This window comes from Vicugna pacos, chromosome 10 (assembly GCF_048564905.1).
Source record: "Vicugna pacos chromosome 10, VicPac4, whole genome shotgun sequence".
NCBI lineage: Eukaryota > Metazoa > Chordata > Mammalia > Artiodactyla > Camelidae > Vicugna > Vicugna pacos.
In genome coordinates, this window is record NC_132996.1 from 407,995 (window position 1) to 529,890 (window position 121,896).

General features: G+C 43.4%; 1 protein-coding gene across 1 annotated transcript; it reads left to right on the forward strand.

Moving 5' to 3' along the window:
* The first annotated feature begins 48,305 nt into the window (after window positions 1–48,305).
* On the forward strand, window positions 48,306–121,691 carry LOC140698888 (uncharacterized). Its single transcript, XM_072970747.1, has 15 exons — window positions 48,306–48,575; window positions 48,773–48,925; window positions 49,462–49,585; window positions 59,971–60,080; window positions 61,421–61,544; window positions 85,729–85,902; window positions 86,356–86,495; window positions 86,658–86,805; window positions 90,933–91,151; window positions 92,546–92,715; window positions 112,875–113,060; window positions 113,613–113,669; window positions 114,391–114,512; window positions 115,543–115,767; window positions 121,417–121,691. The coding sequence occupies exons 2-7, from the start codon at window positions 48,813–48,815 to the stop codon at window positions 86,407–86,409; spliced, it is 699 nt and encodes a 232-aa protein (XP_072826848.1). The 5' UTR covers window positions 48,306–48,575; window positions 48,773–48,812; the 3' UTR covers window positions 86,410–86,495; window positions 86,658–86,805; window positions 90,933–91,151; window positions 92,546–92,715; window positions 112,875–113,060; window positions 113,613–113,669; window positions 114,391–114,512; window positions 115,543–115,767; window positions 121,417–121,691.
* The last annotated feature ends 205 nt before the right edge of the window (window positions 121,692–121,896 follow it).

Genomic DNA, 121,896 nt, shown 5'->3' on the forward strand with positions numbered 1-121,896 from the left:
GAGTCTAGTGCAGGGGTGGAGGACGAGCACTAAGAACATGCCAAGTCATGCAATAAAGTGACCCGTGACCACGAGACACAGGTGGCCGTACACCAAAAGAGGCAGATAGAAATTTAGACCCAGGATCTGAGAACCTTGAGAGGGGCTGGAGGGTCCCAGGAACCCTCAGGAACAGCTCTTCTAGGGGCACAGACATCCCAATACACACATTTCTCATGGAAGCTTTTTGGGGTGCAGAGTGAGTTACCAGGATCCTGAACTTAGTATGGAATCACGGTTCCTGGCAATAAATTGCTGTCATTTGTCCCTGGACATGCACAGGGGAGCTGACTGCTGTGGGGGTCACTGCAGGACTAGAATCTTCTGGTGTCTGCTCTGTGACCACAGAAACCCAGGGGGATTTCTCAACAGGAGAACCTGGAGACCATGCCTGCAAGGACCACCCTCATGGGATGGCCAAGGAGCTCGTGGTACCCAGGTCACCAAGTGACGAAGTTGTGAGGTTGCCTGGGGTATCGTGGGGGCATGTAGATTTCTGAGGTCAGCACGTGGGCCCAGCACTGCTGGATGGTCTGCACAAAGAGGGGCCTGCCCTCCTGATGATGGCTCTTAACACCTGCAGGGAAACTGCTCCCAGGGCTCCTGGAGGTCCATATTGAGAGTGTCCTGCCAGCCTTGTGGGGTCACCTTCCCCTGATGCAGAAGCAGACCTCTCTCCCTTGAGGCCCAGGGGACACCTGGCTCAGGTGCCACCTGTGTGCCCTGGACACGCAGAGCCCCAGAGCTCTGGCACAGCCTGGGGTGTGGTGGTGTCCGGGCAAGAAAGGCCCTGGGAAGGGGGTCATTCAAGGGCAGAGGCCACTCTGCAGGGATGCTGGACCTGGCAGCAATGCACTGCTTCAGTACTCCCTTGGGTTGGGTCTCCAACCTGTGGGATGGAAGGGCCACTCCTTCCTGCGTTGCAGTCGGGGGAACTAGATCCATCGTCAAGGTCAGCCCTGAAAATGGAGGCTGCGCTACCTCCATTCCTGGAAAGAAAATCAGTCCCCTCCAGTCCAGGTGATTCAGAAAGTCATTCAGCAATGTTCGGGGCCCCCACTTTAGGCTTTGAATTAGAGCTGAGCGGCTTAGGAGGCCAGATCCCTGACCGTGGCTCCAGGAGCAGGTTTTCTGCTGGGGGACAGGATCCTCACAAACACCTGTGTCTTTGTGGGACACTCCCCTCTGACAAGCTGGGAGGCAGGGTGCAGTTGTGGGAAATCGTGTCTACATGAGCAGAGGGCCACCATGTGGTGGGGGCACAGGAGACTGTGAGAATGAGTCCCACAGGCTTTCTGGAATCAAAAAACTGGCAAATGTGAAAAAGTGCATAATTTGTTTTATTGAACAGGCTGCTTATGTACGTTTCGAGGACCAGGTTCAATGACTCAACATCCCTCCAGGACAATAGCCTCAAGAGAAGAACAGACAGAGCAGGAGGAGATCTGGGGTTTCTCCCAGGAATGAGGTGGAACAGGGATTTCTGCAGATTTGCAAGGAGTCCCCGACCACTGAGCATGGGGTTACAGCCCCACGAGCCCCTGTCATGTTTGGCTTGGGCTCTGGTTCTGGCCTGCTCATGTATTCTTCCAGCAGAGTTCCAGAAACTCAGAGGGTGGACTTAGAGGGGCTGCGTTTGGAACCTAGTGAGGAGTTGGAGGGTCCTTTATATTGAGTCCCTTCATCCTAATCACCGTAGCTGAAGCCCAACACCCCCCAGGCCCCCATGGTTGCCGTGCAGGGAGAACAAGCCTGGCAGGCGACCTAGGGGTCCCACTACTGTGTCCTTCCCTTGTCTTCGTTCCCTTTCACCCCGGAAGGTGTGATTGTCTCGTGTCATGGTGGCCTCCACAATGTCCCTCCCAGTAATCTCTCTTCTCCATCAGGTGGGGTTCCCAACCCCGCTCAGCCTTCTCTGCATGGATGCTGAAGGACCAGGCCCACCTGAAGTTCTGAGCTCGAGCAGTAAGGTGGAAACAAAGAAACCAATGGAAAAAAGAAGCAAGTGATTGTGGCAAAGCTCCCCACCACAGAGAAGCTGCCCTGAGTGGAAGGGAGAGTGTGGGCATGCCCGTTTGTTTCCTATCTCCCAGTGCTCTTAGCTTTCTTATTGCCTACCTGCATGGTTACAACAAAATGATCTGCAAAACTGAAAATATTTACTCTCTCGCTTTTACAGAAAAGGCTGTCCAGCCTCTGGTCCGGTACCAGGCAAGAGATTGGAGTTCCTTTCCAGTTTGGAAACATCTTGGCAGGCCCAGGTTTGCAAAGGTCTTTAAGAGTAGTTACGGAGTTTTGCTTTTAAACTTTTTTACGGCTGTATATACTTGTGAGATGTGGTTGTGATGTATAATTCTGAGCCGGGATTTTCTCAAACTGTTTCTCACTTCTTATACCAGACATTCCTAAATTCCAAGTGGAACTGCATATTAAGGAAGCCATGGAATTTAGCAAAAGGATACAGATCTCATTTCCTTTTAAGCATCGGTGTACCTCCATCATGGCAGTATTTGTTATGTGTTATTGATAGGGGAACTAAGTAGTAAACAGATTAATAGAAAATAGGGGATTTTAGGTACACAGGTTCATCTTTTCAACATTGTTTGTAATATTTGCAGTTTAAGATGACCATTCCTGAGAAACAGGCAGCCTCTTAGAATGAAATAGCATTTCCTCTGAACCATAATTAATTTTTATTTTGTAGACAGCAGGAAGGGTAATAACACGTCACACATTTGGGGACGTCAAAGAGAAAATGTAACTTTCTGGGAGCGCACTCCCCCGCCTCCCCCTGCCCTTTTTACTGTCCCATTCTCCCTGGAAGGCTCTTTCTTATCTTCTGCTCATGGCTCCAGTAACTCTTTCTTCCTCCTTGTTCCTCAGCTGGTAAGGTTAGTTTTCTACTTTGAACAAGCAAACAAGCCAACAGAAGAGAAATTTCACAAGCAACTCCCAGCACATCCGCTCGCCTTCTGATGTCTGTGACCTCACTCTCGGTGCCCCACCGCTTATTAAAAGTGGCATCGAAAGCCAGTTCCTCCAAAAGTCCCCGAGGCCCCATCCCTCCCATCTTCTCTGGGTTGTCACTCCCAAAACCATCCTCTCTTTCACTGCCTCATCTATTTTGTTCTCCTGCTAGTTGGCACCATCAGTATATAAACGTCCATCCTCTTAAACCAACAGCACTCCTTGACCCTAATTCACCCCCACCAATTGCCACCCTGTGTCTTTGCAGCAAATCTTTAAGGAGTTGTTTAAACTCACTGTCTGCATCTTCTCTTGAGCCATCCCCTTTTACACCCATTCTGGCTTTTCGCCTGATCCCTCGCTCTATGGAAACTGCCCTGTCAAGGCCATCAGTGACCCCATGTTGCTAAATATAGTGGTCAATTTTGACTCCTCATCATGCTTGGCCCCTCGGCAGCATTTGACCCAGCTCTTCCATCCCTCCTACCCCGTGTCCCTGCTTCACTCAACCCCCAGCCCATCTCTCTGTCTGTTTCTGCTTTTGGCCTGCTGGCTGGTCCTTTGCCAATGTCTCCTGTTTTTTCCAAACATATACTGTGGGTGTTCCCCAGGGTGGGTTCCTGGGCCTCTCCTCTCTCTCTCTGCTATTCCTTTGGTGGAAGCAACCCAGCCTTGGAAATTGGCATGCCATCAATTTCTCGATTTCTCCAAAATTCCCTGATTTCCCCTTTCCATCTGAGCCTTTATCCCTGAGACTCACATCACATTCTTTTCCTTTCATTCATCTTGCTTTCACATTCATACATATGTTCTACTATGAAATTACTTTTCCAAATTTTGAATCAGTACATATATATCATGTAAAATGCTCAAATATGTATTATTTCCACTAAGATGCTAATTCTGCCTTAGAACATTTCTGCACTTCTGTATTTATGTGAATAAAGCGAATAGTATTTCTACAAGCCTCATAGTTAAACACTGTTAGTTTGGGGCTATTATGTAACATGAAATAATGGTACATCAACATAGTCGTTTTTCATTTATTTTTATGTAACACCGAGATGAGGGTTTTGCCCTGAAGACTGGTTTTATTGAAGTTTTACCTACGTTACGGACAGTCAGTTTATGTGAAAGCCCTCATTTCTCCCCTTTTTGATATATGCTCCATTTGGCTATATATAACATATAACTTGGCATGAAACAAAATTCCCAAATCATTCACATAATACAATTAATATGTTTAATTATATTTTTTAAATGTTAAAAAGAAAAAGAAAACAGATTCCTCTACCTATTAGGCACTTCTGTGGCAATATGTAACACACCCCTTAACCATGACATTGAAGAACTGAGCTGATACCAGCCCCTTTCCACCTGCTCAGCCCCACCTTTTCCCATCCCCTTTCCCATCCGGAGAGGACATCCCTCCCATTGTCCAGGCCCAGATGTTGGAACCATGTCCTTTCTCTCTCTTTCTTTTACACTCACAGACAGCAAATCCAGCTTGTTAGAAAATTCTGGATATTCTGTCTTAATTAAATACCTGCTCTCTGCTCCCCGCCCTCCTAAGAGCCACCTTCAGCCTTTCCTGGATACCAATAGCCTTCTGTTTCCATCTTTGCTTTCCTACAATCTCTCATCCACACAGAGTCAGAGGGAGCCTGTAAAAACATACATTGGGGGTGGTGGGTGTTGCTCAGTGGTAGGGCGCATGCTTAGCATGCTTGAGATCCTGGGTTCAATCACCAGCACATTCATTAAAATAAATAAATTACTTCCCCCCAAAAAACACAAACACAAAAGCATAAGTTGGACTACATCACCCCTCCCCTCAAAACTCACTAAACGGGTCACCATGTCATTAGGAGCCAAAGTCGTCACAAAGGCCTCAGGACCCGGCGTGCTCTGCCTCTCTGCCCACACTCTCCCCCTCACTCTGGGGGCCTCTGGCTCCGGCTCTTCCTTCTTCCTCCGGATCTATTCTGCTTCAAGTTCATTACTCCGTGAGATCTGCCAGGATTGCCTTATTCTCTCCTGCCTGCCTCCCACCCCACCGCCATCACCCGAGTTTGCTCATATCACTCTTTTTAAAAAATTTATCCAAACTCTTGCTACCCCAACATGCTGCCTGTTTCCTCTGCTAAAATTCTGAGCCCCCAGTGATGGGGAGTCATGTCTATTTTGTTGACTGATAAAGCCCGAGAGCCTTGGGAACGGTCTAGTTAGGAGATTCCCGTATGTAGTAGGAGCTTATACACATTTGCTGAATGAATGTAGATGCCCTGGTCCAATCCGATGGAGCACTTCTGTGACGTGCTCAAAGAATAACTCTCCTTTCCACCTGAGAGGGGGTGACAACTTCCCTGCTGATTAAAGGCAAGAACTTTTTGCTTTATGCTGTTAACCTTAGGAGGGGAGACTGGGGGATCTTCATATATATTTTTAAATTTGGTTCACTCTGCAGTTGGTCTTTGGTCTCTGAATAATTTTGAGAAACTCTTTATAAGTGATCATTCTTTGATCAGATTGAACAGGTTCCAGGGGGAAGGACCAAGCCTGTCCCATCAGCCATCCTATGTGTCTTGTCCTGGGACCCAGTGGATGCTCAGCATGTAAGTGAACCGACAGGAGTGAGTGAAGAGATGGGAGCATCTCATTATTGTGGCGGATCTCTGTCCAATGCCTTGAGATTTGGGGAAGGGTTTACGAGTGCAGAAGGGAGAGGTCAGGTCCTCTGTGCTTTTCCTGAGTGCCCTGGCCTTACCCATTCCCCCAGCCCCCTCTGGGCAGCCAAGCCAAGGAGCTGGGCCACCAGGGGTTGTGCTGATCAATAATCCACCTTCACCCCAATTCCGGGGGTAGGTACACATGGTTGTAGACACTGGAGTCAGGTCCTTGGAGGAATTCCTCACCGAACTATGTTTTGGACCTTTTATTTTTCTCTAGAACCTCCAGCTGAAGAAGATTGTCTTAGACACATGAAAGTTGAGGACACCTTCTGTCCCCTCGCAACCCAGGTGGGCCTGGGAGTCTGCTTTTTCTATAGCCGATGGGCTCGTGTTGATTTGGGCATCCCTGTGCCTGAATTCCTGCAGTACACTCGGTGGTAAGGATGGGGGTGCCTGGCAGGGAGGGAAGCGGGTTGGGAGACTGTACAGCTGGGCTGATGTTAACCTGGGGTGAGCGGGAGCTTGCTGATGCATGGCATCTCGGGGCAGGGAACTCTCCACACTCAAGAGGGGTTCCCACTCCCGCAGGGTCCCTTTGATCAGGGTGCTGGGCTTTCAGGGGACCACAGGGGTCCCAGTGAGGATTAGGGTGCCTTCAGGCAATGGGAAGTGTGGGGTCCAGTGGCAATTGAATTAACTGTGCACCCAAACCCAGCCCCCACCTCTTTCAGCCTGTTTCCTAATCTGCAAAACTGGAATGTTATTAAACATCTCGCGGGGTCATTGATGGGCTGGGACAGACTACACAGTCAGGAGCTGGAATTCTTCTGTCCCCTGATTGTTTGCCTTCTTTCTGACTATTTGCTCTCACAAGCTCAGTCTCTCTGTCTCTCGCTCTTTCACTTCTAAGTTTCTCTCATGCTCTGGTTTCATTTGATTTCCAACCACCGCCCCTCCCCTCCGCCAAACTCCAGATGAGTGAACTTGATTTCTATGTGTCAGTTCCAAATTCCCAGGAAAGATGCTCTGTCAACCTCTGGATCTTCTGTCCAACCCATGAGTTGTGGCCAGATGAGCGAGTCCCTCTGGGACCAGCAGAGGGTCTCTGTCCAGCCCCCAGCCACCACTGTGGGAGCACATAGCTCTCCGTGGAGGAAGTACTGGCTGTGACCTTGTGTCACTAAGTGTGAATTTATGTCTTCTCTTGAACCACCTTCATCCTCCTAAACAAAGATGAAAATTAAACACTCCCGGGATTTGTGTCATGGAACACTCAGGGTGGGGGCTAATGGGGCTGGAATTTCTGCTGTATTTAAGGGGCTACAGTGAATCCCCAACGAAAGCCTGCAAAGGGAACAGCACCAGCCCCACCCGGCACTTAGGGCGCTGAGTCTGCGTGACGTTGAGCCAGGCTTCTGACCACAGCTCAGGGGTCTGGTCTGACCAGTTAGCCTTGAAACCAACCAGCTTTGGATTCCTCAATCCCACCCTGAGGTTTTACCTGAACCATCAGCTTCTGTATCTCTGAAGACAGATGCTGAGGACCCTTCACGTAAGCCGTTCGCACAGCCCTGTTCAGGCCTTTGTGCTGCACGGTCTGCCCGGCGAGCTGACCGAGGTTGGTATTTTACTGATGTTAGAAGTAGTCTGGTTTCCCGATGTACTGTTTCACTGAACAAGCAACAGAAGCCACTTCTCGCTGATAAAAGCAGAAAAGGGACATAATGAAAAGATACTGGGAGGGTGTGTGGAGTGGCCAGGACCGGAGCCAACCCAGGAGCTGTAGGAGGTGTTAGGGAGCCCCAGGCACCAGGCTGGGAGGGGTGCTACCGGGCCCCCTGCCACCCCAGAAGGGACCCCCCTCCACCCGACCCTCCACCTCACTCACTGCAGGTTCATGTCCCGGCAGGGCCAGGTCACACTGAAGCCACCAGCACACACCTCAGTTGGGGAGCTGGCCCCGTCTGAGCTGCGGGCGTGCCTGGTGTGGGGAGAGGCCCAGTTAGAGGAAGGCAGTTCTCCTACTGTTCCGAGTTAAGGTGCAAGTCAGTGCCCATCACTCAGGAGAGCCAGGCTGGACGGACCTCATTGTGGTGACTAGGCTGTCTGAGTTCACTTATTACTTTCTACGTTTGAAGGCCCTGGAGGGAGAAAAAGTGAAGGTTCTAGTACTTATTTTGTGTTTCCCACGTACCAGGTGTGGTAAGCAAGCCACTTCAGACAAGGCCCAGAGCAACCACGTAAATAGGCCATGGAGCAAGTCGTGCAGTCAGGCCTCTGTGGTCCCGAAACCCGTGTCCCCATCCGCTCCATAGTTACCAGTGGAAACTAGGGGGATTTATGGGACTGTGTGCTCCTGTGGGGGCTGGAATATGTGTGTTTAAGTCCACATCTTCAGAAACTCGGCTAGAACCACAGCCACTGATTGCACGGTGGCAGAGGAAGGGAGGATTCCAGCCTCTGGTCCAGCTCGTGTGGAGCTCAGAAGTTCTTCCTCCTGTCCTGAAAATAACACCAGATCTGAGGGAGCTGCAAACCCACTGCTCTTCTTAGATCCCAGAAGACTGAGAGGGAAAGCTGCTCCCAACTCAGAGAGGTTGCAAAGGGAACAGCGGGCAGGCTTGGAGAGTCACAGCTCCCAAGGCAGAACCTGCTTTTGTAAGAACCCTGGGGGCAGGCAGATTTAACAGGTCCCTGAGGCCAGCAGGAGGCTCAGTGTGGGGAAATCAGAGTGTGACAACTCCAGCGGGCCAGTCAGAGGGGCCCCATGCTCTTTTTCATGTATTTTACATCCAGGACCGTGTCCTGTTCTCAGAATGAAGGTCAGAGGATAACTCCTCATGCTTCCTGCCTGGAGAGGAGAAAATAACTGTATTGAAATACACCCAGAACATTCTGTTTCATTGGGGGAAGTTGTTTTTTGTTTGTTTTTTTAATGAGAAATTATTTTACCAGAGCCTAACCAACCTGGGAGAAGGGAAATCCCTTCTGTGTCACCCAAATTGGGGTGGGGGGAAAGAGACACACTTGTGGAGGTCACAGCTCAGGGCACAGGCTCAATGAGAACTAATCACAGGACTGCAGATGCCCTGCTCTGTCCCGCTCCCCCAACACCTTACCTCCATGTCAGTAGGGCCCGTGTGTAATAACAGGAATAATACTAACAGAAGTAAATGTCTCAGGAGTGTCTAGGGAAAACCCAAAGACAGCGGGGAGATGAAAACAAGGACACACAGGCTGTTTTAGCCTCTCACACCAATAGCTGTAGCAAACTACACACAGCCCAGCCCCAGTAGATAAACAGACAACCTCACAGAAGAAATTATTTATTTTGGTTCTCTTACCCAGTGCATTCCATGGTGCATCCTCGCCTAGAATTGAGTGGAAGCAAGTCCATCTCAGAAGGGACATAACTGAAGAGGGATGGCTTCCCAGACTCTGAGGGGCAGAGAGAGCACCAGCCTGGGTTAGAGAAAGGTGAGGGGTGGGGTAGGGTGTGGGCTGCCTTCTTCCCCATATAAGGAACCTTCCTGAGGCCAGCACAGTAGGAGGGAGGGCCATGGGGTGGAAGCAGCCAGACTTCATCCTGAGAACTGTTGGGATGCCTCAAAGGGACCATTCAGGTGCCCAAACTGGGCCCTGATTGAGGGAGCCAGTCGGTCTGACTCAGAGCCCAGGACTGAGGTGGGCTCACAGCAGGCCGGTATTACTTGGCCGGATCCATTTCACTTCTCCGAAGCCCTGTGTAAAACATGAAGCGTGGACGGCCTGGTGAGCACAGCTCTGCCCTCAAGACCGGTTTCAACTCCTCTCTTCCCAGAGAACAGCATCTCTGAACCCGTCCTGGGTGACCTCACAGAGATCACCCTAGTGGCCCAGGCTAGTGACCGGGAACATGTACCTTCCTGCAGGCAACCCCTGACGTCCACTGATGCATCATATACTGGCAAAGAGTGAGTCACTGTGCATTGGTCTAACAGCAGAGACTCTGCCAAAGGCCCAAGAGGTGGTGTGTGGGACATGCAGGGGTGCAGGAGTGTAAGCAGCGCAAAAGTGTAACTGGTGACAGGGGTGCAGGGGCTGTGGAGGGCGCAGGCATTTCAGGGGATGTGGGGGTGGAGGGATGCAGAATTGCAGAGAGTAGCAGGGGTGCAGAGGTGCAGGGAGTGTAGGGATGCAGGGAGGTGCTCAGGGACCTGGCCAGGATAAGAAGGCAAGTGCACATCCTTGCAGTCAGCCTGAACCCGGTGGGCTATTGCAATGCTTTTGGGCTGCCGCGGCGGCGGTGGCGGTTGGGAGGCTGCCCGGGCAAGCCGATCGATTTCTTCTCTTCCCTGCAGCCTGGCCTGGGGTGGGGCTTGGCCGCCGGAGATTCGCCAGATGTTGCACTCCAGGTAAGCTTGCTCCTGGGAGGTGGGGCGGTTAGGTCAGAGGGCGGTGGCAGCGGCAGAGGGGCGGAGCGGGCCTACCCCTGGCGAATGGGTGGAATAGCTGCCTTGTCCCGGCTGCTGGGCCTGGGAGCGGCCTCTTCTTCCCCAGGTCGCCGGACACTCCTGTCCCACTCAGCTTGCTGAGTGCGGAGTAGGGGCGGGGCCGTTAAGGTGCGGGACCCACGGGGGGAGGGAGGCTGCCGCGGGGGAGCCGATCAATTCGCTCCGCTCTCCCCAGAGGCGGAGCCAGGGGCGGCTTCTGCTGCCCTAGAGGCGGGACGCGGGTCTCCAGATGAGCTTGCTCCTGGGAGGCGGCGGCGGAGGCGGCAGGGGCAGGGGATGTGTTCCAGGGAGTTGCTCCATTTCTTCTCTCCCCCACGGCCTGGCTTGGGGGCGACGTCTGCCGCCGGAGATTTGCCTGAGGTCCGACTCCAGGTGAGCTTGCTCCTGGGAGATGGGTGCGGTGCGGTCAGGGGGCTGGTAAGGTGGTGGCTGCAGGCATAGGGAGGCTGCCCCCGAGGAGATTGTGGATTAGCTCCATGTCTGCACCGCGTGGCCTGAAGGCGGCCTCTGCTGCTCCAGGTCCCGGGACACCCCTGTCCCACTTTGCCTGCTGGGGGCGGGAGGCAGGGTAGTCAGGGTGCAGGGGTGGCGGTGGTCGGGGGCCTGCAGCGGGGGAGCGGCCCATTTGCTCCCATCTTCCCCGCGTCTTGTCCTGGGGGCGGTCGCTGTTGCCCTGTGTTACGAGACGCGTGTATCCTAGTCGGCCTGACCCCGGGAGTTGGACTTGGTACTTTGGGGGTGGTGGCAGCAGCGGCAGGTTTTCCCAGGGAACTTGTCCATTTGCTCCCACTTCCCCCCATGGTTTGCCCTGGGGGCGGTCCCTGTTGTCCCAAGTTCGTCGGACGTCCTTCTCCAGGTCAGCCTGCTCCCTAGAGGAGGTCACTGTGAGGTCATGGGCAAGAGTGGTGGCTGCTGCGGGGTTAGGGGCTGCCTTGGGGAGCTGGTGGATTGGCTCCCGTCTCCCCGATGACCTGGTGTGGGAGTGGCCTCTCCTGCCCCAGGTCACCAGACTCACGTGTCCTACTCAGCCTGCTGGGGGAGGGGCGCCCTGGGCGGTGCCTTTAAGGTGCGGGGGTGGCGATGGCGGGGGTAGAAGACCTGCAGCGCGGAGCCTGTCAATTTGCTCTCCTTTTCCCCGCGAACAATCCTGGGGGCGTCCTCTGCTGCCCAAGAAGCCGGATGCCCGTCTCCAGGTCAGCTTGCTCCTGGGAGACGGGCCCGATGCGGTCAAAGGGCAGAGGCAGTTGCGACGGCCGGCTGCCCCGCCTAATGGGGCCACTTCTTCTCCTCTCCCCTGACCTGGCCTGGGGACGTCCTCTCTGGCGCAAGATTCGCCTGACACCCCACACCTGGTCTGATTGCTCCTGGAAGGTGGGCGCGGTGAGATCAGGAGGTGGAGAGGACAGGGGCTGCCCCTGGAGAGCTGGAGGATAAGCTCCAATCTCTCTGCAGGCCTGACGTGGGGGCGGCCTCTGCTGCCCCTCGTTCCCAGGTCACACTTCTTCGGGTCATATTTCCCCGGGGTTGCGGTAGGGTGCGGGGGCGTCGGGGTGTTGGCGGGGGTATGGAGCCTGTCACTCGGGAGCTGGGGGTTTAGCGCCCATCTTTTCCGCAGATTGGCCTGTGGGCAGCCTCTGTTGCTCCAGATCGCAAAGCAATTTCCCTGACAGCTTAGCCACCGGAGGTGGGCAGGATGGGCTGAGAGGGCTGAGGCAGCCGCCAAGGCAGCGACGGAGGGGGCTGTCCCTGGCCAGCTGGTCAATTTGTTCCCATCTCAACCTTTGCTGCCGCAGTTTCGCAGAACGCCCTTCTCCAGTTTATTCTTCTCCAGGGAGGTGGGCGCAGTGCATGCAGCCCGAGGTCTGGGCTCTCCCTTGGGAGGGGCAGAACTCTCTTGTTCTCCTTTGTCTTTATTCTTCAGCGAAGTGGTTACTGGACGCAATTCTTAATTCTGAGAAAGTGTAGCCTGTGTTATGGAAGAGCTGCTGGACAGTGAGGTTTCTGGGTGGATTTTCACATCAGCTGATGCCCCAGGCAGGCAGGAAAGCTATTACTCAGAGCTTCTTAGTCTGGGGTTGGGGATGGCCCCGCCATCCTCGCCATGCTTTTTAAAAATGTGTTACTCCCCTCTTTTTCCTAGGTGACATTTTAGGTTATTGGGTCTCAGATTGCTGGCACACTCATCCCTGTTCTCAGACATCTTTTAAACTTGGGTGAAGTGATAAGTAGGGGAAGATGATTTACTGAAAGGTAAGAATACTTAAATTCGCATTAAAGCTACATTCTGTCAATCTTTCTAAAATGATTTTCCTCTGATTCTAAATCCACGACCTAGTGAATGTTGTACTCCTGTGTAAAATCATTGATCTTCACATCACATTTGTTGAGTGGTCAACGAGATTTGTTAATTAGATTATTCCTGAAAGGAAAAGTTCAGGCTTTTCAGAATTCCTTGTCTGATGTCACCCAGGCAGTCACAGTAGAAGACAGAGCTGATATAAAAATCCCTCAGCTGCCTGAACTGCAAAGCTTCTGGGATTACTGATCCCTGAAATGCAGGTGACTCTTGATGATAATCTGGGGGATGGTTTAAATGATCAGATTCTTCCAGTCCTATAAATGGGTTCCGTAGCCCCAGCCCCGGGAGAACTGGACATAAGGGCCATATCGTGTGTGGTGGGATGGGAAGGCAAGGTGTAAGAGCTGGAATCACTGAGATTCCACACTCGCTAAACACAGTCTCCAGAGCCTAATTGTTGTCAGGTTCTGTTCTGGATTTGAGAGTGTGTTCATACATGATTCTTGCCCTTCTGGAGTCACTGCCTGGGTGGAAGTAACCTTTACATAGATCTGTGTAGGATGACATTTAAGTAGATGGGCTGTTATGGTTCTCAATGTGCCCAGGCTTGCTCTTCCAGGCACTCGTGGGACTAACGCGAGTCATGTTATTCACTCATTCACTGATTTATTACCCTTGAATTGATCACTCGTCCCACAGTAAGTGAAACAAGGTAACAGGAAGCTGAGTTTTGTCCCCTCTCCTATCACTGATTGTTTTTCAGTCGGGCGCCCTGCGTATGCATTGTGAAACGGTGGTATTTCGTGCCCAATGGGGCAGCACTGTCAGTTCTGAGAATCAGGGGAGACACATGGGTAGGACAGCACCCTGACACACATGGCACCCCCCATCCCGTGAGACAGAATTGTCGATGCTCAGGTGACCCGATGTAGACTGCGGTGCTAAACCTGAGCATGTTTAGTTATCCTGGTGGCTATGAAAATACAGACTACCAGTCGCTACCTCTGGAGACTCTGAGGGTGTGCACCCCAGGATTCTGCATTTTAAGAAGCACTTTAACGAATCCTGATGAAGAGATCTGAGTGTCCCACGGAGAAACACTGGTGTGCGAGGCACCAATATTGAGGATTCTCAGGGAACGATGTCTTTTTAGGATGGTCCATGGGCCCTCACTTTAGACTTTTGCCTTGGGTTTAATTGTATGTGTTCAGAAGTGATGTCTTTCAATTCCAGTGCATGTCAGCATGCTCTGTGCAGGGATTTACTCTCAGTAGATGGCAAAAACTATGATTCTTCAGGTCACCAAGCTACACTGTGAACGATATTTTATTTTGGTTTTCTTTGTAGCAATGCAGAGTCTCCCGAGAAGAGATTTAGACTCAACAGCTTTGTGTCAGACTTTGGAAGACCGCTGCTGCCCAAGGTGTTCTCTGGCAGTGCAATGACGAATCTAGGTCCCTCTTTCACTGCTACATCAATGAAGTGGACCACTTGGACAAGGCCAAAGCTGGTATCCCTACCATAGCCCTTTACAGTGTTATTCGGCTCCAGGAAGCCATCAGATGCAGCAGGTGGCCAGAGGAGGAGCCGAACAGACTCATGAAATGTGACATCCCCAACTTTATCAACACGGACCAGAACTCTGCCTTTGTGGAAGATGATTTCCTGATTTTGTAACTACCGATTGTTCTAGAAAATAAGCCAGTTGCCCAGAACTCCCACAAAGACTTGAATTGAGAAACGTGCTTTCTCAGGTATCTTTCTGAAGATGTGAAGTCTGTCTTTGTATGGAAGGAAGTCCCCTTTCACAAAACTGAATGTGTTTGTGTCTGAGAGAGGGAAATGGAGACAGAAAGACGAAGAAGCAGAAGAGAGCCCCCTCAGAAGAGATCTAGTTAAGGTGAGTTTTTGTGCCTTTAAAAAACATTTGGGGTTTTAGGGGGAACAAAGTATTTACACTGTCTTATTCTCCTCATTGGAAACCTTGGCCCCGTCGTCAGAGTCAGCGGCCTTGAACGGGGGTTGCACGCTGCGTTTCATCTGGCACTGCGACTTCCACGCTCTGCCTTTAGCACGTTGCTTTGCCTGTCAGGGTTGCCACCCTTTTAACTGTAAGGTGAGGAGTCTGGAGTAGATGATCCACCCCAGCTCTGCTGTTTTGCAAATTTCTGATTTCGTATTCGGATGAGTCTGGGATACACCCAGAGCAGTATAAACCAGGCCCTACCTCCTGCCTATTGCTGGGGCATCCCTCAGGTCTGTGCCTTCTACTCAACCCTTTACTGAGCCCAGCTTTTTTCAGGAGCCCAAGTGCCTACCGGGATGGCAGGGGACTTGTCTTTCGTGGTCACGGTGGCCAAGAATTCTATTGGTGTGCTGAAACAACTCTTCTGAGATCCTCCACCCACCCCTGCTCAAACCTAATGACAGCACTACGGTTCCTTTCCTAGGAGGAGAATCAATCCATGGTGCATTTTATGACAATCCTGTCCCCAGGGATGCACGGAAGTTTATCAGCTGAGTGAGGGGAGGTGCCTCTGTGTCCCTGTATCTCTGTCTGCTGACAGTTCGCTGCCACCGGCTACTGAACAAGAAAAGTGCTATTCACCATGTTGTGTGTTTTCCAAATGTGTAGGTGATGGTCTTGTGGCTCGTGCGTGGGCTTTGATTTGGGATGGTGAAGGGCTTTCGAGGTGGCCTGGTGCCACACAGATTTGATTCATGAAGGCATCAAGCCTGCACACTGGTTTGGAAACAACTTGGTTTTGATCATTCACACTGCGTGCATGACTCGCTGCTAATCTCTGGGTGGTTTTTTCATTTCAGATTTATTCACCCCATGTCTTGCTTAAGCTGAAAAATACATTTATTTCACCAGAATATTCTCTGATTCTTTGTTTACACACATCCAGTTTTTTTAATTCCTTTAAAAATGATTCTGTGTTTATAATGCCTCCTAATTTCTATCATCTCTATGTTGCCAGTGGCCTGAGACATGCACCAGATTTGATGCCGGAACAGTTCCACCAAAAGAAATCCCTTTGCCGTAATATCTTTTGAGGAAAATATTATTCTTTAAGGCTCTAACAGTAAATCGTAGAAGAAAGCATGGAACATTTCTTGTAGTTAATACATGTTCATGCGAAAAGAAATGATATTTTCATTAAACAATGTTGATTTTAATAACTTTTACAAATGTGAACATTATTATTCATAATTTAAGTAACCAGATAAAACCACAGTTATTTATTATGAAGATTGAAAACTATTTACACGGTCTCTTAATTAGAAGTAGCTTTATTAGAAGACTGAAGGGTATTTAAAAGATGGAAAAATACCCATGATGACACCATCATTTTTATTAACTAAATATCAAGAACTGTGCAGGGATAAGATTTAACCCTCTGCAAACTGCCAAGTTAGCATGAGGTAGTTTGTGGATGCTGCCAGAGGACAGGACACTCCCCCAGGATCAGAGACAAAGGACTCCCTGCCAGCACAGCAGGCAGCCTGTGGTTCAAGTTCATATTGGTTCCTGAGTTCCTTTCCTATTGCTGTTGTAACAAAGGACCACAGACTCAGTGGCTTAAAGCAATACACATTCATCTTCTCACTGTTCTAGGGTGCAGTAGTGCAAAGTCAATGTCAGTGGGCTAAAACCAACGAGTGGCCAAGGCTAAGTTCCACACCGAGGCTCTTGGGAGGGATTCGTCATCCTACCTTTCCCAGCTTGCAGAGGTGCTCACACTCCTTGGCCCAGGGCCCTGTGTCACTGTGACCTCTGCTGCCACTTTACATCTCTGTCTCTGACTATATAGATATAGAGGAAGAGTCTTCTACATCTGGTATGGACCCTTTTTCCTACATGGACATTGTATCCCTATTTATGTGCAGATGAAAACCCCTTCCCTCCAGGGTGCGGTGGCATCAGCTCACAAGATGACCACTCTGGGCTTTAAGTGTCCTCTTTGTATTGTCATCAGGGAACTTCTCTCTCCATAGTTAGCTCTGTGTTAATTTGTTGTTATATTTTACCCAGAATTACTGAAAGTTTTACTTAAAAGGGATCCTAATTAGCTCTGTTTACCTGTTTCCAGAGCTGAAAGCTTCAGTTCTAGAGTATCAGTTTGACTTTTCCTAAAAATACATTCCAGTATATTTCTCTGGTGAAAGTCTCTACCCTGTTATCTATTGTCCCATCATTTCCTTATTTTCTTGAATATATTAAAAGTATTTTATAGCCTTTATTGGTAACTCTGATGCCTACATCACCTGGGGTTTGCATCCTTTGTCTAATGCTCCTTATTCTCATGTTATCTGTCATATAGTCTGGACATGTTGCATGTCTAGAAATTCTTTATTACATGGCAGACATTGCAAATGAAAAATCCATGTTATCTTCCGTGAGAGCTTTTCTACCTTCCGGTTAGGCAGACAGTGTGAGGGACTGATCATGTCACTCCAATCAGGCGCTGAGGTGGATCAGGACTAAAGTGCCTTTTTTCTTAAAACAGCTTTGAGGTATACTTGGCAAAATAATTTTCACACGTTTAAAGTGTACAGCTTAATACGTTTTGACGTAAGTATATCCCCAAGGAACCATGACCACACTCAAGACAGTGAACATACCCATCACCCACAAAGCTTCTCTCCTGACTTTTGTTGTCCCTCCCTCCCTCCCCGTCTCTTCCCCTGGGAACCATTGATCTGCTTTCTATCACAACATAGTGGTTTGCATTTTCAAGATCCTTATATGAATGGATTCATGCAGTATCTACTCTATGTTGTCTGACTTCTTTCATTCAGTGTAATTATTTTGAGAATCATCTGTGTTGCTGTATTAATAGCTTGTTTGTCTTATAGTAGAGTATTGTTTAGTGCTGAGTTTTTACTGAAGAGTTTATTGTGAGCAGTGTTTGTATAGACCATCATTTCTTTCTGCATTTACTTCTTGATGGATGCATGGGTTATTTACAACTTGTGCTATTATAAATAAAATAGCAGTGAATGTTTGGTTACAAGTCTTTGTATGGACATATGCTTTTCCTTTCTAAAGCACCAGATGAGGAATGTCTGGATTATATGGTACACAGGTGTTTACCTTTTTAAAAGAATCTGTTAAAGACTTTTCCAAAATGGTTGTACTATTGTAAATTCCTCGTGGTGTGTATCAGTTCTGGTTGCTCTACTTCCTTGCCAGCACCTTGTAAGGTCAGTCTTTCTAACTGTATTCATTCTAGTATGTATGTGAACTAGTATCTCACTGTGGTTTTTAAAAGTATTTCTCTAATGACTAATGACACCTTTAATCAGCATCTTTTCATATGCTTATTATCCATCTGGATATCTTTACTGAAGTGTGTTTTCTGGCCTCATTCATTCAGGTGTTTGAATTATTATTGAATTTTGAGACCTCTTTATTCTGGATCAGATACAAAGAGAGACCTTTATCAGATATATGATCTGCAAATAGCTTCTGTCTATGGCTTGTCTTTTCATTTGCTTAGCAGTGTTTAGAAGAGCATTGAAGAGTCTTCATGTTCATAAAGTTCACTCTATCAGTTTCTTTTTAAAATAGATGATACTTTTGGTGTCAAAGCAAAGAAAAATTTGCCAAACCCAAGGCCATAAAGCTTAAGCCTATGCTTGTTCTCCTAGCTGTTTTATAGTTTTAGATTTCCTATTAAGATCTATGATCCATTTTGAGGTAAATTTTGTATATTTTGTGAGGTGTGAATCAAAGTTCATTTTTTTTTTTGCGTATCACTATCTAATTGTTCCAGCACTACATGCTGAAAAGATCCTTTCTCCACAGCATCCTTTTTGAGAATCAATTGTCTGTATAAGTCTTGGTTTAGTTCTGAACATTCTATTGTGTTCCATTATTCTATTTTCCTGTTTTACACCAACACCCTAATTTCTGATTACTGTAGCTTTATAAAAAAAAAGTTTGAAAATCAGATAGTGCAAGTCTTCCAACATTGTTTTTCTTGTTCAAAGTTGTTTTGGATTTTTGGGATCCTTTGAATTTTTATATGAATTATAGAATAAGTTTTTAAATTCCTTACATCCTGTTCTGCCAAAATTCCACCCATGTCTTTGGCCGTCTCCAGAGCCACATTTTCTGAAGAAGTCTCTCTAGATCCCAGGTGAAAGGAATTTCTCTTTCGTCTGTGCTCAAATCACATTTGATATTATTTGATTACATTTAATCATATTTGCCTGTATGTACTTGTCTGACCTTTCCAGCCATTTAGTAAATCTCAAAAGATTAGGAATCTTGACTTGGTTCCCTCTGTGTGCTGAGAAACTAGTTCTATGCTTTGCAGGAGTGAGCCCTGCAGTAAGAGGTATCTGCAGCACACATCTAGCTCATTGCTTGAATATTGTCAAGGAATTCTGCAGATTTAGAATTGTTTATTGATTGTTGTCTCCAAGACGGCTCAGTCTTTTTTATTTCTATTGCTACTGCTGCAGTTTCAAAGAACAATGGGCTAGTTATTTTCCAAATATCAAATCATACTCTAATTGTGTTGTCACGCAAATTATGTGCTGCTGTGTCTTAACAACCTGCTTAGTGTTCACAGGCTCCTTCACTCATGGAAAATTTGGGAGAATGTCATATCCTTAGAGATAGCAATGCTGTCTTTGGCGACCTGAGCAGCAGTATCTGAATTCACTCCTGCTGTTTTTCCAGTGTCCCCTCTAGACCTCCTCCAGCCCTCCATGGGGGGCCCTGCAGTTCTGCCCTAGAAAAGCCTGTTGCTTCTCAGGAAGACTTCCCTATGAAACATAATCATGTCCTTCTTGTGGGGACATTCAGTCCAGAGACCTGAAAGCAGGGGAAAATGTTCAGCCTGCTTTTGGTAGAACCTAAATTCTTCCATACTTGTTAGAAGCAATTTCAATGAGGAAACTGTTTTGGCATCTAACAAATCAGCATAAATGACTGATGAGGAAGATCAGCTTCCCCATCCCACTCAGTCGTCATGTTGATGTGACACACACATTGGCAAACATTTTCCCCTGTGAGCAACGTAAAGTTCAAGACGTTATGAATGGCTTTTTATTTTTATTTCTTAGTCTTTCCACATTCACTGTGTCTCGTGAGATTATATGAATCCTGCTTATTTTCAGCCCAGCACTAAACTTTTTAAAAGGATCACGTGTTTAAAAGGCTAGTGGACAATTTTTTAGAAGACAGAAATCCTTAGATTTTGGTCCCAGAGTTGAATCTTGGTTAGTGGTGAATGAAAATTCCCGTTAAAATTTTAAATTCAGTGATATAAAGTCTTAAAAATAGTTAAATATTAGTCAATTTCATTAAACACTATAAGAGTTATTTACCTTTAAGCCTGTTTCTGGGGCAATTTTGCAATGATTCCCTCCCTTTATCGATTCCCTCTTTATCAGAATCCTTGAGAGGCCCCTGTCATCATTGTCAGTATCATCATTATCATCATGGAACTGATTCTTCTGGAAGATTCTAGGAAAATAAAGAGATGGACGGGATTATGTGTAGGTCAGTGTGTGCATGTACAATGAGAACAGCTGTCAGGCATTAGATGCAAGATACCCATTTCATTTAGGGGAGAATGTGGTCATGAAATCCTGATGTGGTGAATGAAGGAAGCGGTGGGAACAGGATAGTCAATGCAAAGGAGGAGGAAGTGAGTGAGTTGGAGAGCATAGATCCTTGGTTAGTTGATCAGCACATTGGTAAGAATGAGGGGAGTGTGATGGCAGAATCATGTCCCTCCCCGGCCACAGGGTAGCCACCTGTGACATGTTACTGTACATGGCAAAAGGGATGACAGATATTTTAGGATTAAAAATCTTAGAGGATTTCTGTCTCCTAAATTGTCTATTAGTTAGCCTTTAAACCCATGATACATTATTATAGATTAGTGCAGGGGCACAAATAAAAAGGATTCATATAATCTCACCAGACAAACTGAATGTAGAAAGGATAAGGAAGAAAAACAAAAAGTCACTTATAAGTGCCTTGAACCATAAATTGCTCATGAGGAAATGTTACACAAGGTGAATGTCACAGCCACATACATACTGCCTGAGTGGGATGGGACAAGGGGATCCTGAGATGAGACAATAGGGTGAGTAGTCTGGATTGTCCAGGTGGGCTGAATGTAATCACAGGGGTCCTTAAAATGGAGGATATTTCCCAGCTGAGTTTAAAATCAGAGGGAGGTGTAGCGATGGAGCAATGTTCAGAAAGGCTGCTGACCATGAAAATGGAGGAAGTTGAGGGGCACAAGCTAAGGAAGGTGGGTGACCTCTGTAAACTGGAAAAAAAAAAAGGAAACATTCTCTTCTAGACCCTCTAGAAGGAAGGAACCCTGCTGGTATCTTGAATTTATCCCAATGAGAACTGTGTTGGATCTCTGACATCCACAGCCATAAGCTGATAAGTCTGTGCTGGTTTAAGCTATTAAGCTTAATGGAATTTGTTACAGTGGTAATAGGAAAATAACATAGTGAGCGGTAGTGTAAGGGATTAAAGGTCTAGGATGGGGTGTGGAGAGAATTCTGACATTTACACCTAAAAAACAACCAGGTGAAGTGGGAAGGTGTTTTAAGGAAGTCCTACCTGGCAGGGCTGTCAAGCAGACTGGAGTGAGCGAATCCTTGGAGTTAGAGGAATCAATTAAACCTCTACAAGGAAAATAAGAAATAAAATGTAGCAGGGCTTCAGTGTTAGTAGATGTAGGAATGGAAATGGGCAGAGAGATATAAACATTATTTTGAAATTAGCTACAGGTTTGATGACTGCATGTTTGGGAGAGTTAGCCGATGTGTGGACTGAATGCATCCCCTCAAAATCCATATGTCGAAACCTCATCTCCCAGGTTGATGATATAAGGATGCGGGGCCTTTGGGAGGTGATTAGTAGGATAAAATGAGGTCATGAGAGTATTGCCCTCATGAATGGTATTAGTGTTCTTATACAGGGCCCCAAAGTGCTTGCTTCTCTCTCCTCTCTGGGCCATGAAGATAGTGGGAAGACAGCCATCTTCGAGCTGGCAATCCTCTCCCAGATACATTGACCTTGAAAGCCTCAGCCTCCAAACCATAAGGAATATGCTGGTTGTTTAAGCCACCCGACACACGGTAATTTGTTACAGAATCCCAGACTGACGAAGACAGTGGAGAATGCCACTGCGTTTGGCACTGATTGCCTGGAGAATGCTGAAACCCAGGGAAGTGGGCAGCACAGACGTTTACTCATTTAATCCTGCCAACACTGTAGGGGATAGAGTCTACATTTTCCTCGCTATTTAAAAGGTAAGGAAAAAGAGGCACAAATAATAACAATGACAATGACAACAACAACAACAACAGCAACAATAATTTGTCCAAGATTCACACAGAACTCCCTGGAGGGAGAGTGAGAATTAATACTTATGCAGGCTGGCCCCAGAGCCCCTGCTCATAACTACTAAGTCAGATCACCTTGCTTATTTAGATCAGTTTTTTTTCAACTGTGATATGAGTGTACTGTGTCCAGTAACTTATAATTTCAAAATACCTCACTGTAAGGGAAACATTAGTTGCAGGCATTACAACCCACAGAAAGCTAGACATACAAAAATAACTTGTTAGGGCAAGATAACCAATAATGTTTTTAAATATTATACCTGCTGACCCTTTGCAATAAAGTGTTTATTTATAATTCTGTCTGGCTACAGAATAACATCATAATCCTGCATGTGGCTGGTGGCTCCCGTGTTGGACAGCACGGGTCTAGAGAATTTAAATGACTTGCCCAGCCTTGCCCAGGAAGCTCGTGGTGGGATCAGAGCTATAGTCTGGGACTGTTCCTTCCTATCCAACAATTCCCTCATGGAAGTTTAGAAGCTTCTCCTTTGGTGCCCAGCTGTCTATCCATACTTATGACATCTTGTCAGGTGCCCCGGCCTGCTCCTGAACATCAGCCAGAACCCACTTCTGCTCTTTTTTGGCCAGGTAATACCTTCTAGCAACTTCCATTGCCTTCTTGGCATCAGTTTTTACATGGAAGGGTAGTGGCTAGAGAAGGAAATGTGTCCACATGACAGGTTTTTCATAAATATAGTAGGAGTGGTCAAGAGAAGAAAACCTCAGGAATACGAGTGGAAGCAGGTCATTTAATATACCAAATGCGTACTTTCAATGTATGTTTGTGTTTCCGAGTCCACGCTTGTTCTACTCGTGCATTATAGGCCAACACATCAGGAGACAAGGATTTGGGGCAAGAAATAGCGGCTTTAATTTGTAAAGCCAGCGGAGAAGATGGTAGACCAATGTCCTGGAGAACCATCATCCCAAGTCAGAATTCAGGCTCTTCTTATATTAAAAAGGGGAAGCGGGAATGCTTGGTTGTTGCAAACTTGGTGTATGAATTCTTTGTTGTTAGAATCCTTTGTTCTTGCAGCTCTTCACCTGGGTCAGATCCGTGTAAACCTCCAACAAGCAAATGTTATTTTCTATTCTGTATCTTGTTATCTTTATACGAATGGAAAAGTGATAATATCCTTCAAAGTCAGAGCCTTGAGAATAGGGTCTCCTGTATATTTCAGGATCTAGGCAACATTGTTTCACAAAAGGTGCAGAAACAGCAAGACTAAGCCTAGGAAACAGGGCACAGGTTTAAAGTCAAAGGAACAGATCTAATATGGAGTCAGATTTGTTCTTTCCTATTTCAGTAGTGCCATGGAGAAGGCACTGTGGGCAGCTTTCTGTAGGGTCCTGGAGGCTTTCTCTCTCAGCCTCTGTGCGCCTCTATTGAAAACCCGTCATCGCTATCTGGCCTGCTGGAAAACCAGTCCGCCTGTTTTGCCCTGAAGTTGTGTTCTGTTTATAACTCATCTCTACTCCTTGGAAAACAACTCAATAAAAACTCAGTTGGTTTCCCACCAGCCCTGAGCAGGGGTGAGGGATAGCATGTTATTATTTTATAAAAAAAATATATTAAAATGTTTTAAAACAGCACTGGGCACATAGGAGAGAGACAATCAATGCTTCCTGGCTTAAATCGAAAATGATGACTCAGTGAGTCTATGGCTGCTGTATTTGCTGAACTAGTTACTCCTTTGCTCCATTACACATTTATTTTAACTGAAAAAGAAATATATGCATATGGTTAAAAAAATTCAAACAGAGCAAAAAACACTCAAGTGAAAGAAGTTTTCCCTCATCCTCTGTTCTTACACGCCTCCCTGGAGATGCCAATGTTTACAATCCTTTGTGTGCTTTTCCAGATATGCTATGCAAGTTCCCACCAATGTATGTAAATTCCTTTAAAGTTTTACTTATTTTTAACTTTAAGGGATTTAAATCCTCAAGTGGCTTCTGCCACAGTAATAGAAAAGAAGAAATCTGACTCCATATTAGATCTGTTCCTTTGACTTTAACCCTGTGCTCTGTCTCCTAGGCTTCTTCTTGCTTGTAAAACAATGTTGCCTAGAGCCTAAAATATACAGGAGAGCCTATTCTGAAGGCTCTGACCTTTAAGGGTATTTAACACTTTTCCAATCATATAAAGATAACACGTTGCAGAATAGAAAATAACGTTTGTTTTGTTGGAGGTTTACAGGGATCTGACCCAGGGAGATAGCTGCAAGAACAAAGGATTCTAACAAGAAGGAATTCCTACACCAAGAAGTTTGCAAAAACCAAGCACATAGGAAAGCAGCCTGAATTCTGACTTGGGGAGATGGTTTTCCAGGACATTAGTTTGCCATCTAGGTCTACAGAAACTTGCTATTCCATGCCCCAACACTTGGTCTCCCAACTTACTGGCCTGTCCTGCACTGAGGAGAATGAATTTGGACTCAATAACACTTCTACCTACCTAGCAAGTTGGACACTGGGACTGAGGGCAGCTCTCCCACACACAGGGGCCTACGGTGAGCCCTTGATTATTCCCCGAGGTTGGGGTGTGGTTTACCCAGGAGGGATGGGGACTCTACACCAGCACTCAGGCAGTCTGCTCCTTCTGGGGCTCTGACATTTTACCTCCCGCTCCCTGCCAGCGCAACATTTGGGACAGTGGAGCTAAGGCAGAGATCGTGCCTGCCTGTTTCCCAGCGTGTAAAAGGGGAATATGTACTCTTCCCAAGGTAGTTCTGAGAAACAACACCTGCGGGTGCTTGGTTCCCTGAGCAACAGTAAACCTAGCTCCTTGTGGGGGCAACGGGTATGATACCCGTAGGGTTTCTGCAGAGACCTTAGCTGGAGGGCTGGGCCAGGGACGTAAAATATGAGCTGTGGGCAATGACGGGTAAGAGAAGGGTGTATAGGCAGGACTGCTGCCTCCTTCGGGGTGCCACAAGAGGTAAAACGCTTTCTCCCCATCTCTGTTACTCCCCTCCCAATTCCAGATAACTGCCTTCCCTCTGCTCCTCCTGTCCATGTGTCTCCCTCCACTTTTCCCCGCCTCCCCTCCTCCTCCCCTATTCTCCCTCCCTCGGTTCCCCTTCTCTCTCAGGACCCAGAGGGGATCGCTGGCCCTCCTGCGCATGCGCAGTTGCTGCCAGCTGGACCGCGGGTTGGAAGCTCCAGCTCCGAGCCGGGGATCGGCCCCAATGGCTTCTCAGCTCTGTTGCCCTGTAGGCCTTTGGCTACTGCCTGGGGCCGGGGCCTCTGGCTGTGGAAGTGCAAGGTGAGGGGATATCGGGAAAGGGGTGAGGCGGCTGCGGGAGGGCGGTCGGCGTGTCACAGCCCCCCAGGGCGCCAGTCAGCGTGTGTTCAGCTGGATTGCTCGGGCCAGACCCCTCTGCCCGCGCCACCTGCCCCGGCGCACCGGCCACAGCTGCCCAGGGCCAGGTGTGCCCCTGCCGCCTCTTGACCCAGCCGGGCTCCCCTCAGTCCGCGGCTGGCATCCGCTTCCCCTCTCCCGCCGGCGAGTCCTCCCCTAACGGGCTTCCTCTCCTAGGCCGCCGACCCGTCCCCACCACTGGGCGGGCTGTGTCCCGGGCGGGCGGGGTCTGCACACCCGGACGGGGCGGGCGGCTTGGGCTGGGGCTGGGGCTGGCCTCCGAGCGGGGCAGCAGCCCGCGTCCCCCACCCCGCTCTCCCTGCCCCGCGACCCCGGGGCTGCCTTCCTCTCCCTTTCCCGATCCCTGAGGTCCAGATTAGCGGCGTGGGCGCTGCTCCCCAGGCTGAGAGCCCGCGGCTGTAACTCCCAGCTTCTCCTGGTGGAGTCGGGAAAAGGGAGCGGCAGTGCTGAGGGAGCTTCTGTCTCCTTGATCAGGATTTCTGCCCCAGATAAGTACCTTGAACACTTTCAGGTGTTATGATGGCGGTGCTTGTTGATGTCACATGTTTTTATACTGAGAGGGATTACAGTGGTGAAAGCAGGGCTTGGTTCAGTTAAAAATGAGCTGAAGGCATGAGGCTGTCTCATCCTCCATCATTCACTCTCCCAGGGTGAAACGTGAGACCGTCGATCTTAAAAAGATACTTATAGTCCCTAACTAGTCCAGCCCAGCTATTGTGTGTTAACAGGAACAGCACAACCCGAGGCGTTGGAGACCCAGGGACATTGCACTCCTAAAGAGCTCCTGGCAAAATCTGGTTTGTTTTGTTTTTTTTGTTTGTTTGTTTTACTTAAATTGTGGGACAGACTAGTAGTATAGAGGGAAAAATAATTGGCAAGAAGGATTTTTTCATATAACAGCTTTATTGTGATATTGTTCACACACCATGAAGTCCACCCACTTGAATGTTACAATTCAGCAGCTTTTAGCATATTCACATTTGTGCAACCATTATTATTCCAGAACGTTTTCATCACATCAGAAAGACCAGTTGAAATGCATGACCTATCCACCCCTTCCCAGTGGTGGTTCTAAAGAAGTTTCTTGGCTGTTCCTGACCATAAATTAACTTGTTACATTCCATGAAATATCTGGGAGGAATTCTAATCAGAATTGCAATGAATCTGTCTATCAAAGCAGGAAGAATTAATGTCTTTATGGCATAAACTTCTTCTACACATGAATATATCTGGGACCCTATATTTTCATCTGTCCAGAGCCAGGCCTATGGGAAATCCTCATTAATTCTTGGGTTTGTGAATGATGAGATTCAATACATCATTAGATGCAACTGTAGCCTTTCACTGAAGAGAAAAGTAACCTCGTAGAAGCCAAGTGATTCTCTGATGGTTAGAATGAGAGACCGCCAGTGCTGGAGTATTCGAGTGGACTTGGTGCTTGCAGAGTTCTCCACCACCTACAGCTAAGGGGATTACCGTGTTCTTTTACTTTTTTTTTTTATGGCGTTGCTTTTATTTTTACTTATTATATAAAATTATTTTTTATTGAAGTGTTGTAAATTTACCATGTTAGCTTCAGATGTACAGCAGAGATTCAGTTATAAGCTTATGCATATGTATATAAATGTTTTTCAGATTGTTTTTAGTACAACTCATTACAAGAAATTGAAAATAGTACCCTGTGCTATATAGTAGGTCCTTGTCATTTATTTTATATTTATTAATGTGTATCTGTTAATCCTCCCTTTCCTGCCTGCTAACAATAGTTCGCTTTCTATGTCCATGAGTCTATTTCTAGCAGCACCGTTTTTGCTAGCAATATATGCTGGTTGGCTCTTTTCTTTTTCAGTAGTTCCATCTTATGTGTGGGCGTTTTTCTTCTGGTGGGCCTGTGTGTGGTTTGCACACGTGATAATAGAGATCTGTATTTGGGAGAACTCCAGGCCTCGTGTAGTCCCTCGTATGGAGCGCCCACTGAACTGATGCTTGAAATTGGAAAAAAACAGTAAATGTTGGAATTTCCACTATGGTTGAGACTTCCAGGTTTCTATAACCTCTTTAGCCCACCTAAATTTTGGCTGCACCCAATACTGGATAATTTGGTGGAACTTCATGGTATGGTGGTGTAGAGACAGGGCCTTGTATGCTTCTTCTCTTTCCTTTTTCTAACAATCATTTTCCTGGGCCTTCCAGGTACTCCCCCAGAAGGGCCCAGGGCTGGCTTGGTGCTGCACTGAGGCAATATTTGTTAATAAGTCCCTTTCCTCATCTCTTCTGAGCCTCCATTTCCTTCTCTACACAATGAGGGCTTAGACTAGATAAGTGCTTTTCAGTTTCTTTTAAAGCCATGTTTCCTTTGAGAAACAGAAAATTCAAATCTCTCCTCCCATCACAACCCTTTAGATTTTGACACGTCCTCCAAGGAGTCACATAGCTCTTTGTGGTAAATTGATGTGATTGTGATTCCACGTGGCACAGAAAAGACTCTTCAGAGATTTATTGCAGGGAGAGGGCAGGAAAGGGGCAGTATGTCACACTTTCTTGTGTGAGCACTGGAGCAAAGGCTTGGGTTTAAATACAGTGTCTGATGTGGCATCTCTCTAATCTTGCACAATGTGATAAACCTCTATCCCTAGTTTCTTAATGTGTCAAGTTGGGGTGGTAATGTTTTAAGGCTTTTGTGAAACATTATACACATAAGCCATTTGTGTCTCGGTAGATACAAGACCTGCTAGAGAGTCGGAATTTCTTTAAAAATACATATATATTGTCCACATCACTCTGTGTGTATTTTGAAGTTCCTGGAGGGTGAGGGTTGAGTGTAATGTCCATCGTGGGACAGGTGGCCCATGGGTCTGTGTGCCTCAGATTGCCCCCTCCTCCCCAGTCCTCTTCCTCTCAGTCCAGGATGAAGTTCCCTAGTAGATTTACACACAGGTCTTGTGGAAATGGCTTTTCATTTTATTGTTTCACCAAGGAGGGTTGCCATCATGATCTCTGTGGTCAGGTTTTGGTGACCTGAAGGCTATGCAATTGGGGATTTCTATTTTATAAAAAGAAAAAAAATTACAAATACAAAATTAGACCTAGGTTGGTGGCAGGGGCTTTTGAAAGTGGGGACCATTAGCTTTTTTAGCTTCAGGTGCAGTGGCCTCTGGCCACGAGGACACATCCTCATGCTCTGAATTTGGAGGGACCAGTGGGTTCAGTGGGAATATTTACTGAGTGCATCTCATGGGCTGCGCATTCTCTTATTTGTACTGTGTGTTCCTTATTTGAGATGGTGAGCTGATTTAAACTCAATAGCCTCTTTAAAATAATAGACTTTTTATTTTTAGATGTAATGTAGATTCCCATGTAGTTGTAAGAGATAATATGGAGAGGGCCTATGGACTCTTTGCCCAATTTTCTTTAATAGTTCCATCTTGCAAAGTTGGGGTACTATTCATTCGTGACTCACTAACCCTTTTAGGTTTGTGTTATTGCCCTCATTTCTATTTATGAATAAACTGGTGTTGAGAGAAGCACACAGGTCTGCCCAGGTCACCCACGTGGTTAGTGAAGATTTGGGTGGAACGTGGGCATGGCATTTCCAAGCAGTACCATTATGATGGTCTGTGGCAGGGAGCAGCATTCACTTTGCTTGTTTATTCATTCATTCAACAAACATTTATTGAATAAACTCTGTGGGTCAGATGCTTTCATAGGGTTATCTGATTCTTCAGCAGTATGGAGAATCAGGTAATGTTTTCCTTTTTTTTTTTTTTTAATATGAGAAAAATATCTCTGAGAGGTTATAATCTCCCCAAAGGAAAAATAGCTCATAAATGAGGGATAGTACATTTGTACAGTTCCTTCTTCTTATGCAAATGGTACCCTAGGCATTTTACATTTGCAAACTTCCATAATCCAGATATATTCTTGTAAGGCAAGTAGTTTTTTTTTAATTGAAGTATAGTCAAGTTTACAATGTTGTGTCAATTGCAAGGTGGTTTTTTTTTGAATTTTGAATGGAGAAAATATTTTTTGAGGGGGTTAATTAAGTTTATTTATTTGTTTCATTTTTCTAAAATGAGGTACTGAGGATTGAGCCTAGGTCCTTGAACATGCTAAGCACGTGCTCTACCACTGAACTGTACCCTCCTCCCCAAAGCAAGTTTTCTTACCCATTATTCTGCACCTTAGGAGTTCAAATAAATTGGCGTTGAAATCCAGATATTTTGATCCTACTATGGTTCTTTGCATTATATCCTGCTGAGGGGTGGGGAAGCAGTTCCTTTATTCATTCATTTATTCAGCAGTTTTGAGCACCGACTTTGCATCAGGGCCTGCCTAGGTGCTTGGAAACAGAAAACAAGAAATGATCCTTTTCTGCAGGGGATGGAAGCCTAGACCAAAAGCTGGGTAATGTGATCTGAGCTTCAGTAGACATGTGCAGACGCTGAGGACAAAATTATCCCCGATTTGCTTGGACTTCCCTTGCCTTCTGGCTGGTGCACACCAGGTCGCCGCATCCCAGTGAGGCCCGCAGCCCACAGCACATTATGTACATCGATTTACCCTCCCTTCTCGGCAGCGCCTGCAACATGAACGCCCCTGACTACGTGCAGTGCGCTGAGGACCGCCAGACTCTCCCGATTGTGGTCAAACCCGTGGGGATCATCTTAGAGAATTTCTTTTGCATCTATAATGGAATCTCCTTGGTGAGCCAGATCAGACTGTGCGGCTCCCAGTGGGCACTCTGTATCTACTATAGGTATCTCTATGCGCCCGAGAATGGATGGAGTGACTTCCAGACCCACCGCAATGTCATGGGCCTTGTCACCATTACTGACTGCCTCTTGGCTAAGACCTTCTAGAAGCTCCACGCACAGAGGAGCTGTATGGCACCACGCTCTACGACTCTCAGCTCTTTGTCTTTATGCTGTATGGGGAGGTGGCCGAGCAGCCGCACACCGACGTGGCCTTCAATCTACGAGGACTGCAGGGTGGTGGAGAAGAGGATCGACGACTTCACTGAGTCACTCTTCATCTTGCCCAAGTCCAAGTGGCTGGATGGGGACCCCGAAAATTCTGGGGAGAAGACCCCCCTCCTCTACATCCTATTTGAGAAGGAGGACTTCGTGGGACTGGACACAGACAGCAGGCAAGTCAACCTGAAGGCCGGGCCACCCTGGCTGTGTGACAGATTGCTTCCCTACATCCAGAATGGGATCATCAAGGAGGAGGGCTTTCTTGTAGCCAAGGCGGGAAGGAGGTGTAGCCCGCTGGTTTTCAGACGTTTAAAACTAAATCCGCCTTTGTTTCAGAGAGATCCTTTTAGGGTTAGTGTGGACACTTACTCCCCTCTTTCAGCCAGGACACTTGGGGGGACCCCTGGAGTTGCTGTCCAATAGAGTAGCCACAGCTACTGTTGTTAGTAGTGCTGGGGAGGAGGCCGGTCTGAGCTGAGATGTGCTGTAGGTCAAATGCACATCAGACGCTGAAACTTGTCTAGTAAAAAGAATATAAACTATCTTGTTACTTTCTATATTGATTACACGTCAAAATGATAGTATTTTACATACAGTAGAATAAGTAAGGTCTGTTCTTAAAATCAGTTACTTGGTTTTTTTTGTTGTTGTTACATTTTAAACGTGGCAACTGAGAAACATTATTTACATGACTCTCATTTCATTCCTGTTGGACAGCCTGTCCTGGGACAGTTTCATCCCTTTGCTTGTAAATGAGACTCTGAATCCCGAGACGCAGAACGAGGTGCTGGTTGAGCTCAGGGTGGAGCCGATGTCTCCTGCCTCCCAGGCCCAGCACCAGCACGTCTCAGGCCCTCTCCCCTGCCTGACAGCCACCATGCCAAGTTAGGGCATCAGAAACACTGCCAGGGGCTTCCGAATTAGCTCCTTACGCAGGGAAAGGCATGTCATGGTGTATGGGACACAGCAGGGAAAAATTCGTCCTCACTTTGTCCCTGTGATTAGGTCAAAGACCCCACTCTGCCTTGGAAGTGCAGATGATCTCTTCTGGGCTGCCTAACCCCTCACCCTCTACTATGTTTCCCTGTATATCTTTCAAGCTGTCCCTCGGGCAGAAGAGGGTGAGACGTCTTTGCCGAGAGGTGGTCCCCCTTTACTGGGGAGAGTGAGGTGAGCTGTGTCCCCCCGGCCTACGGCCTCGGGCCTTGAGTCTGGAGAGCGCTCATGGCGGTCCCACAGGTGACGGTCGGAGGACATGGCACGTGCTGCCGGGCCCGCTGTGCAGGAGGGGCTCTGTGATTCTCTGTGATTCTAAGGTCAGATTCTACTTTCTTGTTGTTGGTAAGATGGAGGAGAAGATGCCAGAGAATTGATAAAAAGAAAATCCACACCAGTCCTGTGAATGACAGACACAGGGGATCCGTGTCCCACCTGCGTGTGGTGCCTGGCAGGCTCTGGAATAATTTTCACTTCCTCCCCGGACATTCCTCTATGGCTTAAGGAAGGGGAGAGGCATGTCGTGGCCATGATCTGTACTTGTCCTCACAGGGCCCTGTGATCTACATGCCCACACTACACTTCTGCTCCTTGGAGATGAGGTGTCAGGTTTAGGAAACTGGGCACTGCTGAGGGCATAGCTGCCAGAACCGTGCTACACCAAGACTGGCTCCGTTCACCTCACCTGTCACCTCCTGTTGAGTCCTAAGGCGTCATTCAAGGTAGGTGCATCGGTGCAATGAAAGCAGGGACCTCCTTCACCCCCTGGACAGACTGGTGGGTGATCAGTGGAAGCCTGGAGCCCTGCCCCAGCCCCACGCCAGTGCCTCCTATTTTGTCATAGGAGGCACTGGTGACATTTTTGCTCAGCAACTGCTTGGCTCTGATTCTGCAGAGCCAACAGAGAATGCCAGCTTGTTTTTGCCTTTTGAAGTCTGCCCTTGGGATTTGGCGGAGTAGCTGGATGTGTGCTTAGCCCATAGTGGTTGACACTGTCACCATTGTTTACCCAGAACCTCGTGTACCAGGCATGGCTGCCGGCATCAAAATACAGCAGCACATTAAACCTCCCTCCTGGTGGGTCTGTCTGTTCTGGTACCATAAGGGCTCAGCCAGCATCTGAACGTCAGTGAGATAACGTGGCCAGTGAGCTCGGGTCAAGCACGTTCTCCTCCAGTGACTTTTACTCCATTGTTGCTTTTACTATTACACAGTCATTAATTTTTTAAACAATGCTTTGGTTCAGGAGCAGAACCTAATTCTCCCCTGTTCCTCTTGGTGGGAGTGAGTAAAGTTGTCCAGCTTGAAATGCGACCACATTTTGTAGCTCAAAAGCTGTCTACACGCATCTAGGTGAAGTTTTGGTTTGGGGCGCTGACCACGTTGGGGTCCCCCGGCAGCATCGCTCCCCTCAGGCCCCTGCCTTCCCTGGATCAGGAGGTGAGGGTGGGTCTCACCGTCCCCGCGTCCCTGTCCTCATCACACTCACGTAATTTCTTGTAAATGCTGTCAAATTCATTTTTGTTCTCGTGTGTTTCTAATTTTGGCTGTTCCTCTATTCCTTTTTCTATTTTCCTTTATCCCTTATACCACCCCGTGAGCATGTTGTTCGGTCTGAAAATGTGGGCTGTGCACACCCTGCATTGGAATAGCCAGATCGCCCTCTGTGCCGTCTCCATCGCTATAAAAAGCAAAAACTTAACAGTTGCCATGATTCGTATATTATCCTAGTCATCTTATTTTCTACTTTTTTGGAATTTTTGCTATGTTAGCACATCACCCACTGGAGTTTGATATCTGTTAAAGTCCTTGCTTTGAGGAACCTGTTAGTTCGTCCTTATATTTGGTAACAAATGCTCTCTTACTAATTTTGTTTATTTGTTTTGAAGAAGTGAGATGCGAATTGATTTAGGCGGCTGCTGAGGGATTTTTTTCATGGAGTATTTAAACTTGGAAAGTCAAAATCTGCAGCACCTTGCTTGATTCTGGCTTTTACACAAACGTGCTCGGCACACGGTTCCTGGCTGTCGCTGTGTGACGTGCGTGACGGCGCTTCCTGGCCGGCGGTCACTGGTGAGGAAGTGGCCGGCTCGGGGGTGAGCAGCTGCAGGGGACGCTGTTGGAGGAAGCAGTCACCGGTTTTTTGTTTTTTGGTTTTTTTTTTTGCATTCACCTTCCCAGTGCCATTTACTTTACTTTGCATTCATAGAGGGGCAGGCGCGGGCCTAAAACCATGCCACTCTTTTGTTCCCTTTATGAGGCTGGTTTTTCTAAGTATCAGGAAAACATTGCCTTGTCCTAAGGAGCTGGTTCACTTGGATCTGGTGGACACAGGGACCCCTAAATGGGACCATAGCTTCCTCTCTGCTTCAGCCAGTGGGCATTCAGAGCCGGGTCTGTGGTTTGCCTCAGCAGCCGTGCAGGCCTCCCTGCACCGGCCTTTACTTTTACCCCTTTTTGGCAGTAAATAGCTGACTCTGTGTCTGTTGCAGCTGATGTCCACCACTGACGGCCGTGTGGTTATTTTGCGGTAGTGAGTCTCCAACACCCCTGTCAGCCGTGAAGGGACCTTGCATTCTCACCCCGACCCTGGTTCATCTCACCCAGGGAAAGGGCTTGGCCACCACCGTCATGCTGGACATGAGGCCTTGTTTCTCCTTTCATGCTCTGGTCCAAATGTGGACACTTCATCCTTCACTGACTTGGTCTCGCTTGAGACAGTCCAGACTTTCTGAAAGAGTCCATCACATTCTGGGGGGGAACAGAACAGAAGTAAGAGTCGCAAGTAGGTGTCTAGGCTGTCTGGGTTGGCAAATGCAGGCTGGGATCTGTGATGGCCGGTCTGTGCCCTGGAAACTGGCCTTTCCCGTGGCTCCCGAGAGAAAAGGGGTCGGAGCGAGAACAGACTTGCCTGGGTTCCTACCATCCTCATCTGCTCACTGACAGGAGTGTCAGCTAACTAGGAGCTCCCCCAGACCTCGGGCCCTTCAAACCTCAGATCACGGGAGATCCTTGAGTCCCTTCTTCTGGTCCTTCTTTGTGAGAATCCAGTGCCTTCTGAGGTGACTGGCAGCAGGAGATGCCTCCCCCTCCAGGGAACTCCCTTCGGAGGACTGTGACTCAGTGCACCTTGCTGTGAGCTTGTGGGTTTCCATCGTGCTCCCTGCAGAACCAGACTTGAGACTGGCTTAGCGACAGAAATAACAAGACTGATTCCAGGGCAGGGCCAGGTGGAGGGAACAGTGGAAATTGAATGTGACCTCAAACACCTAGGTGGGTGCTGGGGCTGTTACTAAAATGGGGAGCCTGGGAGGTACCTGCCAGGAATCGAAGTCTAGAGTAAATGGTGGACATAAGGCCTTTTTTTTTGACATATGGCATTTTTAAGATGCCATTTGTCATCCAAGTTAGGACTTCCAAGAGGCACTCGTGTCTATGAGCCTGGGGCTCAGGTGAAGGAGCTGGACTAGAGATACACATTGGAATTCGTCATTCTTAGCTGGTGTTCACAGCCGTGCAAGTGGATCAGCTCATCTCAAGAGGTGCAGACTGTGTCTGAGGGGGGGCAGGGCTGTGCCTGGTTTGGAGGAAAGCCCGGACCATGCAGCTTTGGTGTGTCAGTCAGCGGCGTTTGTGATTTTCAGAGCAATGGCATTTATCCTTAAGGTTCTGGGGGGTGGGCAGGGCCACACAGGAAGAAATCTGAAGAGAGGGTTTTGGCCACGTGTGCGCGTCTTGGGACGATCCAGAAGCTGCAGGGTCCAGAAGGGGAAACTCCTCAGAAGCTGGAGTCGGAGTGGGGAGTTGGGAGAATGTAGTCACACTCTCCTGTGATGAAGGGAGGGAGGCCTAGGGAGTCCGCACCCTAGCGGACTCTCTTTCCCACGAACAAAAGGCAATCAGACAGAAGATTTGAGGTAAGAAGGGATGGGCGTTGGGAGAGGAGCCATCCTGGAGAACGGTGGTTGAACAATTCTTGAATAGTCTCCCTGAAACATAGAGTTAAAAAAACCCAGACTCTTAAGAATATTGATAGTGACTGGGGAGGAGGCAGTTGTTTTTCTGACCTCCTAAGGGTAAGGTATGTATCCGGGGATATACAGAAGAATCGGGCAGTCTGTTCCTGGGGCTTCACCCTTACCAGGGGGAACAGTGCAAGTTTAAAGGGGGAGAAGGGCAGCGGAGGGAAACTTGCCAGGCCCCGTGTCACGTACCAGTCGGCCGCCCTACTTGCGTGTTGCATTCACATCCATGCCTCCCAAGTGGGCGGTGGCAGCCCCGTTTTGAAGATTGGGAAGCCTCCTCAGAGGTTTAAGGAATTGGTTCATTTAGCAGCTAGTAAATGCTGTAGCAGGATTCCAGCAGGGCCTTGTCAGACTTCAAGGGCATGTTCTCTCTACTAATTCCGGTTGTACCTGAAATGGTGAAGTGAGTCAGTTTCGGAGCCTTTCAGAGAAAGTACGCTTTAAGTGCCTCAGGACTGTTGCACAAAGCTCAGTGTTCTTTCATGGTTCGGAACCACCGCAGTGCTTTTTGCCCCACAGATGTAAGGTCTTACTCCTTTGACGATGGCGTGGTTGTAAATGACATACAGGTGCAAAACCACACTTAGCAGCTTCTGAAGGGAAACTCTCCTGTTCTCCCTTGATCGGCTTTCTTCCACGGGATGTAACTGTGCTGCAGCTAAGGCCTGAGCTTTCCGTATGGAGTGAGGGTTTGATATCCAAATTTAGCATAAAACAGTCAGATGGAGAAAATCGAAGATGACAATATATTTTGGGGTTTCATTAGACAAGACATACTATCTGTTAATGGCTCATAAAGCTAATGAAATTGAGTACAGAACATTGCATTTCTTACTTTCTACTGAGAGCTGTCTTCCAACATAAGGTTCTCTGCTTTGGAACTTCAGCTCAGCCACTAGGGCGCCTGTCATTGTGTTGGTGTGATTGCATTTACACAGTGCATGTAATCTGGGCTTCCTTAGCCCCAAACACTCCAGTGCAGAATCATAGGCTGTAGCCATCACTTAGTTATACAAATACTTCTAAAACTATATGATACCAAAAAAAATAAATAAATAAAAATAAAGAGAGAGAGGGAGATTGCCTTTATCAAAGTTCCTTTGGATTTTAACTACAAAGTGTTGTTGAGCAGCTCTGGTTTCCTTTGGATATGAATATATACATTTCTTTGCATGTAACTTGGATTTCAGGCTTGAACACCAAGCTCTTGTTTTCCATGAGCCACAAAAATCATAGCCAAATGACACACGTATGAAACAGTTTATTCTTTTTATCTGAGACAGAATCCTTGAATTTGGGACTTGAGCTGCGACTTTCCTGTTTGCTCTTCCCACCCCTCTTGTCACCTCACTCCTTTTTCCCACGTGGCCTCCAAGAGGTCATGGTCTCATAGGAGCAGGTGGACAAATACCAGTTGGTCGCCAAGCAGTGCTGCTGTAGATGGAGCCCAGCCAAGAGCTAAAGGACATCATCAGGGAGGACTTCCTGGAAGAAATTGGCTCTACATTCAGTTCTGAGGACAGAGTAAGAGTCAGCCAGGGGAAGGAATCAAGAGGGTGACTCAGGTGGCAGGAGCAGCCCGGGTAGAGGCCTGGAGGCTTGTGGGGTGGGGACTCGGGGAGACTGCCCTGTGTGGTCCAGGGTGGTGGGTGATCCTGCTTTGAAGGACACTGGAGAGGGCCTAGGGGTGGAGGGCTTTGGAGGAGCTTGGTTTTACTAGAACTGACACAGAAGAGGCAGTGAAGGGTGTCAGCAGGAAGTGACCCTTAGGAGAGCAGCTCTGCCTGTCCTTTTGAGTCCCACCCCTTCATTCTTTTATTCACAACACACGCAATTCTGAGTGTCTAGGGGAGAGGGGGTGGACCCACAGTAGTAAGCAAAATGTACTTGCTTCTTGAGAGCTTAGCAGTGTCAGAAGTTGACTTAGATTAAAATGTTTTATTAACACAGCAGGGCACCTAATCCAAAGTGCGGAGGTTGGAGGGAAGGAAGACTTCCTTGACAAACAGTTAAAATGAGCCTGGAGGCTAGTGGGAAGTAGCAGCAGGTCACGGGGCCCCTGAGGTCACTGGGGACCTGGTACTGAGGTGAGGATGGACAAGCAGGTTCGGGGGTGGGGCTAGAACTCTACCAGGGAGCCTTTGATGGGTTTGAAGTGGGGGAGATGTAATCAAATTTGTGCTTTGGGAAGGCTGCCTTGGCTGTGTGTGTGTGTGTGTGTGTGTGTGTGTGTAGCGGGGAAGAGGGGGAGAGTGTCACCAACTGGGAGGGTCATTAGAAGACCATTCACAGGCTCGGAGGCCACCAGTGGGAGAGGGGCGTCGGGGCTGCTTGGGGACCGCAGGGGCAGAGTGGATGCCGGGTTTCCTTATGTGGAGGGCTTGTTAGCGGGGTCGCTCTAGCGACACCTTGTGGCTGGAAGTAAACAGATGGAGGCCGCCAGGTGGACTTACCTCTTCTCTCCTTCCCTGCCTTGTGTGATGATCTTAGCTCTGCCAACATATGGAACAGAAGAGCTAAGTTCCAGAGTAGCCCAGGACTTTGCTGGGCTCGTTCAAGTGAGCGCAGATAGGATTTAGGCTTGTGTTGAGATCTGTAAGTTAACTTAGCTAGAAACGTCCTGTCTTTTGGATTTTCATAGGGGTAGTAATTCTTGATAAAGATTGCTTTCTTGGTGAGAGGAATTTTAATACAACTGATGTCTTTCTCAAAAAAAATCTTATCTTTTAAGAAATTTAATATTCAAAATAATAGGAATATTTTAAAATGATAAACTAAGGCTTTCGTGTAGTTTCTTTGGTTTCTGAGTTGATGTGTAGGTAGACCCTTTGCATTACATAATAGCACATCTTTGACAGTATTTAAAGAGCTGTTAGTGAGCGCCCCCAATTTGAAAGCATCATTAAAACTTGTTCTGAAATAGTGAAGTCATATAGGTCTTGTTTGCAGAAGCCAGATATTTGGTTTATAATCTGCAGCATAGCTCCCTTTATAAAATAATAATAGATTCAAAATTAACAAAGTGGAAAATAATTGATTTTTTTTAAAAAATGAGACATAAACTTTCTTGTGCTATTGTTGCAACTGGAAATTTTGAAAAGAAAAATCCTATTGTAATATCATCTAAGTGAAATACATATATGTCTGTCACATTTGAATAGTAACTGCACAGTGGTTTTTGAAGTCAGGATCATTCCAGCTCAGATACTGGCAGTGATGGTTGCTGGTTTTCAATGGAAGAGCCTAAATTTGCTTTCTTAGCTTTATTCTTTTCTTTTCTTATATTTTCTTTTCTTTTCTTTTCTTCTCTTTTCTTTTCTTTTCTCCCTCTCTTTTTTTTTTTTTTGGGTAGTGCGAGGGTTGAGTAGTGCTGTGCCAGCATGATTTGGGGGCAATTTGTGGGCAGATGTCGTGCAGCAGCAGTGAGATATTTCCATGCATTTTACTTTCCGGACATCACCAGGGAACATGTGTGGTTTGTGCCTGCAGGATGGGATGCTGCAGGACTCCCTGGTCCATCAATGTTATGTCTTGGAGCTGCTCCGGTCAGTGAATGATTTTCTGTGGCTTGGAGCTAATGTGGTCTGATGCAGATGATCAGATGTGTAACTAAAGTACTGTTACTTGAAATAAGAGAAAAGCTAGCAAAAATGTCTCTAAAATACAGGATGAGGGAGGAGAATTGGCTGAGCTGCTTACAGTGGGGAATATTCTCAGGTGACTCCCTCACTGTGTCTCCTGTCACTATCCCCCACAGCCCTGCATGGCAGTCCTACTGAAGCAACCATGCACTTTCTCAGAAACGCGCTGAATTTCCTTGTGCCTCTGATTGTTCACTTTTTTTTTTGAAAGCACATCTTGCCCTTTGCTTAAATGCCATCCCTGCTAGCCACCACTTACACTCATTCTTCTGGACCTCGTCCATATATAGCTGCTGAATGAAAGAACAAAATGTAGTATCTCCATTTAGTGGAATATTATTCAGACATAAGAGTGAATAAAACAGAAAAAATAAATAAAGGGGAATATGAAAAAAGCCATCTGCTCTGGGTAGTCCACCCTGACTGCTCAACCCGGCCTTTTCCCTTTGAAACCCCACCCCTTATACCCCACTCTAACTATTTTTGATAGTATTTACCACCTTCTAATAAAGTTTAACATTTTCAAAAAAAAAGAGACATGCTGATACCACTTCAACATGGGAAAGCCTTGATAACAGCACGTTAACTGAAAGAAACCAGACACAAACGGCCACATATTGTTGATTTCAGTGATCTTAGAAATGCCCAGAATTGGCTCATGCAGTGGCAGAGAGCAGATGATGGTTGCAAGGGGCTGGGTGGAGGGGGGTTGTGGAGTGACTGCTAGTGACAGGGGTGTTCTATTGGGGTGATGAAGTGTTCTGGAAATAGATGGTGGTGAGGGCTGCACAACCGTGAGTGTGCAGAAGACTGCTGAGCGCTGTCTCTGGGAGTGCTTGTTGTTGGGGCGGCTTTATTTTGTTCTCATCCTGTAATGTGAAGGGTCATCTTGTGCTGAGACCATTCAACTCCTGTGAGTGGTAAGGCTAAGAGACTTTGCAGAGTCATGTTTCTTTTTTCCCCCTTGCTGAGTGTAGGCAAAAATGGTTTAAGCCTGAGAAAGTGCTCCATATGCAGAAATGTCTTTCAGTTTTGGCTGGTGTAAAAATCTTGTGAGCTTTTTAATCATTTAGGACAGTCTGTAGGGGGAAACAGCCTGTGAAGCCTGGGTGAGACTTGGAAGAGCCGCGCTACCCTCCCAGACACGGGTGGGGATTTCACCCCCATTCAGGCAGTGAAGGGCCAAGACCCGTGAGAGGAGTTGACAGTCATGAATATTTATGTGTATCCGCTGCTTCATCTTGGATATTAATTTCTAGCTGAGTCATTTTGTGGCGGCAGCCTCATCCTACATCAGGAATTTATAGTATCTGCTCTTTGAGGTGAAGAGCTGACAGACTTGATTATTTAACAGTCTATCTTGTATTGATATCTCAGATTCCTTTGTCAATCGCAAAACAGCAGAAATACAGACGTCCTTTAATGCCGATGTGACCTGGAGCAGGTTTAGTTTCTGTACCTCAGTGACCTTATCTGCGTGTGGGGAAGATGATAACAGTGCTTCCCTCAGAGGGGCTGGTGAGAGGAGACTGAGAAGCACAAATGGAAGACTTACACGAGATGCTCATGAATGACAAAATTTAGTGCTCTCAGCCTGGTGAGGCCTCAGGGGCAGAGATGTCAGAACAGAGCAGTCCTAGCCAGAGTTCGATCCGCATTGGCAGGTTTTATGATCACTATCACCACTGTGGGTTATCAGGTAGTTTTAAGACTTGGTAATATGAATTCATGAATAATGTTAAAGACTAGACAACTCAGATCCGGTTTACATAGTTCTCAAGATTTCCTGTGAGAAATGGATATTTTTTCCCCATCTTAAATCTGAGTGGATTCTCTAAAAAAATTCTGTAGTCCTCCATCTTTTTCCTTTAATTCTCCTTTTTTTTAAATAAAAGTTTTTAAATGGAGTTACTGGGGACTGAACTGAGGGCCTCATGCGTGCTGAGCACATACTCTCTCAACTGAGGTATACTCTCCCCCATAATTGTTTTAAACTTTACTTTCTTAGTATTCAGAGGTTAGAGGCCTCTAATTCTTTTTTTGGAGACTTGTCCATAAACCGGTAAATCTAAAATTAATGGACAAAATTTGGTTTATTAAAAAAATCATTAGAACTTTTATCAATCCATTCAAAAGGAAATGCTTATTGAGTTAAAATGTTTCTCCTTTATGGTGATTTCTAATTTTTGGTCTAGCTTAACTTATTAAAAGTAATCCTCATCATCATAATGACCAAGCTTGCTGTGAGTGGACACCTACCAAAGGCTAAACTGTTTTTCTCATGTTTTACTTCAAAGCAGGTGTTTGACGGTAGGTATCAATGTCTCCTTTTTGCAGCTGAGGGATTGAGAGGTGGGCAGCTTGTCCCAAATCAAACGCAGCTGGCGGTGCCTAGCTCGGTGCTGGAACCCAGGCTGCACAGGATGCATTCTCAATTTCTCCTCTGATCAGCCTCCCGTTGAGTGGTTTCCCGAACTCCTGTGAGTCCATAAATGACCGATTTTGGCGATCTCAGCCTGATGAGGCCTTCAAAGGAGAGACACCAGTGAGAATGTGAGACAGAGCGGCATAAATTAAAATTGTACATTTTCACAAATGTTGCATTCTCAGGTAATGACTTAAATAGTTTATGTTTTCTTTATATTAGTGCTATGTAAGCACTAAAAACAAAACATTAAAAATGATTATAGTGCAAAATAGGAGTGGGCTTTGAAAGTCCAATCATTGCTAATGATGTTGCTTGTTTTTCTCTAGTGGTGCTTATTGACAGAATAATTTACAATGACTGAATTTGTTTTATGTATGTAGTCTTAGTATGGAGGAAAAGTTTGTCAGTGCATATTGAAAGTAAAATCTTTACTCTTTTCTTTCCTGATGATAAATATGTACGTTGTTTCCATGGCTTAAGTATATTTCCTCATTTGTGAAATTTGAGTGATGCCGTTTACCATGTCTGACTGTGAGAGGTAGACGCCTTGTATACAAAGCATCCAAGAGCTGCTTAGTAAAAATGTGCTGTCACAATGACAGATAGTTTAGAAGGATCAACTGTGAATACTAAAGAGGGTGGCTTGTTTCTGATGCATATTCAATATGGATATATATGAATATGGCTTAAAGTAACAAGGATTCAGGGTTTTGTGTGTGTGTGTGCGTGCAGTATGAAGTTTTAATGAAATCTGTATCATTCTATTGAGACAGGGACTAGTTAAATTGACTTAAGCAGATGACCTTGAAGATTATTTACACAGAATGTGTATTGTTACAACTCAGTGTTCATGCTGCCGTGTAACTATACACTCAGACATTTAAATTCGTAGGACTCTGACCAGAAGCATTAAGTTTAGAAAAATCCACATTGATCATTTTCAGGGAATAAGCTTCTCTCTTTTGTGATTAAAGAAAATTTTGATTTATTTTTCTGCACTCTTAATAGGTTTTAAAATATCAAAACATTGATTTGACATGTCAGCTTTTTTAATAGAAAAAAGCTCATGCTGTTTTAATATGTAAATAAATGTTTTTGTATTTCAATACACTTCTATGATTTCCTGGCTCTTTGAGAAGTATTTTGCAAGATACTTAGATTACCTCCTGTTGGAAAAATACAGACATGACTTTTATGAATATAGGCCTAGTACAGGTCTGTTGGTTTTTGCTACAGTGCAAGACATGAAGACTAGGAGAGCAGTATGTACTACATAAGCTTTTAGTTATCTGATTCTTGTTTCTGATCCACAGGCAATTTTTGTGTTGCACCTTTCCAGGCAACCAGGAAGGCCTTTTAAGCCATAGGTGGCGCTGTTGCACCTTCTTACAGTCTTAACTTTCCTGTTTGTAAAGGAAGTCTTAAACTTTTTTTTTTTTTTGATTCCTTTGCTTAATGCTTCAGGGTAGCACAATGTCCATTATGTCTGACTACCTGGAACTATTATTCTGCTTATGTCTTAGTTTTATTCTATCATCTCGCTGTGAACATTTCAGACTTCCTGTGCAAACAGTTGCAACATCGGGCTTTTCTTGCAGTGTTAGAAACCAGTGAGCCGGGATTTTATAAAAGAGCTAGAAGCGGCCTCTGGAGCACCTTAAAGCTGAAAAGTGTACTGAGTTCCCTAAGTATTATCCCCACCGCTGTGTGTCAATGGGTGGTAGGAGATTTGGTACGTATACAAAGGGGTGTGGTGTTTTGACTTGGGTTTGTGTGCACGCGCTGCCACTGAGCTACGTGATCCTGAGTCAGTTCGTTCTGAGTTTTTCCCTCGTCTGTGAGATGGGGACACTCATTTCTGCTTTGTAGAATTGTGAGAATTAGAAATTATGTAAAGTGTTTAGCACAGTGTGTATGACAAGAGGGCTCATAATCTTAACTGCTATTTGGTGTGAAGCCATCATTTGATAGTCTTTGGCAATTACTGAGAAACAGGAAAATAAGAAAAGCTGGTTTTATGATGAAAGATATTTGAGGAGGTTCCATAGTTCCTATACACATAATTTAGCATCAGCAGAGTCAGGACAGTTACACAGTCGCCCTGAACCAATGTTAAGCCACAGAATTTTTGTTACTTCATATATGTTGGGGCTTAAGGGGACCCAATACTTATACACATGTTGTGTCCAGCAGCCAACTGAGAGATGACAAAGAAGAACAGGCAGGCGATAAGTGTCTCCTTTATTACTGATGAAGCCACGTTCTCCATGAAATTCAGGGCTGTGGGAGAGTGAGTGTCATGACACTATGTCCCAGAATTAGAGACTTACGCAGTCCCAGGTAACTCTGGTCCACAGCGAGCATTCCCTTGAGAGATTCTGACCCATAATGCACAGGACTGTCTTGCCATGGAACTGAGCATCCCGGCTGCTTCCTAAGGGTGGCCAACACTGGAGGGGAAGGAAAGCTTTCATATGCCCTGCTTGTCTCCCCGGACTCACACCTCAATCTGTTAGTGTGAGGAGGGCTAGCCGTGGGCCAGTGGTCAGGAGTGTGAAGGGAGAAGCAGTCTCCCATGGACCAGAGGAGTGGGGAGGAGGGAATCCCCCCTCAGTTTAAACAGGTGGTGGCTTGAAACAGAAGGGTGCTCCTCAAGAGTTTATAAGAGGGGAAATAAGTATTTCCTTTGGGACTCAGAATAGTCATGAAACACAGAAGATGATTAGATGGGAGACTTGTAAATCACTTTCTTATTAAATTGAAATTTGTTGGGCACCAAAAATGTGCTACATTCTTTTCTGAGAGTTTTACAGAAATGAATCCTCCAATTTTCACAACAAGTGAGTAAGAAAGATTTGATTGTTGTCCCAGGTTTACAGTGTGGAAATTGAGGCACACAGAGGGTAAGTAATTTGGCCAAGGTAACAGAGCTAGTAAGTGGCAGAGCTGGGATTTAAATCCTGGCTATCTGGTTTCCAGGCTCCCAGGGATGGGCTTTGGGTGTTTACAGGTATCTGCATCCCTGGATCTCTGTACCTCTGCATCAGTTAGACCAGAAAGGACAGGGAAAGTGGAGTTATACAGGTGCTCACAGTCGTGTCTCAGCCACTGTCCATGGAGTGTGCCCCGTGATTGGCATTAATTGTTTTCCAGGCAGTAGATCTGTTCTTATAACAGAAATTTAGTCCATTGAGTTAATCTAGAAACCCTTCCTGCTCTGCTTCTGTCCACGCTTGCCATGTGACTGCCTGCCCGAGATTGGGCCGTGGAGGAGAATCTGTACTCATGGTTGAACTCTGATATTTCAATCTGGTTTGTAGTTTCACATCTCCTGTTACATTAATAAATTAAATTTCTGGTTTTCTTGCATCAGTGTGTCATAAGTTTGCTTAATGTGAAACCAGTCCATGGGAGCCCAGGGGTGCTGACGGTATAATTTCTGAGCATGTGGCATTTCTACCCGTGCAGAAATGGCTGGAGGATGTCCACCTTCCTCACTGATTTCTCCCAGCAGCAGGGTCCTCTCCCACCCCCGGATGTGAGGATGGGATCTCTCTGAGTAGGCCATTCAGAGGCCGAGTCCACCAATCCGAAAATGATGAAGTACCTGGAAGTGGGTTTAATAGAAGAAAAGGGCTTCCAGGTTGTCAGATGTGCTGTTCGAGTCCATTTGGTGAAAAGCTGTCCACTGTCTGTGGTTGAGCTGCTTCTTTGCTGTTTAAAAGTCTGTATTACATGAAGGGATTTTAAAAAGCAGAAAGGTGTGATTTCAGGTGGTACATCCGCACCGGTGAGTAGTGCTGGATGACCGCCTGTGTGAGGAATAGACAGAGTCTTACAAACTTCATAAAACAGCTTTTAAAGCTCTTCCATCTGAGTGCACTTCGTATGGGGTCCAGTTCATGACTGGTCGCACTGAGAGGGCACGTAACTGATGATGGCAGAAAGGACACGGAGGCATCAAAAAGGTCCCAGACATGTTCCGTGTTTAGAGGATGGGGCACAGAGTAATATATTTGAGATGGTTTTTCATTGAACACTTTTGAGTATTTTCTAGGACTCCCCAATCCCCCATGGTTCCATGCAGCTGGGAGTCCCCTCAGTGCAGCTCTGTCAGCGCTTGCCCTGGGCTGACGCGGTGTCACGGGGAGCAGGACGGTCAGTGTCCCCGGCTCCTCCGAGCTCCGTCTCCTCATCCGCAGAGCCGGGTTTCTCATCCGTGTCTACTTAGTAGGATTGCTGAGAATCACACGTGATGGTTGTCAGGTGTGATTTGTGGTTGTCTCTGTGATTGGCGTATAGTCAATATTTGATAGAAACTCTTGTTTTTTATTATAATTGTGGCTCCTAGATTGCAGTGGTTTTTAGTCTGCATTTATGTTTTTATATAAATATATTCTTATTTTTAAGTAAGCACTTGTATTTATTTATTTTCATGAAGGTACAGGGGATTGAAGCCAGGAACATGTGCGTGCACAACAGGTGCTCTACAATGGAGTAATACCCACCCTCCTTGTCTGCACTTAAAAATAAATATTTCAATACACAAAATATTTCTTAAACACCATCATGGGTCCTATTTTCTGCATAGACAATTGAATACATATGCCATCTCAATAAGAATAAATGTCATAGGGACATACCTTTCTAAATCTGTTTACATGTTTTAAAACGATCATAGCTAGTGAAAAACACGAGTCTTGGATCCACTACTTCTTAGGGTCTGCTTTGCCATCATGGGGAATTACATTCTACAGAGAAGGCTAATTGGATCTCATTGATATTTGGATGATTTTGCAATGTTCAAGGCTTTCAAAAGCTGACCGTTTTGTATTTTAAACTAACTACAAAGTTATCTTCTAGAAGTTGTAAGTCCTTAGCTTGTGAAGTGCCCAGTAATTCAGTTTGTATATGTCTGTGTCTCTGTGAACGTGTATGTGTGTGATTTCAGGAATGTAGCAATAAGTTCCATATAGCCTTCTGAAATCTTTCTCCTCCAGTTCAAGGTGTAGGTATATATTTACACAAATAAATTGATACTCTTTTGTGATTTGGCATATTGGTGGGAATAAGAGGTTCTCATAATTGTTTCAGAAGGGTTGGGGAGCATGAGCTTAGAAAATGGGAGGAGATAGAGGCAGGGAGGTTCTTTAAACTTTGTGCAAGATGAGAAACAGTAGCTTTTCTTTTTTCTTCTAAAGCAAACTGGCACTGAATTGTAACATACTAATACTCAGAATTGCTTTTCTGATCAGAGACAAGTGCCTCAGATTTTTCAAGGCAACATGAATGATGAAATGTGTTTTAGCAGTTATCTTTAAAAGTAGTTTTATTTTTCAAGTATAAGTCTATAGACTGTTCTTTTTTTCCAGCTGTACAAGAATTTCTCATTGATCCAGGTACGTGATCAATGTGTTTAGTTTCTTTGGGTTATTTATTTTTTTTAAGTGCTTGATTCATTCTGGTGTGAATGAATGTTTAAAATTTCTGGATTTTGATCTTTAAAACTTGCTGATTTGTCAGAACTGCAAAAAACCTGATGTTTGTTCCTTGTTTGGTGGGGCAACCTATTGATTTATGTTGTCTGTTATAGAGGAAAATTCTTCCTCTAGCCTGTAGATAATTAAGTGAATGGTTTGCAGTGTGCCTTAAAAATTATTTGAATGCATTGAGCATGTTTGTCCAGTGAATTTTGGATTGAGTCATAATAATGACTTTGCTTTGATTCTGTGGCTTTTGTCCTCTCCACAAGAATTTGAATTCTGTTGCATTTTGTATTCGTGTTCTTAACAGGGGAAGGAATTTTGCATTTTTTACAGAGGTGGGTTTTCCTATCCCCTCTGAATTCCTTCTGTAATTGATACAGCGAAAATCTGTTATTGCAGTGCTTAATTATTTCATAAAAAATTTTTTGGCTTAATCAGAAACAATGACAAAGAATGATAATAAAAAATACGAAAACCTTCCTTCCTTTGAAGAATAGAAATGAGGTGGTCAGGCTCACGCATGCTTTGTACCTGACACACTTACTCTCATGTCATTGTGTATCATGAGTCGGAGATGGAGTTGCTTCAGGTTTATAGATTTTTGTTTTAACATTTGTGTTGAATTCATTCTCTAGGCATGATGATTCCTGTTGCCTTTGTGGAAAGTGTAGATGAAGGGAAACAAATGCTTTGTTTTGTTTTCAGGAGGCCTGAGATGCTGATGAGAAAAGAGTAGAGGGTGGGCTGAGGAAAATAGTGATAGACCCTCACCTCCAGGCTGAAATTGATGAACAAAGAAATCAATTAAGTGTATTGGTATTTGACTAATAGAAGTCAGACAGCCCAGACTGTCTAGTTATACCCAAAGGAAAGTACTGAATTCACCTGCAGAATTAGGTGCTTTACCATGTAGAAGCAGCTTAGAGCAATCAGAAAAATCAGTCTTATGATGAGATATAAAAAGAATATAATATCTTTTATTTCTGAAACTTTTCTACATTAAGTTGTGTAGAGCTAAAATTAAGTTTCAAGCACCAGGAGTTAAGAGTTTAGGTGGTTCTGTGGGATCGTTATTCAGGGATGTGTCTAGACCCTGCTGGAGTGGCTGAAGCTGGCAGGAAAAGATCCAGAGCCAGGATTTTTCATCCTAGGATGTCCTCCATAATGGTTCCCTGTGGGAGCCCATGATTGAGTTAACAAGTTGTAACACTTCCCAGCCGCCTGTCAACTTTAAGAAAAAAAAGTGCTTATTAACTGCTTTAAAGCAAACACCTGTGCATCCTCACTCCTGTCTCCTTGCCATAAAAAGCAGAGACAATGCCTTGCTTGCATATTTGAGGTTATAGATAGCACACTGCTTATTGCACAGCAATGACCCAGGCCCTCAGCTATAAACGCCAGGCCTGCGTGGTGTTAGATAGTCTATTATCCCCAAAACAGGGACCAGGCTGGTCTGGTGGTCTGCTTTGTAATGAACATGTCTAAAAAATGTATCTTGTTCCCCTCAGCCCATGACTTCCCTAAAGGTAAACTAAGCCTTAGTACTCATGGTGGAGTCTACAATCTCTGTCTCATCCCTTCTTTCCCCAAGTTCCTGCCTACTATCTCACAACTGTTATTGACTTTTTACTTTGATTATACACAATAAATATGGGAGCATTTGAGAGACTCGTGGATTTGGCTCCCTAATCCCTCTCGCTTTCTTTCCTTTTTCCGCAGTCTTGAGAAATTCATTCCGTGTCGGTAAGACTTCCGCCAGCCAGAACCCACAGTTCCAGGTGAGAAGGATGCAGGCTTTATCCCTCCTACCCGAGGGAGAGAGAGGAGATAATTGAGATATGCTCCCCTGTGGTCCCTTCCTGCCCCAGGGCCACTCCAGTTCACCTGCAGCCTTCTGGCCTCTGCTCACAGGGCCTCTGTCCCAGGATTGACCGCAGCCTTTTATTCCCTTGTCAACATTCCCTGTGCCTTTCAGAGGTTGCTCTCTTCTCTGCAATTCAACCCTGGCAGATGTGATGGTGGTCAGCGTGCTGATGGGCAGTTACTTGGGGACTCCCAGGAGCCATGCTGATTCTCCTGAGTCATTCGGGGTTACAGAACTGTCAAGCACTGCAGGAAGCCCATTCACGTGAGTTCAACACAGCATTACATCACTTTCATTTTATTTTTGAATTTTCAGTGGAGAAATTATTTGTAGCACACTGTTCCAGATTTTAGGCCGCCTGCTTTCCTCACCACCATTTCCTTGTTGGCTCTGGTGCTTGTTTTAAAAACCAGGTTTCTTCTCTGGTCATTTGTAGCAGCTGGGCTTGCCGAATCCTTGATTTGCATTTGAAGCAGAATGCTTCTTCGTGATGTCAAACTGATTTTCCTTGTCATGTCTGAATATTTCTTGTACACTCAGCAACAGTTTCAAGTGAAATGCTCTTGTCCAATTTCGGTTAACTAATATTTGCTGATCTCCTGCTTTCATGCTGAGGGCAGTTTCTTCTTCCTGTAATAAATGTTAGCAATTTGCATTTACTATGGAAGGTACTAATCCGAGGTGCTTTTGTTCTTAACAGTTTTAATACAAATCACCCATTAAAATGTACAGCGGATTTTACTCTATGCCCAGAAATGTGCATCCCAGTCAATCTTAGAATATTTTCTTCCCCCCAACAGGAAACCCAGTACGCATAAGCAGACATTATCAACTTCCCCATCCTCCCCAAGCCCCAGGGAGCCACTCTTCTGTCTCTGTGGATTTGCCTGTGCTGAACATTTCATGCAATTCGAGTCACTTCATGTAAGTGGAACCGTCTATTTTGACTGACTTCTTTCACACTGAGTAACGTTTTCAATGTTTGTCCATGTTGTGGCCTGAGTCAGTACTCTATGCTTTGCTATTGCTGAATAATATTTCACTGTATGGCTGGGCCCCTTTATTTACCCATTCATCACGTGATAGTCATTTGGGTTGTTTCTGTTTTTTGGCTCTGAAAATTAATGGCGAAAAGTAATGGTGAATATTCCTGTAGGAGTTTTTATGTTAACATTTGTTTTCAGTTCTCTTACTTGTGTGCCCAGGAAGCAGAATTGCTGGATCATTCAGAAGCCAAATGTTCAACTCTCTGAGGACGTGCCAGGATGTTTTCCAAAGTGGTCACGCTGTGTTACATCCTCACCAGCAATGGCTGCGGGCTCTGCTTCCTCTGTGTCCTCATTAGTGCTTGTTAATCTTTTTTTGATTTTAACCTATTGTAGTGAATGTGAAGCGGTTTCTCCTAGTTGTTTTGACTTGATTTCCTTTAGAGCTAATGTTATTGAACACCGTTTCATTGTGCTTATTGGCCATTTGTATATTTTCCTTGAAAAATATCTTTTCAGATTCTTTTTTCATTTTTTAATTGAGTTGCCTTTTTATTGTTGAGCTGTGGAATTTTTTTTTTGATACACAAATTCCTTATCAGATAAATGATTTGAAAAAATTTTCTCCTGAGTGTTGTTTTTTCACTTTCTGGATGGTGTCTTTTGAAGCAAAGTTTTGAAGTTTAATGAACTCCAATTTATCTCTGTTTTCATTTTTCCTTGTGCTTTTGGGGTAATATTTAATATCTGATGTATTTTATTAAAACTTGTATATATAAAATAACTTAATTCTTAGGACCGTTCTAGGAGATGGGTGCGGTTGTTGTCCCCAGTCTATGCATCGGAGACTGAGATGCAGAGAATTTGACTGACATATTAGTGTCAAAGCTACCTAGTGCTGTGGGAATTCAGACCCTCATGTTTTTCCCTAGCATCTGAGCTCAACACCACCATGCTCCAATCTTTCCAGGAAACGTTAATGAAAAAATCTTTACTTTTTTGATTTCTTGTTAGATTTTTTTCTTATTGGGGACCTCAAATTCTCATTTTCTTTTCGGATATCAGTGTCGATTTATTTTAGGTCTCATGTAGGGAGAAGCATTGCTATCAGTTAACTTCTTTATTACTCACTCTCCAGTGATGATTGTTGCTAGTTGATCTAATCAAGTCATGCTTAAGTCTTTCCTGCTCATGACACTAACAGCAGAGTCATGACTTATAGAATGCTCAAAGAAGAAAGTACTTGATTGATTTTATTTTGCCAACAAATCAAACCAATCAGATAAAACCCTGGTGTTGACACAGACTATAAGCCCTCCAGAATAGGGTCACAGTCTTCATTGTGTTTCATTTGTTGGGTCACAGTGTCTGGATAGTGCCTTGCTGTCCAGCAGTTTTGTGAGGATACGGTGCTCGTGAATCATTGTAAGGACAGAATTTTGACAATAGACTGTGTTGTTCATTTCACGACGGGAAAGGTAATATAGAATTACTGTTCAGATCTGTTTTAAAATTAAGCTTTGAATTTTGAGAATAGTTCAAGAAGCCATACAAAGCTCTTTTTCACTAATTTTAGATCTATCTTAGACACATTATGTTTACATAGCAGAGTAACTTATCAAGTAGATTTGACAAAAGGAATGTTATATTGATTATTTGTTTTAGTTGAAATATTCTACCAGGGATAAAGTCATAAGTGCCCATAAATGAACAAATATATTTGTATTTAAATGCAACATGGGAGCAGACTACATATGTTTCTATATAATATATATGACTGTGTGTTTTAATCTTTCTGTCAGTGTTTTAATAGTTTTTCAGCAATTTTGTAACTTTAGAATTCTTCTATGGAAATCACCCCCAATTCTAGTGCAGTTTGTACTGTGTATCCTGTCTTATGCATGGGATTCCACTGTCCCCTCAGTGAGGAATTTCCTCTCCTATTGTGTTAGGAGCAGAGTTAAAGGAACTGTGATTTCTAGGCCTTTGCTCTCCATGTGTTTGCAGTTGGCTCTCAGTCACGATTTTCCCTTTCCAGAGTTTTTATTGTTAAATTAGAATTTCTGAAAATAACTATTAATATGTTGCATTGGTCTCCCTAGAAACTTGACGTCTTTGTGCTTTTCAGTTTTCAATTTATGAAAAATGCAAATGCACTCTTGTTTTTAAGTTGTCCTTTTTCAATAGATATTTATCTCTTAATTGATAGAATAATTTTTTCCCAATGAACGAATCGGTGTGCATGTTTTAAAGGATAACTTACTTTTTATTTTTCTTATTGTAACAGTAATATTCATTGTAGAGAATTTAGTAAATAAGGATTAACACAGTAATAACTTCACAATGGCCTCTAATCTCACCTGGAGATACAGTTGTAAGGTTTGAAATTGAGAATTATAAGTCCTCTCAAATTTTTCTTTTTCAAGTACGTATTGGTTACTGAGATCCTCGAATTCCCATATGAATTGTAGCAGCAGATAGTCAGTTTCTGCAGAGGAGCCCGCTGGGATTGTGATCGAGACCACGTTGAATATACGGATCGCTCTGGGGAGCACTGCCATTCCAAGAGCACTTTCTTTTGATAGGGGAATGTGTGTGGAGTGTCTGTCCTGGTATTTAGGTCTTCTTTAACTTTTTTTTTCAACAATGCTTTGAGTTTACAGAGTATTATTTTACTTTAATTATCTTTGCCTTTATATTGAGGACAAGTGTGCAAGGTACCGGGATCAGAAGTGTATTTGAGCCCCGCAACTTGCTGCCACCATGGACGCTGCGCTCTTGCTTCACCCGCTGTACAATCTTGCACAGAATACGACCTCAGTAACTCTCTCTTGAATGAATGATTATATGATTGTTGGATGATGCTTGAGAGTCCTTGTGATGATTTTTTTCCCCAGCCTTTCCCCAGTTCTTAACTATGCCCTTTCTCTTCCTAAACTCCAGCCTGGGTTTCAGCCTGCCTGTGGCATTGATTTTCCTTGTCTGTGGACTCTTCCTTTCACTGGTTCCCGATAATGTTACATGTGGGCTGTGGAAACTTGCTAGATGTCAAGAAAGAGCTAATCCATTGTAGGCCAGTATTTTTAGAGTTTGTTATTGTTTTATTGATTGAAATTAAATGAGGCTGCCCCCTGAGCCCTCCCGTGAGCACTTTTGACCTTCCTACAGCTGATACTGCTCTAGTTGCTGCATGTGCCCTTTCCCCAGCCTTGATTTTGTAATTGAATAAGTCACCATCACTGGAGCCCTCTCTTTAAAAGATAAAGAGAACATTTGCTCCTTTTCCCTGTTTGGAGACTTCGATGAGATGAGATCCCAGATAAAGAATGGAGCCCCACCTCTTTCTGACCCCCGCTGTTTCCGTTCCTTTCTTCAGGGGAAAAGAGTACAATTCAACAGTATAAAGATTGATTGTGAGCTAATGAGATAGACAAGACAACCGATCATTTATTAAATAACCTTTCATGATAGAAACAAATGTATTATACACACAAACAGCACACAAAGCACTGTAGTACCATGGTTACAATCGTGGGTCCGAGTTCGTGTCCTGCTCTGGAGAGACCAGTCCTGTGAGATGGAGAACTGGTAAGTCGGCTTAGCCTCTCCAGAACTGGTTTTCTGTCCTGCAGAGACGGGGCTCGCTAGGCGTCCCCCCCGTAGAGGTGCTGTGGGGTGTAAATGATGCGCGTGGGCAGCCTGAGCACAGCTGCTCATTCCTCGTAAGTGCAGGGTAGCATAGCTTTTGCGGTGATGGCTTTATGACCGCCCCATGTAGACTGTCAGTGCTCTGAAGGGATGCCTTGTGGTTTGGAGATGGGATTCTCACTTCTGTAAATACCCAAGTGTAGTGTTATTGGGCCCTGCTGATTTCAGTCTATTCTTTAGAAAGTACATATTGTAGATATATTTTTCAAGCATGTGTGCTTTTTTTCTTTTACTATTTAAAGTTCTACCCTCTCATCTCTTGGTATTACTTTTCATGGAATCCAGGAAACAGTCCTAAGCTACCTGCCTCTTCACACTTTTCCGTGGTGGTTTCCTTCCCTGATTAGAAGAGGGTTTTGCATAGGAAATTTTATTTGTTCCCCTTTTCTTGGAGTCTCTCTCTCTGTCTGCCCATCTCTCACCTCTCAATCTGTCCATTTCTCAACCCACTGCTTCTTCTGACATGTTCCAAAACGCATTTCAGGTAGCTTACAGAAGAACAGATACCAAATAAACAGGTGAGAAAATGGGGCCCAGTTCAGACAGTGAGGCTAGGAGGCGAGCCTGTTTGAGGATTGCAGGCGTGAGACACATGTCTCTGCCATGTGACTTATAAGATCGACAGCAGCAGTGTGCTTCAAGCTCCCAGCAGACACAGGGAAGCAGGATTTGAGGGAGATGCTTACTGGCTGTGAAATAAATAAGTGACTTAGGAGAAGCCCAGCCTTTCCAGCTACTAAGGCTTAGGAGAATATTTTGAGTGTCTTCCAAAATCAGAGTATGGCATCTTTTCTTTTTCAGAGTTCTATGTATAGTTGGTTACATTCTATACCTGGAAATTTCTCCAAAACTGCTTCCCACGTGAGTCCCATGGCTCGGGGATTGGGTGGTTCTGCTCATTGATGGGGGTTGGCCAGAAACAGAAAATGAGAGCCTCAAAGGGGCCTGGGATTTGTCAGTTATGTTTTGTCAGTGCTGTAGGGTTCAAGAAATGCTTTCACCGTTTCTCTCCATCTGAGGCGGCAGCGTAATCTCTTACCAGCATCAGGAGCTCAGGGCCACGGGATGGTGGGGGCTGACTGCACTGCCGTCAAGACAGCTGAGCTAGTCACTGCAGGTGTGGTTCTTTTACATACTGCATTTCATGTTCTTTACTAGAATGTTTCAACAGGGAGTTAATTAACTGAGTTAATTAACATTTAATAAATATGATCTTTGTTGAAAAGACAGTTATAGGCAGAATATAAGCTGTGAAGTCTTTAAAAACGGTTTCATTACTGAAATTTCATTTGGGGAGATACACGGTTTATCTTATATATGGCTCTCTTTTAAAGTAACAAAGAAACAAGACAGAAAAGGCAGAGGATGATTTCTGTTCTTCCTCTCGGCTTGCAGGTGCCCTCACCCCCAGTAGCATCAATCAAGACACCAGCACTGACACTGGCCGTGCTCAGAACTGCCTCAGCCCTGAAGACACTGCTGACAAATAGAAGGGGGACACGCCCTGTTACAGCAGGTGCTCTCACTTTGTGGGTCCTTATGTAACTGCGTGGTGTTAATCAGGATCGCCCGTCCTACATTGTGTGTTGCTGCTGCTTTGTCTCCTAGTTACTGTTTCTCTAAGTATTCTTGTATTATTCTCCAATGCATAGTACTACACACCCAAAAATGCTTTTTTCAGATGAAAAAGAATGTGCATTTAAAATAATAACTCTGAAAAGGGGGGCAAAAGAGGCTATCCTTTTCCCGCTATTCAAAGATAATAATTAAGACGTTAACGTATATTTTCATCAGTGTGGATCACCTCTGTCATAAAAAACCAGAGAGCACTCTGTGACTGTTTACTGTGTGGACACCTCCATTTTCCATTCGGCTTTTTATATGTTTTTCTACAATATTCTATCTCCTCTGGCATGATTTTTGATGACCAGTATAGCATTCTGTCTTGTGGAGGCATTGTCCATTTTACTTCGGACTTAAATAAACTTTTAAATTCCAAGTATACTTAACTGAAATACTGAAAAGAGAACTGTGGTGGTACAGGAAGGCCCTACCTCCCTTCCCCTTATTTCCGAAGAGTAAAAACTGTTGAAAATTTGATATATATATTTCATGACCTTTATGCCTATGACATACATATATACACACATATGAGAATTCCATGTATACGTGTGTGTATATATGCTTTATTTAAAAATGAGACCATACTATATGTTTTTCTGCAGCTCGCTTTAATCACTCAGGTGTATATCATAGACGTCCTCCCACTCCAGACTCACCCGGTCCTTTCAGATAGAGTGGAGGGGTCTCCTGATTTGCGGGTGTGGTCTCTTTCCCACGCACACCTTTGGTGAGAGAATGCTGTGGACAAGGCCCTGGACCACGGCGAAACGCCGGCTCCCTCATTGCTCGCAGCTCGTCGTGATTTAACGCATCATTGTCTTGATGGTGGACAGTTAAGTTTTCTCCATTTTCCACTGTCAGAAAGGATATTTGACTGGCATCCTTCTTGTACAGACATTCCTGTGATCTTTTATGAGTATTCCCTTAGTTAAGGCTTCTGGAAATTTAGTCCCTGGATGTGACATTTACATTCATCACAGACTCCATTCAAGTAACTCTAGAAATTCCTTCCATAGGGGAATGAAAAGATGCACAATTACTTATGTAACCAATTCTCTATTGCTGGATATGATTTCACTTCAGTTTTTCTTCCCACCATCACCATTGTAAACAGTGCTGTGTAAATGCCCTGATGGGTACATCTTTTTGGACCTAATTTGTTTTTTCCTAAAGGAAACGATTCCTAGAAGTGGTGTTGAGTCATTGTGTACGTACTTTTTCAGAGTTTACATATCCATTGACATGTCATCCTCTGAAAATGTCGCTCATGGTTTCTTCTCCCACAGATGGACACTAGATAGAATATCTTTTAAAAATATTTGCCAATATGATGAGCAAAAGTGCTTTTTCATTGTTTTAGTTTGCATTTGATGACCAGTGAGGTATTGAGCATTTTTCACTCATTAGCCATTTGACTTTTTTAAAATGAATGACTCCTTTTATCCTTTGCACACATTTAAGTGGGGGAGCTTCTTGTTGGTTTGTGACAGCTCTTTGTATGTTATGAACATTAACTTCTTGTCTTCAACAACATGTATCACAGAGCTTTTTCTTGTCATTTCTTTCCTTTCATTTTGTTTAGGAGGATTTTAATTTTGGTAGTGTCTCAAAATATTCTTATGATAATAAATGTATTCCTTATGTGTTTTATCTTTGAAATTATTCTTAAAAATAATTTCTTATACTGGAATAAATCTCCTCTGTAGGTTTTTTTTAATCTCTAAGATGGAGATGATAATAGTACTTGTTAATGTAAGGGTAAGTTGAGTTAATAAGAGCAAAGTGTTGTATTTGCTGTTATTAGTACTTTTTTATATTTACATCACTGTCTGTAAATTATCTTGTGGTCCTTATGAGAGGAATAGTATTTATTCTTTCTAGGTGATTGTCTGATTGTCTCAGGACAATTACTGAAGTCATACTTTTCTCTTTGATTTGAAATCCCACCTTTACAAAATACTTGTGTACACTAGAGTCTCTTTTTGAGCTCATGGTTCCCTTCTGTCAATCTGCCTTTCTTACTCCAGCACCATAACTTACATATTGTAAAAATTTATTTAATAATTGGCAGTCTGAATTTTTTTCATTCTTTTCTTCCATCCCAAATTTTCTTGTCTAGTATTATGATTTTATTATTCCTGAAGAATTCCAAAATATTTTGTTCAAGTTAAAAAAAATCAGATTGGAGTTGTCATGGGAGTTTTCAGTAAGTTTTGAATTATTCTGATGAGAACTTACATCTTTACAAAACTGCTTTCCTCCATGCAATTTGTTGATGTCTCTACATTCTCACCTCTTACTTTACCCCTCAGTACAGCCCTGAAGTTTCTCCATTTAGAACATGGGCATTATTTTTAACTTATTCCAGATTATTGTTTATGTTTTTGTCAATTTTGTAAGTGAAAATTTTTTGCTATTATATTTTTAAATGCTTAAAACTGAAATTTAGAAAGGAAGATTCGGTTTGTAAATACTCACTTTGTATTTTGTCATTTAAAATTGTAAGTATTAAGTAGTTGTTCCAGAATCCTTTCTTTTTTGTTTTTAAAAATTTGTGTCGAAGATTCTCAAAATGTTTATAGCTAAGTAGTATAGGTGGGGAGACAGATGGAGAGAGGTAGTGTGGCTCATGTACAAACTGTGAGCAGTTTCATGGCTGCCTTTAGGCTGGAGAAACCACAGAAGAGCCCAGGTTAGACAAGGAATGGCTTTGTATGCACTTGAAAGCCAGCTTTCCTGCCTGTATGGTGAAGCCTGGTGGGCGTGGCAGGTAGATGATCAAGGTCTGATCAAGGTCATTTGCTGCACAGAGCGCTGTGTCTGTGAGAAATGGTGACCATTGCCATGGCAAATGCTTGGTGCCAGGAACAATGCAGGGGAGCTGGGGAGCCTGTGTTAAGGATTTTCCAGTCCTGGGAGTGGGAAGATCAGACTCTGCATTCAGATCTGAGTTTGAATTAATCCTCTTTAGTTTACTGGACCTCTGACTTTTGTCAAGTTATGCATCCTGTTTGAACTCCTGCTTTGTTGTCTCTCAAAACAGAAGAATTACAGCCTGCTGCTAGAGTGTTTGATCAGGGTAAATGATTTGTGTCTATAAGATGCCACGTACAGTCACAAGCTCAGTGAGCAATGAGCTGTCCCCTCTTCTCCTGCAACTCAGTGCTCGATAAGTCATCAGCAGAAAGCGAGTCCCTAATTTGTATGTGGTGCAAGGAAGAACAAAACTAACGTCTTGCCTTTCCCTGGCAGTATTCTTAGTTCTTTGCTTCATGTACCTCTTTCCTCCTTCACTCTCCCCTTTCACCTCCTCCACCAAGAGCCTGAGACTCTCTCAGAACACTAGATTCAAATTATTTAAATGGTGGCTCATTCCCATGAAATGACAGTGACTTAAAAAAACTGTACACATCCCAGAATTCATTGTATTTGATTTACACACACACACACGTGCACACACACACACACACACATCAGGTTACCTCCCATTTGCTGAGGGAGAAGGGCCACTTTTTCTGAGTTTTCATTTACTCAGCGTGAGAGCAGTCTCTTAAGCAGAATTTCACCTGGCTTCGTGCATGGTTTTTTAAATTGGATTTCTGCTTTTTGTCCATAAAAATATTCTCCTATTAGAAGACAGGAAGTGGAGACATAGATATTCTGCTGAGATATTGGTGTTATCATATTTGAGTTTTAATGGACATAAGGCGGCATAGAGTCATACATTATTATGGATGAGAATCCATGATGATATAACTTAGACAAGAATCTGGGTCTCCTGCCATCGTGTCCACGCGGGTGAAGAGGCAACTGGGTGGGGGATGGCAGGGAACCTTCTTGCTTGAGTTCCAGGTTCTTGTTAGTTTTCATTGCTCAGCTGCCTTTAGTTTATGTCCATGAGGCCTCTCATGGGAAGGTCACTATGTCCTGAGAGACTGAGTTACTAATCAGCAGAAAGCTCTGGACCCACTCATATTTTCCAGAGTTTTTCTGCTGACCTGCTGACACTTTATATAAATGAGACCTAACAAACTACTGGATATAAAATCCTTATTGTTATCATTTGCCCTCGAGTTCCATAGGAATGTGGTGCTGTCTCAGGCTGTCTAAGGCTAGATCTGAACAAAGATAGGGTGATAGGCTCTGCTGCTGGACCCTCCCCAGTCAAATGGGATTTCCACCTTAGTTTTTAGAATCAGGCAGATGAGTTCAAATCTTGTCTTTACCAGTTATTAGCTTTGTGACCTTGGGGAAATAACTACTTTTTTGGTTCCAATTTTATTTATCTGTAAATAAGTTCAGTATTTATTTTAGGGTTTTTGTTTTAGAATTGAATGTGCTAATTCCCTAATTTATTCCTAAAATACTGATCACATGGTTCTATGCTGGTGCCTTAGTAGTTGATTGCTAAGGGACTCAACAGTGAGAATGGGGGTGGAGCCCCCTGGATCATACAGCTTATATTCCAGGATATGCTTGTAAAAGACAAGATTGCAGTGGATTTTTAGTAAATGTCCATTCCTTTCCTAATCCCCATTGATTGTGTATATATCTTTATACTAATATATGAACAATTTTTTGCAGTTTAAATCTCTTTGTAGTATTTAAAGAATGTAGCTATAACAAAAATACGTGAAATAAAATGACTTGACTTTTATTTTCCTTTCAATAAGCAAAACAAAATAAAATAGAAAAGAAAAGAAAAAGTATTGAAGGAGTAGAAATAATTTTATTTCCGTGGAATCAACTCCCTATGTTAGGTTTTTCCATTGTGTTGTTCAACATCATATAAAATTGACAGGTTGTGACTTCAGTGTTGATAGCTAGGTGAGTATAGTTTCTTTTTGTGGTTGTCTTTGATGAATTATTTGCACTAGATCATAAATGATGTGCATGTTACATATTGGAAACGAGGAAACATTGGAGACATACTACCTCCAATGCAGTCATTTTGTTACCGAGTCCAAACTCGTTCTGCTCGCCACATGACAGGCCAATAAACCGGGAGATGAGGTGTTGGAGCAAGGAATAGTGACTTCACTTGCAATGCTGGCAGACCCAGAAGACGGCAGACTGATGTCCTGGAGAACTATCTTCCCCAAGTAAGAATTCAGTCTCCTCTTATACTAAAAAGGGGCGGGGTTGTGGTTGGTTGTTGCATACTTCTTGCTTTATGAATTGTTTGTCCTTTGAATCCGCTGTTCTTGCAGCTGTCCATGTGGATCAAATCATGGTACCCCTGTAAAACCTCCAAAAAAACAAAGGCTATTCTCTATTATGCAACTTGCCATCTCTACAGAAGTGCAGATGAGCTAACATTTTTAAAGATCAGGGCCAGGAGAATAGGCTTTCCTGCAGATTTCAGGCTAAAGGCAACTTTCTTTTTCAAATGGTGCAGAGCTACCAAGTCTGAGCCTAGGAAACAGGGCACAGGTTTAAACTCAAAGGAACAGATTTAACATAGGGTAAAAACTGTACATTTTATTACAATTCCGTTTCCAGCTTCATAGATAATATTAGTAAGAAATACGAGCAATTTTGTATTTTTGCTTCTTAATAACCGATAAGTGTACCAACTATATTTTGTGAGCAGGGATGCTGTGCAGGCATTGGGGTGACAGCAAACTCTTGTAGGGGGTGGCCGACCCTGCAACATCTCTGATGCCCCGTGAGTGTTGGTGAGGGTCCCCGTAGCCAGGGGCTCTCTTCAGGAACCAGCATATGGGCATTGACCTCTGGAGACCTCTTTTTCGGCTGCAGGAATTTTTTTCAGATATTGAGATTGAAAAATCACTCCAGCTGGGAATAATTAGGGAAAAAAACAAAAGGAAAAGGGTTTGGAGTAGAGTAGAAGAGTAGGACATAAGATCACGGAGCCTGAGTGCTTGGCAGCGGGGCCTCGGGAGAGAGGGGAGCAGAGGTGGGGAGGGGCCTGGCTCCAGAACCAGCTCCTGTAATTGCCCCCGCACGCAAGCCACATAGCTTTAAATTGGCCTGGGCCACCTCTCTGGGCTGGATATCACCCTGGGCAGAACCGTGGTATCTGTAAAGTAAAATGACTTCACAACAATTGTACAGAGCTGCAGGTGTAAGAGAGCCTAAGCCTGTCTCAGAGTGCAGGGGACAAGCGGAAAGGAATGGCAAAATTTCCACTGACAATTGAAATTTTGTTAAATAGCCTGCTACAGTTGTTTGCATCACTTGAATGAATGCAGGCATATTTCTGTGGGCATTTATAGGTTCACTGAACCCCACCAGCCCCTCTTGCCCCCATCGGAGATGGGCTTTCTCAAGCACAGTGCCCCTCCTGCTTGGGTGGAAAACGCTGCTGGTCCTTGCCTGGGGCCGGGCTGCTGCAGGGCACTGAATCCCCGAGGCACGGCCTGTGAGACACGACAGGAACATCTCTGCTCTTGACTGGGTGCCTCCGTTTCCCCTGCAGTGTAAAAATGCCGATGACTGAGTTAGAAGCATGCTTCCAAGCTGTCCATGTCCTTGGCATCCAGAAGCGGAGCCTGGAAGCTTTCGAATTTATCCAGAATGCGGTTTACATTCACCTTCAGCAGGTGAGTGTATGTCCTTACACAAGTGGAGGAATTACTGCAGTTTTCCTGGAACTTTCTCACTACAAGTCCATTTGATTTTTCTGTGCTAGGATTCAGTATGGCCTGCTAAAAACTCTGGAGTGAGATCTTGAAACCCTGATGAAGAGCATTATTTATTTCATTTCTCTATATGATACTCTTTTACTTTTAAAATTCAGAATTTTTGGTTGTTTCAAAAATTTTTGGGGGGGTTGGAGAATCATGTTTACTCTTACCATCTTTGCAACCTGTTGCTTTGTGCCTCTCACCTGTCTTCTGTCACTTGTGAGGCGGTTCCATTTGTGACCCTGTCCGGGTTGTTCATGTTATAAAACATAAAGCCTGTAAAAGTACAGTCCCTTTTCCTCCGAAGACATTCCACAAATACTCCTTTAACCTGGGTGTGGTTTTAAGAAGACAGAATCTTTAGAACATGTCCTTGCAGGTTGCTAGTGCAAAATCCCAAAATCAATAGTCTAGCTCAACATCTAAAATCTTTCTAATTTACCTTGGAATTGTATGGATAATTGAAGCAGTTTGCTAAGAACTCAGACCAGGTTTAGAATACAGGCTGGTGTAGCTCAGCAGGTCCTCCCAAGCTGATGCTCTGCCAGAGGGCGGGGCCGAGGGGAGAGGGCGGGTCCTGCCCTCCCTGAGGTGACAATTTCATGGCAAAGACTTTCACCTGGTGAAGAACTTGGAGTTTCTTCTAAGAAGAGTGGGTCTTAAAAGAGTCCAAAAAGCGCGGGAGTGGCACAGTCCCATTTGTCTCAAGTAGGGGAGAGCGGCTGTGGGGCCACTTAGGAGACTCGTGAGTCCAGGTGGGCAGTGTTGGTGGCTTCCACTTGAGCGGTGGGACGGTCAGTGTTTAAAAGCGAACATATTGAAGGCATGTTTAGATGGTAAAAAGGAAAGGATGAAGGCTGGCTGTGAATGTAGGATGGAGTAAGGCCCAGGTTTCTGGGTGGATTAATGAGGTAAATGATGGTCCTTCTGTGCTCTGAGGAGGGAAAGCTGCAGAGGGAGTTCTGCGGAAATCTGATGAGTTCAGCTTTGGGTAAAGTGAAAGGTTGTTAGATGTGTGGTCTGGGAGCTCAGGTGAGAGCCAGTAGTGAGTAGGGGGAGGTGAGAGGGACTTTCAAATAATTTTGTATTGTGAACATACAAATAAGTATGAGTAATGACACATTTAACACCTCTATATTCTGGATTTAAAGCCCAGTAACATTTTGCTATACTGACTGCAGAGGTTCTTAATATTTTTTAATAGAAATAAGTAGAAACAAAATAGTGGAGTTAGTGAGCATCTTAGAGTAGATGTGTGTCCTTGTATGTATTTTTATACCTCATCTGTTTATAACCATAATCTACAAAAAGTTATCTTGCTTAGCATAAGAGTTAAACACAGGGACGTGACACACATTGTTGGGGGTTGAAGCTGATCTTCTCGGGCAAATTATGGACCCTCTCTTTGCCTTAGTTGCATCGTCTGTGACTGCCCCAGGGCCCCTCATCACAGCTGATTTCCTAGAGTAGATGTTGGGAGGGAGGCTGCTGAAGGGAGTAAGAGGTGGCAACTGCTAGGGATATTGAAGAGAGACAAAAACAGATTAAAGCCGATAAACTGAGTACAAATACCCTCTAAATAGAAGGAATCCCGCAGTGTTTTGAGCCGCTTATCATAAGGGAAAGAAAATCACGTGGATCCAAAGCTCTTGAGCATATGAATATTGTGGGTGGGAGGGTGTCATTATAAAAGTGTTGAGAAAAGGCCTCTTTGTTTTTCTTGACATTACCAGTAAGGATGGGGAGCAGAAGCGAAACCCTCTGCTTCACAGTTGAAGGTGCTGTTTTGTGTGAAACTGACCAAAGTTTGGAAACCAGTCATCAGCGATGCTGGCAAATGAAGAGGCTTCTGGATTGGGTGGGGCACTTGCTGTGACTTACAGGTGACCTGCTGGCTGGGGACTGTGTGGCGGGCAGTAGTTTTGCAGGGTAGCCCGGGCATAATCCCTGGCTCTGATGCTGCTGGTCTGATTAACAGACCTGGGCGCACACTGTCCTAATGGGGCAGCTCGGGATGTGGCCCTGCCGTGCTGAGAGCGAGAAGAGGGCTCCCCTGAGGAGGTGTCCCTGCGGAGAGTGGAAATGTACTCCTGCAGGGGAGGAAGAGCCTCTGAGCAGCGGGCCGGATGCACAGGCAAGACCAGCATGAGCACTGATGTTTCCGGGAGCCGGAAGTCATACAGTGGCCCAAACAGCCTTGTTCCTGAGAGACTGGAGGGAATAGATGCTGAAAAGGCAGGCTAGGGTCAGACCCTGTGGTGGGTTATGAGTGACAGGAGAGGATTGTTCAGGCAGGCATGAGACAACCCTGTGGGCGTCCCAGCTGGGGCGTCACGCCGAAGGGAAGAGCAGAGTTATAGACTTTGCCACTTATTAGCTGTGTGACTTTAAGCAATATCACCCCACCTCTCTATATATATATCTTCATCTGTAAAGTGACACAGTGACAAGGTCGTGTCATCAGAAGTATTAGCTTAGCTCTGATCCTCTTTGTCGACTCCTGTCAGTGCTTCCCTGCAAGGTTCTGCAATGGCTGCTTTTACTCTGAGACAGGAGGGCGTAGAGGGACACTGTAATACCCGAGGGCAGGAAGGGGTTGCTTTAAAAGCAGACATGTAACAGCCTGCAGCTGCAGACCTGCAGGCAGTTTGGTTGACGGTCCTTGAGAGGACTTTGGAGGCCTTAGCGTCGTCTTAAGTCTTGTTTCCCTTTGGGGACCGGATTTGCCTTTGGGGATTGATGTTGAAGATTTGAGCTTCTGCAAAGCTGTTTTCAGAGATGGGTATATATGTAAAATATCATATAAAATAAAATGATTTATTTAACGAGTGCGAATTTGTAGCTGTTATGAACAGCTCTGTTGGCCTGGTCTCCACGGGGGACACCAAGTGTCAGCAGAGCGTGCAGGAGGGCAGGCAGCCTGCAGTGCTTCTGCGGGGTGTTCTCCCCAGCAGGGCGCTCTGCTGAGTTGAGTCTTCTCCGAGTTTTGTTGCCAGAGGAGCAGACAGCAAATTAATGAGTTCTAGAGGGATTGTATAATGACAGGAAGAAATAGGAACCCGGAGATTTTCCGGACTAAAACACGCTTTGGTTCCTGATTCAGTGTGTTCCATTACAGAATTGATGAGTTGTGTCTATTCTGGAACGTCATTGAAATAAACGTTCAGCCTATATGTTAAGGGCTTTGTTTTATTTGGCTGGAGGACTCGAGCCGGGATGACAGCCTCTCAGATCACTCTGAGGGACTGCTCCCAAGAGGTAGGGGAGGAGCTAGGATATATAGAAGCTTACAACAAAGACCAGGTAATTGGAACAATAAAACATTGCTTGTTATCTAAAGAAAACCAGATATCTCAAGTTCAAGTATTTACTGCTTTTCTATGTATGGTGAGAAGCAAACATTTGGGTCATTGAATTCATTCCTTTGGCAATCCCCTGGCTATCTAGGGCCAGTATCCTGTCCTTTCTTACTCTGAGTCTGCTCAGAGGGCACCACTGTGAGTGGCTGAGAGGCCGGGCTGTAGGCATGTACTCGCTGGGGGTTGGCAGCAGCCGCTGATGACTCGGATTCAGCATTCTTTGTTTACTGTCATGGTTGCAGTATTTTCATGCACATTGTAGTATTTTCATTCACAGTGCTCCCACTTGGTCCTAAATTCGACCAATATTTTGAGAGAAATTTCATGACCAATTTTGTCCCACGGTGCTAGGTTGGCTCATTCCTAGTTCAGGTGAAGAATCTTCTGAGTTGCCATTCAAGGTGTTAGTTTTTTTTGTCAGGCCCTGTTGATACTAAAAGTTCTCTGGATCACCTGTCTTACTAGTCTATTATGATACAGAAAGTGTTTACCCATCTTTGCTCATTCCCATACCTAGAATCACACTATTATATTTATTTTATTCAGGGTTATAAATTTTATCTGTTTCTTCAAGATGTTTAGCCATCATCAATCTTGTGGGCCTAGTTACACATTGGGAATTGTAACAGACAACAATTTTATAAAATAGACAGGATATAAGTAATACAGCTAGTAACGTTAATAAAGTCACGAGTAAGAATTTAATAGTCGAGAAGTTGTATTTTTGGGTTAAAATTTTGCTTGTGTTTCTGAGTTTGATCCTATGAGAAAGTTCATATTTATGGTCAGGGTCAGAGCAGGTATTAATTGGCCAGTTGAAATCTCCCACCTTGTAAGATCAACAGTGGCCTAAACAGAACTATAAATTCTTTTTAGAATAACGTTTCTGAGGGCTATCTAGTTAGAGCCTTGGAGTAGGGAAACCCACCAAGGTAACACAGAAGTACTAGACATAGGTAATTTATCATAAACTTAACAAGTGGAATAGTTCATAATCAAAGGTTGGAGAAATTATCAAAGTAATTGGTATACAGTCCTGGTCCGGTGTCTTGGGTCAGCTGTCTAGCTCAGATGTCGTCTTCTTCTCATCCTGGTCTGGTAGCTTTTTCTCCATTTGGGCATTGTTTTCAGGGGAGCAGCACTCGATAGGCCAGTGCAGTGCAGGGGATGTTTCAGATAGGAAATGAATCGGAGACTCCGTTTCCTTCAGCTTTGGTGTGTATGGTCTGGTAAAGAGTACCTGAAAAAGGGTCCTTCCATTCAGGTTGGAGACAGTTCTTTAAGTCATGCCTGTTGCAGTATGTATAACCCCTGGCTGCAGGTCATGGGGCATTGGAACTTTACCCAAGGATAGATTTCTGAGCTTCAGAAACAAACCTAGAGTATCTTTTTCATAATTCAATTAAACCGTACAGTAATGTGACATAACAGCAAGGAATGATCTGGGAAGTGTCTTAGTAAATATGGACCTCAATTAACAAAACTAGAATTTAATATCCACTAAAATATAATTTATTTTCTCTCTTAAGTTACCCTCAGTTTTCTCAAATATAGCCAAATCAAGATTAATTTTTTACAACTTAAGTCTGATTATTTGATCATATAGGCTTTTTTAAATTGGCTGTGTTGGAAGTTTTAATACGGAGTCTCAGGGTAGAATGTTAAGGTTTGCTAAGGCCAAGAAAGACACGTCAAGGCTTTTCATGGGTTTCTGCCTTACAGATTTAGGTAAATTCTTTTCTCTTTAAAATCCTTAAAATATCTTTATACTCCTATATCTGTTAGGAGATGATCTCCCTAATTTGTTTGATAGAGCCACTGGGGACCTAAGTGTTTTTAGTCTCTTGAGGGATCAGATAGAGAGAAAAGATAAGTGTTCCAAGTGTGATTACATAGGTATAATTTATCAAATTGCTGTGAACCATAACTAGCTTAAGGAGAAGAGATTCTTTACGTCTGGGAAACAGGTTAAAAGCCAGTAGTATTTCAAACAATATCAAAAATTATAACCATATTCAGCAGGTTAATCAGTCCCATGTAACTAATTCTTTTAATGAGAGTTTTCATTAGAACTTTGAAATTTCTTACCCAGTTTAGTTCAGTGCTGTAGTTTGAAATTTATTAGAAATCAGTAAATCTCCTTGAAGAGAAAGCATTTTGCAAAACCATCAGAAGAAAACAATTAACTGTCTATAAATGACAAAAGATTTAAAAGCATGGTTAAACACCGTTACACTATAATCAATAAAGAAACCTGTTCACTATACCCATAATTATCACTGGTAACATTTCAGATAAACCAGAATTTTAGGGAGTCCGTGTAATTTCTACAATACCTATATTAATAATATTTCTCATTCAATATAACCTTAGAAGTTTTATGATTCATTTGACAATTCCATGTTATTTAAAATGCCAAATGAAACTTTATAGTTAAAAATCTCTCTTTGGGATGTTTCAGGGGCCTTCTGTAGCATCCCAAACTTAACTGGAGATTAAAAGAATTTTAATTAATTAAATTAATTTTTATTTAATTAATTAGAATTTTATATTTGGGGAGCTTTTTGAAAGATTTCAGAACACTTGATCAGATAAACATATAGATCACTGTAAATTAGTACTAATTCATTAACAAGAAAATATGTCAAATGTAAAGGCAGAACAGATCAGCTAAGTGGTATAAGAAGTTTTACAATCTGTTACTGAAGGTGGATTAATATTTTAAGAAAATTTTTTCCTCTTAACAGAGAGAAAACCAAATCTAATCTTGTTCCAGCTAACTTCTAAGATTCATTTACGTTGCCCAATTTGTTTCTAAACTTAGCCAATTCTGACCATGTACAAAACTCTTCCCTCAGGGTTCCTTTTCCACAAGCCTTCCACAGCTTTCTATACTTATATTAGTGTGTCCCTTATTTTGTCTTCCATTCAGAGGTAACCAGCTTCAGGAGAAAGTCACTATTTTTCATTAACAAAGTATTATTCCATTCTTACATCTTCCTTTACGCATTTATATTACTTTCCTAGGATACTGAGATCATTCCCTTACTAATAGAGACTATTTCAGTGTGGCACCAACCATTTATTAATATTTCTAAACACCTTTAGTTTCACTGTAAGAGGAAGTCAAATGTGAAGTAATTCGTATTTCAATGTTATTTTATCTGAAAATGGCATAGCTATTTAATAAAATCTTGTCATTTAACTTAATTTAGCACACCACTAGAATTTAAAGATACCAAACACTTAGAGATTATCTTAAACATACATTTTAAAAATATATTTTAAATATTTACCCAAAGCTCTCATCTCATTTGCATTTAATTTACTTAAAATTTTACCACAGCACATTACTTTTATTTTTTTTTTGACAAATCTGCAACAGATATAACAGGATCTTATTTGACTTTCATTAAACCTAGGTACAGTAAAGGTATTATACATAATATTGATGACTTTAAAGTTGTCTATATTAATTAGAACATACTTAAACTAAACAATATCAAATATTATCTTAATATTGAATATTTTCCATTTCACATGACGCTGAAAGTCAATTTGTTCAGTTGTTATTTTAAAAATACTTAATGTTTAAGCTCTTATATTTTTACGTCAATTAAGCAGAGCTCTATGACTTTGAATTTTTTTTCTTTAGCAGTAGAAATATCTCACTTCTATAATGTGTACACAGGCTTATAATCAGAAAAAAGCTAGAGATCTCATAGCTTCACTTTAAAACTTACTTATAAGATAGGTATAATAATAGTTGGAGTAAGCTGAATTTTCTTGCTCAAATCACTAAGGCTTACTATTTATGAAACAGACAGTTAAAATTTCTTCACAATGTCTGAAGGACCCTTCAGAGTTCTGAGTTCTAATATGCCAAAAATTTCTTGGCCTTAAGGTTTATTTCGTTGAGCTAATTAGACTCAGTCCTAGGTCACTGTTTGTTGTATTTATATTTCTGATGTGCAAGACAAAGACACTGTCTTCCAGGTCCCCAGAGAACTGCTCTCTCACCCATGCCGTATTTTATCTCCTTAAATGGCATTTTTGTATCAGTGAGAAGAGCTGTAAACAAAGAATTCCATGTTTTAAAACATTAAGGCTTACTTAAATATGTCTTCCAAAACTTGCATAAGGCATTTAGTAAGATCTCTTTTCCTTGTGTTATAAGTTAAACCCAGGGTAAACCTGTATTTTTTTATTAGCCACTCAAATTAGTTTTTAGTTTTACATTATATTGGACGGCTTATGTAACTATATTGGTTTATTTTAATTTGTTCAATTAATATTTTCAGAGGGACAGATATGTGCCTAGCCTTATAATACCAAGAAGGGGAAGTGTTTTTCCTCTTAAACATACGTATCCCACAACATAAGCAAAAGTTTTGTATAAAGACCATTTAAATATACCAATTTCACAAACTTTTATCTCAATTTTATTAAATCTTATACCTTTAATTTTTATATTTATTAAGTTTAATCAATAATTCTTATTTCTAGAAGGAGTGCCAGAAACCTTTTTTTGTGTGTGTGTGCATTGTATATAATTTTATAGAAGTCTCTAGGATGCCCAAGTTTCAGCCAAAGAGCTTAGGCACTTCTCAGTTTTTAATTTCATTAATTGGTCTGTTATCCCAATTATTGATCAAGTATTTCAGTCTATATATACATATATTTCAAACTGTGGTAAGTAAAATGGGCTTGTTTGAACTTTAGTCTTGGGGGGGAGTAGGTGAACTCTTTGGCCCTTTTTTTTTTAACTTTACGTTGTGTAGTATCAAAACCCTGTATGTAAATCCAAAAATGTCCATTTTATGTATTTGATTCAAAATAACCATATAAAAATATTTATCCTTTTGGGATAAGCCACTTAATTTTTTTTTCGACATTTTTACAATCATTTTTCCAGTTATTCAACCTAATTAACATTAATAATTCTAAGTTTTTATTAGCATATCTAGAAACATTTATTAGAAAGGAAAAACACAAACGTAGCTTTTCAAACCAGTTTTATTTTTTTAACTAAGTTCTTAGGTTAACCATTAGATATATTTTTCTACATTTAAACTTGATTTTAATAGAAACCATAAAACAACTGTTTATAATGAGATCTCTTTAAACTTTCACCAATTAAAAAGTTTTCCAAATTAAAAAATCCATCATATGGCCGTCAATTTATATACAAATATAATATATATATAGTGATTTTAAACCAATAAGATGAAGAGGCCCTTCCACATGAGAGTCGGGGTGTTGCCTAAATAAAATTCAAAGGTTTACTCTCCAAAAGCTAAAAGCCTTTGTGGTCCAGGCTGATGCAACAAAGTTTAAGATGGCAAAATATCTGAAAATTGGTACTATCAAAGAATTGCTTAGAATCCCAATTTATTTGCGTGGCCACCATATGTACACAATACTTGAAACTTTTGTATGGTGGAGTCCAAGGTTTCCTTTAAAAAATAAACTAAACATACATATACATACATACACACACTTAAAACACCCAGAGAAAGATAAAACATTTACATTTCAAGGACACAGGAAGAGAAATCCAAGTTACCCCTAAAGGGGATTTTGTTTTTATAAGTTCAGAATGCCAAAATTGTTTTTATCAGGCCTGGTTAGTTATTTTCAGAGTGAGTTTTTTTTTTTCTTATTCCCAATTAATGTTGTAAATTTTGTATGTACATAAACCTGGCTGGGGTAATAGTTGGAGACTGGCAATCTGTCATTTCTTTTTCTTTTCTTTTCTGTTCTTTATTTTTTTTTTTGAAAGTTCTATTCCCCATTGTAAGGTCGGGTTCTCAGAATAAATTTGCTAGTAAGATTTCCCACAGGGACAACTCTGTGTCATGAAGTCTTTGTGTCTACCACTCCTGGAAGATTCTCTGTCACCCGAGAAAGCTGTTACCAGCCAGGAGGATGGTCCGAATTTTGGAGTTGAAAGTTTCCTCATAAGAGTTTTACTTTTATCCTGAAAAATTCAATGGAGGTAACCAAATTGAGGAAAATATTAGACCAGACTCTTACCTAACCACTCAGTCCTGAACCCAGTGTCTTTCAACTTGGACTCACTCAGGATGTCTCCACTGGGTGAGTATTTTCCTCATATGTTTCCACCAGCCCCACTTTGGACATATCCTCAAGGTGGATATTTCCTGTTATCTTTCAACCAGGCCCCACCCAATATGTCTCCACTGGGTGGGTAATTCACCTCAGGTTCTTTCAACTGGAGGGCCACGTACCTGGATACACCGCCAGATAAACTTAGGATCATCAACCAATATGTGAGATCCGAGAACCTAGAGAGACTCACCCAAATTCATCTGGACTCCCCGAGGAGGTGGATGGGCACAAAGGGCCACTGCTGGTACCAAGGCTCCGGTTACTTGGAGAGTTCAGGTGGAGAGAAATCTGCTGTGGTGCTTCATGGTGTCCAAAACTGTTGACTGAAATACATGTGCAGCCTAAAAGTTAAGAGTTATGTTTCATTTGGCGGGAGGACTCGAGCCGGGATGACAGCCTGTCAGAACTCTCTGAGGGACTGCTCCCAAGAGGTTGAGGCAGAGCTAGGATATATAGGAGCTTTACAACAAAGACCAGGTTGTTGGAACAATAAAAGATTGCTTGTTATCTAAAGAAAGCCAGGTATCTCAAGTTCAAGAATCTAGTACTTTTGTATGTGTGAGAGGAAGCAAATATTTGGACTCACTGAATTCATTTTTTAGACAAGCACCTAGCTATCTCGGGCCAGTAGCCTGTCCTTTCTTATTCTGAGTCTGCTCAGACGACACCATTGTGAGTTGCTGTAGCAGCTGGGCTGCAGGCCTGTCCTAGCTGGGGGGTGGCGGCAGCCTTTAATGACTTGGTTTCAGTATTCTTTGTTTACTGTCATGGTTGCAGTATTCTCATTCACATTGTAGTATTTTCGTTCACAGACTGATTATGGATAATCTGCAACCTTGGAAAGCAACCGAGATGGAATTACTGCAGGTACCTTCTGCTTTAATAAGCCGTGTGCAAACATAAACAGGGAGGAAGCATACACTTGGATTTGGAGGTGTAGGAAAGGGATCCTGCACATTGCAGGAGAACGCAATGCAGAATTCCTTAAGTCCACCTTTCTTTACTGTAGTGGTTTCTGAGAACAGTTTATGGTAATTAACCAACATTGACAAACTGCACAAATTGCATTTAAGAGCTGGCCGGCTGAAACTTGTGTATTGGAGAGGTGGAATTCAAAGGCAAGTGGTCAGGTGGATTGGAGAGAGATGGAGCCAAGGCCTGGGCCCAGATTCCGGTTTAAATTGCCATTTCTTCACCATAGGGCCTTGAAATAGAATTCAAAATCTCTTAACCTGTTGGTGAATCTGTGAAATGGACATAACATTCGTTTCACCCTGGGATTGTTGTAAGATCTAAAGAGTATTATAGCACACATGAAGCACTTAACCCACTGGCACTTAGCAGTGTTCACTGTGTGGGGCCGCCCCGCTTAGCATGTGTCAGAGCCGTAAAGGCAGCATTTGTCTGTTGAGGATGCACTTGTAGCCCCTTGGCTAGGTTATGAATTTGGTGATTTCCTATAATCCTTGTAATTCTATGTGCCATGGACAGTTATTTTCATGGACAGATGAGGAATCTCATGGTAAAAAGACTGTATAATTTGCCCAAAATCAGACCATAATTTTGGGTGCAGAGGCCTCGGTTCAGCATGGCCCCCTGGGCCTTCTGCCCTCTCTGTTCAGCACCAGAGCCAGATATGGAGTCGGCTGTTTCCCTGCCCAGAATATCCGGCAGGCCGCAAGACACATCTGGCCCTGTGCTGCTTGAGCAAAAACTCCGAAGGAGAGACAGTTACAAAAGGGATAAACATAAAAACAGACGACAGCAAATTGTGATCAGCTCTGAGAAGGAAAGGAACACGTCTCGCCGTGCAGAGCTGGGAGCTTTCCCGTCGAGGCTGCTCTGGGGGTGTTCATCTCAGCTAAACAATTTCTGCTGCTGCACCAAGGCAGGAAGGCAGGGCGCGTGTGGCCAGGTAGACAGGGCCTCGTTGATCGTACTCATTCCCCATTAAGCGGCAGCTTTCACGGGCACTTACCTAGTAAACAGATGTTGGCCATAATCATCACGCACTTTGCTTGGTAGTTTTCTTGGCCCCAGCATTGAGATGAGGTCATTGAAGCTGGGGAGTTTGCTGCATGCCCGTGATTACCTTGCAAATACCCCGACTGTTCTTTCAATCTAGACTGGTGTGGCTGTCATGTCCCAGCCCTGTGAATGGCATCGTGTAGCTTCTCCCAAGTGGCCCAAATGACTGACATTGATATGCTTAATTCGTTGGAAATAGTATGTGACAATAATAGAAAAAGGTAGTAAGAAATTGTTTGGAAAACTGGAAAAAACCTTTTCTTCCCCAGCTGGGGGAGCGTAACCCGTATCACTCACCCTACTCACTGCCTGTCACCTCCTCCCCGCCGACTCCGTGTTCATAAGCCACACTGAGCCTTGGGAGAACATTTTGCCTCATGACACTTTTGACTAGGACCTGCAACTTCTTTGTCCCTAGTTAACTCTCTCTTCAAAGCCATTCAACTTTTTGCAGGCTCCTCCACTCAGATGTAAGAATAGCCTCTTTAAACTTCTTGATACAGCTCCTTAATGAAGATCTTGTGATGGAAACCTAGCCAAAACTGGGATGTATGCATATAGTGACTGCAACCTCAGCACTTTGTTAGTTCAGAATCAGAGGGGTGAGTGACTCAGGAAATGCTTTTTTAAGGTAACAAGGGGAAAGTGAAAGGACGCAGGCTGTGTGAGAAAGAAACATCTCAATCACAGCCAGTAAGGCACCTGTGTTCAGGATGGGGTGTGGCGAGTGCAGAGTTCTCACAAAAAATAGTGGTGTGATGGGAGCGAGGACAGTTGGGTACTTTATTGGGGAGGAAAAAATGTGGGCTGAACATTTCCTTGTTGAACAAGTGGATTGTGACATGATGTGCTTGTATTTTGGAGAGAAGGGTTTTGTGGGGACAAGCCTAGGAGTACGCTGTATGTCTGGGGAGTCAGCACAACAGAGAAACACAGAGAACCGGGCAGACCCCAAGACCCATGCTGGGGGAGAGACTGCCCACCAATTGGAGCCCTGGAGGCTGCTTCTGTCCCTTAGCTGTGGCCTCAGACCTCCCTTCACAGCCCAGTCCTGTTGATACAAGAATAAAAAACGTTGGGCATGAGAAGGGCTGTGTCCCAGGCTTTCATTGAGCCCCTGGGATGTGCCCCACCAGATTTTGTTCCTTAACTTCATGCAGTAAAGAATTCAAGAGCAAGCCAGTGTTGAGTAAAGGTAGATTTATTCAGAGAGATACATTGAAATGCAAGAGAAACGTCACGAGGTGTGGGGGTTTGATGCTCATATTAGAAGTAGGTACACACTCCACAGATTGAGGGCCTTCCCCAAAGAGGGAGAGAGAGTGGTGACCGCGAGGTGGCGCTGTGTTGCTTGTTTTCTTGGGCTTGGTGGTTTCATATGCTAATAAGTAGAAGGACCAGCCTTAGGGTAAGGCGCTGGGATTCCCAGGGAGTTGGCCATTTCCCACCCTTTGACCTTTTGTGGCTAGCATTGGGACTGCCATGTTGCCTGGGGCATGTTATTGACCAAGTTACTAATACAATGGATGTTTACTGAAGCTCAAGATCTGCTAGAAGTTAAATCTCTTCATCCTGAGCCTCAAGGCCTATTGGGGATTGAATCCTTTAACATTTTGATGTTAATTGCTGTGGCCTTCCTTGAATGGCTGTGCTCTTCCCCCTTCCATCCTGTCTCACTGTGATGACACAGAGACAGCAAAGGTCTGGCCCTACCTGTGCTCTTGCATTTAACTGCGGGAGGTGTGAGGTGGGCTTATGATGACCCTGAATGGTGAGAAAAATGTTTCAGATTTTCCTACGTGAGACATGGGGACCTGACAGCAACCTCCGCAGATTTATCTCACGGGCATTATCGCTTGTGTTGTTATAGAAACAACAGGCAAGCCAAGAAACAAGTATAACTCACAGGGTTGTAGTACTGAGATTTATTTAGCTGGCACGCTCAGAGGGGCTTCATTTCCAAAGCTCTGAGCACCTCCAAGACGTGCACATGAGGTTTTATAGGGTTAATTACAAGTATGGGGCTATTAGCCAATAAGGCTCAAACAACAAAAAGCAAGGAATCAGTACACTGAAGCTTATCAATTTGGAACAGATCCCGTTACTGACAATTGTTGTCCTTGGATTTACGTGTTAGCTTATTAGCCCATTAAACTGACACTAAACTTCAGGTTTACCAAGTAGCTCAGCAAAACTTAGATCAGTAAACCAACATTATCACACTTAGATTTGTGACTTAGCTTGTTAGCCCAGCTGGGGTTTTCCTTCACAGTGTCACTTATCTTTTTTATTTTTCTTTTTATCTGTTTTTAAGTATTTAACCCAAATTTAATATCAGGGTGTTTTGGGAAAGAAATTTCTCTTTTTCTTTTCTTTGGGGTTCTTTTGGTGGGAAGGTAATTAGATGTATTTATCTGTTAGTGGAGGCCCTGGGGCTTGAACCCAGGACCCCGTGCACGCTAAGCACATGCTCTACCACCCGCCCCTTCATCATATTCTTTTTGCTTTAGCTGCCAAGAATCTTACAGCTGAATTTGTAGTCGGCCTTTAACACTTGCCCTGACTTCATGGAATCCATTTTTATGAGTTTATCTCCCCCTGGTTTCATTTAAGTATTGAATCTCCATTTTCTCTTCACTCTCCGTTTTGCCTTTTTGTTGTTATGGTTGTTAAGCTGTGTTTAAAAAAATTGTTTAAATTCTCTTTTAGCAAGAGGCTGAATGTAAATATGCAAACAAACAGCACAATTAAATGCTTTTATATATTCTAAGCTGTTTAGTATTTACTTAAAAACCGATTTGAATATTAAAGTGATAACATTTTAAAAATATTTTTAAATTTTTTATAGAGATATAGCTGATTTAAAATATGATATTAGTTTCAGGTGTACAATAGATGCTCCATTTATAGTTACTGTAAAACATTGTCTGTATTCCCTGTGTTGTAAGATACATCCCTCTAGCGTGTTTACATTACATGTTGCAGTTTGTATAAGAAAGTTGGGTAACGCAGAGTCTGGAACGTGGCTGTGTATGACTCAGGTTCACGCTCACCCTGCATGGCAGAGCTCAGGCCTTCACTCCTTTCTGCAGGGGAGCGAGTGGAGGCAGCTCTCATCAGCGCTGGCACCACCCTCTGAGTGGCAGTGACAGCAGTGACTGTGTGTGGACGTGCAAATTGTTTTTCCAAGAGCTTTATATGCGTTTCTGCATTTAATAATCAAAGCCCTCCTGTGAGGAAGCGTTTTAAGTTTTTAATGCATAATACATTTTATTTTGATATTGATAGATTTCAAACCTCTGGAAAATTTACAGGAGTAGTACAATAAACGCTTAGATACAGTTCACCTTATAGGGCACTATTTGGCTTTCTGTGTCTGGCTTATTTTAGCATAAAATTTCAAGGTTCATCCATATTGTAGCCTGAATCAGTACTTTATTCTTTTTGTTTGATAATATCCTTTTCCATTTTTTTTGGTTTTAGTCTATTTAAAAATATTTTCATTGAAGTCTTGTCAGTTTATAATGTTGTGTCAGTTTCTTGTCTACAGCACAAGACTTCAGTTAAAAAGGAACATACCGGCATTCATTTTCATACTGTTTTTAAACATAAGTTACTATAAGATATTAAATATATTCTCCTGTGCTATACAGTATAAACTTGCTGTTTATTCTTTACATACTCAGTAACTGCAAATCTTGAACTCCCAATTTATTCCTTCCCACACCCTCCCCCCTCTGGTAACCACAGTTTGGTTCCTGTGACTCTGTCTGTTTCTGTTCTGTAGAGAAATTTATCTTTTTGTTTCTTTCTTTTTTTTTTTTTTTTTGATTCCACATGTCAGCAATCTCATGTGGTATTTTCCTTTCTCTTTCTGGCTTACTTCACTTAGAATGACATTCTCCAGGTCCATTGATGTTGCTGCAAATGGCATTATTTTATTATTATTTTATGGCTGAATAGTAGTCTATTGGACAAATATGCTACAACCTCTTTATCCAGCCATCTGTCAGTGGACATTTCGGTTGTTTCCATGTCTTGCTATTGTAAATAGTGCTGCTGTGAACATTGGGGTGTAGGTGTCTTTTTTAATTAGGGTTCCTTCTGGATATATGCCCAGGAGTGGGATTGCTGGGTCATCTGGGAGGTCAAGGTTTTGTCTTTGATGAACCTCTATAATTTTTCCACAATGGCTCCACCAAACTGCATTCCCACCACAGTGTAGGAGGGTTCCCAATTCTCCGCAGCCTCTCCAGTATTTATTGTCTGTGAACTTCTGAATGATGGCTATTCTGACTGGTGAGAGGTGATATTTGATTGCAGTTTTGATTTGCATTTCTCTGATAATGATATTGAACATTTTTTCATGTGCCTACTGGCCATTTGTGCGTCTTCATTGGAGAAATGTTTCTTTAGGACTTCTGCCAATTTTTGAATTGAATTGTTTGTTTTTCTTTCTTATTAAGTGTAAAAGCTGTTTACATATTCTGGGAATTAAGCCCCTAGCAGTTTCATTTATTGCAAATATTTTCTCCCATTCCATAGGTTGGTTGTCTTTTTGTTTTGCTTACTGTTTCCATAGCTGTGCAAATGTTTGTAAGTTTAATTAGAGCCCTCTTGTATATTTTTGGTTGTTTTTCTATTGCTTGAGTAGACTGCTCTAGGAAAACATTGCTGAGATGTATGTCACATGTTTTGCCTATGGTTGCTTCTAAGAGGTTTATAGTGTCTTGTCTACATGTTTAATTCTTTAACACATTTTGAGTTCATTTTTGTGTATGCTGTGAGGGAGTAGTCTAACTTCATTGATTTACATGCAGCTGTGCAGTTTTCCCTGCACCATTTGCTGAAGAGGCTGTCTTTACTCCATTGTATGTTCTCACCTCCTTTGTCAAAGTTTCAATGACCAAAAGTTTGTGGGCCTATTCTTGGTAAATGTGTTTATCCGTTCATTGATGGATGGATATTGTTAGTAACTTTTGGCTACTCTGAATGATACTGCTATGAATATTGATGTGAAATTTTTATGAGAATATGTTTTCATTCTGTTGGCTGTACAGTTGGCCCTCCATATCTGTAGTTTCCACTACATGGATCCAGATGGCTGATTGTAAAGGGACTCGAACATCCTTGGATTATGGTATCCAGGGTGTGGGGTTCCTGAAACCAACCCCCCAAGGGTATTGAGGGATGACTCTACATATAGGAGTGGAATTGCTGAGCCATATAACTCTAAGCTTTTGAGGAAATACCAGACTTCTCCAAAGAAGTTGCACAATTGTCCCTTTCCCCTGGCCGCATATGAGGTTTCTCTGCCTCCTGAATGACATTTGTTATTGTCCATGATTTGGTAATAACCATCCTAGTGGGTGTAAAATGAGATCTCATTTTGATTTTGATTTGTCTAGTGATGTTGAGCATCTTTTCATATGCTTATTGGCCATTTGTATATGTATCTAAATTTGTGGTAAATTTAAAAATTGGGTCTGTTTTATTGTATTGTTCAGTTGTAAGAATTCGTTATATATCCTGGATGCTACTCTCTTATTAGATAAATGTTTTGCAAAATTGTTCTTCTATTCTGCACATTGTCTTTCACTTTATTTTTTTTAAACATTAAAACAATTTCTTTACAGGGGAGGTAGTTAGATGTAATGATTTATTTTATTTTTCTTGCTAAGCACGCACTCTCTGACTTGAGATACCCATTTCCCCTGTCATTTGACTTTCTTGATGATGTCTTTTGTAAGAAAAGGGTTTTAATTTTGATGAAGTCCAGTTTATCTGCTTTTTTCTTCTATCACTTGTGCTCTTGGTATTGTATCCAGGAAACCAAAGCCTATCCTAGGACCACAAAGATTTATACTGTGTCTTCTTTTAGAATGTTTATACGTTTAATTTTTACATTTCTGTCTGTGATCTTTGTTTTAATTTTTATTTGTTATATAAAATATGGGTGTTCAGATTCCAGATTGATTCTTTTGCCTGCAGATACCCAGCTGTCCCTGCACAATTTGTTGAATAGACTATTCATTCAATGGGGTGTTTTTGGCCCCGTAGTGGAAAACTGTCTGTAAATGTAAGTTTTTCCCCGTGGGTTTTTATTGTGTCTCATAGATTTATTTATCCAAACTTATGCCAGCATCATACTGACTTATTACTATAGCATTTTAGTACCTTTTAAAGTGAGTCCTCCAACTTTACTCTTCTTTTGCAAGGTTGTTTTGCCTATCCTGGGCCCCTTGCACGTCCATATTAATTTTGGGATCAGTTTTTCAATTTTTGCAAAGAAGTCAGCTGGAATTTTGATAGGGATTCCACTGTATATGTAGATCATTTTGAGGAGTCTTAATATTTTTAATAATACTGTCTATCATTCCATGGAAATGGGATGTCTTCCATATATGTAGATCTTTTAAAATTTATTTTGGTGATACTTCAAAAAGTTCAATGTACAAATCTTGTAAACTTTCGTTAAATGTATCCCTCATTTTATTTTTAATGCTGCTGTAATTGGACATGCTGAGTTTCTTATGGGTGGGACTATATATCAATCTTCTTATTTCTAGAATTCCTTAACAGCAATTACCCTAGTTATATATTTGCTACTTAAATCTATCCACAACTATTCCCCGCCCCGTGTTATAAGAAACCAAGACCCAAGTTAAGCTACCTGAACACCTATGTGGAAATGTGAAATGAGACCCTTGGGTGGGGCTTTGTGCAGATGATACTGGAGCTTATTCAGGATGGCTTCATCGTAATTTCTTTTAAACAACCCTTCCGGTGTATTTAGTCAGATACATTAAGAACATGCCCTTTTGATGTGCGGAGTAGCTAAGACTATGATTTTCAAATAATTTCTAGTGAGAGTGTTGTTCTTGAAACCTAATTTGCATCAATCTTTGAAGATTTATGTTTCAGGTGCTTTGACTAAAGAACCCCCACCTGTCTTTAATCAATAACGACAACTAAATGCTCAAGCAACATGTAAGAGCTTGAGCAAACTGCCCCCACCCCGTAGTGCTGGGTGGCTGCAGCTGCAACTGGAGTCAACACTTACCTATCCCAGTACGCTTGTGCTGATCTGCTCAAAGTGGTTCGTCCAACAGTTTGTCAGTAGTCTGTTGGACAAAGTCATTAAAAATTGATTGAAGGTTGCTGGAATGCAATATATTCTTATTAATATTAATTAAGCACATATTGAGTGCTTATTGTATGATGGAATTGTCCCTCAGCCTCACATGAATATTATTTCTCATAAAACCTCATATATTTCCTTGTTAATCTCACTTTACAGATAAGGAGACTGACAATTAGGTCTTCTCTCTTTCAGGGGAGCTCATTATCAATGATGGGAAGTTATAAGGAAAAAGATATTTATTCATAATGAGAAAACATTTTTCTGAGGGTCAGCAAAGAAGAAGATGAACACTGAAGAAGGTGATCATTGTTCAAGTGAGACAAGCCCTGGGTTGTGCGGAGTCTGCATCCCTGTCCTAGAGAAGGCACGTGTAGAGCTGCGTACTGGGTGAGGCGGCGCGGCCGCGCAGGGAACGCGGATGCTGGGCCGTTGGGCTGTGCTCAGGCCCGGTGGGGCTTTCTCCTAAGGGCAGCGGACCATCATTGACAGATTTTATGTTGGAGAGTGGGGTGCTCTCGTAGTTCACTTTTGTCTTGTAGAATGCTTGGAAACATTTAGAAGGCTTGGCAGGAGGTGATGTGATGAGTCAGAGTAGGGTGGCTGCGAGGTGTAGCAGTGTTCAATTTTCAAGTGGTTTTCAGGCCCAGGCTTGTGGCTCAGTAGCCGTGTCAGTTTGAATGACGCACTCAAGGAAGTGAAACAATTTATCTAATCAATTGAAGCAGCGATGTACCCAATTCCCAGGACTGTTGTGGAGATCCAGTGAGATAACGTTTGCAGTGTGCAGCATGGTCCCAGCACAGAGTCAGTGCTGAGTGAGTGCCAGTGAGTATCTGGTAGGTCAGGTGTGGGTGGTGGGACTCGGTGTCTGAGGATATCTGGGCCCTGAAGGAGGGGTCCATTCACATCTGTGAGTGATGGGTCTGAGTTGGGAGAGGCACGGAGAACTTAGCCCCCGACCAGAGGCCCTGGGCAGGACGGCTATTGGAGGAGCACCGTGAAGTCAGCTCTTTGCAGGTGGAGTTGGAGGTGCCCTTGTGACATCTAAGTGCAGTGTCACGAGCTGAAAGTGGAGGTCTGCGCCCAGGCTGTGCATTTTCGAATAATGTCAACTCCTGAGGACACCGAAGTATTGATCACTGAACGGAAGTCATACTTTACAGGACAAACGAATAGTAGTATCACCTCTGTCATCAAAGCTCACGTCTATTTATTCATCACTCAGTTTGCTAATTATGTACTTACAGAGCTCACTTCACCGTCCTCCCGTGGGCTCAGGCTCCACAGAAAAGAGCTGGTGTGTCTTCCTCTTTTCCAGAAGAAGACACATTTAGCTTGTAGACTTCTGTACCTCGCCAGACTTAGGATATTAGTTTGTTGGTTTAATTGTATTTTCTGTTGGCCATGTCCTGACAGGAGAGAAATTTTACCTCATGGTCATTTTTCAATTAGCTGTTACTGAGAATTGCTGATCTGATACATAGTGTATGTATTATATTAACTTTGTAGAGTAGTTATCATTTTTCTGTCTTTGCCCTTTAATTTTGATTGCCCCTTCAGTGTTCTATCCTTTTTGGGGCCTTATTTTTTTTTAATTAAAAAATGTCTGTTAACAGTTAAGAAAACAAAAACAAAGAAAAAATGCACATGGGAGCTAAATTTAGAAAATGTCTAGTGTGTTTTCTTTCTCGGCAATGGAGGGTTCTAGAAACTCGTGAAAACTTTCATTGCACAAGTTCCTTAAAATGCTGATTAAGAAATAAAACCTTCCTTCCTCATCTTTCAAGCTGCACAACTAATTGTCAAGAAAGAGAGGGAAAATTCTCAGAAACCAACACAAATGAGAAAGCAGGGTTTCTGGGAGATATGCGAGCCTTAGAATCCCTGGGGTGCTGGTTTGATCCTGAACTGATTTTCAGTTGCCTTGACAGGAGGGCAGGATGTGAGCCCCAGGCCTCTGACACTAGGAGTTGGATGGGGGATCATATTATGGGCCAAGCCCATCCTGAGGATCTTGGTTTACTAAAGGGTGAAATAGGAAAAAAAAAAATTCCTCAAGGCAAGAAATTAAGGAAAGTCAATTTTGTTGGAAGAGGGGAAAAATAACAAATCCAAAGTAAGGATATAATTTAAAGTTGTTCTGGCATTAGAGTGACCACAAACACCTGGCAGAAAAGCACAGATACTCCTTGATTGATAAGTTGTGTTTTGAATGAATCAGTGAACAGCCATTCTGAAAAAGGCCTCCAGAGTCTTGTGGATCAAGATACTGGACAGCAAACACCTCTCTTCCAAGGTCTCATTCAAATAACCAGAAAGGTTTTAAAGGAAAGAAGCCATAATCATAGATCTATTTATTAACAGTTCTATATGCTACGAATTCAGAGGTGACTATGTAGTTGTCTCCTCTATTATGGACCTTACTTTCTCTTTGGGGAGACAAAATGACATAGTTGGTAATCTTGGTGGAGGGAGGTGTTAGTCTGTTGCAATTAGCCAGGAGAGGAGATTAAGAAAACAGTGAAGGGTGGGTGAACTTTTTAGCTGAGGACAGTCTTGTTCACTTGGCTTTTAATTGCAGGCTCAATGAACTGTCACTGGAGGGAATAGATCTTACGGAGGATGGACATAGCTCAGGCCTCATTGGAATGGACAAATGAACCTGGAGAAAGACAGTCAAATCTGTGCAGACATTAAAGTTCACTTGAACGTGCTGCATCCTTGAGCCAAAGATAGGACAAATATGCAGCAATTCTTGAGGACAGAAGAGTGGTTTTTAAGGTTCTCCAAGAATGAATCCCATGGAACCGAGATGGCCAGTTGTCAAACTGAGACTTTGTTCTTTGGACGGTGTACCCAGCAAGGGTATTGGCCTTTTATATGTTTCCATTTGTCTTTAATACATGTCTGTTGATGAGGACGTGGGCACAAATGTTTGACACCTTGTCGAGGCGATTTTGGATACCTGCCTAGAAGCACGGGCACAGTTGCGGCTGCTTCATACATCTTGCAACCCATCCCTTTCCCCGGCTCCGTGATCACGGCAGAGTGGTTCCTTGTTGACCTGTCCGTTTCCTCTGTGACATCATAACCCATGAAAAGACCGGAGCATATTAACTTGGCTTTGTTAAAGTCAAAGAAAGAGATCAAATGTGGAGTCAGATTTGTTCTTTCCTATTTCAGTAGTACCATGGAGATGGCAGTTTGGGCCGCTTTTTGTAGTGTCCTGGAGGCTTTCTCTCTCAGCTTCTTTGCGCCTCAATTGAAAACCCTTCATTGCTGTCTGGCCTGCTGGTAATGCACACTGCCTGTTTTGCCCTGAAGATGTGTTCTGTTTATAAACTCATCTCTACTCCTTGGAAAACAACACAAGAAAACCTCAGTTGGTTTTCCACCAGTCATGGGCAGGGGTGAGGTATACCATGTTATTATTTCATAAAATAATAGTAATAATAGTAATAGTAATAGTACTAGAAATAATAATAGTATTATAATAATAATAATAATATAAAAGAAGTCTTAAAACAGGACTGAGCACATTGGAGAGAGTCAATAAATGCTTTCTGGCTTAAATCAAAAGTGATGACTTAGTGATTCCATGGCTGCTGTATTTGCTAAGCTAGTTACTCCTTTGCTCCATTACACATTATTTTAACTGAAAAAGAAATGCAAGGAAATGGTTAAAAAAAAACTCAAACAGAGCACAAAAATACACAAGTGAAAGAAGTTTTCCCTCATCCTCTGTTCTTTCAGCCCTGTCTGGAGATGCCACTGTTTACTATCTTTTGGGTGCTTTTCCAGATATGCTTTGCACATTCCCACCTATGCATGTAAATTCCTTTAAAATTTTAGTTATTTTTAACTTAAAGAGATTTAAATCCTCAAGTGGCTTCTGCCCGGGTAATAGAACAGAACAAATCTGACTCCATATTAGATCTGTTCCTTTGAATTTAACCCTATGCTCTGTCTCCTAGGCTTCATCTTGCTTGTAAAAAATTGTTGCCTAGAGCCTGAAATACACAGGAGAGCTTATTCTGAAGCTCTGACCTTTAAGGATATTGAACACTTTTTCATTCATTAAAAGATAGCAAATTGCAGAATAGAAAATAACGTTTGTTTTGTTGGAGATTTACAGGGATCTGACCCACGCAGATAGCTGTAAGAACAAAGGATTCTAACAAGAAGGAATTCCTACACTAAGAAGTTTGCAACAACCAAGCGCGTAGGGAAGGAGCCTGAATTGTGACTTGGGGAGATGGTTTTCCAGAACATTAGTTTGCCAACTAGGTCTACAGAAACTTGCTATTCCAAGCCCCAACATCTGGTTTCCAAACTTATTGGCCTGTCCTGCACTGGGGAGAATGAATTTGGACTTGGTAACACTCCTATCTACCTAGAAAGCTGGGCACTGGAGCTGAGTGTTATGGAAACAGGCCAGCCAAGAAACAAGCACCAATCGGAGTGCTGGAGTACTCAGAATTATTATGCCGGCGGGCTCAGAGGGGCTTCTGCTCCGAAGTTCTGAGCACCTCCAAGACGTGCACATGAGGTTTTAAATACTTCAATACAACTAAGGGGATATTAGCCAATAAGACTTAAAGAACAAAAAGCAAGGAATCAGTACACTGGAGCTTATCAATTTGTAATAGATCACGTTACTGACACTTGTTGAGCTTGGAATTACGAGTTAGGTTGTTAGGCCAATAAACTGACACTAAACTTCAGATTTACGAGATAGCCCAGCAGAACTTAGATCAGTAAACCGACACTTATCACACTTAGATTTGTGACTTAGCTTGTTAGCCCAGCTGGACTTTTCCTTCACATGAGGACAGCTCTCCCACCCCCAGGAAACCACTGTGAGCCCTTGATGTTTCCACTAGGGTGGGGTATGGTTTACCCAGGAGGGATGGGGACTATGCACCAACACTCAGGCAGTCTGCTCTGTCTGGGGCTCTGATCTTGTACCACACCTCTCCCCGCCAGCCCAACACCTGGGACAGTGGAGCTAAGGCAGTGATCCTTCCTGCCTGTTTCCCAGCGTGTAAAAGGGGAATATGTGCTCTTCCCAAGGAAGTTCTGAGCGACAACACCTGCGGGTGCTTGGTTCTCAGAGCAACAGAAAACCCAGCTCCGCATGGGGGCAACGGGTGTGATCCCCGTAGTGTTTCTGCAGAAGCATCTAATGGAGGGCTGGATCAGGGAGGTAAAACATGAGCTGCGGGACTTGAACGGTTACAGAAGGGTACAGAGGTAGGTCTGCCATCTCAGGGTGCCCTAGAGGTAAAGCTTTTTCTCTCCAACTCCGCTACGACACTCCCCTATCCAGACCCATCCCTTCTCTGCTCTTCCTGTCCATCTGTATCCCTCCACTTTTCCCCTCTTCTCCACCCGCTCCCATCTTCTCCCTCCCTCGCTGTCCCACCTTCTCTCGCAGAATCCAGAGAGGATCCATGTCCGTCCTGCGCATGCGCTGTCGGTGCCTGGTGGTCCGCTGGTTCGAAGCTCCATGTCCGAGCCGGGGATTGGCCCCAAATGCTTCTCAACTCTGTCGCCCGTTAGGCCTTTGGTTCCTGCCTGGGGCCGGGGCTTCTGGCTGTGGAAGTGCAAGGTGGGGGGCTCCCGGGAAAGGGTTCAGGCGGCTTCGGGAGGGTGATCCGCCTTTCACAGCCCCCAAGGGCGCCAGTCAGCCCGTGTTCAGCTGAATTTCTCTGGCCAGACCCTTCTGACAGCACCACCTGCCCCGGCGCCCCGGCCACAGCTGTCCAGGTCCAGGTGTGCGCCTGCCACCTCTCACGCAGCCGGGATCCCCTCAGTCCACGGCTGGCGTCCCCTTCCCCTCTCCCGCCCGCGAGTCCTCTCCTCCCGGGCTTCCTCTCCTCGGCCGCCTGCCCGTCCCCACCAATGGGCGGGCTGTTTCCCGGGCGGGCGTGGTCTGCGGACCTGGACGGGAGCGGGCGGCTTATGCTGGTGCTGGGGCTGGCCTCCGAGCGGGGCTGCAGCCCGCACCCCCCCTTTCCCTCCCCCCTAGGGCTGCCCTCCTTTCCCTTTCACCCTCCCTCAGGACCAGCTCAGTGGCGTGTGTGCTGCTCCCCGGGCTGAGAGCCTCTGGCTGTAGCGCCCAGCTTCACCTGGTGGAGTCGGGAAAAGGGAGCATCAGTGCTGAGCAAGCTTCTGTCTCCTCCCTCAGTGTTTCTGCCGCAGGTAAGTACCTTGAACACTTTCAGGTGTTATGATGGCGGTGCTTGTTGATGTCACGTGTTTTTATAGTGAGAGGGATTAACAGTGGTGAAAGCAGGGCTTGGTTCTGTTAAAAATGAGCTGAAGGCATGAAGCTGTGATATCCTCCTTCCTTCCCTCTCCAAGGGTGAAACGTGTGACCGTCGATTTTAAAAAGACAGTTACAGTCCCTAACTAGCCCAGCCCAGCTAGTGTGTGTTAACAGGAACAGCATCACCAGAGGCCTTGGAGACCCAGGGATATTGCAGTCCTAAAGAACTCCTGGCACAGTTTGGTTTGTATTGGTTTTTTGTTTTTCTTAAATTGTGGGACAGACTAGTGGTATAAAAAGAAAAATATTTGTCAAGAAATATTTTTTCATATAACAGCGTTATTGTGATATAGTTCACACACCATGAATTCCATCCATTTAAATGGTAAAATTCAGCAGCTTTTAGCATATTCACAGTTGTGCAACCATTATTATTCCAGAACGTTTTTATCACTTCAGAAAGAGCAGTGGAAATGAATGACCTATCCACCCCTCCCCAGTGGTGGTTCTAAAGAAATTTCTTGGCTAATCTTGACCATAAATTCACTTGTTACATTCCAAGAAAAATCTGGTAGGAATTCTAATCAGAATTGCAATGAATCTGTCTATCAAAACAGGAAGAATTAACGTCTTTATGGCACAAACTTCTTCTACCCATGAATATATTTCGGACCCTATATTTTCCTCTGTCCAGAGCCTGGCCCATGGGAAGTCCTCACTACTTGTTGGGCTTGTGAATGATGAGATTCTATACATCGTTAGTTGCAGCTGTAGCCTTTCACAGAAGAGAAAAGAAACCTCAGTGAAACAAGTGACTCTCTGATGGTCAGAAAGAGTGACAGCCATTGCTGGAGTGATCCAGTGGACTTGGTGTTTGCAACCAGAATTCTCCACCACCTACAGCTAAGGGGATTAGAGTGTTCTTTTATTTTTTCTTAATGGCGTTGCTTTTATTTTTACTTATTTTTTAAATTATTTTTTATTTAAGTGTAGTCAATTTACAATGTTAGTTTCAGGTGTACAGCAGAGATTCAGTTATAAACATATGCATATGTATATACATATGTTTTAGATTGTTTTTAGTATAACTCATTACAAGAAATTGAATATAGTTCCCTGTGTTATATAGCAGGTCCTTGTCATTTATTTTATATTTACTAATTTGTATCTGTTAATCCCTCCTTTCCTGCCTGCTAAATACAGTTTGCTTTCTATGTCCATGAGTCCATTTATAGGAGCACCATTTTTCCTAGTAATATATGCTCTTTGGCTGCTTTCAGTTTCAGTAATTCCATCTTATCTGTGGGCGCTTTTCTTCTGGTGGCCTTTATGTGGTTTGCACACGTGATAATAGAGATCTTTATTTGGGAGAACTCCAGGTCTCGTGTAGTCCCTGGTACAGAATGCCCACTGAATTGATGATTGAACTGGGAAAAAAGCACAGTAAATGCTGGAATTTCCACTATGGTTGAGAATTCCAGGTTTCAATAACCTGTTTAGACAACCTTAATATTGGCTGCACCCATACTGGTTAATTTGGTGGAAATTCATGGTATGGTGGTGTAGAGACGGGGCCTTATATTCTTCTTCTCTTTCTATTTTCTAACACTCATTCTCCTGGGCCTTCCAGATCCTCCCCCAGAAGTGCCCAGGGCTGGCTTGGTGCTGCACTGAGGCAATATTTGTTAATAACGCCCTTTCCTCTTCTCCTCTGAGCCTCCGTTTCTTTCTGTGCACAATGAGCGCTTAGACTAGATAAATACTTTTCAGTTTCTTTTAAAGCCATGTTTCCTTTGAGAAACAGAAAATGCAAATATCTCCTCTCAACCCAACCCTTTAGATTTTGGTATGTCCTCCAAGGAGTGACATAGCTCTTTGTGAAAAATTGATGTGATTTTGATTGCAGGTGACACAGAAAAGACTCTTCAGAGATTTATTGCAGGGAGAGGGCAGGAAAGAGGCAGTATGTGACACTTTCTAGTGTGAGCAACGGAGCAGGGACTTGGATTTAAATACGGTGTCTGACGTGGCCTCTCTCTAATCTTGTAGAATGTGATAAACTTCTCTACCTCAGTTTCTTGATGTGTCAAGTTGGGGTGATAATATTTTAAGGCTTCTGTGAAACATTATACAAATAAGACATTTGTGTCTCGGTAGAAACAAGATCTGCTAGGGATTCAGGGATTTGTTTAAAAAAAAATTCTTGTCCATAGCACTCTGTCTGTGTGTATTTAGACGTTCCTGGAGGGTGAGGGTGAGTCTAAAGTCCATTGTGGGACAGGTGGCCCATATTTCTCCGTGTCCCAGTTTACCCCCTACTCCCCAGTCCTCTTCCTCAGTCCAGGATGAAGTTCCCTAGTAGATTTACACAGAGGTCTTGTGGAAATGGCTTTTCATTTTATTGTTTCACCAAGAAGGGCTGCCATCATGATCTCTGTGGTCAGGTTTTGAAGGGCTGCCATCATGATATCTGGTAAGAATTCTATGCAATTTGGAGTTCCAATTTAATGAAAAGAAAAAAATTACAAATAGAAAATTAGAACAAGGGTGGTGACAGGGGCTCTTTTAAGTGGACACCATTAGCTTTGTTAGCTTCAGGTGCTGTGGCCTGTTGCCACGAGGACCCATCCTCTTGCTCTGAAGTTGGAGGGACTAGTGGGCTCAGTGGGAATGTTAACTGAGTGTATCTCATGGGCTGGGCATTGTCCTATTTGTACTGTGTGTTCCTTATTTGAGACAGTGAGCTCACCTAACCTCGATAACCTCTTTAAAATATTAGACTTTTAATTTTGAGATGTAATGTAGATTCCCATGTGGTAGTAAGAGATTATATGGAGAGGGCCTATGGGCCCTTTGCCCAGTTTTCTTAATGGTTCCATCTTGCAGTGTTGGGGTACAATTCATTACTGACTCACTAACAATTTGAGGTTTGTGTTATTGCCCTTATTTCTATTCACGATTAAACTGGGGCTTCGAGAAGCACACAGGCCTGCCCAGGTCACCCACATTGTTAATGCAGAGTCGGGTGAACGTGGGCTTGGGATTTCCAGGCAGTACCATTATGATGGTTTGTGGCAGGGAGCAGCATTCACTTTGCTTGTTTATTCATTCATTCAACAAACATTTATTGAGTAAACTCTGTGGGTCAGATGCTTTCATAGAGTTATCTGATTCTTCAGCAGTACTGAGAATCAGGTAATGTTTATATTTTTAATCTGAGAAAATTAGCTCTGAGAGGTTATAACCCCCCCAAAGGAAGTATAACTCATAAAGGAGGGATAGAACATGTGTACAGTCACCTCCTTTTATGCAGGTGGTACCCTATGCATTTTACATTTTCAAACATCCGTAATCCAGATATATTCTTGTAAGGCAAGGCTTTTTTTTTTAATTGAAGTATAGTCAAGTTTACAATGTTGTGTCAATTGCAAGGTGTTTTTTGACTTTTGAATTAAAAAATACTTTTTCAGCTGGGTAATTAGGTGTATTTACTTGTTTCATTTTTAAAATGAGGTACTGGGGTTTGAACCCAGGACCTCGTACATGCTAAGCATATGCTCTACCAATGAACAGTACCCTCTACCCCAAGGCAAGTTTTCTTATCCATTATTATGAAGCTTAGGAGTTCAAATAAATTGAATAGGAATCCAGATCTTTTGATCCTACTGTGGTCCTTTTCTTTATATTCTGCTGAAGGGGGTTGGGGAAGCATTTCCTTTGTTCATTTCTTTATTCAGCATTTTTGAGCAGTGACTTTGCATCAGGGCCTTGCTAGGTGCTTGGAAATAGAAAATAAGAAATGACCTTTCTCTGCAGAGGCAGGAAGCCTAGACCAAAAGCTGGGTAATGTGATCGAGCTACAGTAGCCATATGCAGACTCTGAGGACAAACTGTACCCTTGGATTTGCTTTGGCTTCCCTTGTCTTCTGGCTGGTACACACCAGGTCACCGCAACCCAGATGGGCCCGTAGCACACAGCAGAGAATGTACCTCGATCTCCTCTCCCCTCTCGGCAGGGCCTGCAACATGAGCATCCCTGACTACGTGCAGTGTGCTGAGGACCACCAGACTCGTCCCGTTGTGGTCCAATCCATAGAGATCATCTCAGAGGAGAATTTCTTTTGCATCTATCAGCTACTCACCTCGGTTAGCCATATCAGCCCTTGTGGCTCCCAGTGGACACTCTGTATCCACTACAGGCACCGCTATGTGCCCGAGAATCGGTGGAGCGTCTTCCAGAAACACCCCAAGGTCGTGGGCCTTGTCACCATTACCGAATGTCTCTCTGCCAAGGCCTTCGAGAAGCTCCACATGCAGAGGAGCTGTATGGCACATCGCTTAATGACTCTCAGCTTTTTGTCTTTGTGCAGCATGGGGAGGTAGCCGAGCAGACGCGCACCGACGTTGCCTTCAATCTAAGAGTACTGCAGGGTGGTGGAGAAGAGGATCGAGGACTTCACTGAGTCACTCTTCATCTTGCTCAAGTCCAAGTGGCTGGATGGTGGCCCCAAGAATTCTGGGGACAAGATCCCCCTCCCCTGCATCCCGTTTGAGAAGGAGGACTTCATGGGACTGGACACAGACAGCAGGTAAGTTTACCTGGAGGCCAGTCCACCTTGGCTTTGTGCTGGATTGCTTCCCTACATCCAGAAAGGGATCAGCAAGGAAGAAGTCAATCTTGTAGCCAAGGGGGGAGGGAGGTGCAGCCCGCCGGTTTCCAGACATTTCAAAGTGAATCTGCCTTTATTTCAGAGAGATCCTTTTAGGGTTAGTGTGGACACTTACTCCCACTTTACAGCCAGGAACATGGTGGGACCCCTGGAGTTGCTGTCCAATAAAGTAGCCAAAGCCACTGATGCTAGGAGCACTGGGGAGGAGGCTGGACTCAGCTGAGATGTGCTGTAGGTCAAATGCACATCAGACGCTGAGGCTTGTCTAGTAAAAGTACATAAACTATCTCTTTACTTCCTATATTGATTACATGTCAAAATAATAGTATTTTACATACAGTAGATTAAGTAAGATCTGTTCTTAAAATCACATTCTAGTATTTGTTTTTTGTTTGTTGGTTTGTTTCTTTGTTTCAAATTTTAAACGTGGCAACTGGGAAACTTTCTTTACATGGCTCTCATTTCATTTCTGTTGGACAGCCTGTCCTGGGACAGTCTCATCCCTTTGCTTATAGATGAGATGCTGAGCCCCGAGAGGCAGAACGAGGCGCTGTTTGAGCTGCGGCTGGAGCCGCTGTCACCTGCCTCCCAGGCCCAGCACCTTTTCAGCTCAGGCCGTCTCTTCCTGCCCGACAGCCACCATGCCAAGTTAGGACATCAGAAACACCGCCAGGGACTTCCTAATGAACTCCTTATGCAGGGAAAGGCGTATCACGGTGTATGGGACAGAGCAGGGAAATGTTCATTCCCACTTTGTCCCTGTGATTAAGTCAATGGCCCCACTTTGCCTCGGAAGTACAGATGAGCTCTTCTGGGCTGCCTAACCCCCACCTTCTGCTCTGTTTCCCCATATATCTATCGTGTTGTCCCTCGGGCTGAAGAGGGTGAGATGCCTTTGCCGAGACGTGGTCCCCCTTTGCTGGGGTGAGTGAGGGAAGCTGTGTCCCCCCGGCATACGGCCTCGGTCCTTGAGTCTGGAGAGGGCTCATGGTGGTACCACAGGTGGCGGTCAGAAGACCTGGCATGTGCTACCGGGCCCGCTTTGGAGGTGGTGCTCTGTGACTCTTGAACTTACCTAAGATCAGATCCTACTTTCTGGTTGTTGGTAAGTTGGAGGAGAAGATGCTAGAGAATTAATAAAAAGAATGTCTAGACCAGCCCTGTGAGTGAGAAGCACAGGGGACACTAGACCCACCTGCGAGAGCCCACCTAGCAGGCTCTGGATGAATTTTCTGTTCCTCCCCGGAAATAGCTCTATGGCTTAAGGAAGAGGAGAGGCATGTCGTGGCCATGATCTGTACTTGTCCTCACAGGGCCCTGTGATCTACATGCCCGCACTCCCCATCTGCTTCTTGGAGATGAGTTGACATGTTTAGGAGCCTGGGCACTGCTGAGGGCATAGCTCCCAGCACCGTGCTACACAGAGTCTGGCTCTGTTCACCTCACCTGTCAACTCCTGCTGAGGCCCCAGACATTAGTCAAGGTAGGTGCATCAGCGAAACCTAAGCAGGGACCACCTTCTCCCCCTGGACAGAGTGGTGAGTGAGCAGTGGAAGCCTGGAGCCCTGCCCCAGCCCCCACGCCAGTGCCACTTCTTTTGTCATAGGAGGCACTGGTGACATTTTTGCTCAACAAATGCTTCTCTCTGAGTCTGCAGCCCCACCAGAGAATGCCAGCTTGTTTTTGCCTTTAGAAGTCTGCCCTTGGGACTTGGCCGAGTAGCCGGATGTGTACTTAGCCCACAGTGGTTCAGCGCATTAAACCTGCCTCCTTGTGGGTCTGTCTATTGTGGTACCATAAGGGCTCAGCCAGCATCTGAACGTCATTGAGATAACGCGGCCAGTGAGCTAGGGTCAAGCACATTCTCCTCCAGTCACTTTTACTCCATTGTTTCTGTTACTATTCCACAGTCATTAATTTTTTAAACAATGCTTTGGTGCAGGAGCAGAGCCTCATTCTCTCCTGCTACTCTTGGTGGAAGTGAGTAAAACGGTCCAGACTGAAATGCGACAACAATTTGTAGCTCAAAAGCTGCCTAGACGCTTGTAGGTGGAATTTGGGTTAGGGGAGCTGAACACGTTGTGGACCCCGGCAGCGCCGCTCCCCTCAGGCCCCTGCTTTCCCTTGAGCAGGAGGTGAGGTTGGACCTCACCATCCCCGTGTCCCTGGCCTCACACACTCACATAAATTCTTGTACATGCAGTCAAAATCATTTTTGTTCTTGTGTGATTCTAATTTTCTCTTGTTCCTCTTTTCCTTTTTCTTTACTCCTTTTTCACTTGTACTGCCCAGTGAGCATGTTGTTGCTTCTGAAAATGTGGGCTGTGCACACCCTGCATTGGAAATAGCCAGATTGCCCTCCGTACAGTCTCCATCACTTTAAAAACAACAACTTAACAGCTGTTTTGATCCATCTATTATCTTAGTCATTTTTTATTTCTAATTTTTTGGAATATTTGCTTTGTTAGCTCATCACCCACTGGTGTTTGATACCTGTTGAAATCCTTGCTTTTGAGGAACATGTTTGGTCCTCCTTTTATTTGGTGACAAATGCGCCCTTATTAAATTTGTTTGATTGTTTTGAAGAAGTAAGATGCGAATTGATTTTGCCGGGTGCTCAGGGATTCTTTTCATGGAGTATTTAAACTTGTAAGGTCAAACTCTGCAGCATTTTGCTCGATTCCTGCTTTTACACAAACGTGCTCGGCACGCGGTTCCTGGCTGTCGCTGTGTGACGTGCATGACGGCGCTTCCTGGCCGGCGGTCACTGGTGAGGAAGTGGCCGCCACGGAGGTGACAGCTGCAGGGGACGCTGTTGGAGGAAGCGGTCACCGTTTGGTTCTTTAATTTTTTTTTTTTTTTGCATTCAACTTCCCCGTGCCATTTACTTTACTTTGCCTTCATAAAGGGGCAGAATTGGGTCTAAAATCCATGACACTATTTGTTCCCTTTACGAGGCTGGTTTTTCTGGGTATCAGGACAACATGACCTTCTCCTAAGTAGCTGGCTCACCTGGATCTGTTGGACACAGGGACAGCTAAAAGGGCCATAGCTTCCTCTCTGCTTCAGCCAGTGGGCATTCAGAGCTGGGTCTGTGGTTTGCCTCAGCAGCCGTGCAGACCTCCCTGCCCCGGCCTTTACTTTTAACCCATGTTGGCAGTAAAGAGTTGAATCCGTTTCTGTTGCAGCTGACATCCACCACTGACAGCCGTGTCGTTAGTTTGTGGTAGTCAGTCTCCAACACCCCAGACAACCGTGAAGGAAGATGATTTGGCCGACCTAGGACCCTGGATTCTCACCCTCACCATGGTTCATCTCACCCGGTGGAAGGGTTTGGCCACCACCATCATGCTGACCATGAGGCCTTGTTTCTCCTTTCATGCTCTGGTCCAAATGTGGACACTTCATTTTTCACTGAATTTGTCTCGCTTGAGACAGGCCAGAATATCTGAATGAGTCCATCACATTCTGGGTGGGGAACAGAACAGAAGTAAGTGTCGCAAGTAGATGGAGTCTAGGCTGTCCGGGTTGGCAAATGCAGGCTGGGATCTGTGATGGCTGGGCTGTACACTGGACACAGGCCTTTCCCGTGGCTCCTGAGTGCCCATGAGTTGAAGTGATAACAGCCTTGCGTGGGTTCCCCCATCCTCATCTGCTCATTGGCAAGTGTGTCTGCTAATTAGGAGCTCCCCCAGACCTCGGGCCCTTCAAAGCTCAGACCATGGGAGAACCTTGAGTCCCTTCTCCTGGACATCCTGTGTGAGAATCCACTGCCTTCTGAGGTGAACAGCGGCAGGAGATGCCTCCCCATCCAGGGAGCACCCTACGGAGGACTGTTAGTGCACCATGCTGTGAGCTTGTGTGTTTCCGGCCATGGTCCCTACAGAACTACAGTTGAGATGGGCTTATTGATGGAAATAACAGGACTGATTCCAGGGCAGGGCCTGGGGGAGGGAACAGTGGAAATTGAATGTGACCTCAGACACCTCGGTGGGTGCTGGGGCTGTTACTAAAATGGGGAGTCTGGGAGATACCTGCCAGGAATGGAATTCTAGAGTAAATGGTGGACATGAGGCATTTTTAAGATGCCATTTGTCATCCAAATTAGGACTTCAAAGAGGCACTCGGGTCGATGAGCCTGGGGCTCAGGTGAAGGAGCCGGACTAGAGATACACGTTGGGAGTCGTCATTCTTAGCTGGTGTTCACAGCCTTGCATGTGAATTAGATCATCTCGAGAGCTGCAGACTGAGGCTGAGGGGTGGCAGGGCTGTGTCTTGGTTGGAGGAAAGCCCAGACCATACAGCTTTGGTGTGTCAGTCAGTGGCGTTTGCCATTTTCAAAGCAATGCCAGTTATCCTTAAGGGGCCAGGGGCTGGGCAGGGCCAGCCAGGAAGAAATCTGAAGGGAGGGTCGTGGCCACGTGTGCGTCTTGGGAAGGTGCAGAGTCTGCAGGGTACGGGAGGGTAGACTCCTCAGATGCTAGAGTTGCAGTGAGGAATGGGGAGAAGTTAGTCACAATCACCTGTGAGGGAGGGAGGGAGGTCTAGGGAGCCCCACCTTACCGGACTCGCTTTCCCATGAACAGAAGGCAGTCAGACAGAGGATCTGAGGTGAGAAGGGATGGGCACTGGGAGGGGAGCCAACCTGGAGAATGGTGCTTGCAAAATTCTGGAATAGTCTCCCTGAAAAATAGAGTTAAAAATACCCAGACTCTTAAGAACATTGTTAGTGACTTGGGAGGAGGCAGTTGTTTTTCTGGCCTCCTAAGGGTAAGGCATGTATCCAGGGATACACAGAAGATACGGGCAGTCTGTTCCGGGGGCTTGATCGTTACCGGGGGAACAGTGCAAGTTTAAAGGGGGAAAAGGGCAGTGGAGGGAAACTAGCCAGGCCCCGTGTCAGGTACCAGTCGGCCGCCCTACTTGCGTGTTGCATTCACATCCATGCCTCCCAGGTGGGCGCTGACAGCCCCCTTTTAGGGATTGGGAAGCCTTCTCAGAGGGGTTAAAGAATTGGTCCATTTAGTGACTAGTAAATGCTGTAGCAGGATTCAAGCAGGGCCTTGTCAGAATTCAAGGGCATGTTCTCTCTACTGTTTCCAGTACTTCCCTGTTATACCTGGAATGGTGAAGTGGGTCAGTTTTGGAGCCTTTCAGAAAAAGTATGATTTAAGCGCCTCTGGACTGTTTCACAAAGCTCAGCATTCTTTGATGGTTCTGAAGCACGCAGTGATTTTCGCCCCAGAGAGGTAACGTCTAACTCCTTTGATGATGACGTGGTTGCAAATGGTGTACAGGTGCAAAACCAGACTTTGCAGCTTCTGAAGGGAAACTCTCCAGTTCTCCCTTGGTCGGCTTTCTTCCTCGGGATGTATCTGTGCTGCAGCATAGGCCTGAGCTTTCCATATGGAGTGAGAGTTTAATATCCGATGTTAGCATAAAACGGTCAGATGAAGAAAATCGACGTTGACAATTTATTTTTGGGTTTCATTAGTCAAAATATACTATCAGTTAATGGCCCATATAGCAAATGAAATTGAGTACAGGACATTGCATTTCTTACTTTCTATTTAGAGTTCTCTTACAGAATAATGTTGCCTGCTTTGGAACATCAGCTCCACCACTCACGGCACCTATCAGTGTGTTGGTGTGATTACATTTACAGAGTGAATGTAATCTGGGCTTCCTCAGCCCCAAACACTTCAGTGCAGAATCACGGGCTGTAGACGTCTGTTAGTCACGCAAATACTTCTAAAATTATATGATTCCAGAAAAGAAAGAAGAGAGAGAGAGAGATTGCCTTTATCAAATTTCCTTTCAGTTCTAAATGAAAACTGTTGTTGAGCAGCTCTGGTTTCCTTTGGATAAGAATATATACATTTCTTTGCATGTAACCTGGGTTTTGGGCTAGAACACCAAGTTCTTGCTGTCCACAAGCCACAAAAATAGTAGCCAAATTGCACACGTGTGAAATAGTTTATACTTTTTTCTGAGAAAGTATCCTTGAATTTGGGACTTGGGCTGTGATTTCTGCTTTTTGCTTCCCCCACCTGTCTTGTAATCTCTCACTCCTTCCCACGTGGTTCCCAAGTGTTCGTGGTCTCAAAGGAGCGGGCAAACACCCAGTTGGTCACCATGTACTGCTGCTATAGATAGAGCCTAGTCAAGACCTAAAGGACATTATCAGAGAGGACTTCCTGGAAGAAATGGGCTGTACATTCAGTTGTGAGGACAGAGTAAGAGTCAGCCAAGAGAAGGAGTCAAGAATGTGGCTCAGGTCGCAGGTGCAGCCCGGGCAGAGGCCTGGAGGCTTTTGGCGTGGGGACCCGGGGAGAGTGCCCTGTGCGGTCCAGGGTGGAGGGAGCCCCTGCTGGGGAGGACACTGGAGAGAGTCCGGGGTGTAGGGCTTTGGAAGAAGTTGAGTTTTACTAGAACTGACACAGTAGGCAGTGAAGGGTGTCAACAGAAGTGACCCTCAGGAAAGGTACTTCTGGTTTTGCTTCTGATATACTACAGACAAAAGGGTCGGGACGGGCGAGAGCAGGTATGTCTGTCCCTTTGAGATCCAACCCGTCATTCATTTATTCATAACACGTGCACTTCAGTGAGTCTAGGGGAGAGAGAGTGTAGCCACATAAATAAGCAAAATGTATTTGCTTCTTGAGAGCTTAGCATTGTCAGAAGTTGACTTAGCCTAGAATGTTCTAGGAAGAGAGGAACAAATTGTGGAGGTTGGAGGGAGGGAAGGCTTCCTTGGGAAACAGTCAAAATGAACCTGGAGGCAAGTGGGAAGTAGGAGCAGGTCAGGGGGCTCCTGAGGTCACTGGGGACCTATGTACTGAGATGAGGCTGGGCGAGCAGGGTCTGGGGTGGGGCTAGAACTCTACCAGGGAGCCTCTGAACTGTTTGAAGTGGGGTTGATGTAATCAAATTTGTGCTTTGGGAAGGCTGTCGTGGCTTTGTGTGTGTGTGTAGCGGGAAAGAGGTGGAGGGTGCCACCAACTGGGGGATCATTTGAAGACCATTCACAGGCTGGGATATGGGCTTCGGGGCTACTTGGGGACGGCAGGGGCAGTGTGGATGCCGGCTTTCCTTATGGGGGACTTGTTAGCGGGGCTGCCCTAGAGGCACCTTGTTGCTGGAAGAAAACTGATGGAGGCTGCCAGGTGGACATTCCTCTTCTCTCCTTCCCTGCCTAGTGTGATGATCTTAGCTCAGCCAACATTTGGAACAAAAGAGCTAATCTCCAGGGTTGCCCAGGCCTTTGTAGAGCTCCTTCGAGTGAGATCTGATAGGATTTAGGTTTGTGTTCAGATCTGGATGTTCACTTAGTTAGAAACGTCCTGTCATTTCGATTTCCATAGGGGTTTTTATTCCTGATAAAGATTGCTTTCTTGGTGAGAGGAAAATTATTACAGCTGTTGTCTTTTTCAAAAAAAATCATATGTTTTAAGAGCTTTAATATTCAAAAGAATAGGAATATATAAAATATTTAAGGAAGTCTTTGGTGTAGTTTCTTTGCTTTCTGAGCTAATGTGGAGTTAGAGCCTTTGCATTACTTAATAGCACATCCTTGTCAGTATTTAAAGAGCTGTTAGTGAGCACCCCAGGCCCCACCTCTCAAAGAATCGTTAAAGTTTGCTCTGAAATAGTGAGGTCATAAACGTCTTGTTTTCAGAAATCAAAAGGTTTTAAATACGCACCATAGCTCCATTTATAAAATAATAATAAGTTCAAAATTAAGAAAATGGAGGATAATTGATTTTTTTTAAAGCCTAAACATAAACTTTCTTGTGCTAATGTTGCAACTGGAAATTTTGAAAAGAAAAATCCTACTGCAATATCATCTACGTGGTATATATATATAAGTTTCACGTTTGAAAAGTAACTGCGCAGTGGTTTTCAAAGTCAGGAGCATTCCAGCTCAGATACTGGCAGTGATGGTTGCTGGTTTTCAATGGAAGAGCCTAAATTTGCCTTCTTAGCTTTTTTTTTTTTTTTGTACTGAGAAGGTTGAGTAGTGCTTTGCCAGCATGATTTTCGGGCAATTTGAGGGCAGATGTCGTGTTCCAGCAGTGAGATATTTCCATGCATTTTATTTTCTGGACATCACCAGGGCACATGTGGGGTTTGTGCCTGCAGGCTGGAATGCTGCAGGACTCCCTAATCCATCACCATTATGTCCTGGTGCTGCTCCGGTCAGTGAATGATTTTCTGTGACTTGGAGGTAATGTGGTCTGATGGTGATGATCAGACGTGCAGTTAAATGCTATTAATTGAAATAAGAGTAACCTAGAAACATTGCTCTAACAATACAGGATGAGGGAGGAGGATTGGCTGAGCTGCTTGCAGTGGGGTGTCTTCTCAGGTGACTCCCTCACCGTGATTCCTGCCAATATCCGCCCCAGCCCTGCACGGTAGTCCTGCCAAAGCAAGCAAGCACTTTGCTCAGAAACGCACTGAATTTCCTTGTGCCTCTGTTTGTTGGCTTTTTTTTGAAAGCACATTTTGCCCTTTGCTTAAATGCCATCCATGCTAGTCATCCCTTACACTCATTCTTCTGGACCTCGTCCATACATAGCTGCTGAATGGATGAACAGAATGTAGTATCTCCATGTAGTGGAACATTATTCACACGTAAGAGTGAATAAAAAAGAAAAAAAAAAGAGGAAAATGAAAAATGCCACCTGTTTTGGGAAGTCCACCCTGACTGTTCAACCCACACTTTTCCCTTTGAAACCCAATCACTTATCTCCATTCTACTCTTTTTGATAGTACTTACCACCTTCTAATAATCTTTAACGTTTCCAAAAAAAATATATAAATAAAGAGATGCTGATGCCACTTCAAAATATACAAGCCTTGCTAACAGCATGTTAATTGAAAGGAAGCAGACACAAACGGCCACATATTGTTGATTTCAGTGATCTGAAAAGCCCAGAAAAGCACATGCAGAGGCAGAGAGCAGGTGATGGTTGGAAGGGGCTGGGTGGAGGGGGATTACGGGGTGAATGCTAGTGATAGGGGGATTCTTTTGGGCTGATGAAGTGTTCTGGAAATAGAAGGTGTTGAGGGCTGCACAACCGTGATTGTGCAGAAGACTGCTGAGCGCTGTGTCTGGGAGTGCCTGTTGTTGGGGCATCTTTATTTTGTTCACATCCTGCAATGTGAAGGGCCATCTTCTGCTGTGGTCATTCTACTCCTGTGAGTGGTGAGGGTCAGAGACTTTGTAGAGTCCTGTTTCTTTTCTCCCTCTGGCTGAGTGTAGGCAAATAAATTTAAGCCTGTGAAATTGCTCCATCTGCAGAAATGTCTTTCAGTTTTGCCTGGTGTAAAAATCTTGAGAGCTTTTAACCGTTGAGGCTAGTCTGTGGGGGTAAATAGCCTATGAAGCCTGGGTGAGCCCGGGAAGAGCCGCGCTTCCCTCCCAGACACGGGTGGGGATTTCACCCCCTTTCAGGCAGTGAAGGGCCCAGACCCGTGGGCAGACTTGACAATCGTGAATATTTATGTGTATCCGCTGCTTCATCTTGGATATTAATTTCAAGCTGAGTCAGTTTGTGGCGGCAGCCTCATCCTACAACAGGAATTTATAGTATCTGCTCTTTGAGGTGAAGACCTGACAGACTTGATTATTTAACAGTCTGCTTTGAATTGATATCTCAGATTCCTTTGTCAAAAGCAAAACAGCAGAAATACAGACGTCCTTTAATTCCAATGTGGCCTGGAACGGGTTTAGTGTCTGTGCCTCAGTGGCCTTATCTGCGGGTGGGGAAGATGATAACAGTGCTTCCCTCAGAGGAGCTGGTGAGGGGAGTGTGAGAACCACAAATGGAGGACTTACACGAGATGCTCATAAATGACCGAATTTAGTGCTCTCCGCCTGGTGAGGCCTTAGGGGCAGAGATGTCAGAACAGAGCAGTCCTAGCCGGAGCTCGATACGTGATGGTAGCTGTTATGATCAGTATCACCACTGTGGGTTATCAGGTAGTTTTAAGACTTGGTAATATGATTTCATGAATAATGTTAAAAGACTAGACATCTCAGATCCAGTTTACATAGTCCTCAAGATTTCTTCTGAGAATTGGATGGTTTCTTCCCCATCTTAAATCTGAGATGAGTCTCTAAAAATTTCCGTATTCCTCCATCCTTTTGCTTTAATTCTCTATTTCTTAAAAAAACAAAGTTTTTAGATGGAGTTACTGGGGACTGAACTGAGGGCCTCATGCATGCTAAGTACATACTCTCCCAAATGAGGTATAATCTCTTCCCTGATTTTTTTTAAAATTTACATCTTAATTTTCAGAGGTTAGAGGCCTCTAATTATTTTTCTGGAGACTTGTCCATGAACCTGTAAATCTACAATTAATGGACAAAATTTGGTTTATTAAAAAAAATCTATAGAATATTCTGCAGTCCATCCAAAAGGAAATGCTCATGGACTTAGAATGTTTCTCCTTTAAGGTGATTTCTCCTGTTTGGTCGAGCTTAATTTGTTAACAGCCATCCTCATCATCATAATGACCAAACTCGCTGTGAGTGGACGCCTAACTGAGGCTAAAATGCTTTGCTCATGTTTTACTTCATAGCAAGTGTTTGATTGTAGGTATCAGTGTCTCCTTTTTTGTAGCTGAGGGATTGAGAGATGGGTCAGCTTGCCCCAAATCACACGCAGCTGGTGGTGGCTAGCTCGATGCTGGAATCCAGGCTGCACAGGATGAATTCTCAATTGCTCCTCTAATCAGCTTCCCGTTGAGTGTTTTCCCGAACTCCTGTGAGCCCATAAATGACCGATTTTAGCTATCTCAGCCTGATGAGGTCTTCAAAGGAGAGACACCAGTGAGAATGAGAGGCAGAGTGGCATAAATTAAAATTGTACATTTTCACAAATGTTTTATTCTCAGGTAATGACTTTAAAGGTAATATTTTTTTAATTTAGTGCTTTGTGAGAACTAAAAACAAAACATTTAAACTAATTATTGTGCAAGAGAGAAGTGGTCTTTGAAAGTCCAACTGTTGCTAATGATGTTACTTGTTTTTTCTAGTGGTGCTTATTTACTGAAAAATTTCCAAACACTGAATTTGTTTTATGTAGTCTTAGTATGAAAGAAAAGTTTGTCAGTGAGTATTGTAAGTAAAATCCTTACTCTTTTCTTTCCTGATGATGAATATCTTAGTTGTTTACATGGCTTAAGTATATTTCGTCATTTGTGAAATTTGAGTAATATGGTTTACCTTGTCTGACTGTGAGAGCTGGACGCCTTGTATACAAAGCACCGTAGAGGTGCTTAATAAAAATGTGCTGTCACAGTGACTGATAGTTTAGAAGTATCAACTCTGAATACTAAAAAGGGTAGCTTATTTCTGATGCATATTCAATATGTATATATATGATATACATTATTATGGCTTAAAGTAACTAGGATTGTTTTTTTTTAAGTGCAGTATGAAGCTTTAATGAAATCTGTGTCATTCTAGTGAGACAGGGACTACTTAAATTGCCTTAAGCAGACGCCCTTGAAGATTATTTACACAGAATGTGTATTGTTACAGCTCAGAATTCATGTTGCCGTGTAACCATCCATCAGACATTTAATTTCTCGGGATTCTGACCAGAACCATTAAGTTTAGAAAAATCCACATTGATTATTATCAGGGAATAAGCTCCTCTCTTTTGTGACTAAAGAAAATTTTGATTTTTTTCTGCACTCTTTTCAGGTTTTAAAATTTCAAAATTTTGATTTGACATGTCACTTTTTTAATAGAGAGAATAAAGCTCATGCTGTTTTAATATGTAAATAAATGTTTTTGTATTTCAATACCCTTCTATGATTTCCTGGCTCTTTGAGAAGTATTTTGCAAGATACTTAGATTACCTACTGTTGGAAAAATACAGACGTGACTTTTATGAATATAGGCGTAGTACAGTTCTGTTGGTTTTTACTGCAGTGCAAGACATGAGACATAGGAGAGCTTTGCTGCTGATTGCCAGGAGGACAGATCTCAGGTCTCAGTCTCCCCTGGTGTAAAATGAAGTGGCTGGACTGGATTCTTTCCTCTTCTAAGATGAGCTTCCATGAGCCTATGTCTTTTGTTTATATTTAGGAGTATTAGCAATATCAGATTAAATACTGAATACCCCTCCATCCCCCCGAAGCAAAGTGCAGTATATGCTACATAAGCTTCTAGTTATCTGATTCTCGTTTCTCATCTTACAGTCAATTTTTGTGTTGCATGTTTCCTGGCAACCTGGAAGATCTTTTTAGCCATAGGTGGCGCTGTTGCAACTTTTTACAGTCTTAATTTTTCTGTTTGTAAAATAAGGCTTAAACAATGTGATTTTATTTTGATTCCTTTGCTTAATGCTTCAGAATAGCACAACGTCCATTATGTCTTTCTACCTGGAAAATTTTTTCTGCTTATATCATAGTTTTATTCTTTTATCTCGCTGTGAACATTTCAGACTTGCTGTGCAAACAATGGCAAAATCGGGCTTTTCTTCTAGTGTTAGAAATCAGTGAGCCGGGATATTTTAAAACAGCTAGAAGCTGCCTCTGGAGCACCATAAAGCTGAAAAGTGTGTTGAGTTCCCTGAGTATTGACCCCGCCGCTGTGTGTTAATTGGTGGGAGTTGATTTGGTACATATATGATGGGGTGTAGTTTCTTGACTTGGGTTTGCCTGCACGTGCTGACACTGAACCACGTGATCCTGAGTCAGCTCGTTCTGAGTTTTCCCCTCGTCTGTGAGAAGGGGACACTCATATCTGCTTTGTAGAATTGTGAGAATTAGTAATTATGTAACATGTTTACCACAGTGGGTATGTCAAGAGAGCTCATAAACTTTAGCTGCTGTTTTGTGTGCAGCCATCATTTTATAGTCTTTGGTAATTACAAAGAAACAAGAAAATAAGAAAAGCTGATTTTATGATGAAAGATATTTGAGGAGGTTCCATAATTCCTACACCCATAATTTAGCATCAGCAGAGTCAGAACTGTTACACAGTCGCCCTGGACCAACGTTAAGCCACAGAAATTTTTGTTACTTCATATATGTTGGGGCCTAAGGGGAACCAATACTTATACACATGTTGTCTCCAGCAGCCAACTGAGAGATGACACAAGAGTAGGCAGGTGATAAATGTCTTCTTTGTTACTGATGAAGCCACGTTCTCCATGAACTTCAGGGCTGTGGATAAATGAGTGTCATGATACTGTGTCCCAGAAGTAGAGACTCACCCTGTCCCAGGTATCTCTGGGCCACAGCAAGCCTTCCCTTGAGAGAATGTGCCCCATCATGCACAGGGCTGTTCTGCAATGCAGCTGAGCATCCAGGGTGCTTCCCTAGGGTAGTCAACACTGGAGGGAAAGGAAGGGTTTCACATGCCCTGCTTGTCTCCCTGGAATCACAACTCAATCTGTTAATGTGAGGAGGGCTAGCTGTGGGCCAGGCGTCAGGGCTGTGAAGGGAGTAGCACTCTGCATGGCCCAGAGGAGTGGGGAGGAGGTATCCCTTCCATCAGTTTAAACAGGTGGTGGGATGGAACAGAAGGGTGCATCCCATGAGTTTATAAAAGGAGAAATAAGAATATCCTTTGGGTATTAGTCTAGCCAGGAAACACAGAAGATGGTTAGGAAGGAGACTTGTAAACCACTGTAATATTAATTTGACATTTGTTGAGCACCCAAAATGTGCTACATTCTTTTCTGAGCGTTTTACAGAAATGAATCCTTCAATCTTCTCAACAAGCGAGTAAGGAAGGTTTGATTGTTATCCCAGTTTTACAGTGTGGAAATTGAGGCACACAGAGGGTAAGTTGACCAAGGTCACAGAACTAGTAAGTGGCAGAGCAAGTATTTTAACCCTGGCTGTATGGTATTGTGGCTCCCAGAATGGGCTTTGGGTGTTTAGATGTATCTGCATCCCTCGATTTCTGTACGTCTGTGCATCAATTAGCCCAGAAAGGACAGGGAAAGGAGAGTTACACAGGTGCTCACAGTCGTGTCTCGGCAACTGTCCACGAAGAGTGCACCGTGATTAGAATTAATTGTTTTCCAGGCAGCAGATCTGTTGGTATAACAGAAATTTAGTCCATTGAATTCATCTAGAAATCCTTCCTGCTCTGCTTCTGTCCACACTTGCCATGTGACTGCCTGCCCGTGTTTGGGCCGTGGAGGAGAACATATACTCATGGTTGAACTCTGATATTGCAGTCTGGTTCATAGTTTCACATCTTCTGTTACATTAATAAGTTAAATTTCTGGTTTTCTTGCATCAGTGTCTCATGAGTTTGGTTAATGTGAAACCAGTCCATGGGAGCCCAGGGGTTATGATGGTATAAATTTTTAGCACGTTGTGGCACTTCTAGCCATGCAGACATGACTGGGGGATGTACGCCTTTCTCACTGATTTCTCCCAACAGCAGGGTCCTCTCACGGATGTGAGGCTGGGAGCTCTCTGAGTAGCTCAGTCAGAGGCCAAGTCCACCAATCCGAAAATGATGAAGTACCTGGAAGTGGGTTTAATAAAAGTAAAGGGCTTCCAGGTAGTCCGATGGGCTGTTCAAGAAATTTGGTGAAAAGCTGTCCACTGTCTGTGGTTTAGCTGCTTCTTTGCTGTTGAAAAGTCTGGAGTAGATGAAGGGATTTTAAAAAGCAGAAAGGAGTGATTTCAGGTGGTACGTCCACACCGGTGAGAAGTGATGGATGACCGCCTGTGTGAGGCACAGACAGAGTCTTACAAACTTCATAAACCAGCTTCAAATGCTCTGCCATCTGAGTGCGCTTCATATGGGGTCCAGTTCATCACTGGTCACGCTGTGAGGGCAAGTAACTGACGATGGCAGAAAGGACACGGAGGCATCAAAAAGGTCTCACTCATGTTCCCTGTTTAAAGAATGTGGCACAGTGTATTATATTTGAGCTGGTTTTTCACTGAACAGTTTTTAGTGTTTTCTGGGACTCCCCAGTGCCCCAAGGTTCCATGCAGCTGGGTGTCCCCTCATTGCAGCTCCGTCAGCGCTTGCCCTGGGCTGATGTGGTGTCACGGGAAGCAGGACGGTCAGCGTCCCCGGCTCCTCTGAGCTCCGTCTCCTCATCTGCAGAGCCTGGTTTCTCATCCGTGTCTACTTAGTAGGGTTGCTGAGAATCACACGTGATGGTTATCAGGTGTGATTTCTGGTTGTCTCTGCGATTGGCAAATAGCCAATAATTGACAGAAACTCTTGTTTTTTTTTATTGTAATTGTGTCTCCTAGATTGCAGTGGTTTTTAGTCTGCATTTTTTTATAACTTTACTCATTTTTAAATATGCCCTTATTTTATTTATTTTTTTTTTGTGGTACTGGGGACTGAAGCCAGGACATTGTGCATGCTATGCAGGTGCTCTACAACTGAGTAATACCCACCCTCCTTTTCTGCACTTAAAAATAAATATTGCAATACACAAAATAGCTCTTAAACTCCATGATGGGACCTGGTCTCTGTATAGGCAAATGAACACGTATACTATTTCGATAAGAATAAATGCTGTTGAGACATACGTTTCTGAATCTGTTAATGTGCTTAAAAACGATCATAGCTAGTGATAAACACGAGACTTAGATCCAGGACTTTTTAGGGTATGTTTTGCCATCATGGCAAATTTCATTCTACCGAGAAGGCTAATTGGGTCTCTTTGATATTTGGATGGTTTAGCAGGTGATCAAGGCTTTCCAAAGCTGACAGTTTTGTATTTTAAACTAACTACAAAGTTATCTTCTAGAAGATGGAAATCCTAAGTTTGTGAATTTCCCAGTAATCCAGGGGGTATGTGTCTGTGTCTGTGTCTGTGTCTGTGTGAACGTTTGTGTGTGTGATTTCAGGAATGTAGAAATAAGTTCCATATAGACTTCTGATATCTTTCTCTTCCAGTTCAAGGTTTAAGCATATACTTACACAAATAAATTGATTTTCTTTTGTCATTTGGCATATTGGCGGGAATAAGAGGTTCTCATACTTGTTTCAGAAGGGTTGGGAAGCATGAGCTTAGAAAACGGGAGGAGAAAGAGGCAGGGAGACACTTCACACTTTGTGCAGTATATGAGAAAGAGTAGCTTTTCTTTTCTCTTTTCTTCTAAAGCAAACTGGCTCTGAATTGTAACACACTATTACTCAGAATTGCTTTTCTAATCAGATACAAGTGCCTCAGATTTTTCAAGGCAACATGAATGATGAAATGTGTTTTAGCATTTATCTTTAAAAGTAGTTTTATTTCTCAAGTAAAAGACTATAGCCTGTTTCTTCCAGCGTCTCAAGAAATTCTCATTGATCTATGTACATGTTCTATGTGCTTATTTTCTTTTTTTTTTAAGTGCTTGTTTCATTGTGGTGTGAATGAATGTTTAAAATTTCTGGATTTTGATCTTTAGAAAATGCTGATTTATCATAACTGTTAAAAACCTGATTGTTCTTTGGTCCTTGTTTGGTGGGGCACCCTATTGATTACTCTTGTCTGTTAAAGAGAGAAATTCTTCCTCTAGCCTGCAGATCATTAAGTGTATGGTTTGCAGTATGCCTTTAAATTTCATTGAATGCATTGAACATGATTGTCCAGTGAATTTTGAGTTGACTCATAGTAATGACTTTGCTTTGATTCTGTGGCTTTTGCTCCTCTCCACAAGAGCTTGAATTCTCTGTTGCATTTTGTATACGTGTTCTTCACAGTGGAAGAAATTTTGCATTTTTTACAGAGGTGGTTTTTCCTAACACCTCTGAATGCCTTCTGTAATTGATACAACAAAAATCTGTTATTTCAATGCTTAATTATTTCATACACTAGTTTTTGGCTTAATCAGAAACAATGACAGAGTGATAATAAAAAATAGGAAAACTTTCCTTCCTTTGAAGAATAGAAATCAGGTGGTCAGGCTCACCCATGCTTTGGGCCTGACACACTTAATCTCATGTCATTGTGTATCATGATTCGGAGATGGAGTTGCTTCAGGTTTATTGATTTTTGTTTTAACATTTGTGTTGAATTCTTTCTCCAGGCTTATGTATCCTGTTGGGTTTGTTGAAACTGTAGAAGGGAAACAAAAGCTTTTTTTGGTTTCCGGAGTCCTGAGTTGCTGATGATAAAGAGTTGAGGTTGGGCTGAGGAACAGAGTGACACGCCCTCTGCTCCCAGCTGAAATTGATGAACAATGAAATCAATTAAGTGTATCGGTATTTGACCAATAGAAGTTAGCGAGCCCAAAGTGGCTAGTTATGCCCAAAGAAAGTACTGAATTCACCTGCAGAATTAGGTGCTTTACCAAGAAGAAGCAGCTTAGAGCAATCAGAAAAATCAGTCCTATGATGAGATATAAAGTAAATATAATATCTTTTATTTCTGAAACTTTTCTACGTTAAGTTGTGTAGAGCTAAAATTAAGTTTCAAGCACCAGGAGTTAACAGTGTGGGTGGTTCTGTATGATCATTATTCAGGAATGTGCCTAGACTCTGCTAGAGTGGCTGAAGCTGGCAGGAAAAGACCCAGAGCCAGGATTTGTCACCTTAGGGTGTCCTCCATAATGGTTCCATGTGGGAGCCCATGATTGGGTTAACAAATTGTAACAGACCCCAGCCGCCTGTCAAATTTAAGAAGAAAACGTATGCTTAGTAACTGCTTTGCAAGCAAGTGCCTGTGCATCCTCACTCCTGTCTCCTTGCCTTAAAAAGCAGAGATAATGCTTTGCTTGCGTAGATGATGTTTTAGATAGCACTCTGCTCATCGCAAAGCAATGACCCAGGCCCACAGCTATAAAGGCTGGGCTTGTGTGCAGTTAGATACTCTATTATCCCCCAAGCAAGGACCTAGCTGGTCTGGTGGTCTGCTTTGTAATTCACATGTCTAAAGAATGTATCTTATTCCCCTCACCCCATGACTTACCTAAAGATACACTAAGCCTTTGTACTCATGGTGGATTCTACAATCTCTGTCTCATCCTTCTTTCCCCAAGTTCCTGCTTACTATCACACAACTGTTAATGACGTTTTCCTTTGATTATACACAATAAATATGGGATCATTTGAGAGGCTCGTGGAGTTGGGTCCCTACGCCCTCTCTCCTTCGTGACTTTTTCCACAGAGTCTTGAGTATTCATTCCCTGTACGTAAGACTTCTGCCAGCCAGAACCCACAGTTCCAGGTGAGAAGGATGCAGGCTTTATCTCTCCTACCCGAGGGAGAGAGAGTAGAAAATTGAGATCTGCTCTTCCGTGGTCCCTTCCTGCCCCAGGTCTGCTCCAGTTCACCTGCAGCCTTCTGGCCTCTGCTCACACTGCCTCTGTCCCAGGACTGACAGCAGCCTTTTCTTCCCTGGTAAACATTTCCTGTGCCTTTTAGAAGTTGGTCTCTTCTCTGCAATACAACCCTGGCAGATGTGATGGTGGTAAACGTGCTGGTGGGCAGTCACTTGGGGACTGCCAGGAGCCATGCTGATTCTCCTGAGTCCCTCATTCGGGGTTACAGAACTGTCGAGCAGCAGAGGAAGCCCTTTAACGTGAGGCCAGCTCAGCATTGCATCACTTTCATTTTATTTTTGAATTTTCAGTGGAGAAATTATTTGTAGCAAACTGTTCCAGATTTTTGGCTGCCTGCTTTCCTCACCACCATTTCCTTGTTGGCTCTGGTGCTTGTTGTAAGAACCAGGTTTCTTCTCTGGTTATTTCTAGCAGCTGGGCTTGCCGAATCCTTGATCTGCATTTGAAGCAGAATGCTTCTTCGTGATGTCAAGCTGATTTTCCTATTTCTGAATATTTCGTGTACACTCAGCAACTCTTTCAAGTGAAATGCTCTTGTCCAATTCTGTTAACCCATATTTGCCGATCTCCTGCTTTCATGCTGAGGGCAGTTTCTTCTTCCTGTAATAAAAGTTAGCAATTTGCATTTACTATATGAAGGTTCTGGCCCTAGGTGCTTTTGTCCTTAACAGTTTTAATACAATTCACCCATTAAAATGTGCAGCGGTTTTTACTCAAAGCCCAGAATTGTGCATCGCAGTCAATCTTAGAATATTTTCATCCCCCAACAGGAAGCCCTGTATGCACAAGCAGTCATTCCCATCTTCCTCATCCTCCCCCAGCCCCAGGCAGCCACTGTTCTCTCTCTATGGATTTGCCTGTGCTGGACATTTCATGTAAAACAAGTTATTTCATGTAAATGGAACTGTCTATTGTGACTGACTTCTTTCACACTGAGTAACTTTTTCAATGTTTTTCCAGGTTGTGGCCTGGGTCAGTACTCTATGCTTTGCTATTGCTGAATTATATTCTACTGTATATCTGGGCCCTACTGTTTACCCATTCATCAGGTGATAGTCGTTTGTGTTGTGTCTGCTTTTTGTTTGTGAAGAGTAATGGCGCTGTGAATACTCCTGTAGGAATTTTTATGTGGACATTTGTTTTCAGTTCTCTTACTTGTGTGACCAGAGAGCAGAAATGCTGGGTCATTCATAAACCAAATGTTCAACTCTCTGAGGACCTGCCAGGCTGTTTTCTAAAGTGGCCACGCTGTGTTACATCCTCACCAGCAAGGGCTGCGCACTCCGCTTCCTCTGTGTCTTCATTAGTGCTTGTTACACCTTTTTTTTTATTATAACCTATTGTAGTAAGTGTGAAGCGGTTTCTCCTAGTGGTTTTGACTTGATTTCTTTTACAGCTAATGATATTGAACATCGTTTGTGCTTATTGGCCATTTGTATATTTTCTTTGAAAAATAAATTTTCAGATACTTTATACACATTTTAATTGAGTTCTCTTTTTCTTGTTGAGTTGTAGGAGTTTTTTCTTTTATTTGAAGATACAAATACTTAATCAGATAAATAATTTGAAAAAATTTTCTCCTCTCTGTTGTTTTTTCACCTTCTGGGTGGTGTCCTTTGAAGCAAATTTTTAACATTTGATGAACTCCAATTTATCACTGTTTTCTTTGTTCCTTGAGCTTTTGGGGTAATATTTAAAATCTGAGGTATTTTATTTAAACTTTTATATAAAAAATAACTTAATTCTTAAGACCGTTCTAGGAGATGGGTGCTGTGGTTGTCCCCATTCTATGGATAGGAGACTGAGGTGCAGAAAATTTCACTGAAATAACAGTGTCACAGCTACCCAGTGCTGTGGGATTTCAGACCCTCATGTTTGTCCCCAGCATTTGTGATCTTCACCACCATGCTCCACTACTGCCTGGAATCATTAATGAAAAAGTTTTCCTTTTTTGATTTCTTGATTGTTTGTTTTCTCATTGGGGAACTCACCTCTTCATTTTCCTTGCAGAGATCTGTGTAGATTTATTTTAGATCTCATGTACTTATTTATTACACAGGCTCCAGTGATGATTGTGCCTAGTTGTTCTAATCAATTCATACTCAAGTCTTTCCTGCTCATGACACTAAAAAGAGAGTCATGATTTACATAATGCTCAAAGAAGAATGTACTTGAGTGATTTTATTTTTCTAACCAATCAAACAAATCAAATAAAAACCCGGTGTTGGAACAGATTATAAGCCCTGCAGAATAGGGTCACTGTCTTCCTTGTGTTTCATTTGATTTGTCACAGTGTCTGGATAGTGCCTTGCTGTCCAGCAGTTTTGTGAGTATACGGTGCTCATGAATCATTGTAAGGAAAGAATTTTGACAACAGACTGTGTTGTTCATTTCACAAGGGAAAAGATCATATAGAAATACTGCTCAGATTTATTTTAAAATTAAGCTTGGTGTTTTGAGAAGGGTTCAAGAAACCATACAAAAATCTTTTTCAATAATTTTAAATCTATCTTAGACACATTATGCATACATAGCAGAGTAACTTATCAACTAGTTTTGACAAGAGGAGTGTATTATTGATTATCTATTTTAGTTGAAATATTCTACCTGGGATAAAGTAATCAGTGCCCATAAATGAACAAATATGTTTGTATTTCTATGCAACATGGGAGCAGACTTCATATGTTTCTATATAATATATATGACTGTGTGTTTTAATCTGTCTGTCAGTGTTTTTATAGTTTTTCATCAATGTTGTAACTTTAGAATTCTTCTATGGAAATCACCCCCAATTCTAGTGCAGTTTGTACTGTGTATCCTGTCTTATGCATGGGATTCCACTGTCCCCTCTGTGAGGAATTTCCTCTCCTATTGAGTTAGTAGCAGAGTTAAAGGAACTGTGATTTCTAGGCCTTTGCTCTCCATGTGTTTGCAGTTGGCTGTCAATCAAGATTTTCTCTTTCTTGAGTTTTCATTGTTCAATTAGAATTTTGGAAATAACAATTAATATGTTGCAACACTCTCCCTAGAAACTTGATGTGTTTGTGCTTTTCAGTTTCCAATTTACAAAAAATGTAAATTCACTCCTGTTTTTAAATAGTCCTTTTTCACTAGATATTTGTTTACTTCTTTATAGTCAAAATATTTTCTTCCCAATGAATGAATCGGTTTGCATGTTTTAAAAGACACTTTAGTTTTTAAATTTCTTATTCTAACAGGTATATTCGTTGTACAGAATTTAGAAAATAAGGATAAACACAATTATAACTTAAAAATGGCCTCTAATCTCACCTGGAGATACAGTTGTAAGGTTTGAAATTGAGAATTACAAGTCCTCTCAAACTCTTCTTCTATTTCAAGTACGGTTTGGTTACTGAGATCCTCGAATTCCCATATGAATTGTAGCAGCAGATAGTCAGTTTCTGCAGAGGAACCCACTGGGATTGTGATCGAGTCCACGTTGAATATATGGATCGCTCTGGGGAGCACTGCCATCCCAAGAATGCTGTCATTTGATTCAGGAATGTGCGTGGTGTGTCTGTCCAGGTATTTAGGTATTCTTTAATTTTTTTCAGCATTGCATAGAGTTTACATTGGATTATTTTACTATATATTTTGCCTTTATACTGAGGACAAGTGTGCAAGTTACCGGGATCAGAAGTGTATTGGAGCTCCGCAACTTGCTGCCACCATGGACGCTGTGCTCTTGCTTCGCCCACTGTACAATGTTGCACAAAATAGGACCTAAGTAACTCTCCCTTGAAAGAATGATTATATGATTGCTGGATGATGCTTGAGATTCCTTGTGATGATGTCTTTTTCCCAGAATTTCGCCTCTTCTTAACTATGCCCTTTCCCTTCCTTTCCTCCAGCCTGTGTTTCAGCCTGCCTGTGGCATTGATTTTCCTTGTCTGTGGACTCTTCCTTTCACTAGTTCGTGATAATGTTACATGTGAGATGTGGAAACTTGCTAGATGTCAAGAAAGAGCAAATCCATTGCATGCTAGATTTTTTAGAGTGTGTTATTGTATTATCGATTGAAATGAAATCAGGCTGACCCATTGAGCCATCCCCTGAGCTCTTTTTGCCTTCCTACAGGTGATACTGCTCTCGTTGCTGCATGTGCCCTTCCCCCAGACTTGGTTTTGGAGTTGAGTAAGTCACCATCACTGGAGCCCTCTCTTTAAATGATGACGAGAACATTTGCTCTATCTCCTTGTTTGGGGACTTCGATGAGATGAGGCAACAGATAAAGAATGGAGCCCCACCTCATTCTGATCCCCGCTCTTTCCGTTCCTTTCTCCATGGGAAGAGTACAATTCAAAAATATAAAGATTGTGAGCTAATGAGATAGACAAGACAACCGATCATTTATTAAATACCCTTTCATGCCAGAAACAAATGTATTATACACACAAAAAGCACATAAAATACGGTAGTACTGTGGTTACAAACGTGGGTCCGAGTTCGAGTCCTGGTCTGGAGTGACAAGTCCTGTGAGATGGAGAATTGATAGGTCGGCTTAGCCTCTCTTGGACTTGTTTTCTGTCCTGCAGAGATGGGGCTCGCTAGGCGTCCCTCCCCCGTAGAGGTGCTGAGGGGTGTAAAAGACACGTGTAGGCAGACCGAGCACAGCTGCTCTTTCCTCGTAAGTGCAGGATAGCATCGCTTTTGCGGTGATGGCTTTATGACCGCACCGTGTAGACTCTCAGTGCTCCAAAGGGATGCCTTGCAGATTGGAGATGGGATTCTCACTTCTGTAAATACCCAAGGATTGTGTTATTGGGCCTTGCTGATTTGACTCTATTCTTTAGAAAGTACATAATGTAGATATATTTTTCAAACATGCATGAATTTTTTCTTTTATTATTTATAGTTCTACCCTCTCATCTCTTGGTGTGACTTTTCATGGAATCCAGGAAACAGTCCTAAGCAACCTGCCTCTTCACACTTCTCCGTGGTGGTTTCCTTCCCTGACTAGAAGAGGGTTTTGCATAGGTAATTTTGATTGCTCCCCTTCTCTTGGAGACTCTCTGTTTTTCTGCCCATCTCTCACCTGTCCATCTGTCCATTTCTCTACCCACTCATTCTTCTGACTTGTTTCAATAAGCATTTCAGGCAGCTTACAGAAGAACAGATACCAAATAAACAGGTGAGAAAATGGGGCCAAGTTCATACAGTGAGGCTAGGAGTTGAGCCTGTGTGAGAGTTGCAAGCGTGAGACACACACCTCTGCCTTGTGACTTATAAGATAGACAACATCAATGTGCCTGAAGCTCCCAGCAGACACAGGGAAACAGGGTTTGTGGGAGATGCTCATTGGCTGTGAAATAAATAAGTGGCTTAGTAGAAGCCCAGCCTTTCCAAGTACTAAGGCTTAGGAGAATATTTTAGTGTCTTCCAAAATCAGATTATTGCATCTTTTCTTTTTCAGAGTTTTATGTATAGTTGGTTTACATTCTATAACTGGAAATTTCTCCAAAACTGCTGCCCACGTGAGTCCCATGACTCGGGAATGGGGTGGTTCTGCTCATTGACGGGTGTTGGCCAGAAACGGAAAATGACAGCCTCAAAGGAGCCTGGGATTTATCAGTTATGTTTTGTCAGTGCTGTAGATTTCAGAAAATGCTTTCACCTTTTCTTTCCATCTGAGGCAGCAGCGCGCTCTCTTACCAGCATCAGGAGCTCAGGGCCACGGGATGGTGGGGGCTGACTGCACTGCCGTCAAGACAGCTGAGCTAGTCACTGCAGGTGTGGTTCTTTTACATACTGCAGTTCATGCTCTTTACTAGAATGTTTCAACAGGGAGTTAATTAACTGAGTTAATTAACATTTTATAAATATGATGCTTTGTTGAAAAGACAGTCATAGGCAGAATATAAGTTGTGATCACTTTAGAAATGGTTTCATTACTGAAATTTCAGTAGGAAAGATCCAGTTTATCTTATTTCCGCCTCTCTTTAAAAGTAACAAAGAAACAAGACAGAAAAAGCAGAGGATGATTTCTGTTCTTCCTCTCGGCTTGCAGGCGCCCTCACCTCCAGTGGCATCCATCCAGACACCAGCACTGACACTGACCGTGCTCAGAACTGCCTCAGCCCTGAAGACACATCTGACAAATGGAAGGGGGCCGCGCCCTGTTACAGCAGGTGCTCTCACTTTGTGGGTCCTTATGTAACTGTGCGGTGTTATTCAGGATCGCCCTTTCTACACTTTGTGACGCTGCTGCGGTGTCTCCTAGTTATTTGTTTCTGTAAGTACTCGTGTAATTTTCCAATGTGTGGTACTAGACATCTAAAAATGCATTTTTCAGATGAAAAATAGTGTGTATTTAATATAAATGTCTGAAAAAAGGGTCAAAAGGATCTATCCTGGTGCCAGTACTCAGAGATAATAATTAACACATTAACATCTATTTTCTGTTCTTTTCATCAGTGTGTATTACCTCTGTCATAAAAACCAGCGAGCAATGTGTGCCTGTATACTGTGTGGAGACCTCCATTTTCCATTCGGCTTATTACACATTTTTCTACAATATTCTATCTCCCCTGGCATGATTTTTAATGACTAGTATAGCATTCTGTCTTGTGGAGTCCTCGTCCATTTTACTTTGGACTTAAATAAACTTTTAAATTCCAAGTATACTTAACTGAAATTCTGAAAAGAGATCTGTTGTGGTACCGAAAGTCCCCTACATCCCTTCCCCTTTTTTCCTGAGTGTAAAAACTGCTGACAATGTGGAGTATATATTTCATGACCTTTATGCCTATGTCATATAAATAAACACATACATACACGTATATGAGAAATCTATGTCTATGTGTGTGTATATATGCTTTATTGAAAAATAAGGCCATACTATATGTTTTCTGCAGCTCGGTTTATTCACTCAGGTATATATCACAGACGTCCTCTCCCTCCAGACTCACCCGGTCCTTTCAGATAGAGTAGAGGGTTTTCCTGATATGCAGGTTTGGTCTCTTGTGTAAGGACACCTTTCGTGGGAGCGTACTGTGGACAAGGCCTTGGACCACGCCGAAACACCGGAACTTTAGTGCCCACAGCTCACCGTGATTTACCGCATCATTTTCTTGATGGTGGACACTTAAGTTTTCTCCATTTTCCACTGTCAGAAAGGGTGTTTGACTGGCATACTTCTTATACAAACATTCCTGTGATCTTGTATGAGTATTATTTTCGTTAAGTTTTCTGGAAATTTAGTCCTTGGATGTGACAACTACATAAATCACAGGCTCCTTTCAAGTGAATCTAGAAATTCCTTCTCCTGTGGGACATGAAAAGATGTAGAATAACTTATGTAACCAATTCTCTATCGCTGGATATGATTTCACTTCAGCTTTTCTTCTCACCATTGTAAACAGTGCTGTGTAAATGCTCTGATAAGTACATCTTTTTGAACTGAATTTTTCTAAATGAAACGATTCCAAAATGTGGAGTTCAGCCTGTGTGTACACACGTTTTTCAGAGTTTACATATCCATTGACATGTCATCCTCCAAAAGATCGCTCACAGTTTGTTCTCTCAAAGATGGACACTAGCTAGAATATCTTTTAAAAATATGTGCCAATATGATGAGCAAAAGTACTTTTTCATTGTTTTAATTTGCACTTGATGACCAGTGAGGTATTGAGCATTTTTCACTCATTAGCCATCTGACTTTTAAAAAGTGAATGATCTCTTTTGTCCTTTGCACACATTTAAGTGAGGCAGCTTCTTGTTGCTTTGTGACAGCTCTATGTATATTATGAACATTAACCCCTTGTCTTCATCAACATGTATCAGAGAGCTTTTCCTTGTCATTTTTTGCCTTTCATTTTGTTCAGTAGGTTCATTTTTGTTGTGGCCCAAAATAATCTTAAGATTGTAAATGTCTTCTTTTTGGGTTTTATTCCTGATATTATTCTTAGAAATACTTTCTTATACTGGTATAAATTTCTTCTGTAGGTTTTTTTAATCTCTAAGATGGAGATGATGATGGTACTTGTTATAGTGAAGAGAAGTTGAATTAATATGAGCAAAGAATTATATTCGCTGTTATTAGTACTTTCTAATATTCACATCACATTCTGTAATTTTTCTTGCGGTCATTATGACTGGAATAGAATTTGTTTTTTCCAGGGGATTCTCTGATTGTCCCAAGACAATTATTGAATTCCTACTTTGCTTTTTAACTTGAAATCCCACCTGTAAAGAATACTTATGTATACTAGAGTCTCTTTTTGAGCTCATGGTTTATTTTTATCAATCTTACTTTCTTACACTAGCACTATATCTTACATATTGTAAACATTTATTTAATATCTGACAGTGCGATTTTTTGATTCTCTTTTCGATCCCAAATTTTCTTGGTTAGTATTATGACTTTATTATTCCTGAAGAATTCTAATATAATTTTTCAAGTTAAAAAAAAAAAGAAGTGCTGTCGTGGGATTTTTTAGTACTTTTGAATTATCTTTAGGAGAACGTACATTTTTACAAAACTGCTTTCCTCCATACAAAATGTTGATGTCTCTACTTTCACACCTCTTACTTTACCCCACAGTACAGTCTTGTACTTCCTCCATGTACAACATGGGCATTGTTTTTGAGTTTATTCCAGATTATTGTTGATGTTTTTGTTAATTATTTAAGTCAGAATTTTTTGCTATTGTATATTTTAACTGTTAAAACTGACACCTAGGAAGGCAGATTCGGTTTGTAAATACTCACTTTGTAACTTCTCATTTTAATTGTAAGTATTAAGTACTTGTTACAGAATCCTTTCTTTTCTGTTTTTAAAAATTTGTTTCCAAGATTCTCAAAATGGTCATAGCAAAGTAGTATAGGTGGGGACAGAGATGGAGAGAGGTAGTGTGGCTCATGTACAAACTGTGAGCCCTTTCATGGCTGTGTTTATGCTGGAAAAGCCGCTGAAGAGTCCAGGATAAAACAGGGGTGGCTTTGTATGCAGTTGAAAGCCAGCATTCTTGCCTGGTGAAGCCTGGTGGGCGTGACAGGTAGATGATCAAGGTCGAATGGAGGTTATTGGCTGCACAGAGCGCTGTGTCTGAGAACTGGAGAATATCGCCATGGGAAATGCTTGGTGCCAGGAACAAAGCAGAGGAGCTGGGGACCCTGTGTGTTAAGGAATTTCCAGCCCTCGGAGTGGGAATATCAGACTCTGCATTCAGATCTGAGTTTGAATTCATCCTCTTTAGTTTACTTGTCCTCTGACTTTTGTCAAGCTATATACCCTCTTTCACTTCCTGTTTTCTTATCTCTCAAAATAGGAGAATTACAGCCTGCTGCTAGATTGTTTGATCAGGTTAAATAATTAGTGTCTATAAGATGCCACGTACAGTCACAAGCTCAGTGAGAAATGGGCTGTCACCTGTTCTTCTGCAACTCAGTGCTTGACAAGACATGTGGGAAAGCCAGTCCCTAATTTGTGTATGATGCAAGTAGGAACAAAATTAATGTCTTGCCTTTCCCTAGCAGTATACTTACAGCTTTGCTTCATTTACTTCTTTCCTCCTTTCCTTTCCCCTTTCCCATCCTCCACCAAAAGATCCTGAGACTCTCTCAGAATAGTAGATTCAAATTACTTTAAAGGTTGGCTCATCCTCATGAAATGAGAGTAACATAAAAAAAATCTGTGCACATCCCACAATACATTGTATTTGATTTACACACACACGTGTGCACACATACACACACACAATCAGGCTACCTTCCACTTGCAGAGGGATAAGGACCACTTTTTCTGAGTTTTCACTCACTGAGCTTGAGAACAATGTCTCTTACACAGACTTTCACCAGGCTTCGTGCATGGTGTTTTTAATTGAATTTCGGCTTTGTGGCCATAGATATAGTCTCCTAATAGAAGAGAGAAAGTGGAGACATAGACATTCCGCTGAGATATTGGTGTCATCATATTTTAGTTGGAAAGGACTTAAGACAGCATAGAGTCGTAATATTATATGGGTGAGAATCCATGATGTTGTAACTTGGACAAGAACATGGACCTTCTGCCGTCTTGTCCACAAAGGTGAAGAGGCAACTGGGCAGGGGATGGTAGGGATCCTTCTTGCTTGAGTTCCATGTTCTTGCTAGTTTTCATTGCTCAGTTGCCTTTAGTTTATGTCCATGAGGCCTCTCATGGGAAGGTCACTCTGTCCTGATAGATTGAGTTTCTTATCAGCAAAAAGCTCTGGACCCACTCATATTTCCCAGAGTTTTCTGCTGACCTGCTGACACTTTATATAATTGAGACCTAAGAAACTACTGAATATAAAATCCTTATTGTTATTGTTTGCCCTCGAGTTCCATAGGAAGGGGTGCTGTCTCAGGCTGTCTAAAGCCAGATCTGAACAAAGATAGGGTGACAGGCTGTGCTGCTTGTCCTCCACAGTTTAAGGGGATTTCCAACTTAGCTTTATATTCAAGGCAGATGAGTTCAAATCCTGCCTTTACCAGTTATTATCTTTGTGAATTTGGGGAGAAACTGTACTTTTTTGTGTCCAAATTTGTTTATCTGTAAGTAAGTTCAGTATTTATTTTAAGGTTTCTGTTTTAGAATTGAATGAGCTAATACTCTCATTTATACCTAAAATAGTGATCTCATGGTTCTATGCTGGTGCCTTGGTAGTTGATTACTAAGGGACTCCGCAGTGAGATTGGGGGTGGGGGACCCTGGATAATAGAGCTTATATTCCAGGATATGCTTGTAAAAGACTGGATGTGCAGTGGATTTTTAGTAAATATCTACTCCTTTCCTAATCTGCATTGATTGTGTATATATCTTTATACTAATATATGAACAATTTTTATTGCAATTTAAATATCTTTGTAGTATTTACAATATCTAGTTATAAAAATACGTGAAATAAAAAGATTTGAATTTATTTTCTTTTCAATAAGCAAAACAAAATAAAATAGAAAAGAAAAAAGTTTTGAAGGAGTAGAAATAATTTTATTTCTGTGGAATCAATTCCTTGTAATAGGTTTTTTGTTCATGTTGTTAAAAAGCATATAAAATTGATAGGTTGTGAAATACTGGAAATGAGGAAACAGTGGAGACATACTACCTCTAAGGCAGTCAATTTGTTACCAAGTCCAAACTCGTTCTGCTTGCTGCATGACAGGCCAATAAATCGGGAGATGAGATGTTGGAGTAAGGAAAAGAGACTTTATTTGTAAAGCTGGGAGACCCAGAAAATGGCATATTGTTATCCAGTAGAACTCTCTTCCCCAGGGCAGAATTCAGTCTCCTTTTATACTAAAAAGTGGCGGGGATGTGGCTGGTTGTTGCAAACTTCTTGCTGTATGAATTGTTTGTCCTTGAAATCCTTTGTTCCTGCAGCTGTCCATGTGGGTCAAATTATGGTGCCCCTGTAAAACCTCCAAAAAAAAGAAAGGTTATTCACTATTTTACAACTTGCCATCTATACATAAGTGTAGAAGAGCAAATATCCTTAAAGATCAGAGCCCGGAGAATAGACCCTCCTGGATATTTCAGGCTAAAGGCAACTTTCTTTTACAAAAGGTGCAGAGATAGCAAGTCTGAGCCTAGAAAACAAGGTACAGGATTAAAGCCAAATGAACACATCTAACATGGAGTGAAATTTGTTCTTTCTATTACAATTTCTTTTTCTCCCTCATAAATAATTTTAGTAAGAAACATGAGCAATTTTTTTATTTTTGCTTCATAATAAAGGACTACAACTACAATTTAGTGAGCAGGGATGCTGTGCGTGCCTTGGTGTCACAGCAAACTCTTGTTGGTGGTGGTCGACCCTGCAACATGCCTGATGCCCCATGAGTGTTGGTGAGGGTCCCCCTAACCAGGGGCTCTATTCAGGAACCACCATATGCGCGTTGACCTCTGGCACCTCTTTTTCAGCTGCAGGAAATTTTTTCAGATTCTATGATAGAAAAATCACTCCAGCTACGGATAATCAGGGAATAAAGGAAGAGGAAAAGGGCTTGAAGTAGAGTAGAAGAGAAAGACAGAAGCTCAGGGAGCCTGGGGGCTTGGCAGCGCTGCCTCGGGAGAGAGAGGAGCCGAGGTGTGGATGGGACCGGCTACGGAACCAGCTCCTGCAGCTTTCCCTGCACCCAAGCCACACAGCTTTTAATAGGGCCCAGGACTCTCTCCTGGCTGGATGTCACCCTGGGCAGAACCTTGAGAATCGAAGGTAAGGGGTGGGCAGCACTCACCTAGGGGGTCACTGAGGACTTTGGTCAAGTCCACATTGACTTTTCCAGTCATGTGCCTTCACCTGTTCTTTATCTCAGGATCTGAGAAGCAGGAGCAAGGAACTCATGGAGAGATCCAAGAAGATATCTGACTGTGTTAAGAGACGACAGTCACAGTGACACT

Excerpts from the sequence above, each read along its gene's own strand:
- LOC140698888 (XM_072970747.1), top strand. The coding sequence starts at position 48,813 with ATGGTGGTCAGCGTGCTGATGGGCAGTTACTTGGGGACTCCCAGGAGC. Across the intron at positions 48,926-49,461 it reads ACTGCAGGAAGCCCATTCAC|GAAACCCAGTACGCATAAGC; the intron begins GTGAGTTCAACA and ends TCCCCCCAACAG. Across the intron at positions 49,586-59,970 it reads TGCAATTCGAGTCACTTCAT|GCCAATAAACCGGGAGATGA; the intron begins GTAAGTGGAACC and ends GCCACATGACAG.